The following is a 144,179-nucleotide window of genomic DNA, read 5'->3' as shown; positions in this document are numbered from 1 at the left end:
GCTTCCATACCCGGCCATCCTCTATCTCTATTAGATATGATTTTGGTCCTGTTATCTCTAGGATTTTCCCCTTTAACCAAGTGGGGCCCTCACTGTAGTTGTATGCCCACACTAGGTCGCCCCTTGTCATCTCTCTTGTTTTACCGTGTGCCCCTTTGTAACCGTCTGGTGTGTAGTTTGGGTTCAGCCGGTCTAGCGGGCACCTAAGCTTCCGACCCATTAATAGTTCGGCCGGGCTGCGGCCAGTTGTTACACAGGGGGTTCTGTGTTGGACTGCTAGGAAGGTATCGATTTTTGTTTGCCAATCGCCTGGCCTGATTCTGGACAATGCTTCCTTTGCGCTTCGGACGAAACGTTCTGCAAGGCCGTTCGTCGCAGGGTGGAACGGCGCCAAGAGGACATGTCGGATGCCCTCCTCTGCCAAGTACCCCTCAAACTGGGTCGCCGTGAATTGCGGGCCGTTATCGGAGACTAATGTGTCGGGCAACCCGTGGGTTACAAATAGGTGCCGTAGGACTGAAATTACGGCCTCGGCTGTCATGGATCTCATAAGAATGATTTCCAGCCATTTGGAGTAGGCATCGACTACTACCAGGAAGGTTTGGCCGTGGAAGGGGCCGGCAAAATTGATGTGAATCCTAGACCATGGGCCCTGGGGTTTTTCCCACTCCCGAATCGGTGCCGTTGGGGGTAGTGGTCTGGACTCCTGGCAGGCCTGGCATTTCCCTACCCTTTCACTAATTTCCGTGTCCATTAAGGGCCACCACACATAGCTCCTCGCTAAACCCTTCATTCTCACGATCCCTGGGTGGCCCTCATGCAGGAGCTCCAATACCTTCTTCCTTAATTTCTCCGGGATCACCACTCGATCCCCCCATAGCAGACATCCCCCTTGAGCTGAGAGTTCCCCACGTTTTTTTACAAATTCTTTAAAACGCTCGCCCGGCGCAGCGGGCCAACCTCTTTGGACCCAACCAATTACAGTCCTTATTGTAATGTCCTTGTAAGAAGCCCGAGCCACCTCCTTGGATGTGACTGGGCCAGAGTCCAAAGAGTCAATTAGCAGGACGGGTGTCCCTGGAGTGGGGTCTTCGATAGTCTCAGGTAACGGGCATCTGCTCAGGGCGTCCGCATGCCCTAACTCCTTTCCTGGCCGGTGTAGCAATTTGTACGAATACGCCGCTAGGAAGATAGTCCATCGGGTCAGTCTGGGCGAAAGTGCCACGGGCGTTGGGCGGTCGCCTGCCAACAGGCCTAGTAAGGGTCTATGGTCCGTGATTATTTCGAAGTCACGACCAAATACATATTCGTGGAATTTCTTTACCCCGGAGACTATAGCCAAGGCTTCCCTATCTAGCTGGCTATAATTCCTTTCAGCTGATGACATTGTTCGGGAGTAATATGCAATAGGGGCTTCTGTGCCATTTGGCAACCTATGGCTGAGCACAGCCCCCACCCCGTAGGGAGATGCATCGCAACTTAACACTAATGGCAACGTGCCATTGTATTGAATAAGGAGGCTATCGCTAGATAGGAGGTTTTTTACCCCTTCGAATGCCCTAGCTTCCGCCTTTCCCCAAGACCATGCAGCTGTCTTTGCTAGCAATTTGTGAAGCGGTTCGGCTATTGTTGCCTTATTTTTTAAAAATACCGCGTAGAAGTTGACCAGACCTAAGAATGCCTGTAACTCCGTTTTGTTTTTTGGGACCGGGGCCTTCCTGATGGCCCGTACCTTGCTTTCAGTGGGGTGGATCCCTTCCCTGTCTATCTGGTAGCCCAGGAATTCCACAGATTCGACCCCTATCTGGCATTTGTTCAGTTTAACTTTGAGACCGGCAGACCGGAAAATGCCCAAAACTTTTCGCAGTCTTACCCCTAATTCCTCTAGATTCTCAGCGGATACCAATACATCGTCGAAGTATGGTACCACCCCAGGTAGTCCCTGCAATAGCCGCTCCATTAAGTTCTGAAATAACCCTGGAGCCACACTAACCCCAAACTGTAACCGGGTGCATTTAAATGCACCCCTGTGCGTTACAATTGTCTGCGCTTCGGCTGTGCTGCTATCTACAGGTAACTGTTGATAGGCCTGGGCCAAGTCTAGCTTGGCAAAAACCTGCCCTTGCCCCAATGAGTGCAGTAAGTGCTGTACTACCAGAACGGGGTAAGCACTCTTTTGCAATGCTTTGTTAAGCGTTGCCTTGTAGTCAGCGCAAATCCGGACCGACCCGTCCGGTTTGACTGGGGTGACTATAGGTGTCTCCCACTTCGCATGGTCAACTGGCACTAGTATTCCCTGGTTTACTAGCTTGTCCAGTTCCCGGTCAATCTTGGGCTTTAGGGCGAATGGGACCCTCCTAGCCTTTAACCGAATAGGGGCAACTTGTGGGTCTAAGTTAAAGGAGATAGGGGTCCCCTTGTACTTGCCCAGGCAGTCTTTGAAAACGTCCTCGAACTCCTTCATTAGTGTGTCTTTGAGGTCGACTTCATTTCTGAAGATTCCAGTCACTCCCATGCCCAATGCTCGGAACCAGTCCAGTCCTAACAAGCTTGGCAGGGTTCCATCAACTATGGTGATGGGCAGAGTTTTCTTGTATTGTCCATACTCGACGTGGACGGATGTTACCCCTCGAACAGGGATGCGATTCCCTTGGTAGTCTTGTACCTTTAGCTTCTGTGGTTGCAACTTGTGCTTCGCGATGGCGGGTAAGGCTTTCACAAGAGTTTCCCAGGACATGATCGTGATCGATGAGCCGGTGTCCACTTCCATTCGGCACGGCACCCCCTCAATGTGTGTTTTCGTGAAAATCTTTTTTTCTAGGCGTGTTGATGCGTGACCCACTCTCACGGCAGTCTGATTCAACTTCGCGCCTTTTTTGAATTGACCAATCACGGGCCACTTCGCCGTTCCCGCGCTCTGATTGGTCGGTTTGAATTTTTGGTGGGAAGGTTGGGGCGCTCGACAGGCCTGCGCTATGTGCCCCTTCCTTTCGCACCGCCGACAAGTCGCATCCTTAAACTTGCAATGTTGTCGCTGGTGTTGCCCTCCGCAACTCGCGCATTCGCCCCGGTCTTCTTTCTCCGGCCTCCCGGTGTGGAAGACTCTTTCCTCTTCCTCACCCTCCGACTCGGCCTGGACCTCCTCGTTGTGGACCGGGGTTGATTTCGCTCCAGCCCCTGGCGCGATCGGCTTTTGTAGGGTTTCTGCCGCTTGGGTGGACATCTCGTGAGCCCTGGCTTCGTCCAAGGCGATTGCCAGCGTTAGGTTGCTTCTAGACAGCAGCCGTCGTCGCAATCAGATGTCCCTGACCCCACAAATGAGCTGGTCAAGCAATGCGTCTTCCAAGTCTCGATACTCACAATGGTTCGCGGCTTTTCTCAGCGCCGCCATGTACACACTGATCGACTCGCCCTCTCTCTGTACCCGCTGCCTCAACTCGAACCGTTGGACGAATTTTGAGGGCGTCGGTGCGTAGTGTGCCCGAAGTGCCGTTTGCAGCGTTTGCCACGGTACCGACTGTACCGGCGTTGGCTCCGACAGCGATTCTGCGGTGTCGAAAACCTCTGGACTGCAGTGGCTCAGGAAATACGCTCGCTTCCTGTTGTCTGAGACTCCTTGGAGTTCGTTCGCCTCGAGGAAACACTCGAAACGAGCCATGTATGACCCCCATTTCTCCTTGGCTGGGTCGAATGGCGCTGGCGGTGTGTAGCTGGATATCGCTGCTTTCCGCCCCTTATTTGCTGGGTTCGCGTATTCCTGGTTAGTTCAGCTCTTTTCCTGGCGCTCTTTTGCCTCGAGATCCCACCTTCGTCGCCAGTGTTAGATTCGGGCAATAACGAGGCAGGAGACCAGGATAGTGACAACAGCTCTTTACTATATGGTGAACCCAGCAACCAGTGCTCCGAAAAACCCCTCTTTATATACAGTTTAGCCGGAGGCTTCAACCAATCAGCAACGTGCTTTTTCCCGCTCAGTTTTCCCTCCAAAACTTTTAAAGATACATTACAGTTATTTTTCCTTCCGTTGCCATTTCCCATTAGAATAGAATAGAATAGAATAGAATAGAATAGAATAGAATAGAATAGAATAGAATAGAATAGAATAGAATAGAATAGAATAGAATAGAATTTTTTATTGGCCAAGTGCGATTGGACACACAAGGAATTTGTCTTGGTGCATACGCTCTCAGTGTACATAAAAGAAAAGATACGTTCATCAAGGTACAACATTTACAACACAATTGATGGTCAATATATCAATATAAATCATAAGGATTGCCAGCAACAAAGTTACAGTCATACAGTCATAAGTGGAAAGAGATTGGTGATGGGAACGATGAGAAGATTAATAGTAATGCAGATTCAGTAAATAGTTTGAAAGTGTTGAGGGAATTATTTGTTTAGCAGAGTGATGGCCTTCGGGAAAAAACTGTTCTTGTGTCTAGTTGTTCTGGTGTGCAGTGCTCTATAGCGTCGTTTTGAGGGTAGGAGTTGAAACAGTTTATGTCCTGGATGCGAGGGGTCTGTAAATATTTTCACGGCCCACTTCTTGATTCGTGCAGTATACAGGTCCTCAATGGAAGGCAGGTTGGTAGCAATTATTTTTTCTGCAGTTCTAATTATCCTCTGAAGTCTGTGTCTTTCTTGTTGGGTTGCAGAACCAAACCAGACAGTTATAGAGGTGCAAATGACAGACTCAATAATTCCTCTGTAGAACTGAATCAGCAGCTCCTTGGGCAGTTTGAGCTTACTGAGTTGGCGCAGAAAGAACATTCTTTGTTGTCCTTTTTTGATGATGTTTTTGATGTTAGCTTATAGTGACCAGACGTCCCGCTTTTGGCAGGACAGTCCCGCTTTTTAATAATTTGTCCCACATCCCGCGGCAATTCCAAAAAGTCCTGATTTTTTTTTTGTTTCACTTCCATTCTGAAAATGGGAGGCGGCAACGCAAGAGGAGGCGGAAAAGGGGGAGTGGCAGAAAAGGGGGCGCGAGAGGGAGGAGAGACGCCGCTTGACTTCACCCGAGAGGAAGAGAAGAGCCGAGAGGAGAGCCAAGCCTGCCTGGAAGAGCAGAGAAGCAGCAACCGCTCCTCCTCCTTCAGGCAAATGGCAAGACTCAGCACACATGCGCAGCCCCCCCCTCCCACCCATCAATAGTGTCCCGCTTTGCCATCGCTGAAATCTGGTCACTTTATGTTAGCTGTCCATTTTAGATCTTGCAATATGATAGAACCTAGAAATTTAAAAGTTTCTACTGTTGATACTGTGTTGTCTAATATTGTGAGAGATGGAAGTATGGAAGGGTTTCTCCTAAAGTCTACCACCATTTCTACGGTTTTTAGCATGTTCAGTTCCAGATTGTTTTGGTTGCACTACAAGGCTAGTCGTTCGACCTCTCGTCTATATGTGGATTCGTCATTGTCTCGAATGAGACCAATGACTGTTGTGTCATCTGCAACTTCAGTAGCTTGACAGATGGATCGTTGGAGATGCAGTCATTGGTATACAGAGAGAAGAGAAGTGGGGAGAGCACACAGCCCTGGGGGGCCTCTGTGCTAATTGTACAGGTATTTGATGTGATCTTGCTTAGCTTCACCTGCTGCTTCCTGTTTGTTAGGAAGCTTGTGATCCACTTACAAGTCTGTTCCGGTACCTGTAGCTAATTTAGCTTAGTTAGAAGAGTGTCTGGAATGATGGTATTGAATGCTGAACTAAAGTCTACAAAGAGGACCCTTGCATAGGTCTTTGACATGCTTTCATTGCATTGTTCCTGTATAAAACCTGATCTCTTTCTTTGAGATCTGTATGATTGCCACTTTTGAAGTCCATTTGTGCTTTGGCATCATTTGTAAATAATTTAAATAGAACAATAATTTACACTTCCCTTTATATATTGATCCCAACTAGACAATCCCTGCAAAAAATAGCAAATTTTGATCTAGTGCCAGATTGGAAAGGATCTAAAAGTACTTGCTGTAGCACCACTATCTTTTCTACCAGCTGGACTAAATGCTGAATATCCGATTTTAGCCTACAGTTGGATTCTAACATGGTTCCTTAAGCAAGGACCTTGGCAATCCCCCCTTTGAAATATTATTTAACTTACACCATTAACATTCATTTTTGTTGGTTTCTTTCAACTTTTTCACATTCTTTCATTTCAAGGCTTTCCAAATGCCAAGGGGTTGCAGTGCCCCAGTGGAGCTCCTACCAATGAATAAACTCATCCATTATTCACAGATTATATTTCTTATAATGTTAAGCGTGCATTTTCCCGTTAAACCAGGGGTAGCAAACTTGATTTAAAATAGAATTTTTATTTTTATTTTTTTATTTATTGGCCAAGTGTGATTGGACACACAAGGAATTTGTCTTAGTGCATATGCTCTCAGTATACATAAAAGAAAAGATACCTTCATCAAGGTACAACACTTACAACACTTAATGATAGTCATAGGGTACAAATTTAACACTTAATGATACAACACTTAATGATAGCCATAGGCTACAAATAAGCAATCAGGAAACAATATCAGTATAAATCGTAAGGATACAAGCAACAGAGTTACAGTCATAAGTGGAAGGAGATGGGTGATGGGAACGATGACAAGATTAACAGTGCAGACTTAGTAAATAGTTTGACAATGTTGAGGGAATTATTTGTTTAGCAGAGTGATAGCATTCGGGAAAAATTGTTCTTGTGTCTAGTTGTTCTGGTGTGCTCTATAGTGTCGTTTTGAGGGTAGGAGTTGAAACAATTTATATCCAGGATGTGAGGGGTCTGTAAATATTTTCACAGCCCTCTTTTTGACTCGTGCAGTATACAGGTCCTCAATGGAAGGCAGTTTGGTAGCCATTGTTTTTTCTGCAGTATTAATTATCCTCTGAAGTCTGTGTCTGTGTTGTTGGGTTGCAGAACCAAACCAGACAGTTATAGAGGTGCAGATGACAGACTCAATAATTCCTCTGTTTCATTGAAAGCCGCATTTGGGTTGTGCTTGACCTCGGGGAACCGGGGTGGGTATGGCCAGGATGGGCATGGCCAGCTCAACATCACTCATGTTGGTGGCCCGAGTGTTCTGCTAGCAAAAATGGGCTCCTGGTCTCTGTTTTTGGCTGAGACGGCCTTCTGCAACCCTCTGCCAGTGAAAATGGAGCTTGAGAGAGCTATACATGGCCCTCACAAGCTCCATTTTTGCTGGCAGAGGCACCACAGGCTGGTCCTTTGCTGTTTCCATGTCAACCCTGCGGGCCAGATTTAAGCACCCTGCGGGCTGGATTCAGCCTCTGGGACTTGAGTTTGACACCCATTAAATAGTGCATTTTATTAAGGGACAGAAACAAGGAATGCTTTACTTATGGTTCACTGTTATTGGGAAAGTTTACAAAAAATCAGGAATCTGGCAGCTTCATTTACAACTGAAAAAAAAAATTTAAGGCAGAAGCTGAATATGGTTGCCGTAACTAAAAATGCTACTGATTCCAAAATAATTACTGTGTTCTTAGGAAATATTAGTACTCTAGGTAGAGTCTGTTTGGTCTAGTTGCACTACTTTTGTCTAGTGGCTAAGACATGAAGCTAGAAAGCAGGAGGCTCTGAGTTCAAGTCCCACCTTAGCCATGAAAGCCAGCTGGGTGAATTTGGGCCAGCCACTCTTTCTCAGCCCAAATCACCTCACAGGGTGGTTGTATGGGGAAAATGGCAAGAGGAAGGTATGTTTGATCTGTTCACAGCCTTCAGTTATTTGTAACTTAAAAATAATAAGGGCAGGATATAAATTTTAAAAATAAGAATTCACCAAAAATGTTGGTGGTAGTGATAAAGATGGAGAATCAGGGTGAGACAGAGACAGATAGCATTATAAAACAGAACTGAGAAATAATTTTTTATGTTGACAAGTCTGGAAAGCAGATCCATCAGGTATTCAGACATTTTAAAAAATCTAATATAAGAATAAGTTGTAATTCTGGCTTTAGCTCTTTTATCCCAAAGGTAAACATGGTAGAGACTCAGCTGCTCCTTATCCTTTTAAATAATAGACTGGGACAAAGAATGAGATTCAATCCAGCCTGAACAGTGGAAGCAGAAACTTTTCTCTCAGCTGAGCATCATCCCAAACTGTTTTATGCCTATGAAGGACCAACCAGAGAACTTCAGGTGAAAAAAAAAATTGGCTTAAGAGGAACTATGGCCAAGAATTCCTGTAGCTCAGATTGGATGCAGTCTCCTCAAGCCTGCCAAATTCAAAGGCACAACAACAAGATCCAAGTGTAACTTGGAACTCCGTCGCCTTCGACAAGACCTAAGTTTAACTCATAGAATCATCTATTGTAATGTCCTTCCTGTCAAAGACTACTTCAGCTTTAATTGCAATAATTGCAATAATACAAGAGCAACCAATAGATTTAAACTTAATGTTAACCGCTTCAATCTAGATTGCAGAAAATATGACTTCTGTAACAGAATCATCAGTGCTTGGAATACTTTACCTGACTCTGTGGTCTCTTCCCATAATCCTAAAAGCTTTAACCAAAAACTTTCTACTATTGACCTCACCCCATTCCTAAGAGGACCATAAGGGGCGTGCATAAGCGCACAAATGTGCCTACCGTTCCTGTCCTATTGTTTTTCTTTTCTTCTTCCTATATATGTTTACATGGTTATATACTATATAATCTTTTTGTATGATGTTGTGACAAAATAAATAAAAATAAATACATGGAACATCTCATCTACTCTATAGAATAACAGAGGTGGAAGGGACCTTGGAGGTCTTCTAGTCCAATCCTCTGCTTGAGCAGGAGATTCTATACCAGGGATGTCAAACTGGATTTCATTGAGGGCCAGATCAGCACTGTGGTTGTCCTCTGGGGCAGTGGTGGGTTGCCACCAGTTCAGACCGGTTCTATAGAACTGGTAGTAAAATTGGCAGGAGGCTCCGCCCACTGACCCGAACGTCATCAAAAGTGATCTGCGCGTGCGCAGAAGAGCGTGCGTGTGAGCAGAGCACACGCGCGCGAGCACGATGCAAACCGGTAGTAAAGGTAAGTAGAACCCACTCCTGCTCTGGGGGCCGGGGGAGGGGGAGGAGGAGGTTGGGGTGGCCAACTGAGCATGGCCTGGGGATGTGGCCAGCTTGACGTCACTCATTTGGGTGGTGCCTGCTGGATGTGCTAGGCAGCCACCTACCCTGTCCCAGCCACATGGGATGGAGCAGGTGCATCTGGTGGTGCACAACATGTGCCTCACCGCTATGACTCTGCCTGCTGCTGGTGCCGGTGTTGCTGTTGGCATGCCTGTTTATTGGAGGGCAATCTGCAGAGCCCCTGCTCCAGACATCTCCCCGCCTCCCCCCGCACGCACACACACCTGAAAGGCCTCTAAGTGTGGCTATCCTGGAAATGATAAGGGGCCAGCCCATGTTGCTTTGGCCCATCCTGCTGGGTGTGCATGTGCACAGGAAGTGGCGGGTGCATGCATCACTTCAGCCCGGCCCACATCATCCCGGCAGCATGCATGCACATAGAAGGCGGCTGGGGCATGCACGCAAAGGCCTGGCCCACTCCATCCCAGCATGCACGTGTGCGCCGGCCTCCTGTGTGCAAGCGTACCTGCTGGGATGGCATGGGCCTGGCCTATGCGTGCATGCCCCAACCGCCTCCTATGTGCTTGCATGCCTGCCGGGATGGCATGGGCTGAGCCAACTTTTGGGGCTGGGGAAGGGGAGGGGAGAATAATAGGTAGGGTTCATTACATGAAAATGAAACCACCAAAAAAAGAGAATGTATTTCATCTAGCCTTTTGCCTTGGTAAGAGCAAAAAATCTTTTCTTAGCCTGACAATTAGTAGCAAGAGGAAACTCTCCGTTATGATGGATGTGCCTGCTAGCTCCCCCACCTGCCATCAGCTTGAGTGGCAAGAAGGAGAAACAGTTTGGAGCTAGAATGTCACCAGTGAAAGAGGCAGAAATCTCACATTTTGCAACTGATTGGTATAATTAAATCTGTTCTGTAATAATTGTCTTTTTGTACGTCTGCCTAATTGCCTGTGTTTTAATTATATGTGTTTTTGAAAAGAGAAATGTGAAGGAACAAAGAGACTTGAGCAGCTATCATAAACAAGCGACAAACAGATAGCAGGCACTGTGGGAAGTAAGCATCATATCTGTGGGAAGGTTTGAAAGGACAAAATATTGTGCCTTGAATATTCAGAAAGTGTGACTTGCCCACAACAGAACAAGAGCTTTGGGAGAAAAGAAGCAGACGGTGGCTTACAAATGGGGAACAAACTGCAGATTTATCTGCAAAAATCCTCTTGCTTAGAAATAACTTTAAATAGTACCATCATACAAAATAGCATGGGCACCTTTTCTCCATGGTTATACCCCCAGATGTCCAATATGTATATATGAATAAGGTGTGAATATTGCAAGTAAATATGTTACCTATTGGTAATTGTGGACCTCCACAATTGGAGTCCTCCTAATATATAGATGGCATTTCCCATCATTCAGTATCGAATAGGCATGATTAGAGCTGAAATCGAACATATCTGTTGGTCAACATCTTGGAGGAGGCTGACAAGAAGCCTATTGGCTCTCACAGGTATCTATCTTGTGACTATATTGACATGGATATAGATAGTGAAGTCAACTACATGACTGCCAGATACAGATGTTGGGAAAAATATATCATTTTTATCAACATTTGCATCGGGCAGTCATGAAGTTGACTTCACTATCTATATTCATGTCAATCAGAGGTGGTATTCAGCAAGTTCCGACCAATTCTGAAGAACCTGTAGCAGAAATTTTGAGTAGTTCGGAGAACCAGCAAATACCACCTCTGACTGGCCCTGCCCCCATCTATTCGCTGCCTCCTGAGTCCCAGCTGATTGAGTCCCAGCTGATCAGCTGGGTCTTCTTTTGTTGCCCTGCACATGGAGCTGGAAAGCAGGTTAGTGGGGTGGGACGGAAATGGAGATTTTACAGTATCCTTCCCCTGCCACGCCCACCAAGCCACACCCACCAAGCCATACCCACAGAACTGGTAGTAAAATTTTTTGAATCCCACCACTGAGGTCAATATAGACACAATATAGATTCATGTGAGAGCCAGTTTAGTGTAGTGCTTGAAGCATCAGGGTAGAAACTGGGAAACCATTGGCTTGTTACTCTCTCTTAGTCCAAAGAAGGAAGGAAGCAGTGGGAAGCTACTTCTGAAAAACATTGGCAAGAAAACTGTAGGGACTAGTCCAGGCACTTGCCAAAAGAGACCACAGACTTTTAGGCACAAAATAAGCAAAATAAAGACACAGGCACACACACACAAACACACACACACACACACACACACACACTTTAAACAACAGAAAGAAAAAACATTGATGTGAATTTGATATCTGCTGCTTGGCAAATTCTGACATGACAGCTTCCCTATGTTAGATATTGCACAAGGTCTGCAGATAAATTGAAGTGGTTTATAAATAAAACAACTTAATATGCATGCATTTTATGCAGCTCATATAAACCTTCCATAGCAGAGCTGACTCACATGTGAATATTTCAATTTATGCAATCCATTTAAGGTTAGATATACAGAAATATACAAAATTTGTAAAATGTATTTTCCGGAGCAAAGGTATTATACCTTCTTTTTATTCTGAAATAAATGCATGGTTTTTATTAAACTTCTTTCATCCATTTCTTCTTCTCCTTTTCCTGAATAAGTGACCATTTCTCTAAACCAGTTAATCATTCCTTTAAAACAGGGGTCTCCAACCTTGGCAACTTTAAGCCTGGAGGACTTCAACACCCAGAATTCCCCAGCCAGCAAAGGCTGGGGAATTCTGGAAGTTGAAGTCCTCCAGGCTTAAAGTTGCCAAGGTTGGAGACCCCTGCTTTAAAAGATATAATGCTAGCATGTAATGAAGCTTTTGTTCCCCAAGTCTATACGTGAAAATGAGGTTGACAAATTTGTTTGAATGGGAGCTCCAAATATTTTATACAAAGACATTTGAACCTCCTATGCAAACAAACCAACAAACCAGCAAATTTATTTATTATAAAAGAAATAAAAAACCAGACTGATGAAAGAATAGTTGAGTGGGCTGAAAATGTCAATGATATATCATGCTCTATGATCAGACTTGAACTATGGCAACTTTACCACACGTGGACTTAACTCCCAGAATTCCTAAACCAGCTCAGGTTGACGGGACATAAAGTTGGCATAGTTGCCCTCCCCTGAACTAGATTCTACTTTCTAATTTCCTGCAACTGATGCCCTTTCGTTCAGACTTAGTTTCCATAGCTACATTCTCTTTTATCACCTAGTGGGATTCACCAGATTAAAATGACAGCATCTACTTAATTAAAAAATTTAAAATTTAAGATCAGTATTGTTTGCATTTCCAGAGGGAGGAGATACGGTACTTGAATCCACCTGAGAAACAAAGATCTCTGGCACGGAACAAAAAAGAAATAAAAACTGCCAGTGTTTGATTTTAAAATAATGAATTGTTTGTCAGCCACATAAAATCAGGGCAGGTAAAAATATTGCTCAACAGAGTGTGCAAAGGACCAACAGGGGAGTGTTAGTTAGGCCATTGTATAAAATATTATTATAGAATTTAGCAGTCTAGGTTATTCTTATCGCATCCTTCTTCCTGATTTCCTGTTATCGTGGCCCTTTGTAGGTTTTATAAAGCTGAGTTTTCCCATATATGGAGCCAGGAAATTGATATTATATACACAGAGCTAATAACAAGCAAAGTGAAGTGAGGATAGGGTTTGTTCTGAAGATTATGGTAGATATACCACAGATAAGTGTAATTGTTCCTAAGCTCTCTTCAAGATGTTTAAAGACACTTTACCTTCTTTTATTCTGATCTAAGTCTGATTATATCATAACTATGGGTAGAAATTAGTGGAATTCTGTTCATTTCCCGTCCCCTGTCTTCTGTTGCTGGCAGCCTGGTCTTTCTGACTTCTATGCATCCAAATGTAAGACTGGAAAAGGGGATCCTTCAGGGATGGGCTTCAAAAATTTTAGCAAGGGGTTCTCTGCCCGGTTGCTGGGTGGGTGTGGCCACGGTGGGTGTGGCCTAGTCAGCCTCCTGCACCATGGCGGGGGCATTTTTGCCCTCCCCAGGCTCCAGGCCTACTAGGCCCAAAATGGGGCCCATCCCCCATGGCCCGTTTTTGCTCCCAGGGTGGGTGCAGGAGGCCAAGTGCTGTCTTTCACACCCCTTGGCTGTGCCCACCATAGCCAAGCCCACCCAGCCGGTCATTAGGGCAGACAATCGGTTGTTAAATTATTTGAATCCCACCCCTGCATAAGTGTGTGTAGGTGACGGGGAAGAGAAGCTGTAATTAACAACCTAGCAAACTTCAGAAGTTTCAGGCAAGGTCAATGTGGGGGGAGAAGGAAAAAACAGGGAATCATGCCTCCCCCGCCCCAACCTGTAATATGCAGAATTCATTTAAAGTAGCGAGAGTTCCTAGGAAATGTACAGAAGAAGGACCTGTACATCGGTTGTGTGGAATCTACACAGAACTAGGACAAGAAGAAGGAGGCTAGTTAAAAAGATTCTAAGGAAAAAAAAAGATTTACCCATTGGAAAATTCCCACCATATCCACTGGAAGAAGAGAGAAGGTTAAACAAAGAAGAGGACAGAAGGACTGCTATTCTCCTGGGAGACCAAACCTCCAATCCAGGTGCTTGAAAGGAGAAATTGGAAGAAAGACCTACAGGTAGTCCACGACGTAATAAGTGGCCGTTTGAGGTAACCACGGCACTGACAAAAGTGACTTATGACCATTTTTCACATGACCATTGAAGCATCCCGATGGTCACATGATTAAAATTCAGATGCAGCGGGTTCATATTTATGATGGTTGCAGGGTCCTGGGGTCATTTGATCAGCATTTGCAACCTTCTGACAAGCAAAATCTTTGGGGAATCCAGATTCACTTAACAACTGTGTTACTAACTTAACAAAGGCAACGATTCACTTAACAACTGGGGCAAGAAAAGTCATAAATCGGGGCAAAACTTATTTAACAAATGTTTCACTTAGCCACATAAATTTTGGGCTTAATTATGTTCGTAACTGGAGGACTACCTGTATTGACCTGTGAGAAACGAAACTGATGGGGTGGGGGAGAGAAAGATTAAAAATAATAAGCATCTAAGTTAGAAAATGATGGGAGAGTCAGGAAAGCATTAATCAGAGGTAAATAATGAGGAGGAGGAGAAAGAGCAGGAAGGCCAAAGCGAAGGACAAAATGTTCAGGCAAGGAAAGGTATTTATTAACTACAAAGAAAGTTTCAAGGTTAAAAATTGAAATCTAAGCAAAAAAAAAAAAAGTTAAAATTAAAAAAAACCACTCTTAGAAATATAACGGGACAAGGTTTGATTGAAAGTGGCTCAGTTGGGAAGCTCCTGCCTTCAGTTTGTGAACATCCAGGGTGTTTTGTACATACTGGAACAATAAAGCCCGTTTTGTAATGAAGCTTGATGTCCGCCTGCCTGCTTACGTCATCCTTGTAAGAAAGAAATCTGGGACACAGCTGCTTTGTCACCTTGTGTCTTTTTGATCATCGTTGTCATGGGTTTCTTTTACTGTTTTGCTATTTCCGTATAGCTTTAACTTTTGTAATTTGATATATTATATGAAATCTAAGGGGGAGGAATGAGGGCGATAAATAAAAATAAAACAATCTGAATCTCACCAGACAGCGTCTTTCAGGGAACCGAAGAGAATCACCAAAAGGAAAACATTTCACCTTTATTGTGAGGTCAGGGCACAGCTTCTGCTTCTCGGTCTCCACCAGAGGTGGTATTCTGGCAGGTTCTGACCAGTTCTGGAGAACCGGTAGAGGAAATTTTGAGTAGTTCGGAGAACCGGTAGTAAAAATTCTGACTGGACCTGCCCCCACCTCTTCTCTGCCTCCAGACCTAGCTGATCGGGAGGAAATGGGGATTTTGCAAAAATCTTCCCCTGGAGTGGGGTGGGAGTGGAGATTTTACAGTATCCTTCCCCTGCAGTGGGGAGGGAATGGAGATTTTATAGTATCCTTCCCCTGCCACACCCACAAGCCACACCCACAAAGCCACACCCACAGAACCGGTAGTAAAAAGTTTTGAATCCCTCCACTGGTCTCCACTTTTACAAGTTAGAGCTATTAAATGGTCTAACTTAAAAGAATCTTCAAAGAAACAAAGTCCCAACGTCTAAATATTCATATTAATATGGAGACTTTGGAAAAAGTGCAGAGAAGAGCAACAAAGATGATTAGGGGGCTGGAGACTGAAACATATGAAGGTTTACAGGAATTGGGTATGGCCACTGTAGAGAAAAGAAGGACTGGGGTGTGTGTGACATGATAGCAATGTTCCAATATTTGAGGGGCCTGCTACAAAGAAGGGTGGGTCAATTTATTTTCCAAAGTACTAGAAAACAAGACAAGAAATAATGGATGGAAACTAACCAAGGAGAAAAACAGCCTGGAATTAAGGAGAAGCTTCTTAACAGTGAGAACAATTAACCAGTAGAACGTCTTGCCTTCAGAAGTTGTGGGTGCTCCACCACTGAAGGCTTTTAAGAAGAAACTGGGGGTGAACAGCCACTTGTCTGAAATAGTAGATGTCGTGTCCCACTCCTCCGCTGACGGCCGGGTCAGGGAAATCCGAATCAGGCTTGCCTCTGCAGCTCTGCCCAAAGTCCTAGCAAAGTCCTCAGAGCAGGCAGGAGACCAGTAAGTGACTTCAGCAAGATAAGTTCGACTTTGCCTGACTCAGAGACTGCCAGAAAGCAGATCCTTTATATAGGCCATGGGGTGTGGCTCCATGACTCAGCACTCATTAAGGCCTGCCCCTCTCTTCCTTCTGTTGCCTCCGCCTATCCAATCTTCTGATGCAAGGGTCACTCCAATCAGCTGTTGTTGGAAGTAAACTTTCCTCAGGCTCACATGCTGTGGAGGAGGGGGAGGGGTCTAGCTGCTCCGTTTGCCTGGGCATGGAGCCAGGGCTGGGGCCGGGGGATGCTCCCTCCTCTGCAGCCTGCTTGGGCATGGAGCCAGGACTGGGACCGGGAGGTGCCCCCTCCTCTGCAGCTTGTCTGGGCATGGAGCCAGAACTGGGGCCGGGAGTCATACATTCCTCCGTGTTCAGGAGCAGATAAGCAGACCCCGGCTGCGGTGAGAGCAGACAAGACACAACAGTATAGGGTGTCTTGCTTGAGCAGGGAGTTGGATTAGAAGACCTCCAGCCCACGGTCCCTACCAGCTCTGTTCTGATCAATTGAAATGAGACTTCACTAGGCTAATGTCAAATGTGTAATTGCAGACCTCTTGCTGAAGGCCAACCAAAGCTGATGAGATTCCTTCCTAGCTCTCCAGTGCATGGTGAGTTGTTGATGTTATATTTTTCCTGTCCTTTCTCTCTCTCTCTTTTTTTTTTGTATGGTTGTTTTGGGCAGTTTTGGTAATTCTTTTAATCAACCACTCCAATATCCTTCTTCTAGGTAGACTTGGCCATCTTTTATTTTTTGTAATTGGTTACCGATTACTTGCATCCAGGGGTGCTATTCAGCAGGTTCTGACAAGTTCTGGAGAACCAGTAGCGGAAATTTTGAGTAGTTTGGAGTAGTTTGGAGAACCAGCAAATATCACCTCTGGCTGGCCCCACAGTGGGGAGGGAATGGAGATTTTGCAGTATCCTTCCCCTGCCATGCCCACCAAGCAACGCCCACAAGCCACACCACATCCATCAAGCCACGCCCCCAGACCTGGAAGTAAAAAAAAAATTAATTCCACCACTGCTTGCATCTTTGGACTTTGATTTCATTGTCATTGTTTCTCAGTTTTAATTTCATTTGGGCTGTGGAAGTCTATGGAGATTCTCAGTCATCCAAGTCATGGTTGCCCCAAAGATACTTTTTCAAAAGGCTTCTTGGATGTGAAGTGAAACATCTTCAAGGAAAAACAAAGAAAGTCCAGTTGCCCCTTCAAAAAGCGCCTTTGGGTTGTGAAAGTTTTAAACGCATCCGTAACATAAAAACAATTGTAGTCAACATGAATGAGAATGTAATATCTGGGCAATGCAATGCAATCAGTTCACATACACACACATACACACACATACACACACACCCTACCCATACCCACACATACACCTTTCAGTCGTGTGCTAAAGCTGGCTTGCAAGAACCAATTATTAATCTTTCTGGAATTTTATGAGCCAGCTGAAAGCAAAGTTGACCTGTGATCTAGTGCATTGATCAGTTGATATACAACTAATGATACGATGCTGTTGTGGCAATGGATTTGGGAGAGAGCGCGTACCTAAACATTTCTAGCATACCACTATCTCTTTAAAAGTTAGCTAAGCTCTGAATTTGTACAAGAAGGCAGACAGCATTCAATGAGAATAAGAACATGAGAGAATGAATCTCCATATTATAAGAAAGATCACCCACAGGACAGGAGGAAATATGCTAATGCCAGGAATCAGTCAGGCTCCTAAGGAAAGCTGCATCCCTGAAAGGTTCAGGAAGAGAGATGAATATCTGATGATCTGCTGGTTGATGCCTGCACAATGAGGAAAAATAGTACATTTTGCATAAATTCACTATTGTAGCAACACCATCAATAATTAGAGGCACCTGAATCTCCAATAAAATTAATCTAGGGTGGATATTCGAAAGGGTTAGAATTACTCTACTAAATGTTAATGAGGCCAAATGCTCAATTCTGCTTCTTTCATTTTGCTCGAATCCAATACAACAATGAAAGATACAGCATTCCACATGGCACTTCCAGCTTGTCTATTTTCATACGAAATGCCATGAAAAATTATGCTGGGAGATTCCGGCTGATTAATCTTTGCTCTGTTTTTTTCATGGTAGCTACCAGATCTGGAAATGAAAGACAGGAAATTAGAGTTTAGGAGATGCTTTATAAAATGACTCACAGTCTGTCAACATTGTCTGGGTAGACGTACTGATAATATAAATTATTTATAGCTAAAGCCTGTGCCCGGTTACTACATTGGCCCCAAAGGGGCCATTTAGCAAAATGGCCTTTTTAGAGGATGTACAATCTAAATCTATTTTCCATTGCCTGCTATATATCAGACATGGTACCCTAAACCTGTACTAGAAACTGGTTCCTGGTTATATATTAAAGTCTACTGAATTAGTTGTCTTTTTTGCCAACGAGATCACATTTCCATAATTTTAATCAACAACTTCAATTCAAATTGGAAAAGACATGTTATGCGCTTTGGTGGCGCAGTGGTTAGAGTGCAATACTGCAGGCTACTTCTGCTGATTGCCGGCTGCCTGCAATTTGGCAGTTCAAATCCCACCAGGCTCAAGATTGAGTCAGCCTTCCATCCTTCCAAGGTGGGTAAAATGAGGACCCAAATTGTTGGGGGGCATATGCTGACTCTGTAAAACCACTTAGAGAGGGCTGTAAAGCACTGTGAAGTGGTATATAAGTCTAAGTGCTATTGATATTGGTATGAGGAGTTGAATTACTATGTCTCTAGTCATGTGTGTCTGATACAGGTAGTCTATATATAGTGAAAACAATTGGGACTGGTAACTTGATCCTTAAATGAAACTGTTGCTAAGTGCAGCTGCAGCAGTGCTTATGATCTTACTTCAGTGTTTTTTGAGAGAAGGTTGCTCAATCTTAACATAGATGGCCTCTTTGACCGCTCTTTCAAATCAGCGGTCCTCTCTGTCCAGAATGTGGGCTTTGCAGTTTAGCATGCATACCTGGCTCCCACAAATGGTCTAAAGCTGGGGTCTCGAACCTTGGTCCCTTTAAGACTTGTGGACTTCAACTCCCAGAGTTCCTCAGCCAGCAAATGGATCCAAGTTGGAGACCCCTGGTCTAAAATAGATGTGCATGGCTATGGTAAAGATCTGTAGGAGATGAGCAGGCTGAGCCTGAGGGCGAGATTAAATGCACCATTAGTTTGGAATAGCAGCGCAGCCACCAGAGAGCCAAATCCAGCTCCCCCATGAATTCCATTGACTCTTATCTAGCACCAATTTGGCTTGACCATTAGTAGACCAGATTCTTGGGTATAGGTAGCACTTAATAAACCTTTAGTGCTTCGAGCTCAACTCCTTTTCCTGATTACTTGCGCCTGACAAGATCCATGGCGATAAAAGTTTAGATTTGTGCTAAGCTAGGGATTCAAAGCCAGGAAGAAAGAAATGGGAAGTCAAAATGGTTGCCAGAGCAGAGTAGAAATGGGAGTTAACTGATAAATGAACACAAATTCACTTGGGGTAAAAAATTAGTGGGAAATTGACCTGAGGATTTTTTTTTAATTTGGAGGATTAAATTAATTTGAGTTGAATGCATTTGTGTGATTTAGGGAAATTAGCTGGCTAGCCATCTGTGAAATTGGAATGACAAACTATGAGTTAACAGAATTGTTTTTATGGTTTTCGATTTGCAATAGAAACCCGTAGGTTATTGGGAGGGGTGTTTGATTCTGTTTCAATTTTGGCAGCGATAGACCTTTGAATGTCATCCCCTTTTTGTGACACCCCCTTCCTCTGCTTGTACAAGGCTCTTAGAAAAGGTACCTGTCTTTTAATCAGAGCTTGTAGGGTAGAGAGCACAAGTCAAGATGTGGACGGCAACAGCATAATCAAAGCCCTACCCATTTTTACATGCAATGAGCAAATTAAAAAAGCATGGAGTTTCCATTATGTGGTTGTAGACACCATCTTGATTTCCTTTTTTTTAATTAATATTTTTATTGCGTTTTTAGAAATGAACAAATCTTACTCATCTTATGCAGCACTGCAACCATTTACATACCATAACATTCCAATTCAAATACACTCTATACATTTTTACTATACAATTTAATTCTACTTCTATTTTGTCTATTTCTTTTCTTTTTTTCTTTTCTCAATCCAATTATACCACTTCTCCCATATTGCGTAGTATTCCGAATCTATTTGTCCTTTCAGTTCAATTGTTAATTTATCCATTTCAGCACATTTTTTAATTACTAAACCTTCGGAAGGTATGTTTGCATTTCTCCAACATTGCGCGAAAGCCAACCTTGCTGCGGTTATTATATGTAAAATGAAATATATTATTCTTTTATCGTATTTTCCTTTTAGCTATCCCTAGGAGAAATAGTTCCAGGGTATATTCTATCTGATGGTGTGTTAGTTCCTGTAACCATCTATGTATTTTCTTCCAGTACTTCATTTCAGGGCATAACCACCATATATGATAAAAGGTACCTTGTTTTTGATCACATTTCCAACAGTTTGGGCTTAAATTTGGATAAGACACCATCTTGGTTTCTGTTGCCCCTCCCATGGATGCCTCTGCCTTCGGATATACCCAGTGGTGGGATTCAGCCAGTTCGCACCACTTCGGGAGAACCGGTTGTTAACTTTCTGAGCAGTTTGGTAAACTGGTGATTGGAAGAAATCATTAGGGCAGAGAACCGGTTGTTAAATTACTTGAATCCCACCACTGGATATACCTGTCTTGTTTGTCATCCAGTGAGTGAGTTTTTTTTTTTTTTTTTTTTTTTTTTTTATCCAAAAAGTTTTTATTGGTCAAAAAAGGTTTATACAAATACATATCAGGTATGGTAAATTTTCATTTTTCTTATACAAGATAAGAATTTTACTCAAAATTTTAAACACATACAACAGCCATATGGCAAGCAGGTGATACGAAGTAGCTAAGTTTATCAATCTTACATACGCAATAAAGAAGGGTCAAGAATAATCAGAATATCATACAAAGGAGAATAAGGAAAACCAACACAATACCAAATATCATTGTCACTTCCTAGTTTTGGATCTCAGAACTCTGGGTTCAGCCTGACCCAACTCCAGGGCCTCAACAGCGGCAGCCGCCTCCTCCCCATGGTCTATAACCTCCCCTTCTTCAACTCCTGGGTCATCTAATTCCAGGAGGGCTTTGTGTTCCTCCACGTAGGCCGCAGCCTCCAATTGTACTAATTTTTTCGTAATGCCCTCCCGGAAAATCATCAATCCCTCTGGCATCAGCCATCTGAAGCCTACTCCTTCTGGTACAATTTGCTTGACAAAAGTAATATTTCTTTCTCATTTCACGTACCTGTCTGGGAATCTGCCTCAGAATGGCTATCTCCTGCCCCTATAAGTCAGTGCCCCACTCCTATGTTTTCTAAGAATTTCATCTCTCGTCTCTCTTCTCACAAATTTGACATGAACCTCTCTAGGAACTGCGTGCGTGCATATTTTGAATTAACTCTATAAGCTCGATCCACATCCCAATTCATAAAATCAACACCTCTCCCAAGAAATTCTCCCAACAGTTTAGTCACAACATCTCTCAAGTCTTCTTGGTCCACTTCTTCCAGATTTTGAAACCTAAGGAAATAAGACATTTTATCCATCTGTAGTCCAAGCACAGCATTGCCTGTCGTCTCCTCTCTTTTCTGCACTGCCCGCATCTCTCCTCAGACCTTCCACTTTCTGCTTGTTTTCTGCTGAGACTTGTTGAGTGTCCTTTAAATCCTTTTGGATAGTCACAATTTCTGCTCTTATTTCATCCAGTTTCTTGTCCATATTAGATAACTTTTCCAAAATTCTCTCCATTTCTCCAGCAGTTGGTCTCTGACCTTTTGCCATTTAAAAAAATTTTTAAAATCCTCAGGCAAGCACAGTATCCTTGTAATTTCCTCCGGATCCACCAGGGGGCACTCACAGGAGCAACGAGTCCAGAGTACAGTTAGTCAACCAGGAAGCCGAAGGGAAGTGATGTCATCAAGATTCTCATAGTGAAGGAGGAAGCTGGACGCCACCATTGTTCCCCAGAGGGAGGGGGGGCCTCAAACCCTCCCTCCTAAATTTCTCCATCACCTCTTCTCTCCAGAGCTCCACAAAACCGGTAATCTTGTTATTTTAAGTTCTCCTCTCCAGTGATTCGTGCTCCTTCCAGTCGCAGGGGAGAAACCCCCGCACTCCGGAGCACTCCACTCACATTTGCCGATATCTCCTTCCCTTCTCCCTTCCTCAATTCTTCTCCGTTCCCTGTTCGCCACCAGGCTGCTGCAATTATAAATCCAAAGCCCCGGTGTCACTGGGCACAGCGGCCTAGGCGACGACCAAAATAATGGCCGCGGCCTGAGGCCTCCGAACCCCTCCGAGCCTAGGACGCGCCAGCATCGGTCCCCCCAGTCCTGTATGTCGGCTGGGAGACCCCTGGCGAGCCGTCCGTGCGGCAGGTGTCCTTTTCGGAACACCTGGCCCCTAAGGGCCTCGGAGGCGGCCGGATTCGGACACTGGAGGCAGGAGAGGCACCTCCAGATGTCCGTTGCCGCCGGATACCGGAAGTCGTCTCCCCATCCAGTGAGTGAGTTTTAATTGGGTATCCCATCCACCCGTCTTACAACTGTTTTGTGATAGCACTTATCAACTAAAAAAAAATATTGGGGTTTCAGTTGTAGCAGAGGTTATTCTGTTCACCATTTCAGTATTGTGTAGACAATGGAACTAGAAAAGGTTGACTCCTTCAACAGATTCTTCCTCATTACCAGAGAAAGCACATTTTAATTTTCTTTCTGCATCTCATGATCAGCTTTCCATGAGTCATAAGAAGGTTGAATCCTTAAGGTTGTTTTTTTTTTTTTCTTAAATGGTGAGGTTGCCAGAAGCCTTTTAAAAAGATGAGTTTGCTTCTACAATTTTCAGAATTTGGCCAAATGTTTTGACGTTCCTCTCTTATTATTCATTTTCTGGGTTTAACTTCATTCTGACTGCACTCTCTTATTAAAGAGACTCCTAGAGCCTTTCTGCTCTGTTGCTTATACTACTTACATTTCTTTGCACTATTCTGAATTTTAGTAGATTCCGAATGGAGCTGGAACACAAAGTATTTTGCCCTTAGTACATATATAGACACAATAGAGGTGAGGTTCACATAATTTACCTACCGGTTCGCCCAGCACTGAAAATATGAGCACGTGTGTGTGCTCCCTTCGCTTGCGTGCACCCTTACCTGGCATGTGCATAGCCTTCCGTACATGTGCTTTTCTCACACGCACAGCTTGCATGCATATATGAGGCTTGAAAATGTGGGTAAATGGGATAGCATAGTGCCAGGGGTCGCAACTACCGGTTCACCCGAACTGGTCCAAACTGGCTGAATACTACCTCTGAGATGCAAACACAATGACACTATTATGAGGTTATTGCAAGAGCGATAATAACGTAACATTTTTCTGAGCCAATTGTAAGATTCCGAATGGAGCTGGAACACAAAGTATTTTGCCCTTAGTACATATATAGACACAATAGAGGTGAGGTTCACATAATTTACCTACCGGTTCGCCCAGCACTGAAAATATGAGCACGTGTGTGTGCTCCCTTCGCTTGCGTGCACCCTTACCTGGCATGTGCATAGCCTTCCGTACATGTGCTTTTCTCACACGCACAGCTTGCATGCATATATGAGGCTTGAAAATGTGGGTAAATGGGATAGCATAGTGCCAGGGGTCGCAACTACCGGTTCACCCGAACTGGTCCAAACTGGCTGAATACTACCTCTGAGATGCAAACACAATGACACTATTATGAGGTTATTGCAAGAGCGATAATAACGTAACATTTTTCTGAGCCAATTGTAAGATTCGAATCACTAGCTCAGTATTATGGTACTGTATTAAGTGCCATAATAAAAATGTGTAATGAACTAGAGCAGGGGTCCCCAACCTTGGCAACTTTAAGACTTGTGGACTTCAACTCCCAGAATACCCAGGACCAGCAAAGTTGCCTGAGGAATTCTGGAAGTTGAAGTCCACAAGTCTTAAAGGTGTCAAGATTCGAGACCCCTGAATTAGAGAATGATGAAAACAATTTGCATTTGATCAACATGAAAATTAATGACAATTGTGTGCTGTGTGCTGTTGTTATGGAGGACACTAGGCTGTTATATCTGGTGGTTTACACACAACTGTTATTTGTAAAACTGCTGGAGGAAAATTCGAAGTGACAGGTCTTATGATGTTTAGCTAAAGGTCATTGGCTAACTGACATCCCAATTAAAATGTTTGTTCATAAGCATACATGTAATTTGAGACCTAATTCAGTGAATCCTGATAAAGGCAACACAATTCTCATTTTGACCAACCACCGGAATTCTATCAAACTGTTCCTAAATTGCTTTTTGGATCTTTCTGAAAAGCTCCCAGCAAACATTGTTTCCAAGGGAATCATCTCAATGGGGAATTTCACATCCTTATATCACTAAGTCACTCTTTCCTTTATCAAATATTACTTGGCATTTAAAAAAAAATAATATAACATACCCCAATGCAGTGAGAGATTATTCAAATCAGTACTTCAAATGCTATATTAAATGCACCAATCTGATACATGCAAAGAATCTGCTCTAAATTAAGAACAATGTTCTCTCCATCTGGATGCCAAGTAGTGATGCATGCAGTTCCAATTGAGGAAAATAAGCAGTCATCTATCTCTCTTCAACTGTTATACAGTAGTGGCCAAAATTGTGGAAACCTTTTGGGAAAAGTGTATTTTCTAAAATTAGCTAATAACACCCCTTTTTTGGGGAGTAGTACAGTGATGGATTTCAAATTTTTTTACTACCGGTTCTTGGGAGTGGCTCGGTTCTTGGGAGTGGCATGCCTTGATGGGCGTGGCAGGGGAAAGATTCTGTAAAATCTCCATTCCCACCCCACTCCAGGGGAAGATACTGTAAAATCTCCATTCTGTCCCCAATCCAGGGGAAGGTTACCGCAAAATCCCCGTTCCCTCCTGATCAGCTGAGACTTGGCAGGCAGAGAATACATGGTGTTGGGGCCATTCAGAATTTTTACTACCAGTTCCCCGAACTACTCAAAATTTCCGCTACCGGTTTTCCAGTAGCGGAAACCCACCTCTGGAGTAGTATCATAAAATTATATATCAATGGAAATATAATTTAATCAAGAATCTAATGCAATAACTTTTATGAAGGATTTGCTATTAGAATAGCAGTTACAGTATAAAGAAGAAAAGTGAAACATGTAGAAAAAAACGAGATGTACAAAAATTATCGCGTCAGTTAACCTATAGCATGAATTACAGCCTTATAACATCTTCTGTGGAGTGAACCAAGTCTTTTAGTTCTAATGTGAAACCAAGATTGAATGATAAAACCCAATATTAACTGGGTTTTATTGCTGGATCACTTCTGACTTACAAGTTTCTTTAGTCGGCTCCATAGATTTTCAATTGGGTTACGGTCTGGGCTATTCCCAAGCCATTCCGCAGCAGTGTAATATGATTATCTTGAAACTCCCAAAAAAAAAAGGTGATATTATTAGCCATCAAACCTCAAAAATACACTTTTCCCAAAAAGTTTCCACAATTTTGGCCACTACTTTTATTTCAGATTCTAATCCCCATGATTTTCAACCTGCATTTCCAATATATTTCTGGCTCCACTTTGGAATAGTTGAGTTACATTCCAACAAATTGAAGAAGTCTAATTTATCTATGTATATGGCTACATAGTAGTGGTGAAGATGCTCGCCTCCTACTTGGAAGCTTGAGAGTTCAATCCTAGGTAGCAGTAGATATTTCTCTCCTAAAGTGCAAAGAAAAAATACCGAACTCCGCATGGCGCCAGGAAGGGAATCTGGCTAATAAATACTCAGCTTCATCCCTGACTCTACCCCAAATTAAGGGATTACAGGGTTGTAAAAAGGGAGGGATATGGCTGTTATGTTATGGGGCAGCTTATACAGTAAAGTAATTTCCAGAAAAATAGTTCTTGCTTACTTGTACCACTGAAGCTTGATCTCTGAGATTCTTTCCTATTCTAGGATTCTTTATTATAAATTTCTACTCCTGGTGCTGGCATAAAAAATATTGAAAGAGTTAAATTCAAAAATCAGAGGAAGGAAATGCCAGGATGGATTTCAAGTATTCAAAATTGCCCCTTATCTGCAAAGGATTAATTCTGACTTTCTCCCTGCCATCCCCCTATCTCTGGTCTTTCCTTTTCATGTTTTAATTAGATGATCTTCTTTGCCACCTCTCTCCTGCTTTCTTCTATGGATGTTAGAAATTAATTAAATGAAACCTGATGGCAAAGTTTAGCAAACTTTGCTTTGCCATTTATCCTGGCAACAGTGAGTAACTGATCAAGTCTTCCTGGTCTTTCCAGTGGTGGGATTCAGCCAGTTCGCACCACTTCAGGAGAACCGGTTGTTAACTTTCTGAACAATTTGACAAACTGGTTGTTGGAAGAAATCATTAGGGCAGAGAACCAGCTGTTAAATTACTTGAATCCCACCAGTGGGTCTTTCCCAACCTTCCAGATATCTTGAATGAGCAACTATCCCAACTCTGGCTGCAAAGGCATCTCTAGAAAACCAACCAACCAATGTTCTTCTGAAGTTCTTTACGTGTCTCAGTGGAGATACACAAAAGCCCAACAAATCTCAACTTGTAGCAGCTCCTGTAGGTGAATGAGACTTCACAATTAATCTAAGATCAGTGACAATGGAGCAGAGCAGTAGAGGTGGAGCAAATCTGCAATAGCAGCCTCTACCAGAGGTGGTATTCAGCCAGTTTGGACCAGTTCAGGTGAACCGGTAGCTCCAATGATCAGCTGGTCCCGCCCACCTGCCCCTGCCCTGCCCTGCCCTTTATTTCCTGGTTTCTAGCTCATCTCAATCATGCGGCACAGCTGATTTCCCCCCCTCACTGTTCTACTTACTGTTGCTGTCTTGGAAGGTAAGCAGCTGAGCTTCTAAATGCTCCATTTTCAGTGCGAAGCGTGCGCTCACCAAACCGGTTGTTAAAAAATTTGAATCCCACCATTGGCCTCTACCCCACTTAGATGTTTGTCTAGAGGTCATATGCCCACTTGATTGAAGGCTTTATTTATTTATGTAATTATTTTAATTATTTGTCAATCATATATAACAGGTAAAAGTATAAACATAATTTGGATAAATGAACAGAGTGAGTAAACAGGAATATTAGGACAGGGATGGTAGGCAAGCAGGTGCACTTATGCATGCCCCTTACAGATCTCTTAGGAATGGGGTGAGGTTAACAGTAGACAGTTTAAGCTTAAAGTTTTGGGGGTTTGGGGAAGAAACTAAAGAGTCAGGTAGTGCATTCCAGGTATTGACCACTCTGTTACTGAAGTCATATTTTCTGCAATCGAGTTTGCAGCGGTTTACCTTTGTATCTATTACAATAGTACAATAGTTTGTATCTATTTTTGGCTCGTGTATTGTTGTGGTTGAAGCTGAAGTAGTCATTGACAGGTAGGACATTGTGGTAGATAATTTTATGTACTACGCTTAGGTCAGACTGAATTCGGTGTAGTTCTAAGTTGTCTAAGCCCAAAATTTGGAGTCTGGTGGCATAAGGTATTTTATTGTGAGAAGGGGAGTGGAGGACTCTTTTTGTGAAAAGGGTGGCTCAGGCTGTAAGATAGCCTGTTATTAAACACAGCTGCCTGCAGTTACTGCAGGCTCGAGTCCCACCAGGCCCAAGGTTGACTCAGCTTTCCATCCTTTATAAGGTAGGTAAAATGAGGACCCAGATTGTTGGGGGGGCAATAAGTTGACTTTGTATATAAATATACAAATAGAATGAGACTATTGCCTTACACAATGTAAGCCGCCCTGAGTCTTCAGAGAAGGGCAGGATATAAATGTAAAAACAAAAACAAAAAAAACCCCAACTCTTAGTGCCTTTTTGGCAATGTTGTTACAGTGGGCTCTGGCACTTACATCTTTAGAAATGAGTACTCCATGGTTTTAATAGTCCACACAAAATCAATGCTAGAATTTACATGAACACAGAGGAAAAATATTTACACACTCATTGAATTCCTATTTCAGAATTCCATTGAATACTTACAATTCACGGATACTTTGCTACTAGGGTCTTGAAGTCCTATCTTTGCAGTCATTGATTCCAGAAGTTTTGGGTGCTCCAACACTGGTGGTTTTTAAGAAGTGTTTGGGCAGCCATTTGTCTGAAATGGCATAGGGCAGAGTTCTCCAACCTTGGCAACTTTAAGACTTGTGGACTTCGACTCCCAGAATTCCTCAGCCAGCTTTGCAGGCTGAGGAATTCTGGGAGTCGAAGTCTACAAGTCTTAAAGTTGCCAAGGTTGGAAATCCCTGGCATAGGGTTTCCAGATTAAGCAGGAGGTTAGAGTAGAAGACTTCCAAGGTCCCTTCCAACTCTGTTATTCTGATAAATTAAAGAAATATTATAGGCACAGTCTATCTTCTAATTTGTCAGCATTTGCGTTATGAATTTTAAACACAAAAAAAGGAACTTCTTGATCCATTTCTAAATTGGACATGCTCCCATATTAAATTATTTTCTCTACTGCCGCTTTCAATTTGCACATATAAACATAATGTAAGTAGCAAGACAGGGCCTGAGGGATCAGGCTGGTATTTGAATTTGAAGATGCTTTTTTAAACATATTCAATGGGTAAATCACAAATGGGAATTAATCAAAGGAATAATAAAGTAATCAAGGAGAGTCCAAGTTTCCTTTTGTCCTCAGGGAGTAGTGTTCTTAGCAGTCTGGCTTGGTTGTTTGTTCTGGAATAAGATGGATTCTTCAGCCAAGAAATCAGGGATACTGCTTAAAAAATACAGCAGAGGTAATTAAGAAAGAATAGAGAAGCAGCATACCAGAGTTCCTCTACAGCAGTGTTTCTTAACTTTAAAAGCAACTTTAAGATGGAAGGACTTCAATCCCCAGAATACCCCAGCCGGCCACACTGATTTATATTATTTTATCCCCTTGGATAAAATGGATGGATGGATCGATAGATCGATGGATCGATGGATTGATGATGGATGGATGATGGATAGATGAGGAGGAGGAGGAGGAGTGTGGGGGAGAGAAATGTTAGCAACTTTAAGATGGAAGGACTTCAACCCCCAGAATACCCTAGCCAGCTACACTGGTTTATATTATTTTATCCACTTGGATAAAATGGATGGATGGATGGATGGATGATGGATAGATAATGATGAGAGGTGGGGGGGAGAAATGTTAGCAACTTTAAGATGGATGGACTTCAACTACCAGAATTCCAGAGCAAGCCATGCTGGCTAAGATGAGGTCAACTTATTTTAAAGATTGGGAAACATTGCTCCATAGCAACATTCATTTTTTCATTTATGTCATCACATTCACACCCAGAAAGAAAAGTTTCTGGCAGTCCTTCAATTTTATTATCAGTCCTGTAGCATCTATGCTAAGAAGAATCTCAGTGGTTCACTTCTGAAGCGCACAATAATAAAAATATGATGAAAATAACCTCAAAAATGAACAGTGTAAACAAGAAGCAAATGGCTATGCACCATGATTTGTCCATGGCTTCTACTGGAAAAAGAGGTATGCCTCCTCTGCAGTGGAAAATTAGTATAGAATTATATGTACTCTATATAATTCTAATATCATTCAAACAGAGAATGAGTTTGGTGTAGTTGTTAAGGCTAAAAATGGGGAGACCAGGAGTTCTAGGACCACCTTAGATGCAAAGCCAGCTGGGTGACCTTGGTCCAGTCACTCTCTTTAAATGGCAAACTATTTCTGAAATCTTTTAAAAATAATAAATAATGACAGCCCGGGAATTACCATTCATCACATCTTGCACTAATGCTGGCCAGATCTAAAATAGAGCATATAATATTGTAACCCTCAACTCAAGATATGTCTAGGACATAAACACACTCTATCCATGTTCAAAGGCACTCTTCTTTCTTGTTCCATTGCTTGGTTCAGGAGTCTGAATATTGTAAGAAGTTTTCATTTTTTGGATCAAAAATGAAGGGCTTCATTGTTCATTACAGAATGAGAAAAACATACTTCAAATGTCATTGTCAGATTTACAAAGAATACATGCTGCTTCCATTGGTGAACGCTTGGTATTCTATTCTGTTTGCTTTATTCAGGAGTCTGGGAGAACCTTTTCCAAATTTTGCTTATGCCTTTTAATAAAATTAAATGCTTATATCCTTAATAAAAACCTTATGCCCTTTAATAAAATTTGTTAGTCGGAAAAGATGCTCTCAGACTTCTGATTTTTTTTTGTTATTTGCTTATGTCTTTTAATAAAATTAAAAATCATATACCCTTAATAAAAAGCTTGTGCCCTTCAATAAAACATGTTATTTGGAAAAGATGATCCCCAAATTCTTCTTCCATTTCTTCTTCCTCCCCCTCCTCCTCCTCCTCCTCCTCCTTAAACATGAAACTCAGTTAACTGAACATTTAAAAATGCATCATAAATACCATTGACTGGTGTTAATGGTTGACACAGGTTGCTGCCAGTGTCCTAGTTATCAACCAAGTACCTTCTTAAGATGTTCCAAGTAGCGCAGTTTTTTGCAGTTCTGCTGGTTTTGTTGCAGGAAGCTCCAATTTGTTGATGTATCTTATAAAATTCTTGGACATGGTACCAGGTGCCCCAATGACAATGGGTATCACTTACATGTTTCATCCATAGCCATGTAGTTTCGACGGCCAGGTCGCAATATTTCATTTTTGTCCAGTTCCTTTTCTTTGACTCTGGCATCTCCTGGTACCGCGATGTCAATAAATTGTACGTTTTGGTTTTCAACAACTGTGATATCTGGCGTGTTGTGTTCCAAATGACGATCCGTCTGTATTTGAAAGTCCCACAAGATCTTCACCTTCTCATTTTCTATAACTTTTTCTTCTTTATGTTCCCATGACTTTTTGGTTACAGGTAAGTCGTATTTTTACATAATGACCAGTGGATTAATTTAGCAACTTGGCCATGTCTAGTTTTGTAATCAATTTGTGCGATTTTGCTTCATTCACATATTAAATGTAAAACAGTTTCGACTTTGTTATTGCAAAGTCGGCAGTTTGAATTGTCGGTGGATTTTTGTATCTTTGTTTTCATGTCATTAGTTTGTAGTGCTTGTTCTTGAGCAGTGAGTATTAAACCTTCCGTTTCTTTCTTGATAGTTCCCATCTTAAGCCATGCCCATGTCAAGTTGTCATCACATTTTCCTTCAATGTTTTTCGAGTGCTGTCCATACAAAGTTTTGGTTTTCCATCTATTTAATCTGTCATCCAGCTGTTTTTCTTTATATTTTGCCTTTGTTTCTGTTGTTTGTATAATGTTCTCCATTTTCACAGCCTGCAGCAATTTTTCTGTACTTTGGTTCATATAATCATTCAAACTTTGTTTTTCTTCTTCTACAGTTTGACGGATTTGCAATAGTCCTCTGCCCCTATTTTACTTGTCATGTACAACCTGTCGGTGTCACTTTGTGGATGTAAAGCGTGCTACATATTCAAAAGTTTCCGTGTTTTCCAGTCCAAGTTTTCCAGTTCAGCCAAAATTCAGTTGATGAATCCACCTGAGTAGCGTATCACTGGAACTGCCCATGTATTAATGGCTTTAATTATGTTTCCAGCATTCAGCTTTGTTTTTAATATTTTGCGAACCCTCCTGATGTATTCCTTTTGCATTGACTCTTTGACTTTTCCATTTAAGATGTTATCTGCTTCCAATATGCCTAGGTATTTGTAACCGTCATGCTTTGCTAATGCTTTTACTATGTTTCCTTTTCCCAGTTCTATTCCTTCTATTTTTTTCCATTTTTCCTTGCTGCATGGATAATATAGCACATTTTTCAAGTCCAAAGTTCATTTTGATGTCGCTGCTGAACAGTTGAACTGTGTTGAGTATTGATTTAAGTTCAGTGGGGCTTTTTGCATACATTTTTAAGTCATCCATGTATGAATGACCCCCCTCTCCTCCTCCTCCTCCTCCTCCTCTTCTTCTTCATTAAACATGAAACTCAGTTAACTGAACATTTAAAAATGCATCACAAATATCATTGACTGGAGCTGAAGGTTGATACAGGTTGTTGTTGTTGTTGTTGCTGTTGCTCATTGCACAGTCAGCCAGATGTTCAGACTGGGTTTGGCATTTTTGTCTAACCATCGAGTCCTTACCAAGGACCTGGAATAGGCAAATCTGGATGTTTGACGGTATTACAGATATCGTCGCAGGATGAAAGCAGTTCCAAGTAAAGCCGCTTTTCTGCAATTGACTGATGGCAAATTTGTCAATACCTATGGTGTTCAAGTGGTGCTCCAGTTGTTTTGGGACTGTACCCAAGGCACCTATTACTATTGGTACTACCCTTGCTTGCCTTTGCCATAGTTGTTCTATTTCTATTTGTAGGTATTTGTATTTTGTTATCTTCTCCAGTTCTTTCTCTTCTATACTGCTGTTTCCAGGCACTGCCACATCCACTATTCAGACTTTTTTTTGTCTTTCTTATCAACAACTGTTAAGTCCGGGATGTTATGTGCCTGTCTGTCTGGATCCCAGAGCAATTTAACTTCTTCATTTTCTATGACTTTTTCTATTTTATGGTCCCACCAGTTCTTGCTTACAGGCAAATGATATTTCTTGCAGATCTTCCAATGCACCATTGTTGCTACTTTGTCTATTGCTGCTGTTGTTGTTGTTATCGTTATTATTCTGCCACAAACTAACATAGCTGTCCTTCTCTACTACTTCCGCTTAGTGTCATCATTATTATGATTATTACTCTGTTGCTTTGCGTAAACACTGAGAGCTTCTGCATTGGAGACAAATTCTTTCTGCATCTAATCATACTTGGCCAAATAAAGTTCTGTTCTATTCTGTTCTGTTCTATTTTGTTCTACTTACTCTGCAATTGCTTTTCTTTCTTTAACTGAAAAGAGAGAGGCTGGTCTTTTGTAGGAAAGGAAAACAAAACTATCCTCCAAGCTGTTATTCACAAAATAGAAGGTCAGCAACTGCAATGTTTAAATGGCTGCACAGTTTTAAAGGCTTAGCGGGTGAGAAAATCAAGATGTAAAATTAGATTCAATGAATGTGAGTTCAAATAGTGCAACATGAGATTCATTTATCAAACTTAAATGCTGCCCATCTCACTATTTAAGTGACCATGGGCGGGTTTACAGATTAGAAACATAAAACAGCACAAGAAAGATATAGTTAAAAAGACAGAATTCAAAATAGAGTTTTTTAAAAAAGTTTAAATGGAGGGAGGGAGCACCTTCAAGCCCCCAACCATTCCCAAGATTGCATACCACTCTTCGACCCTTGTGCTAGTTGGCCGAGTTAGGTCTTACTCAGTGGTGGGATTCAGTAGGTTCTGTCCGGTTCGGGAGAACCAATAGTGGCGACTGTGGTAGGTTCTCCCCACCCACCCAGATGTAATGCCATCCTTTTTAGCCACGTTTTGGAGGCTGTGTGCAAGCACGGATGGCTGAGCATGAGCTGCAGGTGGGCGTGTGCTCACATTTGCAAACCAGTAGGCAAGGTAAGTGAATCCCACTTACGGTTTTAACGCTTGTGGAGACTAATCTCACTTCTGGGGGCAAGATGTTCCAGAGCAGAGTTCTCCAACCTTGGTCTCTTTAAGACTTGTGGACTTCAACTCCCAGAGTTCCTCAGCCAGGAATTCTGGGATTGAAGTTCATAAGTCTTAAAGGGACCAAGGTTGGAGACCCCTGTTCCAGAGGGTGGGAGCAATGGCACAAAAGGCTCTCTTCCTAGAGCTGCCAGTTGAAATTCTTTAACCGATGGGGTCCATAGCATGCCTTCTCTTCCTGACCAGTGGGACAAGTTGATGGAATTTGGACAAGGTGGCTCCTCAGGCAACCTGATGACCTGCCAGAAAGGGTTTTAAAGGTGTTGTGTCTCGTCTGATCTCACCACAGCCGGGGCCTTCTTATCTGCTTCCGAACACGGAGGAATGTCCTAGTATGCCTCCCGGCCCCAGCCCTGGCTCCATGCCCAGACAGGCAGAAGAGGAGGAAGTATCTCCAGCCCCCAGCTCTGGCTCCATGCCCAGGCAAAGGGAGCAACTAGACCCCTCCCCCTCCTCCACAGCATGTGAGCCTGAGGGAGGTCAATTGCCAACAGCTGCAGACTGGAGTGACCCTCGCGTCAGAAGACTTGATAGACGGAGGCAACAGAAGGAAGGGAGGGGCAGGCCTGGATAAGTGCTGAGTCATGGAGCCTATATAAAGGGAGAGGCAGGCCTATATAAAGGACCTGCTTTCTGGCATTCTCTGAGTCAGGCAAAGTCTAAACATATCTTGCTGAAGTCACTTACTGGTCTCCTGCCTGCTCTGAGGACTTTGCTAGGACTTTGGCAGAGCTGCAGAGGCACGCCTGATTTGGATTTCCCTGACCCAGCCGTCAGCGGAGGAGTGGGACACGACAAAAGGTACCCAATGCAGCTCACACAGCAGAAATGAATTAGGGAGATCCGAAGGTGTTTTTCAAAAAGACAACTGGACTTCTTGGGTTTTTTTTTCCTTGAAAACATTTCGCTTCTCATCCAAGAAGCGTCTTCAGTTCACTTCAGAACTGAAGAAGCTTCTTGGATGAGAAGCGAAATGCTTTCAAAAGAAAAACCCAAGGAAGTCCAATGGCCTTTTGAAAAGCACCTTTGGGACAACCACACCCTGGATGACTGAGAATATCTATAGGCATGAATTAGTGCAAGTTATAAATGAGTACCAGGTTGCATTTAATGCAAGTTGGGGTGAAATCTACCCTTCCTTACTGGTTCGGAAGTGCACGTGCTGGGCTCGCTTTGCTCAAGCATGTGCATGCATCACATGCGTGCGCAGACCCTCTGTGCATGCGCAAAACCTTCTGCGCATGCGCAGAGGGTTAAAAAACACATTACTTCCTGGTTAAAACTAGAAAGTAACAACAACCAGTCAGGTGGGCAGAGCTTCGCATCACCATCACTACTGGTCCCCTGAACTACCCACTACGATCGCTGCCGGATCGGCCGAACTGGTCCAAATCAGGAGCATTTCACCCCTGATGCAAGCCAAAATTCAGTTAGTGTGAGGCTAGCATACATGCAGTTCCTGTTGGGGTTTTAGATGCTAATCTAATTGTCAGGCGTGCACAATGGAGAAAATGAAGGTTCCTTTGAAGGAAATCTCAAAAAAGAAGAGGCTCATTTTGAAGAGCTTCAGAAGAATAGGGGTTTATTCTCCAGGTTGTCCTTTGTTTGCTTAGATTATTTATTTTGTGTATTTATTAGTATTTATTTATTGTCTAATTGGAAGATAGATAGGAATGAAATTTAGAATGTTTTTGTTTTGCTTTTTATAACTATTCTGGGACTTGGTTAAAAATAAATGTAAGATGTAGGTATATACTTTTCATCTTCTTACTTTTACATTAAAAAAAAAATCCTGCTTTTTTATAAATAACTCGAGGTGGCGAACATACTTAATGCTCCTTCCTCCTCCTATTTTCCCCCTCAACGATAAATTGTGTAGGCTGAGGCGAAGTTCTAGTCCCATCCGGTTTTCATGCTGAAGGGCTAGAAATTTTCTGATTTTTAAGAGGAATGTTATTCTAATCCATATTTGCCATTAACTTTTGGAATGCTGACGATCACAACACATTATGTTTCTTAGTGAGTACTACTAGTTTGCATGTGTATCTGTGTGCGTGTGTTTATGTGTGAAGTACTGCATGTGTGAAGAGAGAGTATGAAGAGAGAGTAAACAGTCTGGGCAATAAAACATGAACTCCAGGAATAAAAAGGAGAAGACCATCTGTACTCAAAAGAATGCTTTAAAAAAAGGCAATAAATTTTCATCTGAAGGGAGACCAACTGCAAAAATACCGTCTGTGCAAACAGCCTGCAGTGTCAGGTGTCTAATTTTACTGACACAACAATGAGAGGAGGTAGGAGCCCATTTTTTTTTTACATTCTGCTGAAAGGTATGGAACTTTCCACAAAGAGAGCCAAAGTTAGAAGCTGTTGTAGAAGACAGGAGCCTTGAGCTGTCCAATCAAAGCTGAGGAAATGGCCCCAAATTCTCTCTCTCTGGCAGAGGTGTCTTAATCTCTTTGGTTTAATGGGCATTTTTGAAAGTTAGAGCAAAATGTGAGAATTGGTGCAAGTCTGCTATTTGGGAAAGGGGCCCATACATTCACAAAATAACAATTGCGAGGGAAATAACTAGTTGAAAAACTTCAATCATCTAGAATCCTGTTCAGGGATGTCTGCACAGTATGGTCCAAACATTCAAGATGGCAGCCATGATGGTGCAATTAAGCTTCACCTGTCAGCCCCAGAACTGAGTGGAGCTTTGATTGTACCATTATGGCAGCCACCTTGACTTATAAGTAGATAGAGCTTTGATCTGAGTGTTGGAATTTTGAGTTTTTAGACCAACTCTCTGGATATTTTTGATCCTCCTTATACGATGTGTACCTTTATTCTTTGTGGGAATGCAAGTAGATAGAGTTCCCAAGCAAAATGCTCCCCTGCAGGAGCCTATCAAGTTAGGGGGGAGGGTTATTTTCATGCAGAATACATAAATATTCTTGGCAAAATAGATGGTGTTATAAGCTGGTGCTTTGCTTTGCAACATGCCAGATTTCTACGTTTTTAAAGTCAAATTCAATTCAATTCCATCTGTTTATTATTTTGATTTGGGTCATAAAAAGCAGACATTAAGCATAGCCAACCATAATTAAATTACATTAGCATACACACTAATCCAATAAACCTATATAGCATTATTGGTACAGTAAATAAAAATAAATAAAAGCTGGTTTTGTGAACCTTTAGTGAATTCATCTCTTTGTTTAACAGCCACTCAAATGAAATATGCCAGCCTACATAAAAGCATCTCCTTGCTTAAAAGTCTTTGAATATTCATTGTTATGGGAATCAGGCCAGAATAATTTCACCTTGAAGAAGGGCTCCAAAAATTTCTGTTGGATAGAAATGGAAATAGGGCTGTACATTTTTTAAAAAAAAAAAAGAAAGAAAACTGTTTTATAGTTTTATTGGAACATGGGCATTACATGGTAATTGAAATCATTTGTTGAAAATGTAGTCTCTCTAAAGGATGACTCTATTATAATACTTTAAATGCTATTCATAGACTATTTTGGTTTTATTAAGTATACAACCGAGGAATGTTGTTACTTTGCAAAGCTTTTCCGTTCAGAGAAACCATCCAAAACTCTGTTTTTAAATTATTTGCATTATTTGGAGTCAGAAAGAATTCTGATGAAAAGGCAAAATAATGCATATTAGGTTAATTGTTAACTGGTTAAGAATCAGTTTGGGGTCAGTTTGGTGTAGTAGTTAAGGCATCAAGGTAGAAACCAGGAGATGGACTAGTCCAGGGGTCTAAGCTGGCAAAGGGGAACTCTGGGAGTTGAAGTCCACAAGTCTTAAAAAAGCCAAGTTTGCAGACCCCTGGACTAGTCTTCTGTTAGATATGAATGCTGGATGGTCAAATCAATTAACAATACAACCATAAAGAATTAAACAACATCCACCAGTTAAAATTTATTTTCACAACACAACATCCATAGAGGTCAGATTTTTTTTTCTCCTTTTATAAAGCAGCACGACTAATGCTTCAGCTCAAAAGCCCAAGTCCTGCCTGAATGAAACCATCTTTTGTCAGCTGGAGGAAGAAGAACAAAGATGAAACAGATGAAACAACTGGAGGCAGTGAGGTTGGTCCATCCTATTCTTTGAGACGAGAAGATGCTTGTGGTATTTCAAAGGTGTTTTTTCAAAAGGCAACTGGATTTGGGTTTTTTTCCTTCAGGAAAAAAATGTTTTGCTTCTCATCCAAGAAGCTTCTCAGATTAGAAGCAAAACATCTTCTTCCTTAAGAAAAAGACATAGTCCAGTTGCCTTTTGAAAAAGCACCTTTGAGACAACGATGACCTGGATGATGGAGAATATCCATAGACATTCTTATAGGCAGGGATGGGATTCAGCCGGTTCGGACCAGTTCGGGCGAACTGGTAGCTCCGACGATCAGCTGAGAGTGAACCGGTTCACTCCAACAATCAGCTTAGCCCACCCCTGAGCTATACCAACCTATATTTCCTTTGTTTGAAGCCCAGCTGATAGGCGGGGCAGAGCAGATTGCCGTGCCTCAGCTGTTTTACTCAGCGGGGCTGCAGTAGAAGGTAAGTTTTAGAGCTGTTTCCAAACATACTGCGTGCACACAGAGCACGTGTTTGGCGAGTGTGCATGAAGCGCATGCTCAGCAAACTGGTTGTTACACTGGTTGAATCCCACCGCTGCTTATAGATATTATGTCTTTTTGACATAAGCCACATGCTCTTCCCATAAAACTGGAAGGGAGAAATTTCAAAAGGTACAGTTGCAACTCTATCAAAATGCTCTTTTTTCCCAGGGTTTTCTTCTATCTTTCTACCTTCTTTCTATGGACCTGCTTACTTCCACCTTCAGAATGACATCTCCTAATCATCCAACGGAAGGTGGCTCAGGGGCTAAGACAGCTGAATTGTCGATTGAAAGGTTGGCAGTTCGGCGGTTTGAATCCCTAGTGCTGCCGTGTAACAGGGTGAGCTCCCGTTACTAGTCCCAGCTTCTGCCAACCTAGCAGTTTCGAAAGCACGTAAAAATGCAAGTAGAAAAAATAGGGACCACCTTTGGTGGGAAGGTAACAGTGTTCCGTGCTCCTTTGGCATTGAATCATACCGGCCACCTGACCACAGAGACGTCTTCGGACAGCGCTGGCTCTTCGGCTTTGAAACGGAGATGAGCACCGCCCCCTAGAGTCGGGAATTACTAGCACGTATGTGCGAGGGGAACCTTTACCTTTACCGTTACCTTTAACCATCCAACTCCTTATGAACGTTTCTGCCCAGCTTTTTTTTTTAACCTATGAAATACCCTTATCCAAAAGATTCTAAGTGGTATATAAAGACAAAATAAGATTTTTTTAAAAAAAAAACATAATTCTACATTCCAAAATTAAATTAAGTGCCCAAGGTACTTGACTTCTCTCAAATCAGCTCCAGGGTAAAGGCTTCTTAAATACAAGATTGCTTTATATAGTGCATTTCATCCACTAGGAACATAGCTGTCATTTGTAGTCAGACACTATACTGATAATCTGACACACAGCTGCCTGAGCAGATGGGCTGTTTTCAATGGAAATTTAATATACCACTCTGAGCCTCCAGCTAAGGATCAGAGTACTGTTCCCTTTGATTCATTTTGCTTGGTTCATTGAATTCCCTCTGGCCTTGGAGCTATGCTTCCTCTACCATACATTCTGAATCATTTTTCCTGCATTCTCCTTTACTGCTACGCTACAGCAGTTCTGTATGGAAGCTCCAGAGAAAAGTGGTAGCCCGAGTTATAAAACTACTTTTAATGAAACCGAGAAGAACAGATGAATGGGACGATGGGAGTTAAGCAATCTTCTGGAACAGGAGGGGGGAAAAAAATATCATACGACTTGAGCAGGTCTCTGCAGAGAAGCAGAGGCCTTAAAGAAACTGAAGTCAGGTGGCCCTGAAATGGAGTGAGGATAATTATCGCTGTAATTAAAATTGCCTGAGTCCATTTGTACCTAGGCAGGAAATTAAATTTTGTTTTGGGGAAAGGATGGGCAGCAGTTGCCGAAGATAGCAAGGGAATGAGCTCAGTCTCATTCAGTCTTGGTGGAAGTGAATACAGCTGGATTGCAGTGAGAGGCACGGATAAACGAGATGTGGCTTTCTTCAAAACTGGGGACATCCTGAAAATTGTAAGCTTGGTTTAATATACAGAATAGACTCGGTGAGTGTTAAGCTTAACTTCTGGTTGCTTTCCTTCCTTCACTATTGACTGTATTCTCTTTCTTTCCTTACCCACTTGGACAGAGTGTCGAATTCGTTTCATTACGGCGTCATCACTTGACGTATCGTGACTTTTTTCCCCTTCACTAAACCAGGCGTGGGCAGCGTGTGACGCATCCAGGCCACGAGTTTGACAACCCTGCTCTTGGACTTCCCCATTATTCTTCAGATAAGTTAGATTGTTATTAACCCAACAAGGTGCTAGAACACGGGTGTCAAATTCACTGGTATTCCGTTGCTGTCACATGACATCACAACATTTTTTCCCCTTCACGGAACTGGGGTGGGTGTGGCCTGTGCATGACGCATCCGGCCCGTTGGCCACCAGTTTAACCCCTCTGTAGCTAGAATGTTCTGCTTCACAGAGTAAAGGGGGCCTCTATCTACAAGCACTATAAGATAAATGCTATAAGATTTATCTATAAGATTTATCTATAAGATTTATCTATAAGAAAATCTATAAGATATTCTAGATCCTGCCCATAAAGAAATCCAAAGGGTCCCTGTCTTGAAGCAAGCAATAACAAGTAGAATCATCTAACCATAGATTTCTCCACTATCATAAATGTATAGCATGGCTGTGCGATTTTCTTTGCAACAGGATGGAAATGTCTAGCCATTGAGTTCTTCCAGTACATTTTATAAGCTTCTCAAGAAAGTTTAGAACCCTTTGTTATCTTCAGGGTATCACATCCAGCCATTAATCAGGTCCAACTTTATAAAGTTTCCGAGGCCGAAGGTCAGCCAGGTTTGTTTGCTGTTTCATGTTGACCTCAGATTGAGTTATATTTTCTCCAAAGGAATGCTGAAACCTAGTTTTATAAAGCAGCAGTACATTTGCTAGAGATACCCCACCTTTTAGCAGAACTTTAATATTTCAGAATCGTGGTAGGTTGGTGGGAAGCAGAATTATGATAGTTCCAGTGTAGGGGTGTCAAATTGGCGGCCCATGGGCCAGATGGGTCATGCACAGGCCACACCCACCCTGGCTCCGCAAAGGCAAAAAAATTGGGATACGTCACAATATGTCAAGTGACACAATCGAGTTTGACACCTGTGTTCTAGTGCAGGGGTCCCCAACTTTTCAGACCTCAGGGACCACTAAATTCATAATTTTAAATCCCGCGGACTACTAATACGATCTGCCTAATGACTGGCTGGGTGGGTGTGGCTAGGTGGTCATGTGACTGGGTGGGCGTGGCCAAATTGATATCTCTCACATTGAGGGGCACTTCAACATCCTCTATTTGCACCTCCCCTCCCAGCCACTCCTCGCCTCCCCACCCGGGCTCCTTATGGCCCCAACAGGAAGCAGTTTTTGGAGCTAAGCAGCCACCATGAAAAAGAGTTGGCAAAATAGCTGGCTCAGTTCAAATTGGATCTGACCGAGAAAGAGAGTCAGTAGAAGCACCTCACTGAGGACTACGAGCATAGGCTTTGCAAACAAAGGAAAGACAGTGCAAGGGAGTGCAAGGCCAGGTACAGGCGCCTGGAGCCTCAGCGGGCTGAGATGGTCAGTCAGTTCCAGGCCATGATGCAGTCCCACTGGAACAAGGCCCTCCAGCTCTTTGCCACCAGTGGCACTTCCCTCCAGCCTTTGCCCAAGCCCTGCATCAGGAGCCTGAAACAAACCCCAAGTCAGAATTTCTGCCCCCGAAGAGGGAGATTCTCTGCAGCAACATAAACATTCATTGCACATATCTGTCTCAGGGTCGTAGTTTGAGGACCCCTGATTTAGTGCATTATAAAAAATGCAAATAATTTTTCTGTGGACCACCAAAATTTTCTCGCAGATCACCAGTGGTCCAAGGACCACAAGTTGGTGACCGCTGTTCTAGTGTATCTTGGTTAGATCAAGCAGAAACTCCATTTTAGAAAGTGTAAATCAAGATGAATGTATGTGTGTGTGCGTGAGAGAGAGAGAGACAGAAAAAGAGAGAGAGATTTGTTGTATCTTTTCAACTAAAGCAAAAAACACTGGAATCAGACAGAGATTTTATCTGCTACTTTATTGACAATTAAGTCTGCAAGAATTATAACATCAACAGTCAGGCCTAGGTAATTGAGCAATAATATAATATAATATCACAAGCACGCTTAATCATTCAGTCCTGACAATAATAACTCAATATATTTCAGGTTCATTGATAAGAAGCTTGGCACAGTGGAAAGAAAGAGGAGGGGAGAAAAGTTGGTGGTTAGAAGTATTATTTTTCTAAAAAGTATTCTGGAGGCAGATGCTTGACTGAAAGAAAATAAAAAACACCTTTTATTTATTATTTTTCTTTAAGAAATATTGTAGGGATTAAAAAAGCTTACAGCTGGAGGTTTGTTTTGTGTTTTTCATCATTACTGGAGCTGGAATAAGAGGGCAGAAATGTAAATAAAATGAAAAGAAAGGAGAAATAATAAGAATCCTGTGGCTATCAGTTGAACCTCAGCCTGAACAGCTTTAAGATGGGTAGGCTTCTACTCCCCAAATTCTTCAGCCACTAACCCCTAGGCCCTAGAGGTTAGCAGGTTTATAAGTGCAGAAAACCAGAGCATGCTAAATTCTATTCTAAACAAGAGAAGATGAAAAATAAATAGGACACAGGCTTAAAAAAATTATATGCTTATTAAAGATTTACAAGTAGTTAATACAATGTTTAGCTTGTCGATCGAAAGGTCAGCAGTTTAGTGGTTCAAATCCCTAGTGCCACGTAACAGAGTGAGCTCCCGTTACTTGTCCCAGCTTCTGCCAACCTAGCAGTTCGAAAGCATGTAAAAAATGTAAGTAAAAAAATAGGGACCATCTTTGATGGGAAGGTAACAGCCTTCCGTGCACCTTTGGTGTTTAGTCATGCCGGCCACATGACCATAGAGACGTCTTCGGACAGCGCTGGCTCTTCGGCTTTGAAATGGAGATGAGCACTGCCCCCTAAAGTTGGGAACTCTAGCACATATGTGCGAGGGGAACCTTTACCTTTACCTTTTTAATACGGTGTTACTTTGAATGGCCCTGAATATAACCCCTAGAAAAGATAATGGCTTCATCCAGAGGTGGGCTGTTACCGGTTCAGACCGGTTTGGGAGAACCGGTAGTTCCGATCACTGGCTGGGCCCACCCACCCACTCCGGCACTATCACAATCTATATACCTCACTCGCTGGCTCGCTCACCCCACCCCATGCAGCCCAGCTGATTTCCACGCCTCGCCTGCTCTACTCACCGCGGCTGCCAGAAAAGGTGTGCTGGAAGCCGCATGCATGAAATTGCCGGGTGTTTGAAGCCGTGCACAAGTGCGGAAGCCACACACGCACACTCACATTTTTGGTTCTGCACTTGGTGAACCGGTTGTTAAATTATCTGAAAGCCCACCTCCGGCTTCATCATGTTAATTTTGGATTGCAAAAACTCTAAACCAAACCTCCTTTCCTGTAGAAATGTTGGTGATTTACTCAGTGGCAATTGTATTCCTCACATTTGTTTTGAAGCTGGGAAGAAATCTCTTTTCTTTCCCTTCCTCATCTCGCAAAGCTCCTCTGATTTAAAGGAGAAACAAATAGAAGTTTTTTTTAAAAAAATTTGCTAGAAAAAAAGATAAATTTCTCTACAACAGCTATGGACTCACACTGGTTGGCCAGAATTCTACTGAAGCAATTGCATTGCAGAATTAAAACATCAGGAGCTATTCGCCATAAAATTATACCATCTATAAACCCAATCTTCTCCAAAATACCTTTCTTGGTCTGGTTTCCTGCAGATGGGTTGACCACATAGTCCATTATAACAAGCCACCCTAACCATTTGGCATGGCTTTATGTGAGTGCTTGAGAGAACTGGAGACGGTTTAACCCAGGGGTCTCCAACCTTGGGAACTTTAAGCCTGGTGGACTTCAACTCCCAGAATTGAAGTCCAGCAAGCTTAAAGTTGCCAAGGTTGGAGACCCCTGGTCTAACCTGTTTCCACACATACAGCAGAATATCCAGCTATGTAGCTGCGTAGCATGTGAAACCATTTCCAATGATGCTGTCTCAATATTATTTCTTGCATGATATCCGGCTGGAGGCCTCAGTGTGACTTGCCCATGGAGAATTCTGCAAGTCTTAAATGGCCGTCTTGTAGTTTCCACCCTCAGCTACCAGCATTTAATCGTGGACTCCTTGATGCTAAACTTGGTTGCTTTCTTACAAACTTTTTATTACCCAACTAGGTAATATCTTCATCACTGAAGAATGAAACGTCTGCAGAAAAGCAACCAAAAGAGCAGTGGGTTTCACATTATGTTACTATCGGTTCATGCACACGCATGCCTAGTTTGAGGGCATGCCTGCCTTCCGCGAATGCGCCCAGCCTCAAAATTATGCCTAAATAGGATAGCATAGAGCCGGCCACCCTTGATTTCCGCTACAGGTTCGGGCAAATCGTTCCGAACCGGCTGAATACCACCTTTGAACCAAACTCAGAGAGCACCAAGGATTCCAAAGTTTAATCATGAGCTGCAAATATTCTCTTCCATTGGTAAAACATGTAATCATAGGCTTGACTATCATTCAGTGGTAATGGGTGACGCTCTTCCCTTTTTCACGTTCCTCCTCCACCATCACATATATTTTGCTATCAGATGGAGTAGCAACAGAAGAGGCATTAATCCTCCAAGCCCTTATCAAAGAACATGACATTCCCCCTGTGTGACTCTTTGTTTCTGATTAACAAGAGCCATCTAATCTTTTCATTCTGCCTGCTTTTGGAGCTATTACTATATAGCTGGAGGAGATAGGTTTTTTTTTTCCTGAAGCTTCACGTTTTACAAGTGTTCTTCATCCAAAAAAAAAAAAAGGATTATTCATAGCAGACAAAGGCAAATATAGGAGCAATGTTGGTTGTTATGGGGGAGAGCGCTGGAAATTGCACCAATAGGAAGATTTTAAAAAAAACAAACGGTGCTGCCTTCCGCATCTTCCTTAGTGCCCAGAAATTATTTCTGCTGAAAAGATTCTGATATTGCACTTTGCATAACTGATGGTAGAGTTAGGGCAGGGGTCTGCAAACTTGGCTCTTTTCAGACTTGTGGCCTTTAATTCCCAGAGTCAGGAATTAACTCTGAGACCCCTGAGTTAGGGGGTTCATAAAGTGAAGCAATAATTCTAAAATGCTGGTTGAAGTCTTGCATTTGCAGGTAAGATTACAGGTACAGTCAATCCTTGACTTACAACGGTTTGTTTAGTGACCATTCAAAGTTATAACAGCCCTGGAAAAAGTGACTGATGACCATTTTTCACAATTATGTCCTTTGTAACATCCCCATGAGCATGTGATCAAAATCGAGATGCTTGGCAACTGATCCATGTTTATGACTGTTGCTGTGTTTCAAGGTCATGTGATCTCCTTTTGCGACCTTCTGATAAGCAAAGTCAATGAGGATTCACTTAACAACATTGCTACTTTAACAACTGCAGTGATTCACTTAACAACTATGGCAAGAAAGGTCATAAAAGCTCACTTAACAAATGTCTCACTTAACAACAGAAACATTGGGATACATTATGGTCATAAGTCAAGGACTACCTGTAGTCCATAATTAATGTCTGCCCTGTTTAGTGACAAGTCAAAGTTCTAACAGTGCTGATAAAGTAACTTTATGACCAAATTCCCTACTTACGATTTTTGCAGTGTTCCTGTCATCATATGATCAAGATTCAAGGTGCATTGTAACTGATGGGTATTCATAACCACTGCAGGATCCCACAGCAGAGTCAATGGAGATAAAATCACAAGTCACAGTCCGCTGATGTCTTGTTTAACAACTGCAGGTGGGTCACTTAATGACCACAGCAGAAATGGGGTTGTAAGCCTGTCATGGCCACATGAAATTTCACTTAATGGCTATGTTGCTTAGTGATAGATGTGCTGATGTGATCATTGAGGAAGGACTAGCAACATTGAATTCAGTGATATTTAATTTTGATTCAACTGGTATAGGGCAGTGGTGGGTTTCAATTTTTTTCACTACCGGTTCTGTGGGTGTGGCTTGGTGGGCGTGGCATGGCTTGGTGGGTGTGGCTTGGTGGGCATGGCAGGGGAAAGATACTGTAAAATCTCCATTCCCATCCCACTCCAGGGGAAGGATACTGTAAAATCTCCATTCCCTCCCCAATCCAGGGGAAGGTTACTGCAAAATCCCCATTTCCTCCTGATCAGCTGGGACTCGGGAGGCAAAGAATAGATGGGGGCAGGGCCAGTCAGAATTTTTACTACCGGTTCTCCGAACTACTCAAAATTTCCGCTACCGGTTCTCCAGAACTGGTCAGAACCTGCTGAAACCCACCTCTGGTAAAGGGGCTGGATTGCAACACTCCACATAACCTACAAAAGATTTCCCCAGCCTGTTACCTTATTGTAAACGCACAAGTATCAAGCCAAAATATTGAAACCATTTTCAAATTATTGAACTAGGGCAGGGTTGTCAAGGCCCGGGGGATGCATCTGGCCCATGAAGTGCTTAGATTTGGCCTGCAGGACCACCTTGGAAACAGCGAAGGATTTTTTTCTCACAAATGTTCTTTTTCCATTCTACCTCATCGTTACCACATGCTTCAAACCAGGGTTGAAATCTAAAAATTTTCCCGACCAGTTCTTGGTTGGACTGAGCTGGGAATGGTTCCTCTCCATCCAAACTTGTACAGCCTTCAAGCTTTGGGAAAGAACCTCAACAACCTCCACTTGTCTAGGCCAGCGGTCTGCAAACTTGGCTCTTTGTGAAATGAAGCTCAGGAGGTCCGTGGGCGGCCCTCACAAGCCCTGTTTTCACTGGCAGAAGGTTGCAGGAGGATGTTGGAGCTGAAAACAAAGCTCAGGAGCCTGTTTTCACTGGCAGAGCGCCCGGGCCACCACAGGTACCCCCGACACGAGTGCCGTCGAGCTCGCCATGCCCCATCTGGGCACGCCCCACCCCCACCCCCACGAGGTCAAACACAACACTGATGCGGCCTTCAATGAAATCAAGTTTGACACCCTGAACTAGGGTAATGCACTCATATGTTGTCATATTGTTGTCTGAATATTTATCTGGAAATTTAGCTATTACACGTCTGTCAGGGCTTTATCCAAAATCCAATGGATTCAAATGATCAATGTACCAAGAGTAATTTTGACTAATTTGACATGCTGGCTAATTAACAGCAATCAGCTCTGAACCAACAAAGTGTCAGAATTTGGTTTGCTGCTTTGTTTCTGTGCAAATGTATTAACTGGCTACAAGTGACAGCTGTGTCAGGAAGACTAAAACTATTTAGAGAGTCGCAAGGGGACTTCAGTGTTTGTACACCTGCCTGAGCATGACATCAGCCAAATTTCTGAATTCTGTTTTTTTCTGAAAGTGAGAAAAGCAATTGTACATTTATTGGTTTAGAAAAAGGCTACGATAAAGTATATGGGTTTACATTACAGAAAGTTCTGCAAAAACGTTTGAAGCAGGGGTGAAATGCTCCCGGTTTTTATGAGGTTTTTTTTTTAGGCATAGCAATTTAAAGTTAAGGAAGTTTTAAAGTTAAGGAAGATTTAAATTTAGCTGCTTTTATCTAAAAATATAAATAAAATAAAATTCATGCAGCTTTCTGAGATTTGGTGTGTTTCTGTAGTGTTTCACTCTAACTACACAAACACACAAAATCTTACAAAGCTGTATGTGGCATTTTGTGTGTGTGTGCGTGTGAGTCAGTTGTGTTGTGTTGTGTGTGTGTAAAGTGTGAAAGCTAGTTTTTGGTACCACTTATTGGTTTGTGTACTTTATTATTTTTATTATTTATTGTTATTGGCCACGTCCACCCAGTCACTTGACCACCAAGCCATGCCCACGAATTAAGCCACGCCCACAGAACCAGTAGGGAAAATTTTTAGATTTCAACTCTGGTTTGAAGCATGTGGTAACAATGAGGTAGAATGGAAAAAGAACATTAGTGAGAAAAAATGGGTTTTTTCACAAACACAACAGTTCAACACTGAGCAAGACATTAAGATGAACATCTGTAGCATCCCCCTCTTGGTTGTACTGTTGCTAAAGGGACTTTAGTTGGGAATGTGAACAAGGTCTCTAACATCTGAGATGTGGTGCCAAAAACAAAATGTTTTATGAAGATTTCCCAAACCAAGTACCAATTTGTCAGTCTTATTTTTTGAGCAGTACTGGGGATTCGTCGGAAACACCTGTCAAACCCACCATAGCTATTTTATACAATAAATGTGGCAAATCTTTTGCACTGCTTTTTCCTTTCCCATTAGTAATAAACTGACTACGAGCCACACAGTTTATGGATTGTGATTTTAGTAGTTAGACCAGAGGTGGGTTTCCGCAGGTTCTGACCTGTTCTGGAGAACCTGTAGTGGAAATTTTGAGCAGTTCGGAGAACTGGTAAATACCACCTCTGACTGGCCCCACCCCCATCTATTCTCTGCCTCCCAAGTCCCAGATAATAGGGAGGAAATGGGGATTTTGCAGTAACCTTCCCCTGGAGTGGGGTGGGAATTGAGATTTTACAGTATCCTTCCCCTGCCATGCCCACCAAGCCATGCCCACCAAGCTATGCCACGCCCACCAAGCCACATCCACAGAACTGGTAGTAAAAAATTTTGAAACCCACCACTGAGTTAGATCATGTATTATCGAGATGGACCGGATTTTATCATAGATTTTTATCTGTTCTTGATTTTATTCTATAATTTTTCATTGTATATTGACTGTTTTTATTTGTTCTGCTCTATTATGACTGTAATAAATTCTGATACCAAGTTAAATCTTTGGGTCATGCAGCTCAGTATTATCTCAAACACTTTATCCAACTTTCAACTTGCTGGGCCACGAAACCTGGAAGCTGTAGTCTTACCATGTTCCCCAAGATGGGATGTGATGGTCTATGGACTGGTTGGTAGCTACATACCAAATATTGCCCAAGGAATCTTTCCCAACCTGCTTTTGGAAGTGAACTGGGGTTCAGGCTGAAGTTCAACTGATAGCCACAGGACTGTTATTATTTCTCCTTTCTTTTCCTTTTATTTACAAAAATACGTTTAGCATTGTATCACTCTTCACATTTGGAATCGTTTCCCATTACTGTTGTGAAGGGTATCTACCCATACTTGAAACAGTAGAAAACTACACCTGCTTGACATTTTCTGCCCCAATGTTTGGTCCTTAGCCTGCCTCTGTTGTTTCTCTTCCCTCTCAATTTCTGGCACCTGTTTTTCTGCAAAGAAATCTGGGTGTCACATATGTTGAAGCTGCCTGGTGTTGGAATTATCTAGAACAGGGGTATCAAACTCAAGGCCCAAGGGCCAGATCCAGCCTTTGGGGTCCTTAGATCTGGCCTGCAGGGTTGCCCTGGAAACAGCGAAAGACTGGCCCGTGGTGCCTCTGCCAATGAAAGGGGGTTGTAGAAGGTTGCAGGAGGCAGTCCCAGCTGAAAACGGAGCTCGGGAGAGCTGCATGTAGCCATCCCGAGCTCTGTTTTTGCTGGCAGAGAGTTGCAGGAAACTCTTGCAGTCGAAAATGGAGCTTGGGAGCCCGTTTTCACTACCAGAGAGCTCAGACAACCACAGGTGCCCCTGACAACCACAGGTGCCCCTGACATCAAGCTGGCCACGTCTACCCTGGCCACGCCCACCCTGGCCTCTGATGTGGCCCTGAATGAAATCGAGTTTGACACCCCTGAACTAGAACAACTAAAGAGATCTTAAGATTGCTTATTCATAGGTTGGAGATGACATGAAGGCAAAGGTCAGAAGACATTTCAGAAAATAAGCCTTGCCCAAGCAGGTTTGTTCAATGACTGTGTTCACATGGAAAAAGTTTGAAATTACAGGGTTTTAACTATATGTTAATAAATCAAACACCAGATCAGCTATTATTTTGGCCTTTCTCCCAACAAAAACGGTAAGGTGAATATGGCTATGCTATATTTATCCCATCACTTAATTGCCTTTGATTTCTAAAGCAACACTTAACAGGTTCAATTTTTGCTACGGACACTGAGAATTGGTTATTTTAGTGGCTCAGTGGGTAGTGGGAACCCAGCCACTTGTGATGGATGTTACATAGCAGTTGTGTGGCTTTTTTTCTTCTTTTTAGTTTTTAAGGTTTAGTGTGAAGTATGGGTCTGTTTGTGCACTGATCAGAATGTCATTGCTTCCATCTTCTAGTTACATTGGGGTTTTCTTCGTATATGGTGCGTTTGTTATTTAAGCCTGTAACAAACGCCCATTGAGATTTTGAAACTAATAGCATTTCCCTTGGAGAGAAAGGCTGCTAATTGATTGACAGTCCAAGATACAAAGTACTCTCTGAAGCATGAAGATCAAAATCTACTCTTATTTGACCAGGTTATGTTTCTCCTCCCCCCTCCCCCCCCACCTACTCTTGTCCTGTTGCCATGAAATGTATGATAAAATGGAATATGTTTCCTTGGTAATGAAGCAATTCACTAAGGGTTAACTCGGTTGGCTTAATCATGGTTTGGTTTGCTATTTGCAAACTGAATACACTAACACATTTTTTGTTTAATTTCTCAGATTTGAAAAAAAACACACCACCTTATTTATGGGAGACGGTGGCAGGCCTGATGCTTATGTTCTCATTCACATTGTTGTGTGATTCAAAACATGGTCATTGGGAAGAAAAATCATTTGATGGGATGACTCAGCAGATTGTTAACAATACAACTGTTCCCTTATCCGGGATTCTATTGAGCATTTTGGTATTCCAGCTGCTGTGGCCAACAAGGCTTTGGAACTAAAACAAGACTGGCTTGAGGTTTCAGAGGATGTGAAGACATAAAAAGATTGGGTTGTTTTTTTTTCAAATGAAAGGAAAGTAATTGGAGGTTGGGAACTGTTACTTGTCAAAAATAAAGGAATAAGCACTTTCATTGGCAGGGGAGGGAAACTTTGTGGCTTTCCTGATAGCAATAGCATTTAGATTTATATGCTACCTCATAGTGCTTTACAGCTCTCTCTGAGTAGTTTACAGAGTAATCCTATTGCCCCCAACAATCTGGGTCCTCTTTTTACCAACCTCAGAAGGATGGAAGGCTGAGTCAACCTTGAGCCAGTGAGAATCAAACTGCTGGCAGTCGTCAGAATTAGCCTGCAATACTGCATTCTAACCACTACGCCACCAGGGTTCGTGTAGCTGATGTTGCTGAACTGTAAGTCCCAGCAAGGTCTAACATTATATTTGCACTTCATCAATATCTGGAAAGTTATAGATGCCATAGTCTGTACAATCAAATGAAAAAATTGCCCAGGCAGCCTGTTGATTTTCTTTTTAACTTGGAAAAAAAATTAACTATAGAGTGGAGATAAATTGCAATGTACTCAGAGGAACAATGGAGAAGAAATGTTTGTTGCCTGTTTTTCCAGGCAAAACTGCATCCCCAAGGAAAATATCAAAAAAACCCCCACACTTAAATAGCACAAAGAGATACACACATCCTTTAACTGTTCCAAACCAATTGGCTACATTGCTGCTTGGTATTGGTGACTTAACATTTTAAGATGGGTTCATTGGTCAACAACATCCCTTTCAGCAACGGTGGATTTCACATTTATGCTACTACCGGTTTGCTGCACGTGTGCACGCTCACTTTGTGCATGCTTGAGCCCGGTTCGCGCGCATGCCTGCCTTCCACCCATGTGCCTGGCCTTCCGTGCATGTGCTTTGCTCATGCACGTGCCTTCCACACATGAGCCCAGCCTCAAAAATGTGTCTAAATTGGATGGCCGAGGTGGGGAGGCGGGGGGGGGCAGGCCCACTTGTGATTTCCGCTACCGGTTCACGTGAACCAGTCCAAACCCGGCTGAATACCATCTCTGCCTTTCAGGTTATTGTTTTGGTGAATATGTCAGGAATGATTTTCCTTTTTTAAACGTATCTTTTATACTAAAATCTTTTACACCTTCTGGGTGCGCTTCAAGGTTTTGGTAACTATCTTCAAAGCGCTCCATGGCATAGGGCCGGGTTACTTATGGGACCGTCTGCTGCCACCGATTGCCTCTCACCGTCCCATGCACTCTCACAGGGAAGGACTCCTCAGGGTGCCGTCGGCCAGGCACCCAGGGAAAGGCCCTTTTCTGTGGGGGCTCCCACCCTCTGGAACGAACTTCCCCCAGGATTTCACCAACTCCCGGACCTTCGAACCTTTCGCCACGAGCTTAAGACACATCTGTTTATTTGCGCAGGACTGGACTAGAATTTTAAATTTTGAATTTGGTTTTAATTGGGGTTTTATTATTTTTATTGCTATTTTAAATATTCGGCCTTATTTAATAAGTTTTTTAATGGATGTTTTATTCTGTATCTATATGTATGTTTTTTATCAGGCTGTAACCGCCCTGAGTCCCTTGGGAGATAGGGCGGTATAAAAATGCGAATAAATAAATAAATAAATAAATATGTCTGCAAACAGTCCTTGAAGTATAACCATAACTGAACCCAAAATTTCCACTGCACAACCAGACAGTTAATTGGAGTTTTGCTCCATTTTATGATCTTTCTTGCCACGGCTGTTAAGTTGCTAAGTAACACGGTTGTAAAGTGAATCTGGCTTCCCCATTGATTTTGCAGGTCAGAAGATCGCAAAAGGGGATCACACTGCAACCATCATAAAATATGAACCAGTTGCCAAACCTTTGGATTTTGAACACGTGACCACAGGAAGGCTGCAATGCCATAAGGGTGCAAAATGGTCATAAGTCACATTCTCCAAATGTATGGATTTTTGTTTTCCCGTAGCCCAATGCAATTTGTGCTCATTCAGACTTGGGGAATTGATTTGGATGAAAAAAGACTGTGTACATCTCCTTCAGTGCATAAAAGATTTACAGTCTAATGTGTACAGATTAACAGAGTTGGAAGGGGTCTTGTAGGTCATGTAGTCCAACCCCCCCACTCAAGCAGAAGACCCTACACCGTTTCTGATCTCTTCTTGAAAGCCTCCAGTGATGAAGCTCCCACAACTTCCAAAGGCAACTTCTGTTCCATTGGTTGATTGTTCTCACTGTCAGAGAATTTCTCCTTATTTCTTTCCTTGATCAGTTTCCATCCATTATCCCTTGTCTGGCCTTCAGGTGCCTTGGAAAATAGCTTGACCCCCTCCTCTCTGCGGCAGCCCCTCAAATATTGGAACACTGTTACCATGTCTCCCCTGATCCTTCTCTTCACTAAACTAGACATGCCCAGTTCCTGTGGCCGTTCTTCACATGTTTTAGTCTCCATTCCCCTAATCATCTTGGTTGCTCTTCTCTACACTTTTTCTAGAGTCTCAACATCTTTTTTATAGTGTGGTGACCAAAACTGAATGCAGTATTCTAGGTGTGGTCTTACTAAGGCTTTATAGAGTGGTGTTAGTACCTCACTTGATCTTGATTATATTCCTCTGTTAATGCAATTTAGGATTGTGTTGGCTTTATTGGTTGCCGCTGCATACTGCTGGCTCATATTTAACTGTACTCAACATAATTCATGATTTTAATGATTATATTCTTTATAATCATTATATTATAAAAATGAGCTAAGTACATTTTTAATCTAAAAGTTCTAGATCTCATGGAAACACAAAATGGAAAATACATTCTTTTTGAGTTAGGGGTGAAAACAGCCCCACTTGAATTTCCCAACAGAGGAAAATTCATAACATCTGTAGTGGACAGTGGAAATTTGAAAAAAAAAGGACTTTGTTTCATCTCAGGGGTACACGAATAGCTGATCCATTTTGACTACTACTTATCACCCAAACTACAAAAATGTTTGGCACAATGATGCTTTTTAATTAATTTTTCTTTTTAAAAAATGCAATGGGTGTTCTATAAGTAGAAGAAAGCCAGGAAAAGAGCAAACAATTAACCAAAAAAAAAAAAAGATAAACAGGATCAAGACTTATAAAAACAGTTGAATTTGATGAAATGATCCTCAGGTAGCAATAATATATTCTTTACAGATGATCATCACTCGTGAAAAATCCATGCTGAATTTGAATGTGCCTTCTAGCCATTGTTGGGTCTGGTCCATGTTTAAAAGTAAGGAAACAAAAGAGAGAATAAGGATTAAAACCAGGGCTGGGCTGCTGGGGGTTCTCAGGGGTTCAGGAGAACCTCTAGCTAACATTCTGTGCAGTTTGGAGAACCCCCAAATCCCACTCCTGGCTGGGCCCACTCACCTTGCCCCACCCCTCCCAGGAGTCCCCACCCTGCCGTTTTCGCCCTTCCAGAGGCTTGAGGAAAGCCTCCAGAGCCCGGGGAGGGCAAAAACGCCCCCCCACTGTGGTGTAGGAGGCTGACTAGGCCACACCCACCATGGCCACGGCCACCCAGCAGTTGGGCAGAGAACCCCTTGTTAAAATTTTTGAAGCCCACTCCTGATTAAAACTGCCAATCAACAATGGAAATGGTGGTACCAGAAAGAGTAGGTAGATAGGTCACCTGGTCCCAAATGAGAAGTATTACATTTTTTTAAAAAAAATACACCAATAAATCTTCCAGAAATCTCTGTTACCTTTTGTCTCCTTTTGGAGCCATTTTGGGGCAAAATGACTCACCCTATTTGACACATGACTTCCAGCATCTGTTTCAGTCTGGTTTTGTAACAAATGCTGGGAAGCTAATGGCAGATGACACAATCTGAAAAATTAGGTCTCTGTGTGTATTCATTCTTTCAGAAACTCTTTGGTCCCTTCTTCTAGTTGTGACAGTAATCTGTTTACATCTGAGCACTCATCCAGGATGATACAGAATGTGGCCCTCAGCAGCAGCCTATAACTTCAGTTAATTAAAAAGTTTCCCTCTAAAATTGACATAATTTGTCAAGTTGGGATGTTGCTTCTGGACAGGTCATTAGTTTTCCAGTCTGCTGAGCTGCCACAATATTGTGAGTTGGGCCAACAACGTAGCTTCATTCTCTAGCACACCTGAATGTAAAACACAACCATTAGAATGTTTTTAATTAAACAGTAATAAGCTTCTCTGAGTCTTTATGTCTCAGCCTGAACTCACAACCTGCCAGTCCATATGCAGCTCTTTTTAAGGACCTTACCTTTATTTCTATCAAGTGTTTATTTCCATAAATGTAGCACAATTGCTTGAAGACAACAGAAATGGTTCTGGGGCTACATTATTCCCTATAGTCATTTAAACAAAAGTAATCAATTTATTTTTGTCAGCTCCTAGACCTGACTTTAAGTGAAGTTTGATAAACAGCTAATGTTTTATAGTTTTGGAAAATGGACAATCAGCCATTGTTTTTTCTTCTTTCTCCACCCCATAGAGAATGTTGTGGGTACAACCCAGAGGTGGTATTCAGCAGGTTCTGACCAGTTCTGGAGAACCGGTAGTGGAAATTTTGAGTAGTTTGGAGAACCGGTAAATACCACCTCTGACTGGCTCTGCCCCCATTTATTCCCTGCCTCCCAAGTCCCAGCTAATGAGGAGGAAATGGGGATTTTGCAGTAACCTTCCCCTGGAGGGGGTTGGGAATGGAGATTTTACAGTATTCTTTCCCTGTCATGCCCACCAAGCCATGCCCACCAAGCCATGTCATGCTCACCAAGCCACTCCCACAGAACCAGTAGTAAAAAATTTTGAATCCCTCCACTGGTACAACCTGACAGCATCAGAATAAAAGAAGACCAAATAAGATGATTAAAGGCCTGGAGACTAAAACATATGAAGAACAGTTGCAGGATTTGGGTTTGGCTAGTCTAGAGCAGGGGTCTCCAACCTTGGTCCCTTTAAGACTTGTGGACTTCAACTCCCAGAGTCCCTCAGCCAAGTCTTAAAGGGACCAAGGTTGGAGACCCCTGCTCTAGAGAAAAGAAGCACTAAGGGTGACATAATAGCAGTATTCCAGTATTTGAGAGGTTGCCACAAAAGAGGGAGATCAACTTATTAACCAAAGCACCTGTAGGCATGACAAGAAACAATGGATGAAAACTACTGGTAATCAAGGAGAGAAGCAATCTGGAACTAAGGAGAAATTTCCTGACAGTTAGAACAATTAATCTGTGGAACAACTTGCCTCCAGAAGTTGTGAATGCTCCAACTCTGGAGGTTTCTAAGAAGAGACTGGATAATTATTTGTCTGAAACGGTATAAGGCAGTGATGGCTAACATTTTCTGGACCAAGTGCCCAAAATGCACGCCCGAACCTCCAAAATGCAATGTGCGTGTGGACCCATATGCCCCCTGCCCGCAATGCATGCAAATGCAGCCCCACCCCACTTGCGCCCCGCCCCCACACATGCATGCGCGGCAGAGACCTAAAGACCGTCTGGTTGGCGGGAGGTGTGCAGGAATGCACGGCAGAGGTGAACTGGGGCGACGGCTCGCGTGACCATAGAGAGGGCATTGTGTGCCACCTCTGGCACGCGTGCCATAGGTTCTCCATCACAAGTATAGGGTTTCCTGCTTGACCAGGGGATTGGACTAGAAGATCTCCAAAGTCCCTTCCAGCTCTATTCTGACTGACTGACTGACTGACTGACTGACTGACTGACTGAGGTACATGCAAAGGAGACCTAAGGATATTTTTGAGCTATAAAAGTTCTGGAGTAGGAAAAGATTCCCAGAGCAAGAATAGAAATATTCTTAGCTCCCTGCAGAAAACATTTGAAACCTGTTATTTCTGTCAAAGGAAGTGTGACAAAGTACTGGTTGAAAGGGTATCCATATTTCCACACCTGTTGTGCTCAATTTTTTTCTTATTTTGAGTCTGCAGACTGAACACAAATAGTAAGTATGCTTTCAAATTTGCCAAAAGATATTCTATTTATGATTTTTGTGTGTCAGCTTCATTGAATGTATTTACTGAAATGTACAATTTAGCCAGTGGGGCCTAAAGTATAGTGCACTCAAACATACGTATATACCTCTTTGCAATATTTGCCTAATGTACATATTAGCCTCTAGCGTAATGCATTTTGTTATATTTTAGGCATATATATATAGTATTATCACACATACACACAAACAATACCATCTCTACATCTGCCTGGTCCCTGTTACCTCATCAGTAGGTTTTTGGGGGTTTTTTTGCAAAAAAAAAAGTGATTTATAGCCAACTTGTGTGTCATAATCCTTCAAAGCAGAATTTAATCAAAAGTCCCCATTTTCCTTTGGTGTGTCATACTTCATGTTATTTAACACTCCTGGTGCTTCAGCCTACATCAAACATTTGAGAAGGAGAGATGTCAAAAGGGTTTTCATAGTGGTAGAGGAAGCATACAAGCCTCTGCACTTACTTCTATGATCTCTCAAACCCTCACTGTTCTAGTGTGATTTCAAAAAGGTCATCTAATTGTAAATTTATGAGCAAGACATTATCAATCTTTATAGCCCTGGATGAACCGATCCATTATATGTAATACTAAAAGGGGAAAAAATAATACTTCTGTACAGGAAGTTCTTGACATATTTATTTATTTATTTATTTATTTATTTCGATTTTTATACCGCCCTTCTCCCGGAGGACTCAGGGCGGTGTACAGCCAAGTAAAAATTCAATATATAAACATTAAAAAGAGGCTAAAAAGAAATATTATAATGTGGCCGAAATTTTAAAACCATTTAAAATCTTAAAACATAAATACCCCAATAAAATTTCAATCCAGTCCCGCTTGAATAAATAGGTGCGTTTTCAGCTCACGCCGAAAGGTCCGAAGATCAGGCAATTGACGTAAACCGGGGAAGTTCATTCCAGGCGTAGGAGCTCCAACAGAAGGCCCTTCCTGGGGCCGCCAGCCGACATTGCTTGGCGGACGGCACCCTGAGAAGGCCCTCTCTGTGTGGCGTCTGGTCGGTGGGAGGCACAAGGTAACAGCAGGCGGTCCCGTAAGTACCCGGGTCCTAAGCCATGGAGCGCTTTAAAGGTGGTAACCAAAATCTTGAAGCGCACCCGAAAGACCACAGGAAGCCAGTGCAAGCTGCGCAGGATTGGTGTTACATGGGAGCAACGAGTTGCCCCCACTATTACCTGCGCAGCTGCATTCTGGACTAGTTGCAGCCTCCGGGTGCACTTCAAGGGCAGCCCCATGTAGAGAGCATTGCAATAGTCCAAGCGGGAAGTGACAAGGGCATGAGTGACCGTGCATAAGGCATCCCGATCAAGAAAGGGGCGCAACTGGTGCACCAAGCGCACTTGGTGGAAGGCCCTCTTGGAGACGGCCGCCAAATGATCGTCAAACGACAGTCGCCCATCCAAGAGGACACCCAAGTTGCGCACCCTCTCCGTTGGGGCCAATAACTCGCCCCCCACAGCCAGCTGCGGCTGCAGCTGACTGTACCGGGGTGCCGGCATCCACAGCCACTCCGTCTTGGAGGGATTGAGCTTGAGTCTGTTTCTCCCCATCCAGACCCGTACAGTTTCCAGACACCGGGACAGCACTTCGACAGCTTCATTGGGGTGGTTCGGGGTGGAAAAGTACAGCTGAGTATCATCAGCGTACAGATGATAACTCACCCCGAAACCACTGATGACCTCACCCAGCGGCTTCATGTAGATGTTGAACAGGAGGGGCGAGAGAATCGACCCCTGAGGCACCCCACAAGGTGCCTCGCGGCCGACCTCTGCCCCCCTGTCAACACCGTCTGCGACCGGTCGGAGAGATAGGAGGAGAACCACCGATAAACGGTGCCTCCCACTCCCAACCCCTCCAACCGGTGCAGCAAGATACCATGGTCGATGGTATCGAAAGCCGCTGAGAGATCTAATAGGACCAGGGCAGAGTAACAACCCCTATCCCTGGCCCTCCAGAGGTCATCCACCAACGCGACCAAAGCTGTCTCCGTACTGTGACCGGCCCGGAAGCCGGACTGGAACGGGTCTAGATAGACAGCTTCATCCAGGTACCGGGGAAGCTGCCATGCAACCACACTCTCTACAACCTTCGCCACAAAGCGAAGGTTGGAGACAGGACGATAATTTCCCAAGATAGCTGGGTCCAGGGAAGGCTTCTTGAGGAGGGGTCTCACCACTGCCTCTTTCAAAGCAGCGGGGAAAACCCCTTCCATCAATGAAGCATTTATAATTCCCCGGAGCCAGCCTCGTGTCACTTCCTGAGTAGCCAGCACTAGTCAGGAAGGACACGGGTCCAGTAAACTAGTACATATGTACTAGTCACTTAGCGACTGTTCGAAGTTACGATGGATATGGGTAAGCATGGCCAGAGCTACTTACAGCCTGGTTTTGAAGTTATGACTGCTATCCCACCCCCACCCCGTGATCACATGTTCTCATTTTGGGCACTTGGCAACCAGCCCATATTTATGGCCAATAGCAGCATGTTGTGGTGACATATTTTCAGTATTTTTTGCTGGGAATTGGCATTTATTTCATGCCCATTGACTAAAATGGTTTTGTCTGATGATTGACAGGTAGGACATTGTGGTAGATAATTTTATGTACTATGCTTAGGTCAGGCTGAAGATGGTGTAGTTCTAAGTTGTCTAAATTGGAGTCTGGTGGCATAAGGTATTTTATTGAGAGCAGAGGAGTAGAGGACTCTTCTCATGAAATATCTCTGGACTCTCTCAATTGTATTTATGTCCAATATGCAGTGTGCGTTCCAGACAAATGAGCTGTATTCAAGAATTGGTCTAGCAAACGTTTTGTATGTTCTAGTTAGTAGTACACTATTACCAGAGAAGAAGATACGCAAGATTAGGTTAACAACTCTTAGTGCCTTTTTGGCAATGTTGTTACAGTGGGCTCTGGCGCTTAGATCTTTAGAAATGAGTATTCCAAGGTCCTTGACTCTAGCTAGGATCGAACTCACAGCCTCCTGATTGTGAGGCCAGAGCTTCAACTCTAGGCCACCGCACCACTCCAGCACTATCCCTGTAGTCATGTGATCAAAATCTGGATCCTTGGCAACCAGCCTGTTTTTATGACAGTTGCAGTGTCCTACAGTTACGCGATCACAATTTGTGACCTTCCTAGCTAGCTTTCCTCAAGCAAACTCTGTGTTTGTGGGGAGAGGGAGCTGGATTCGCTTAATGACAATGCGATTCACTTAACAGTTAGGGTGATCGCTTAATAATTGTGGCATAAAAAAGGCCATGAAATCATGCACTGCTCACTTAACAACTGCCACGGTTGGCAACAGACATTCCATCTCCGATTGTGGTCATACATCAGGGAGTACCTGTAGGTCAAGGCAGTGGTGGGATTCAAATAATTTAACAACTGGTTCTCTGTCCTAATGACCAGCTGGGTAGGCATGGCTCAGTGGTCTTGTGACCATTGGGCATGGCCAATTCAACGTAACTCACGTCGATGGGCGCTTCGCCTTAGCTGTTACAATGTAATAAGGGTTAACCAGAGAGGCAGTTTCTGTAAGCAGGGCAATAAAGATGAGACTAGAAACAACACCAGAATGTTTCCTTCCTGCCTTCCTTACAGGATTAGCCCCGTAAAGTGGAAAAAAACCAAAATAAGATTTCTTCCATCAACCGGTTCTCCAAACTACTTAGAAAGTAAACAACCGGTTCTCCCGAATAGGTGCGAACTGGCTGAATCCCACCACTGGGTCAGGGGTGTCAAACTCGATTTCACTGAGGGCTGCATCAGGGTTGTGTTTGACCTTAGGGTGGGGGTGTGACCAGGGTAGGCATGGCCAGCTTTACATCAGTCATCGAGGCTCTGTTTTCAACCACAATTTGACTTCCCTGGGCTCTGTTTTCACTGGCAGAGGCACCGCATGCCAGTCCTTCACTGTTTCCAGGGTGGGCCCACAGGGCAGTTCTAAGCACTCTGTGGTCCAGATCTGGCCTACAAGCCTTGAGTTTGACACCCTGGCAGATATTGTGGGCTTCTCCATATTATTAAATTAAAGTGCTGTCTATTCACCTTGAGTTGGAAGAAAGTAATACTGGCATAAAATGCGCTTTTCCAGTTGCTGATCCCTATCTTGCCTCTGTTCTCAGTTGCTGCCAACTTGCCTGACCTCCAAGTAATAGGTGCCAGAGCTAATAGATCTAAGACTCATTGAGGCTGGGTTTGAGGCTCATGGGCACACGAAAGGGCAATCCTTCCAGTCCTTATGTCTAGTCCTTGACTCAAGGAAAAAGATGCCAGTATAAATTAAGCTGCCCCAATGGCAATAGCACTTAGACTTATATACTGATTCACAGTGCTTTATATCATTTTTTAAAAGTGGTTCGCAGAGTCAGAATATCAGCCCAAACAATTTGACTCATTTTACCAACCTCGGAAAGAATGGAAGGCTGAGTCAACCTTGAGCCTATCAGGATCGAACTCCTGGCAGTGGGCAGAGTTTGCCTGCAATACTGCATTCTAACCACTGCGCCACCAGGGCTCCTGAGCTGTTTTACAGGTAGTCTTTGATTTACGACCACAACTGAACCAAAAAATTTCTATTGCTCGGCAAGAGAGTTGTTAAGTGAGTTTTGCTCCCGTTTTACGACCTTTCTTGCCACAGTTGTTAAGTGAATCACTGCAGTTAATAACTTAGTGAGAGTTATGTGAATCTGGCTTCTCCACTGACTTTTCCCATTAGAAATTCATAAAAGGGGATTGCAAATGTCACACATACATGCCAGCTGCCAAGTATCCGAGTGTTGATCATGTGACTATGGGAATGCTGCAATGGTCATAAGCGTGAAAAATGACTCCGTTTTTTTCAATGCCATTGTAACTTTGAATGGTCACTAAAGGAATGGTTCTAAATCAGGGATGAAATCCAGCAGGTTCTGACAGGTTCTGGAAAACCGGTAGCGGAAATTTTAAGTAGTTTGGAGCAGGGTCTCCAACCTTGGCAACTTTAAGCCTGGAGGACTTCAACTCCCAGAATTCTCCAGCCAGCTTTGCTGGGAGTTGAAGTCCTCCAGGCTTAAAGTTGCCAAGGTTGGAGACCCCTGGTTTGGAGAACCGGCATATGCCACCTCTGGCTGGCCCCAGAGTGGGGTGAGAATGGGGATTTTGCAATATCCTTCCCTCTGGAGTGGGGAGGGAATGGAGACTTTGCAGTATCCTTCCCCTGCCATGCCCACCAAGCCACGCCCACCAAGCCACACCACGCCCACCAAGCCATGCCCACGGGACCGTTAGTAAAAAAAATTGAATTTTACCACTGTTCTAAGTCAAAGGCTACCTATATAAGGCTGGACAATGGTGCCATATTTATAGTTTTGATGTGGGAATGTTAAAAAAAAAAGATGACTTTGTTTCCCCTACAACTAAGTGTGAGTTGCTAGGTAAAAACCCCAGTCCTACACTTTGAGTAAAACTTCTCCAACAGATCCTATTATATAGAATATCATCACCAACAAAATAAATCAATTCTCCTTTTTCCTCTAATGAAATTTAACAGTCACAATGACCTATGAAAGGTTCTTATGAGTACAGTTTGATTGCTTTTTTTAAAAATGCATAGAACATAACGTCCAAACCTTTCTGGACATTATTCCGAAAAGACCTTTCAGAGTTCTGGTTTCTTCCTAATCTTGATGCCAAAGCACCACACAAATGATAACAAAAGCAGATTTCTGCTTGCTAAACTATCCTACTGGCTCCAAATTAAAATAAGACGTTTGGTCCAATGAAGAAGCTGATTTAGCAAATTGCAAAATCTAATTATGTAATTGTGTTTGGAACCTCCCCTACACGGCGACTGGGCATTTCAAATAGCTAGTTGATTTCATTTTTTAAAAAAAGGACTTTACAAAAGTCAGTGTTGTAAAATGCGGACCCAAATCGTTGAGGCCAATGAGCTGGATGACTGAGAATCTCTACAGACCAATAGGGCAGATACTACAAGAGATGGAGATCCCTTAAGTAGCCAGGCCCTATGCCTTGTAGGCCTTTATAGGTAGTGACCAGCACCTTGAATTGCACCTGGAACCATATTGGTAACAGTGAAGCTCACGAAGAAGAAGTGTTACATAGGCATACTGAGGTATGCCTATTATTGTCTGCACCATTGTATTCTGGATTACCTGAAAATTTTGGGTAGTCTTCAAGACTAGCCCCCTGCAAGTCAAGCTACCAGATGATTAGGGCACGAATGATTGTCTGAAGAGGCCCCCTGGTACTGGAAAGAGAAATAGCAGATAAAGTTGAATAGAGGCCTCCCTGGCCACAGTTGCCACTAATCAGGAGCCACAAGTCCAAGAAGACCCCAAATCGCATACCAATCTTGAATGGGGAGATGACACCCCATCCAAGTTCAAACGTGGACTACCCCCAGATTGGGCAGTTCAAACGCTCATAGTCTTTTGATCTTGGTCGGACTAAGCTGGGAACGGTTCCTCTCCACCCAAACTTGTACAGCCTTCAAGCTTTGGGAGAGAACCTCAACAACCTCCACTTGTCTAGGTCAAGGTCAAAAGTTGTCATTGGGTGTCATCTGTGTACTGATGGTGAAGTATTGATGAAGACACACACCCCCAGGTCAAACAAGTGGATGATCTCATTTAGTGGTTTCATGTTACAAAGGAGGGAAGTGAGAATAAGAACCCTGTGGTAGCAGATGCAGGAGGGGGCCTAGAGACTGATCTCTTCACTTTAACCAACAATAACTAAAAGCAGCCCCAGAGAAAGAAAGAAAACCAGCAAAAAAAGTGCCTCCAACCACCAACCCACAGAACTGGCTCAGACACCATGGCTGATGGTATCAAAAGCCACCAAGTGATATATTCTCCTATTGATAAAATAAAGGAGAAAGATAGGAAGGACAAAGCAATGGGGGATGATGATAATGATGGTGATGATGAAAAAGAAGCTACCTTCTTCGTAAAAAATTCACAAGTGCTTAATATAACAAAGAAAGGTCTCCCTGTTAATTTTTGGGTAGTGCTATTTCAGATTTTGGTTTGCTTTTTTTATTCTATTTTTATTGTATGTTGATTCTTGACAAATGTAGTTTTTATGTGCACTGAGAACTTATGCACCGAAGACAAATTCCTTGTGTGTCCAATCACACTTGATCAATAAAGAATTCTCTTCTCTTCTCTTCTCTTCTCTTCTCTTCTCTTCTCTTTTCTCTTCTCTTCTATCCTACCCTGTCCTGCCCTGCCCTGCCCTGCCCTGCCCTGCCCTGCCCTGCCTATCCTATCCTATCCTATCCTATCCTATCCTATCCTATCCTATCCTATCCTATCCTATCCTATCCTATTCTTTGGCATAGGGGTTTTGCCAAATGTACAGTATACAATTCAGTAAGTAAGAACATCCTTTTGCAACCCAAAGTCTTGCCTTGGTGGCAATAGTTTAACACTTAGTTGAAGGCTGTTTAAAGCTTTGCTTTGTTGGTGGGAAGGGAGTAAATAGAGAAGAGACTTTAGCAGAAATGAATTGGAAAAGGAGCTTTCTTTTGAGGTGCCACTTTCCCTGTGCTATCGGTAAGTAAAGCTCACATTACACAGATGCAAGGATAAGCAAGTCCCCTTAAAAGAGATTAAATATACATTTTAACTGGGAAGAGGAGTACTGGGCGCCATTGCAAAAGAGCATTAGCCAGGCACTTTGTAAGCAGGGAATTCCAGATTAATCTCCCATCACCAATTCTACCAGCAGCCTGTCCGATGAAAAAAAAGATCCATTATCCAGTGGCAGAAAGAACACTGGGCTGAGTGCTTGGCAGAATTGATCAATCGGTTGATTGGTTGATTGATTTGAATGGAGTTATGAAATATGTTAGAAAGAAAACAAACCTTGGGGGCAAAGTTTGCTTTTGAGGTCCTGGGTGATGGGGAGGGTCTGTCAAGAAGGACTCAACCGCTAACAACCACATCCTTTAAAGCAGGGGTCTCCAACCTTGGCAACTTTAAGACTTGTGGACTTCAACTCCCAGAATCCCTCATCCAGCTTCAGACCCCTCCACAATTGGATAACAGCGTTCCTGTCAAACAGACAACAAGTGGTCAAAATAGGCAGTGCCCTATCAAATCCTGTTCCTGTCAATAGCGGTGTCCCCCAAGGCAGCGTTCTTGGACCAACACTCTTCATATTATACATTAATGATCTCTGTGACCATATTATAAGCAATTGTGTTCTCTTCACTGACGATGTTAAACTATTTAACACTACCAACAATACAGCTACCCTTCAAAAAGACCTTGACTTTGTGTCGGAATGGTCAAAAACCTGGCAACTCCAAATCTCAACCAAAAAATGCTCTTCTTATACATTGAAAAAAAGAATCTGAACACTAAATACAAACTCGATGGACACTACCTTATAGATGACCCTCACCCCATCAAAGACCTTGGAGTTTTCATATCAAATGATCTAAGTGCCAAAGCCCACTGCAACTACATCTCAAAAAATGCTTTAAGAGTTGTAAATTTAATCTTGCGTAGCTTCTTCTCCAGAAACACTACTCTATCAACCAGAGCATATAAAACATTTGCTACACCAATTCTTGAATACAGCTTGCCTGTCTGGAACCCATGCCTCATTTCGGACATTAATACAATTGAGCGTGTCCAGAAATATTTTACAAGAAGAGTTTTCCACTCCTCTGATTACAACAAAATACCTTATGCCACCAGACTTGAAATCCTGGGTTTAGAAAATTTAGAACTCCGCCGCCTTCGACATGACCTGAGTTTAACTCATAGAATCATCTGTTACAAAGTCCTTCCTGTTGAAGACTACTTCAGCTTCAATCGCAACAATACACAAGCACACAACAGATTTAAGCTTAATGTGAACCGCTCCAATCTTGATTGCAAAAAATATGACTTCAGTAACATAGTTGTTAATGCCTGGAATGCACTACCTGACTCTCACTACCTCACTACCTGTGGTCTCTTCCCAAAATCCCCAAAAGCTTTAACCAAAAACTATCTACTATTGACCTCACCCCATTCCTAAGAGGTCTGTAAGGGGCGTGCATAAGAGCACCAATGTGCCTACCTACCGTTCCTGTCCTAATGTTCCCTTTGATTGTATACAATTTCATATAGTTATTACATACTTATGGTTATATATATATGCTTATATATATCGTATAGTTATTTCATGCTTATGCTTATATATAATGTTGTGACCAATAAAATAAATAAATAAACAAACAAACTAGGTAACATCATCAGTGCTATCCCAAAGGCGCTTTTTCAGGAGGCAACCGGACTTCCTTGTTGTTGTTTTTTCTTTTGAAGACTGTACAATAGCTATACAGTTTGGGATGAACACCCTTTAGATGGTATGGGAGTAGGAATGGATTTCCAGACAAAAATTGCAGACAACAGGAGCCAGGAGCACCACTCAGGTGACCCCGAAGACACAGATAAACCTCCAAGTGCTTCAATGACCTTGCTAAAAGGATGCAGACGACCAGCTGTCTCCAAGGAATATAAATCCTTCCATTCTCCACCATCCTATCAGAGCTGAAGAAGCTTTTTGGCTGAGAAGCAAAACATCTTCAAAAGAAAAAAAACAAGAAAGTCCAGTTGCCTCCTGAAAAAGCATCTTTGGGACAACCATGACCTAGGGGAGGACTTAGAATCTCTATAAATCATCAGTGCTGGTAAGAAGCCACCGGTAAACAGCCCAACCAAAGTAACTCTAAGGCCATGCCCACTCACACAGCCCAGCAACTCACCAGAATATAAACTGACAGCAAACCATTAACCCTGATGACGTAACCTAGTTAGGGTAACAAAACGCCTGCAAGAAAACAAGCAAGCTCAGAGACCACCAAGGACCCTTCAACGGCATCCTTTCCCAAAGTTACAGGCTGGCTGCCTGCCTCTGAGGGCGAAAGCAGGAGGATGGGGATCCACCATACCATAGTCCAGGGGTCTCCAACCTTGGCCGCTTTAAGCCTGGGGGACTTCAACTCCCAGAATTCCCCCAGCCAGCCAGCCAGCCAGCCAGCCAGTCTCCCAGGCTTAAAGCGGCCAAGGTTGGAGACCCCTGCCCTAGTCTACACATTTATGGGAACGCAGCTGTGCCATTGGTCCAACTAAGGTCCCGGGTTTTGGGATAGCGGCGCGTGTTGGGGGAAGATCGTCGCTGCTGCTGCTGTTTCTCTTGTCAACCCCGGTTGTTTGGCGGGGTTGTGGGAACGGCGCCCAAAGAGCTCCGGCCGTAGCAGGCCTCCCCCTTAAGGACTTGGTGCTGCTGGATGGAGCTCCCCCCTGGGATCGGGCAGCCGCCTGTTCCCGGCGCTGAGCCGGATCACGTGGCGGCGGGAGCAGATGGGAAGGAGAGACGGCAGAAGAGCGCTGAATAATTGAGGGACTGCGGCGCGGCGCCGGCCTCGGCTGCTTTCCCAAGCGCAAGCACAGCAGGCAGACGGTGGCGAGGCGAGCATCACCCCAGCCCCTCCCCAGCAACTCCCACCCCTTCTAGTTGCGGACCGGAGAGACGCCTTCTTCTTCTTCCTCCTCCTCCTCCTCTCACCGATCCATCCCACGGAGAGCTGGAGTGACCGGGGTTCCCGAGCCTCAGCCGGCTTCGCTTCCCCCCCCCCCACCACCCGGTTGTCTTCCGCCCCGTCCGGTTGTCTCCAGAGGGGGAAAGCCGCCAGAGCCCCGGAGCGGCAGGTGCGGCCAAGTCTCAGATCCGCAGCCCGCGCGCAGTCCTTGGCCAGGACCTGACGCCATCCGCGCGGCTTCCTCGGCCCTTCGCCCGCTCCCGTCGGTAAGTGAAAGTATCGGGGTGGAGGGTTGGGGGGGAGCTGTCTCCAAGCGCTCCCGGTTCTAGCTTAAGATGATGATTTGGTGGGGAGGGAGATAAAACATGCAAAGAAGATGCAATAAGAAGATGTTGGCATCCCTCGTTTCTCTCTCTCTCTCTCTCTCTCTCTCTCCCCCCCACCCCCCTTTCTCTCTCACACACACAATTTCCCAGTTTGGAGACGCAACCTTGTTTCCGTGCGCGGGACAGGCAGAGTCAAGCAGGGCGAGGCCGGTCCTCTGGGAGTTTTTAAGAGTTGCCGAGGAGGGGGTGGGTGGGATGCTAAAACCCTGCCCGGCCTGCCTTCCGGCACCTCCCCTCCCTCTGCCGTCTCTAATGTGGGATGGAGGAAGGGTCGTTGAGAAGAAGGTTGGGAGGGGTGGGATTCTCTCCCTCCCTCCCTCTTCAAAACCGGTAGCAGAAGAAGAAGCTATTTTTACGTGGACCCCTTGCAGTACAGTGTACAAGTCAAGGCAGTCCAAAATGTTGGATTTTTCCTTAGCTCTCCCTCTCTCTCTTTCTCCCTTTCTCTCTCTCCCCTCTCTTCCTCCTCCTCCCTCCCTCTCTCTTTCTCTCTCTCTCTTTCTCTCCCTCCTTCCCTCTTCCCCCCCCTTTTCCACCTTCTCTCTGCGTTTATGTAAGATGTTGTGAAGGCTCCAGTCACTTCCCGTGGTATTTTTTTCAACTTCAGAAGTCTCACACTCAAGCTTCTGTGGTAATGAGCTGGTTGGGGTATATTCTGTATGTTTACTTGCCGCTGATATTCAAAGGGGCAGTCTTATGTTTCAGTTTTTAATCCGTGTATCTTGGAATTCTTTCTTGCTTCATGTTATATTTTTAACTTATCAACCGTTGTGCGAAGAACAGAGTACACCATGCGTCTGTATATGGATAATGACAAAGGCCAGGATAATAAAAGGATGCTGTCACAAGCGCTGTGGGTTTGTTGGTTTTGTTACCAACTTACGCAGCTGGAAAGTGTTCTGCCGTTCAGAAAAGGGCAGTTGAACGATTTCCCGGGTTATAGAGGGAAGGATAGAGATTCTCCTGAGATTCACAGGACATTTTTTCCAGCAGCGTCAAAGCAAAAAGTCCTAAATGAATGTACAGATGGCATAAAATTCATCAGGGATTATGAAGAGAGACAAATCATATAAAAGCAGATGTCGGAAATGCTACAACAGAGAAGGCACGTTCTACCATATGTGGCCAAAGCAAAAAAAAAAAAAAAGAGGCTCAAAAGAATTGGAAGGAAATATTTTGAAATGTTCAAAAAAAAAAAATCAAAACATCAAGTATGAAGTGAAACCAGAATTAATTTTATTAAAAATAATTCCAGAACGCAAAAATGGAAAAGTATCACTCATTTACTAAGATATCACTTGACAGCTGTAAAAACAAATTTGGCAGCATATTGGAAAAATGAAACTTTCCTAATTAAATTCATGCTGAAATTGGTCTATTATATATGCCATATGATACAGCAAGGCAAATTTAGGTGGAATATAGTTTTTAGGAGAAAAAAAATAAGAGATCAGTCAAAAACAATATTTGAAATGACTTAAACAGATACCAGCAATAACCTTCCATGTTTAATGTACAATGCACTTTTTTTTGGGTAGCATTTAGTAGTTAGTGGAATAAATGGAAGGGAGGAGGAAAAGATATTACCAACATTTTTTCCCCACAATAATTTTTATTTTCCAGTTGTTTATCATCTAAAAGAAAAGAAAATCCAAATTAACGGAGCCTATGAATTGCAACCCAGTCCCTTTCATTCTGTGGGGTGTGTGTGTGAGAGAGAGGGGAGGGGAGTGGGAAGGAGAGAGGGAGAGAGAGAGAGAGAGAGAGAGAGAGAGAGAGAGAGAGAGAGATCTCCAAGGGACGGGAAAATGATTCATATTACCCAGAACATTTTGATATTGGTAGGAATATCTGTTAGCATGTAGATAAATAGCTATTCAAGATTAATGAGGTTGGTTGGTTGGTTGGTTGGTTGGTTGGTTGGTTGGTTGGTTGAAAGAACTTATAGCTCATCTCTCTCTAGAAGATGCTTCCGCACTTGGAATGGGGGATCTATATTGTGTAGTATTTACTCAAGAGAGTTATCTCAAGTCCTGTTGTTGTTAATTGCAAAGTCGTGTCCAACCCATCATGACCCCATGGACAACGTTCCTTCAGGCCTTCCTATTTTCTACCATCCTCCGGAGTCCATTTAAGCTCACGTAGTATATGACTAATAAGAGTATTTTTTCCCTAGCATCATTGCCAGTCCTAGATGACTAAGCAAGATGTTCTCTGATTCTAAATAATCAAAATCATCATCATCATCATCATCCTCATCCTCTTGAATTTGCCCTGACATCTGTCAGAGTTTTTTGCAGCACACACAATCAGACACTTTTGCAGGATTCAATTTACATATAAGAAACTTCTTTATATACAATACCATACAGCAAAATTCGGCATACAATATCAGGAACACAGAAGCAATATTCATAGAAGCAAGTCATTACAGAATAGAGAGATACAGAGGCTAATATATTGTATATTGTTTGTTGCTTGAGCAGAGGGTTGAACTCAGTGGTGAAATCCTCCGTGGATTCCCACCGGTTCACTGCCCGCACATGCATGTACGGTGCATGCCAAAAGCATGTTGTACATGTGTATGTGCAGTGCATTCCAAAAGCATGCTGTGCACACATGCATGCACAGTGCACTCCAAAAGCACGCTGCACACGCATGCACAATGCGCACCAAACACGCGCTTCATGCAGAAAAGTGAGGCTTAACAAGGTAAGTAGAACAGCGAGGGGGGGGAACAGCTATGCCACAAGATTTAGATTCATCAGAAAGCAGGATTTCCTGTTTTCTAGCGAATATAAATTGCGTGGCACAGCTGATCATCGGAAATACCAGTTCAGACGAATCAGTAGTTTTTATCACTATCGGTTTTCACAAACCGGTGTGAACCAGTAGCATTTCACCCCTGGTTGAACTAGAATACCTCCAAGGTGTCTTCCTACTCTGTTATTCTGTTATGTTATGATGAAAGATGTTTCGAACAGTCTTAAATGTCACATATTAAAATGTACCTGCTTTAAGAGAACAATATGTGCAACCGCATAATGTACTGAATCAGAATGACAATTATTCTTCTGTGCATTATGCAGGTAGATTCTCAAGGAGATTGATATTAGCTTCCCACCAATCAGTTATCGAAGCGTTCACTTATGCCCTTTCTGCCACTCTAGACTTATCTGTTAAAAGCCCCCAAGTGATGTCGTGTCCCACTCCTCCGCTGACGGCCGGGTCAGGGAAATCCGAATCAGGCTTGCCTCTGCAGCTCTGCCCAAAGTCCTAGCAAAGTCCTCAGAGCAGGCAGGAGACCAGTAAGTGACTTCAGCAAGATAAATTCGACTTTGCCTGACTCAGAGACTGCCAGAAAGCAGATCCTTTATATAGGCCATGGGGTGTGGCTCCATGACTCAGCACTCATTAAGGCCTGCCCCTCCCTTCCTTCTGTTGCCTCCGCCTATCCAATCTTCTGATGCGAGGGTCACTCCAATCAGCTGTTGTTGGAAGTAAACTTTCCTCAGGCTCACATGCTGTGGAGGAGGGGGAGGGGTCTAGCTGCTCCGTTTGCCTGGGCATGGAGCCAGGGCTGGGGCCGGGGGATGCTCCCTCTTCTGCAGCCTGCTTGGGCATGGAGCCAGGGCTGGGACCGGGAGGTGCCCCCTCCTCTGCAGCTTGTCTGGGCATGGAGCCAGAACTGGGGCCGGGAGGCATACATTCCTCCGTGTTCGGGAGCAGATAAGCAGACCCCGGCTGCGGTGAGAGCAGACAAGACACAACAAGTGAGTGCATTGCTATTTCGTTTGAAAGATTATCACTTCACTTAAAAGCAAGGAATGGAGCCAGTATCTGGGAGTACAAGTATGTTGATGTACAGGATAATTAAAAGAAGACATAAAACTAACACAAACTAGTACAGAATAAAGAGAACAAAAAAGAAGGGAAAAAGACGTAAGACAAAAGTGCAGAAAGAAAAGACTAAAACAAAGAGAAAGAAGCTTTCAATTTCCTTTGCAGCAAAAAATTACAAAATTACTCTACGATTACAAAAAAAAAACACCTCACTTTTTATTATCCAGGTTTTTTTTCCCTAATCATTGTTACAAATGCATTTTTCTCCTGTTTCATACAAAAAGTCCATAACGTCAGCCATAAATGTATATATTGTCTTTTCCTTGGTCAAGGAAGTCAATTTAGCCATCTCTGCAGGTTCCATCATCTTCACTAACCATTCCTCTGTTGTGGATAGTGGCAAACCTAACCACTTGTGGGGTTACAGTGTTTTAATGGATGATTTTTCTAGACAAGTTTGCTTGCATGCAGAATTCAGGTGGGCAAAAGGTTCATGATCTCCATTAGTTTGGTTGGTTTGAAAATGAAAATAAAAATAGGTAAGCCAACATATGAAGGATAAGTAGATATAAGAATTCTTTAGAAGCACAGTAACCAAATTAAATTTCCACGCCCCAATTCAGAATATTTCTGCTTCAACAAGGACAGAATGTTGAAATCTCTGCCAATAGACCTAATCTAATTTATCTGGTCTGCAGCAGGAAAGTGGTGATGTGTGTATCTTTAATGATATTCTGTTAATAACATTCCTAGAAACGTTCTATGTGGAATGCAGCATGTAGAATGGGCCTTTGTTTTATTCTTCCCTAACTAGAATCCAAGAGATGGTTCAGGTTTACCTGTTCCATTGGTAAAATTCAGTAGTTACGATATTTTTATGGTATCTGTTGGAGTTACAATATTGATGTCTTAATTATATATTCCATTTATTCAGGAGCAAAAGGCAGTTTACATGGGGGAACTTCTTTCCTTTTATTTCCAGAAAGATCCTGTGAGATGAATGGAATGGAATGGAAGAAGGGAGGGAAGGAGTAAGGGAAGGAAGGAAGGAAGGAAGGAAGGAAGGAAGGAAGGAAGGAAGGAAGGAAGGAAGGAAGGAAGGACTGATTTCAAAGAGAGTCTATAACTATTACATCAGATTGGTCATTCTAGTTTCCTTTTAGACTTAGTGCATTGTCCAACGATGTTATATATGTAATAATCTGTGACTTCTAATTTGGCTAAACCACTTTTTTCTTACTTGGACTTTTGGAAAACACAATTAAATGCAGAATCAATTTATTTATGACATCTGGTGCCATTTCCAAGTCCTCCATATGCTATTGGATTAACACTATTTTTCAACAACTGCATGAATTAGAATTTTCTTGATTTTTTTTTTGTTTCCCTTCTCCCTTTTCATCTAAGGATCCTTTTTATAAATGTGGATCAATAGAAATGTTAATGTATTGAGGTTTTTCCCCCTTTTGGCATTAAGGAAAGAGCCATAAATTCTTGATTAATCACATAATTTGTAAGTTTGAAAAATTTCAGTTACCAGCACATCCATAGAGGGCTGGTAAATACTTATACGTGAAATTCAGCAAAGCTGCTGCAATCTATAGAATTAAAGGGAACAATGGTTTAAATTGCTGCATGGTAGCTGCTTATGTTCATATAATAAGAGCAAAAACTGGCTTGATCAGGCACACTATTGTTACCAAGTGAATGCTGAGAATGTATTTAGTATATTTATTTAGTTAAACATTCCTAGACTGCCTAATGGATTACAGCATAATAAAAATGCCAGGTGATTATTCCTCACATAACATAATACCAAGAGGCAGCTCAAATATGATGTGGTACAGAATGGCAATAAAATAGTTTAAAATGTTTGGACAAGTCAAAGTGCCTAGTGTTTAAATGCCGGCCGTTTTGGCAGTCACACAAAGATTTGAAGCCTATGAGCTCTGTGCTCAGTTTGTACAATATGCCAAACTAAGCCAAAGTGAAGATGGATAATTTATGATTCAACATTAGAATAGAATAGAATAGAATAGAATAGAATAGAATAGAATAGAATAGAATAGAATAGAATAGAATTTTTTTTATTGGCCAAGTGTGATTGGACACACAAGGAATTTGTCTTGGTGCATATGCTCTCAGTGTACGTAAAATAAAAGATACTTTCATCAAGGTACAACACTTACAACACTTAATGATGGTCATAGGGGTACAAATTTAACACTTAATGATACAACACTTAATAATCATAGGGTACAAATAAGCAATCAGGAAACAATCAATATAAATCATAAAGATACCAGCAACAAAGTTACAATTATACAGTCATAAGTGGAAGGAGATGGGTGATGGAAACGATAAGAAGATTAATAGTGCAGATTTAGTAAATAGTTTGACAGTGTTGAGGGAATTATTTGTTTAGCAGAGTGATGGCTTTCGGGGAAAAAAACTGTTCTTGTGTCTAGTTGTTCTGGTGTGCAGTGCTCTATATGGGGAAACACCCATTTCTGTGGTATGCAATGTGAACTAGGCCAGCATATTAAGCCATAACATCCATTTGAAAAAAGCAGGTTACAGCAATACACCATGTTTGTTAACCCAGATTTTGGGCTTAGCCATGTTGTATGAACTCAACATTTGTGGTTTATACCAAAGTGAACAAACCCTAATATTTGAGTCTGCATTCAGAGAAATCACATTACTCACATTAATAGATTAGCAGATTAACAGAATTGCAAGGGACCTTGTAGGTCATCTAGTCCAACCCCCCCCCCGCCCAAGCAGGAGCCCCTACTACACCATTTCTAACAGATGGTCATTGATCCTGAATAAGCCCAAAGAGCGGTATTCAAAAACAGATCTGGTAACCTATTTAGTGTAAACCTTGGCTGGTGTTTTTATTACTTACCATGTCATATTAAACCAACTTATTCTGTTAGTTTAATATATCATATGCATCCAGAAAATGAGTTAATTTAATAATTAGATGAAGTAGTAGTAGTGTGTTTTATTCCAGAAAGCATTTGTTGGAATGGTGTAAACTTCAGGGATGCTGTCCAAGGTGCTGAAGTTGCTATTCTGATGACTTGGATAGGACAGCAAGAGCATTCATGCTCCCCCTCCCCAAATATAAAAACTGTATGAACTCTGTTTCTAATGTGGGGAAAAATCTATGAACACAATACCTTTAGCAGATAAAACATAAGTTTCCATTTGGTAGGTTTGGGATTTTTTTTCATCTACTATATTAATCCTTGATTTTTCCACAAATAAACTAAAATCTCAGAAACTAAATAAAGATTGTTACTATCCATTGTTATTATTGGCATATATCAGTGATGGCTAACCTTTTTGCCATCACGTGCCAAAAGCGGGGGGAGTGTGCATGGGGTCACGCACGTGCGTGCCCACACCCATAATTCTATGCTCCCACCTACATATGTGCACACAACTCCCTGTGCTCCCCCTGTTTTTGGCATGCAATGGCACGGTGGGCCCAGTAGGCCCGTTTTTTGCTCTCCCCAGGCTCCAGAACCTTTCTAGGAGCCTGGGGAGGGCAAAAACAGCCTTCCCCACCCTCCGCAGCCCTCCAAAGGCCAGAAATGGCCCTTTGTTGACTTCCAGCTCCATTGGAAGGCCTGTTTTTTACTCTCCCCAGGCTCCAGAGCCTTTCTAGAAGCCTGGGGAGGGCGAAAATGGCCTTCCCCACTCCCTCACCCCCCGAGGCTGGAAACAGCGTGTTTCCTGACTTCCAGTGGGGCCAGAAGGCCCGAAAATCAGAACTGAGCTCGCATGCCCACCGATATGGCTCCATGTGCCACCTGTGGCACACGAGCCATAGGCTCGCCATCATGGGCATATATGATTTGGGACTTCGTGACACAAGGGAATTTGTTGTGTAGGTTTTCTTCCATACCATTAGCAGTGTTATGGAAGAAAGTATTGTTATGTTCCCTACTTCCTTTATGACACTGTATCAATAATTTATTGAGGAATGAAACCTGATGAATTGAATCAACCAAGTAGGATGACAAAATGAAGCAAACACGCTATGCATAACATATTCAGTTATTTTTCTTTAAGTCAGATGCGTTAATAAAATTATAAATCTGGGCAGGTTTTCCTTCAGACAGTCAGAGCCTAGCAGTAAGATTGTTTGCAGAAAAGGGACTATGCTATTAATGCATTCTTAATGTACCCTGAGAAGAGCATGAAGATGGTAAAAGGCCCAAAAGCTGAATCCTACAAACAACAATGAAAAAAACTTACCGTATATACTCGAGTATAAGCCGACCCGAATATAAGCCGAGGTACCTAATTTTACCACAAAAAAACTGGGAAAAACTATTGACTCGAGTGTAAGCCTAGGGTGGGAAATGAGGCAGCTACTGGTCAATGTAAAAAATAAAGATAGAGCCAAGTAAAATAACATGAATATTTATTTGAACGAAAAACAATAAAAGTGCAAAAGGGGGAAGGAGGATTCCCAGCTCTAAACAAAGGGAAATCCCGGAATCCCGGAGTGCTCGTGTTCCTCCTCCCTTGCTCAAAAGCCCCAACATGATATTGGAATTGGATGCCATTATATACCTGCTGAGGGGATAATTTGAATAACTTGAAAGATATAAAAGCTCTAAACATATTTGTTTAAAAATCTAAAATCTATACTTAAAATAAATGAATATAAAGTAATAAAGTTCTTTAAAGTTGTAATTCACTTTGCTGCTGAAAAAGAAAAGAAGCTTAACACCTTAAATGGTATTTATTAACTGAAATATCATCAAATCAAATATATAATGAGGTATATTATAATGACCTTTGTTTTCAGAAAGAAGCATGATGGAAGTTTTTCAATAAAGGGGGAAATATAGAAAAAACTTAGTGTCATGCTCATATATCATCTTTACAGATGTTGTTAACACTATACTATGGCAGCATATGATGGTACAATGTTTCAATCAATTTCAGGATGAAAAACTCATCAATGAGGAGGAGGAGTATAATTTATTAACCTTGTATGATATCAGTTTCTCAAGGACTCTAGAAGGACCGAGGAAGAAATCTCTGCCCCTCCCACTTTCCCTTTCCAACCCAGCCTTCCAAGGGGACCCGAGAGGAAGAAATCTCTGCCCCTCCCACTTTCCCTTTCCAACCCAGCCTTCCAAGGGGACCTTTGAGGAGAAATCTCTGCCCCTCCCACTTTCCCTTTCCAAGGCAGCCTTCCAAGAGGACCTCTCGAAAAGAGCGAAAGCTTTCTCCTGGCCGTTTACCACCACCACACCTCCACGCCGCCATCCTAGGCTGGGTTAGAAACAAGGAGGGGAAAGTTCAAGGACCACATCGATGGCACGAGCTCAGATTGCCGGCTGGGGATGATGGGCGCTGCAGTGCGATCTCGGGAGAGACTAGGGGGGAAGAAAGAATGACTGTTTCCCCACACCCTAGGATTGGGAAAACATTGACCCCCCTTAGTTGCGGGAGAAGGGTTGCGCTCAAAGCGGTCGCCCATCCATCAATCCATCCTTCCTTCCTTCCTTCCATCCATCCATCCATCCTTTTTTTTTCCCCCAGCGAGCGGTGCGTGTGTGTGACATGCAAGCAAGACGTCTCACGGGGCGTGTGTGTGTGTGTTTGTGGTGGGGGTCTCGTCCCAGCCACCCACCCACTCGCTCCCTTTCCCTCTTCGGAGCGTGGGCTGGTCTTAGAAGCCGCGCTGTCCCGGCGGGGCCGTCGCCTCCTCCTCTTCCTCCACGCTCGCTCCTCTTGCACGCCTCAACCCCCATCCCCACCCTCTCCGCGCGTGAAGGTCACTCATCCCTCTTCCAGGCGGCAGCGGCGGCTCCGAGCGGAGCGCCACAGCCGGCAGCTCCGCTTCCCTCCCACCTTCCTCCTTGCTAAAGGGCCAAAGTCGGCGGTGCCCGAAGCCGTTCGCTCGCTCGCTCGCTCGCTCGCTCCCAGCGCAGGAGATCGGAGGACGGAGGCTTTCCCGGGACCGGCTTGTAGCCACCCCTCACCCGGCTTTCTCTCTCTCTCTCCAAAGACGGCCAAGCGCCTCCGCGCAGCGCCGTCAAAAGCAGTTCGACCAGGCGAAAGAAAGAAAGAAAGAGAGAGAATGAAAGAATGAAAGAAGGGGAGGAACGGCCCCTCCTTTCTCTCTCTCTCTCTCTTCCAGCGCCGCCGAAGAGAAGGAAGGGGACTAGGGCACACAGGCGCGCACACACACAAAAAGGCCTTTCCTGCCCGCTCGCAAGATGCTCTTGGCAGGCTCGGAAGAGAAAGAGAATGGAGTAGGGAGTGGGTGGCTGGGGGCGCAATAAGCACGCGAGGCTATTTTTGGTTCTGCGAAAAGGAGGCGTGGGTAATTGTGCGTGAGGGGGTGTGCGCGTGTGTCCACATAGGAATAAGTACGCGTGCGCGCGCACTAACGAGAGCTAGCTGCCTGCGGTAGAAAGGACTCGCTGCAAGAGGAAGGGGCTGGACTGGGACCGGCTTGGCTCGGGTCCGCGCGGCGAACTGCTCAGCCTTGGGCAAATCCCGCCGGACGATCTCGCCGCCTCTTTGGCGTCTCCTGTGCGGGGTTCCCGAAGTACATCGAGACGTAGACTCGAGTATAAGCCGAGGGGGCGCTTTTCAGCACAAAAAACGTGCTGAAAAACTCGGCTTATACTCGAGTATATACGGTAGTATGTTTAGTCTAAAGGAGAGATAGCTAAAAGGAGAGATGATAGCAGCCTTCCAGTATCTGAAGGAATATCAATAAAGAAGAGGATGTGGGTTATAAATTATGCAGACCAGTCTCAGTGCGCTTGCTTATTTCCCTGCATTCATGCTTCTATTGAAGCTATGAACGTGGAAATATATTAAAATATAAAATGAGTTATGGACATGAACAAAGTTGGAAACTGAATCTTTCTCTTCCAACTTTTAAAAAAAGAGGTAGAAGAAACGGGAAAGTTTAACTGTATATTTCTAATTGTGGGGACAGGTTCCTGCCTCTAGATACATAAATATACTTCATATATTTTTAATTTACAGATTTCATTGCTTTGGTTATGGTATTTGCTTTGCTTTTTTTGTGATCCCTTATTTTTGGTCAATAAAATAATAAGGCATATCAACCCTTGTGCTACAGCAGACCTGGGCAAATTAAGGCCCGCGGGCCACATCCGGCCCTTTGTACGTCCCTGTCCGGCCCGCGTGAGGCCAATCATAAACACCATAAATTAAACTTTTTTTTTAACTTTTATTTTGAAATTTTATTTTGAAAAGCGTTACGTCATACGTATGCATCGTCAGAGACGTAGCACCTTCACTCAGATACACGTGTGTGAGTGAAGGTGATGCTGTTCGCCAGGTTATCCCCAAGATGTCGGCACACCCCAAGAAAAGAAAAGTTGATAACGAATGCCGTATTTTCAACAAAACATGGACTTCCAAATATTTCTTTACAGAAATTAAAGGCAAAGCAGTGTGCTTAGTCTGTGGTACACAGGTTGCTGTGTTTAAAGAATATAATTTGAATCGCCACTACACCACCAAGCATGAAGATAAATACAGAAATGTGTCTGGTGAAGAGCGTGCAAGGAGTCTGATGCATTGCTTGCAAAACTACAAACCCAACAAGGATTTTTCACTAAACTTCACACTCCCAGAGATGCAGCCAGGACAAGTTATGTCATTTCTCACAAAATCGCCAGAAAAAGTAAGGCGTTTTCCGACGGAGAGTTTATTAAGGAGTGTTTATTGGACTCTGCTGCGCTGATGTGCCCAGAGAAAAAGGCGATTTGAGAACGTTTCACCTCCCGACGCACTGTAACGAGGCGGATTGAGGACATCGGGAACTTAGAACTTCAGCTGAAGAACAGAGCGGCCGACTTTGACTTTTTTTCTCTGGCTTTGGATGAGAGCTGCGATGTACGTGACACTGCCCAGCTGCTCATCTTCTTACGTGGGATAACCGCAGACTTTCAAATCACGGAGGAGTTGGCAGCCATGCAGTCAATTAAAGGGACAACCACCGGTTCAGAGAGGTAAATGCATGTATGGACATTTTAGGACTGAAATGGGACAAGCTTGCAGGTGTGACAACAGATGGTTGTCCAAATCTGACAGGGAAAAATGTTGGACTTTTAAAGAGAATGCAGGATAAAGTGACAGAAATTAACCCTGATCAGAAATTGACATTTTTGCATTGTATCATACATCAGGAAGTGTTGTGTAAGACAGTGTTAAAAATGAAACATGTCGTTGATGCTGTCACTAAAATAGTTAATTTCATCAGAGCAAGAGCTTTAAATCACAGACAGTTTGTTGCTTTGTTGGAGGAAACTGAGGCTGAACATGGTGACATAAGCTATCACTGCACTGTTAGGTGGCTCAGCCTTGGCAAGGTTCTGAAAAGTGTCTGGGACCTGAGAGACCAGATTCAGGAGTTCTGTATTCAGAAAGGTCATGACATCCCAGAACTTTCAGATAACAACTGGTTGGCAGACCTCGGATTCGCTGTGGATGTGACTGCACTAATGAACGAACTAAATGTCAAAATGCAGAGCAAGGGCCTTTTTGTGCATGAGATGTACAGTGCAGTGAAGGCTTTCATGAGAAAACTACAGCTTCTCTCAAGCCAAGTGAAGGACAACATTCTGACCCACTTGCCAACACTTAAGGAAGCCAAAAGATCAGGTGATCACCTCCAAAAGTACTCAACCATGTTAGAAGCATTGCATGCAGAGTTTTCAAGGCGATTTCAAGATTTCAAAACTCTTGAGAGTGAAATGCACATGGTTTCTTCTCCCTTCAACTGCAGTGTGGATGATGCACCAAGTGAAGTTCAGATGGAACTCATTGATCTGCAGTCTGACACACATCTGGCAGATCACTTCAAGTCAGTCTCACTGCTGGACTTTTACTCCGCCTCAAAGAGGAGAACTTTCCACACCTGAGGAGGCATGCTCAGAGGATCCTAGTCCTCTTTGGATCTACCTATCAATGTGAACAGACATTCTCAGTTATGAAGTTCAACAAATCCAAACACAGATCCTCTATGACTGATGACCACCTCTCAGCTGTCCTTCGCATAGCCACTTCAGACATTCCGCCAGATTTCAATGCCCTTGTTCAAGCCCAGAACAGACTGGATTATTCTCGCTGAAGAGGTAACATGAGGTGGAAAGCATTACAAGTTATTGTTTGTGGAGATTAACAAATTAAAAAATAAATTGCACTGGTTCAATAATTGTTTTTCTTATTTAACCAATAGACCACAGTTTCACATAACCTAATATACATATTTACAGAGTGCTTTATTCTTCTGATTATCAGTACCAGCTATTCAAAATATTTAATTTAAGTATTTTACAATGAAAGAAAGTTGGTGGCCCTCTGACACAATTCAGGCTTCTCATGCGGCCCCTGATAAAAATTAATTGCCCACCCCTGTGCTACAGGGAGTCCTCAACTTAAGACCGCAATTGAGCTCAAAATTTATGAGACATTTATTAAGTGCATTTTGCCCCATTTTACAACTGTTCCTGCCACATTTGTTAAGTGAATCACTGCCATTGTTAAATTAGTAACATGGTTGTTAAGCAAAGCTGGCCTCCCCGTTGACTTTTTGCTTGTCAGAAGGTTGTAAAAGGGGATCACATGATCCCGGGACACGGCAGCTGTCATAAATATGAGTCAGTTGCCAAGCATCTGAATGTTATTCATGTGACCATGGGGATGCTACAGCAGTCCTAAGTCTGAAAAATGGTCATAACAAGTAACTTTTTTGAGTGCCGTTGTAACTTCGAGCAGTCACGAAACAAACAGTCGTAAATTGAGGTCTACCTGTATAAATAATGGCAGACTTCGATGAGATAAATCAAAGCATTTTTTGTCACAAAAGGACCTCTCTCATTTCCAGAACAGTGACATGTATTTATTGAGAGATTTTCCTTTATTCCTTCCCTGAATAGAAGTTTGGGAAATGCTTCGAGGCCATTGAAATGGAAAGAGATTTTCCTGAGCAGAGAAGAAAAACGTTTAATCTATGCAGTCCATTGTTAGTTGCTGAAAGAGAAAGAGTTGCTAGGACTCAATTCTCTTTCACTAAAAATAAAGGATTCTTGGCATTTTATCCAGACAAGACAAAATGATGCCTAAATGAGAGGCAAGACCGCCATACGGAAAAACTCAAATCCAACTCTTCCCAGTTAAAGCAGGGATGACCAAAATGAAAGCTTTGCGTGCAGTCCCTGGGAGCTATTTCAAAATTACTCAAAAATTAATTCTTTTTTTTTTAAAAAAAGTTTTTTATTAATAATTCAAATTAAAAACAATACACATGGTTTAACGCCACTGGTTTTAAACATTGTCGTCAAATTTAAGCTAATAATTGATATACTTCTTTATCTTTGTCCAAATTTACATTACTTCTTAACATGTCAAGTATGTAGGTTAATTCTTCGTAAACAGCTACCTACATCCATACTCAATATAATCATATCTCATATACAAGTTTAATATACATTGACATATCCATTTCTAGACATTCACTACACCTTCATCTTAGCATTCCTTAGACAAGACAAAATGATGCCTAAATGAGAGGCAAGACCTCCATACAGAAAAACCCAAATCCAACTCTTCCGAGTTAAAGCAGGGATGACCAAAATGAAAGCTTTGCATGCAGTCCCTGGGAGCTATTCCAAAATTACTCAAAAATTAATTCTTGAATACTATAATGTTAACTCTTAAACAGCAGGGGAAGATAACTGAATACATGGGAAGTAATCCTCTTAACTCTATTGACATAATTATTTCCTAATTCCATGACAATGAAATCAGCTTTAGAGTTTTCTCCTGGTCCTGTGTCCATTTCTTCTTTTTTTTCTGCTGTAGCAGCTTCTGACATAACCCACAAAAGCTAAGGGTAGCCCTGAGTTGGAGAAAATAAAATGTATTCCACCACCTCCAGGAGGGCAGGTAGAAGGAAATCAAGATTGAGGATTTATTTTCCTTTTTGTAAAGTGCTAAGGGTATAAAAGAGAACCCTAGAATAGGATTCCTAATATAGAGGGGCAATGAGGATTAGCAGAATATTAAATACTGAATCAAATCACATTTCAAATACACCTGAGAGATGTTCGTAGCTGGATGAATCTCCTGCCATGACAGTACTTCAAGTTTTCTCCAAGGGCTGTTATCTGAAAAAAGTTAAAGGTTTCCTCTGTCTGGTTATGCCCGACTCTAGGGGGCATGCTATCTCTATTTCTTAGCCAAGGGAGCCAGTATGGCCTGAAGACATTTCCATGTTCATGTGGCCAACATGATTATACCCTAAGGTGCATGGAATGCTTTACCTTCCCAACAAAACAATACCTATTTAGAGTAGAATAGAACAGAACAGAACAGAATAGAATAACAGAGTTGGAAAGGACCTTGGAGGTCTTCTAGTCCAACCCCCTGCTTAGGCAGGAAACCCTACACTACTTCAGACAAATGGTTATCCAATATCTTTTTAAAAACTTCCAGTGTTGGAGCATTCACAACTTCTGGAAGCAAGTTGTTCCACTGATTAATTGTTTTAACTGTCAGGAAATTTTTCCTTAGTTCTAAGTTGCTTCTCTCCTTGATTAGTTTCCACACAAGAAACTAATCCAAGGTGCTTTGGGGAATAGCTTGACTCCCTCTTCTTTGTGGCAACTTCTGAATTTACTCTCATTTGCATACTTTTGAACTGCTAGATTGGCAGGAGCTAGGGCAAGAATGGGAGCTCATGCAGTCCTTGGGTCATGCAGTCCTTGGGATTTCAACTGTCAACGTTCTGATCAACAAGCCCAGCTTCTTAACTTCCAGGCCACCATACTACTGTTACTTGAAGTTTGACTCATTTAATTTTACAAATTACCCATTGAAAAGTATATGTGATGCCATTCCTACATTAGAAAAGCTAAGTAAATCAAACTACCCTGTTTCCCCGAAAATAAGACATCCCCTCATAATAAGCCCAATCAGGCTTGTGAGGCATGTGCTAAAATAAGTCTCCCCCCAAAAATAAGCCCTCCCCAAAAATATTTAAACGCAGAGCTGGAAATCAGGTAAGACGGCAAGAGGAGCCCCATCTTGCTCCACGTGCCCCAAAATAATAAGACCTCATTGAAAATAAGGCCAAGCGCTTATTTCAGGGTTCAAAAAAATATAAGACAGGGTCTTATTTTCAGGGAAACACGGTAGCAGATTTAATACATGCAGTAATTTAAACAACTACAGACAAAGAGCGTGTACCTGCTATCAGTTGTTTTTTCTAAATATGATATACAAGCCCACTATGTTTGAAAACCTTGGGGTTTAATCTGCCACACAAACCTAGAAATTGGGTTAATTGAGTAACCAGGTTGGTCACTGGGTTTCCAGATGAGATCACTTCAATCAGGGTTTCCCAATCTTGACAACTTTAAACACATGGACTTTAACTCCCAGAATTCCCAAGCCACAATGGCTGGCTGGAGAATTCTGGGAGTTGGTCTCCACACCTAGAAGGTTCCAAGATTGAGAAACCATGACTTAGATAAATAGACTAGTGATTAGATAAATGAGACTCTAGAAAGAGTGCAGAGAAGAGCAACAAAGATGATTAGTGGACTGGAGGCTAAAACATATAAAGGACGGTTGCAGGAACTGGGTATGTCTAGTTTAATGAAAAGAAGGACTAGGGGAGACATGATAGCAGTGTTCCAATATCTCAGGGGCTGCCACAAACAAGAGGGAGCGAAGCTATTCTCCAAAGCACCTGAGGGCAGGACAAGAAGCAATGGGTGGAAACTAATCAAAGAGAGAAGCAACTTAGAACTAAGGAGAAATTTCCTGACAGTTAGAACAATTAATCAGTGGAACAACTTGCCTCCAGAAGTCAACACTGTCAAACTATTTACTAAATCTGCACTATTAATCTTCTCATCGTTCCCATCACCCATCTCCTTCCACTTATGACTGTATGACTGTAACTTTGTTGCTGTATCTTTATGATTTATATTTATATTGAATGTAACTATTCTATTCTAATTAATAGTATGAATAGTATAATAGTATGAATTAGTGTAAGTCTGCATCAGATGCTCAACTCAAGTTCATAGAAAAGTGGATCTTATGTCTTCAAAGAATTCTTTTATGTTGGTATGCAGAGTGAAACATGTAAGAATGCTGTGAGTAGGGCTGCTTAGAGTCCCCATTTCACATGAGACCGAGGGAACATTGATTAAACATTCTGTTTGTGTCTCCTTATTCTGGAAATCCTTGCCCCCAGCAATTTATGCCTCCTCCTCCACCTCTAAATACTAAATTTCACAAAGCCACCAAAGATAACCCTATTCCACTGTGGTTTGGAGCAGAAATGAATGTTGACGGTAGTTAGTTTAGCCGCAGGATAAAAAGGAGGATCAAAGTATGGATCTGTCACTCAGCACCGATTCTTGCACCATGCTCATAAAAGTAATACTTAAAGTTGAAATCAGAAAGACCATCACATTTCTACTGACAAAAGGCAATGTAATGCAAGCTAGATCTGTGTAACCGGAATGCACTATGCCTCGTGATCCTTTTTCTCTGTATGTAGTTCCTACTTGTAAGGCCATGTTACATCCTATTTCAGGGATATAGCTTTAAAGGCCATCACCTCTTCCTTACCTCAGCATCCAGCCCTCTTTTATCTAGTCACGGATCAACTACCAATATTACTAACACATTCTTCTGATATATATTTCTCCTTCTGATTCCCTTCTTTTCCATCTTCTGCTTTTACAAGGACAATTCGAGGCTCTCCCACACCCGCCACCTCCCTGAATTCTGTAGACAGACCTGCGGGTTTTCCTTGTCTATACAAGATCATGGAATTCCATTTGTTTGCTTAGCACATTGTTCTCACCGGTGGTGCTGGAAAAAACATCCTTCCTAACTGTGATAGATTCTATTTTCTGCAGGATTGTTCCTACTGAGTTCGGTCGCCCCACCACCCATTGTGACGTCAAAACATCTTACGTGTACCTGGACTACAACTTTCACTCATGTTACCTTCATTCCGGGAGCATCCACAAAATATTTTGGGAGTTTTCCAATCCTTTGCCATAAACAGATCCGGAGACATGAGAGTACTTGATGGGAAAAGCCCAGTGCTGGGATTCAGCCAGTTCGCACCACTTCGGGAGAACCGGTTGTTAACTTTCTGAGCAGTTTGGCAAACTGGTTGTTGGAAGAAATCATTAGGGCAGAGAACCTTTTGTTAAATTAGTTGAATCCTACCACTGGAAAAGCCCATGCATGCAAATACAGCACAGAAGCAGGGATTTTGTTGGATATGAGATGGAGAGTCAAAAATAAAGTGATTATCTGAGATTGCTGATGAGGTATGTAGCTGTGTGTATTGTGTGTGTGTGAGAGAGAGGGAGAGACAGAGATAGAGACAGAGACAGAGAGACAGAAAGAGAATGAATATGTGATTTAGTACCTAGGATTGCAACAGGTATGATGCAAACCTCAGGATGAGGTACACCTCCCAAAGCTGATATTCTCTGGATGTTGTAGATCTTTTTATATAACTTAGGCTTAGAGCAATGAGGTCAGTTAGAAATATTTGTTTTAAATTATGTGTGTTCTAGCTGATGAGTTTTTCAACTTTATTTAAACTGTTGTGCCTCCATTCTATTCAGTAACAGCAATTCTGGTAGAAATTAAGGTAGGAATAGTACTTTTAGATCTCACCTATGAGAAGCCTTTAATTTAGCTTAATGGATACCCTCCTGTCTGAAGCTGTAGCCTACTGCAGAAGGCAGAGGAAAGAATTAGAATGGAAATCAGCTGGGAAAGAATTAGGATGGGAATCAGAAAACAACAGCCAATTGTTTTCAGGATTTTGGGAAATATAAACAGATGTAACACTCTATCTAATTAAAGATATCGAGTGCCTCCTATCAATCAAGCTAGAAGCCAGAGTAGCTTTAAGACAACCATGGCAACAGAGCAAATCTTTATGAATAATGCAGGATGTTTTCATAGTTGAAGATGATTTGTGCTTGTAAATATCCAGCTTTATACATCTTGTGTTATGATTGCTGTTGTAGTTCAATTTTCCCCTAATGAAGAACGCTGTTGTGGTACAAGCAGCCTTGCTAATGAACCCACCGTTAGCATTTATTGGTAAATCGTTGGTGTATAGGAGACACGAGGGAAAATCCTGTAAGATGTTTTTCAAGAGGTGGCTGCTTTCTTGGTGGTGAAAAAAAGCCCATATTTGGATCCACGGGAAAGGGAGTTCATTATTGAGTGTAGCTTTGCTGCTGTGAATACCTGGGCAGTGGCTCCTTGTTAAGAAGCCATAACACAAGCATTTTTGAGAATTTTTGTTCTGTCACCACCCGTCCTTTCCAGAGATGGGTTTTGGAAAGGTAAGCTGGTTATAACTTTAGATTAGTGGTAGTCAACCTGGTCCCTCCCACCCACTAGTGGGTGTTCCAGCTTTCAAGGTGTGTGGTAGGAGTTTTGTCCGATACTGAAGCACTTTCCTTTTTTTAAATTTAATTGACTTTTTAAAAAAATTTCATAGCATTATTTAAAAACATTTTCATTAGGTTTTCATAAAATTCCCTGTAACAATTTAAATTTCTGAAAATATACTATTTGTATCGTCCGTGCATAAGTTTAGTTCACGTTACGTAAGTGAAACTAAATGGCACTATAGTGTGACCGCAAACATAAGAGCCTCGTCCCAGAATAGCTCGCGCATCTCCCCCCGCACCATCCAGCTGTAACAGATAAGCAGAGCTGGTAGCCAGCACCCCCCCAAACCCAATCCACAATGCGCGAGAGGCATGCGCAGATGACGATATATGGTGCATTATTGTGGAACTGGTGGATGGTTAGAAAATTTTACTACTAACAGAGATACAAAAGTGGGCGGTAGGTATAAAAAGGTTGACTACCCCTGCTTTAGATGGCCCTGGGAGAAGGGGATTCCTGGACAACCTGGAAAGGGAGGAACAAACTCAAGGACAGCTTCGGCTACACTGAGTGGCTATGGTACTGGAACCTACCATCTTTGGTTCTGAATGGGATATCAGTTCCTTATGCAGAAATAATGTGCAATGGAAGAATCCTCCTAGATCAGGGTGCCAAATTTGATTTCATTGAGGGCTGCATCAGGGTTGTGTTTGACCTCGGAGAGGCCAGGGGGGCCTGGACAGAGTGTGTGTGGCCAGCTCAACATCACTCCCATGATCAAATGCCACTTTTGCTAGTAGTTTGTTTCACTAGCACTCTGCCAGCAAAACCGGAGCTCGTGAGGGCCACACACAGTCCACACGAGCTCCATTTTCAGTGGCCGAGGCACCGTGGGCCGGTCCTTTGCTGTTTCCAAGCCAGATCTAAGCATCCTGCAGGCCGGATGTGGCCCACAGGCCTTGAGTTTGACATCCCTGTCCTAGATTCTCAATGCCATTTGAGGAGCAATGCCTGAAAGGGCCTTTGCACAGATCATCAGGAGTAAGAATTGCATTGTTCGGAGTCTGGAAGACCTTATTCACTGCTACTCATACCTTGATCATCACCTTTTTAGATCAGGGGTTTCCAACCTTGGCAATTTTAAGCCTGGAGGAGCTTGGGGAATTCTGGGAGTTGAAGTCTGCCATGCTTAAAGTTGTCAAGGTTGGAGACCCCTGATCTAAAAAGGTGATGATCAAGGTATGAGTAGCAGTGAATAAGGTCTTCCAGACTCTAAACCAGACTCTGGTTTAGATTATTGTTCTGTGTGAGGCTACTGGTGCAGAATGGTTAGGGGTTGTTTTTTTGGGGGGATTTTTTTGAGTTACCCTAAGCATGATGTGTTGTTTTTAAATTTATTTCTTTCTGGTTGATTATTTTAATTGATCATCAGTTGCTCAGAATCACTTGTTAAGCTGTTTACATTAAATAAAGAAACAAAGAAAGTTTGGGGACTCATGATGATAAATATGAAATTTGTAGAAACGGGAATGTATTGAATTAGGTGTGTCAGGCATGAACAATCAGGTCCACACACGAAGGTTATGTTAAGCTGATTTATTGCTAAAAGCCTCTGCACAGGAATCTTCTCAATTAATGGTTGGTACCTGCTTGGAGTTAGATAAGGTTCACCAGCACTCAAATGGAGTTGGGCTTAGTTCTCTTGTGGCTACATGGGAATTCTAGGTTGAATCCCCTTTTTACTCCACACCCAAGATTTGTCATCCCTTCTCCTACAGGTGGAGTTTTGCTCTCTGCTCAAAAATTTCCATTTGTATTTCTATTTAGCTAAACTTTATCAGATAAGTTCTGTTTTTAGAAGCATGTGGTAAAACTTTTCTGGAATCTTATTTCCCAAGACCAGTATTTAAATAACTTCTGAAGCAAAGAAAATCTAAGTATGTTTTCTAAAACTTAAAAAGGCAAATGTACTATTCAGAAATCACAAAGATACCATGTTACCGTTCACATCGTTACTTTTAGGTCCAAGGTAGTACATATAATTTCTTTCCAAGCCTATGTTATGGTCTGTCAGCAGCCTATGGAGCTGGCAATGGAGTCAGACAGCGATGAGGCTGAGGTGAGGCCAGGGCCATCGGGAAGTGAGGTGCGGACTCCAGAGCCTCCAGAGACTGATAATAGTGAGGCAGAGGAACAAGAGGAGCCTGTTCCTAATGCACGCATGAGAAGAGCTGCCAGAAGGCAAGAGCAGCTCAGGCAGAGAGGGCAACTTGGGAGCAGGGCCAAGAGATGATTGGCCCCTCCCATAAGGCTTAAAACAAGACCAGCACCGGTGTTTCAGTTTGCTGGAAAACAACATTGTAGCTGCGTCCTCAGCTTTGTGTTTTTGTGACTTCTGGACATTTATCAGGAAGGGCCTTTGGCAGTTTGCCTAATTGGACTCAGGTTTGTGTTTGTTTGGGAGGCCTTTGTTTTACTTTGAGTTGCACGAGGCTGGGAATAAAGTAATTCCCAGCTGTTTGAATAAAGTTTGTTTGTTTTTCCATGGACTAAGTTTATTACTACCTACTTGGGCCTGGGTCACAACAGCCTAACTAAGCAACATCAGTATAAGAAAAAAAAATATGTTAACTTTCTGACAGCTATAATGACTTTTGCATAGATACCCTTTTATATTTTTTCATGTCAACATTACCTTAATATTTAACTGCTCAAGTCTGACAGATGGTCATGGACAGATGATCTAAGATAACATTCTCTTTTCCAACTCAAAAATATTCTTGTGTCAAAACAGTTTTATTGACGTATATATTCTTCAGGAAGATTAATGCAGGAAAAAGTCATACCCCTTATTCTTCAAAACCGTATGCATCATTTTCTGGCACTTTCTGTTGGCCATTTAAGAAAGAACAATAAATTTTAATGGACATCTTACAGTTTATGGCCCTGCCTTGTGCTAGAATTCCTGATGTAGTACAGCCATTCATAAGTCAAAGTTGAACGCCACCCCGTGTTTACTGGACCCGTGCCCCTCCTGGTTGGTACTGGCCACTCAGGAGGTGACACGAGGCTGGCTCCAGGAGATTACGAATGCTTCTTTGGCGGAGGAGGTCTTTCCGGCCGCCTTGAAAGAGGCGGTGGTGAGGCCCCTCCTCAAGAAGCCTTCCCTGGACCCAGCTGTTTTAGGTAATTATCATCCAGTCTCCAACCTTCGTTTCGCGGCGAAGGTTGTAGTGGTGGCATGTCAATTACCCCAGTACCTGGATGAAACTGTCTATCTAGACCCGTTCCAGTCCGGCTTCCGGCCCGGATAGAGCACTGAGACGGTTTTGGTCGCGTTGGTGGATGATCTCTGGAGGGCCAGGGATAGGGGTTATTCCTCTGCCTTGGTCCTATTAGACCTCTCAGTGGCTTTTGATACCATCGACCATGGTATCCTGCTGCACCGGTTGGAGGGATTGGGGGTGGGAGGCACCGTTTTTCGGTGGTTCTCCTCCTATCTCTCCGATCAGTCACAGACAGTGTTGACAGGGGGGCAGAGGTCAGCCCCGAGGCGCCTCACTTGTGGGGTGCCGCAGGGGTCGATTCTCTCGCCCCTTCTGTTCAACATCTATATGAAGCCGCTGGGTGAGATCATCAGTGGTTTCGGTGTGAGGTACCAGCTGTACGCTGATAACACCCAGCTGTACTTTTCCACACCGGACCACCCCAACGAAGCTATCGAAGTGTTGTCCCGGTGTCTAGAAGCCGTACGGGTCTGGATGGGGAGAAACAGGCTCAAGCTCAATCCCTCCAAGACAGAGTGGCTGTGGATGCCAGCATCCCGGTACAGTCAGCTGCAGCCGTGGCTGACTGTTGGGGGCGAGTCATTGGCCCCGATGGAGGGGGTGCGCAACTTGGGCATTCTCCTGGATGAACGGCTGTCCTTTGAAGATCATTTGGCGGCCGTCTCCAGGAGAGCTTTTTACCAGGTCCGCCTGGTTCGCCAGTTGCGCCCCTTTCTAGACCACTCTAGACGTCTCGTGACGTCTCGTCTGGATTACTGCAATGCTCTCTACCTGGGGCTCCCCTTGAGGTGCACCCGGAGGCTCCAGTTAGTTCAGAATGCGGCTGCGCGGGTGATAGAGGGAGCCCCTCGTGGCTCCCATGTGACACCTCTCCTGCGCAGACTGCACTGGCTACCTGTGGTCTTCTGGGTGCGCTTCAAGGTTTTGGTGACTATCTTCAAAGCGCTCCATGGCATAGGGCCGGGATACTTACGGGACCGTCTGCTGCTACCGAATACCTCTCACCGACCCGTGCGCTCTCACAGAGAGGGACTCTTCAGGGTGCCGTCGGCCAGACAGTGCCGGCTGGCGACACCCAGGGGAAGGGCCTTCTCTGTGGGGGCCCCCACCCTCTGGAACGAGCTTCCCCCAGGACTTCGCCAACTTCCCGACCTCCGAACCTTTCGCCGCGAGCTTAAGACACATCTATTTATTTGCGCAGGACTGGACTAGATTTTAAATTCGAATTGGTTTTAATGGGGATTTTATTATTTTTATTATCATTTTAATTATTCGGCCAATTATAATAAGTTTTTTAATGGATGTTTTATTTGTATTTATATGTATATTTTTATCGGGTTGTGAACCGTCCTGAGTCCCTAGGGAGATAGGGCGGTATAAAAATATGAAAAATAAAAATAAATAAAATAAAATAAAATAAAATAAAATAAAATAAATAAAAATAAACATCGGATCGGGGTGAAATCCAGCAGGTTCTGGAGAGCCAATAGCGGAAATTTTGAGTAGTTCAGCGAACCGGCAAATACCACCTCTGGCTGGCCCCAGAGTGGGGAGGGAATGGGGATTTTGCAATATCCTTCCCCTGGAGTGGGGTGTGAATGGGGATTTTGCAGTATCCTTCCCCTGCCACACCCACCAAGCCACACCACGCCCACCAAGCCATGCCTACAGAACCGGTAGTAAAAAAAATTGAATTTCCCCACTGCATAGATCCTTTCTGTTATGGATATTAATATATAGATATTCCTGGATTTACGACCATAATTGAGCCCAAAACTTCCATTGCTAAGCAAGATGGATGATAAGTGAGTTTCCCTCATTTTACAACCTTTATTGCCAGCATGTTAAGTGAATTACTGCAGTTTTTAAGTTAGTAACACAGTTGTTAAGTGAATCTGGCTTTCCCATTGACTTTGCTTGTCAGAATGTCGCAAAAGGCGATCGCATAACCCCAGGACATTGCAACTGTCATAAGTCCATGCCAGTTACCAAGCCTCTTTAATCACATGACTGTGGGGGAATTCCACAATGGTCGTAAGCATGAAAAAAGGTCATAAGTCATTTTTTTTCAGTGCCGCTATAACTTTGGTCACTAAATGTTCTCTTTCCTAGGATATAGCTTCTTTTCCAAGGGGGGACGCCTGTCAGGCCTGGAAACCATACTAGACTTTAGGGTTCCAGACGCTGCCACATTTTTCCCCTGAGAGGAAGAAGGGGGGTTGAGGGGTATGGTAACATTCTTCAAGCGGTCAAGGTCGGATGGTGTTCACATCTGCAGGAAGAGTGGCGAGAAGATATTCGAATGAACTGGGAGAACGTGGGACCATGTGACCATCAAAGGGGTCAGGGGGGTGGGACTCTTGGGGTTTGTATAACTGGGAAAAGAATCCGGAAGTTCAGTTTTGGAATTTCACTCATCGTGTGCCAGTTTCCTCATGCTAGTAAAGAGCTCTGAAAGACAGTGGCTTCTGAGGTTTTTTTATGCAGAAGAGGTTTTTCTGGAACCTTGACACAATCATTCTAAGTCGACGAATACCTGTACACATGTCCGTCTGACAAAGAACCAGTAGTGAAATCCAATTTTTTTTACTACTGGTTCTGTGGGTGTGGCTTGGGGGGGGTGTGGTGTGGCTTGGTGGGCGTGGCTTGGTGATCATGGCAGAGGAAGGATACTGCAAAATCTCCATTCCCACCGCACTCTGGGGCCAACCAGAGGTGGCATTTGCCGGTTCTCTGAACTACTCAAAATTTCTGCTGCTGGTTCTCCAGAACCTATCAGAATCTGCTGGATTTCACCCTTGCAAACAACCATGGTCAAACTCTTGTCACCCTTTTGCTAAAAGCTTTTTCTGCTCTTTATAAGTGACAACGCAAAATCCCAAAATCTTCAAGCAAAAACTGTCTACTGTTGACCTCACCCCATTCCTAAGAGGACTATAAGGGGCGTGCATAAGAGCACAATAGTGCCTACCATTCCTGTCCTATTGTTCCCTTCATTATATCAAATTAATATAGTTGATGCATATTTTTTTTACTTATATATATATATATATATTCTTCAAGATATGTTGTTTTATCTATGACAATTGTTTGTGTATACTGTTGTGACAAAAAGAAATTAAAAAAAACATGCACTTTGTGTGGAGAATGCTTACATTTTATTCAGTCAGCTGCTTCCTCTCTCCTGGAATGTGCAATAATTTTTCCCTGTTTTCTGATTTGTGGCCCTTAAATATTGGCTTTTCTTTGCTGATGAATTCCAGTAGGAAGCCACGGCTTGCCTGATTTATGAAGTACAATGAAGAGAGGACTCCAGTGCGCTCAAAAGAGCATAGTTGGAGATGGCCTGCAGTATGTAGACTAATTGATAGAAGCTATAGGATTTCAGGCAGAAGCTTAATCATGTTGAAATTTGACCTTCTGGTATCTTCTGTATGCAAAGCTTGTTCCAGCTCTCCTGTTATTATAGCAGCTAATGTTAGCAACTACCAGTTCCAAGGATTCTTTCAAGAGAGTCCTAATAATATAGGAGCAAAATGTACCAATGACTGATAAAACATGCACCAGATAAAGAAAAAGATTGGTAATGAGTGTTTCCCTTTAATTATGATAGTATTATCATAATACATGGGGTGTGTTCTATTTACCTTTACTACCGGTTCTCAGCGTGCCCACACGCTCTTCTGCGCATGCGCAGATCACCTACGATGACGTCCTGGTCAGTGGGTGGAGCCTCCTGCCAGTTTTACTACCAGTTCTTGCGAACTGGTCCAAACGGGGGCAACCCACCACTGTATTATAGTTCTCGAACAAGAAACAGTCCATTTTTTTAATACTCTAAAGATTTAGCATATTTATTTGGTATATATGCATTTGACTCTAGTTTCAGAAACAGCCAAACTCTGTCTTTTGTGACTAGGACCCTTTCTTTGAAACTCCATTTGAAAAACAGAATCAAGCAAAATTTTGACCATGTCTTCTATCTATCTCTCGTTCATCCATCTGTCTGTCTTTATCTATCTCTATCTCCATCTCTATCTCTCTCTACCTACCTATCTACCTACCTACCTACCTATCAGGGGTGAAATCCAGCAGGTTCTGACAGGTTCTGGAGAATCAGTAGCGGAAATTTTGAGCAGTTTGAAGAACTGGTAGTGGAAATTTTGAGTAGTTCAGAGAACCGGCAAATACCACCTCTGACTGGTCCCAGAGTGGGGTGGGAATGGAGATTTTGCAATATCCTTCCCCCAGAAGTGGGGAGGGAATTGGGGATTTTGCAGTATCCTTCCACCAAGCCACAGCCTCAGAACCAGTAGTAAAAAAAATTGGATTTCACCACCGCTACCTATCTCTATCATCTATCTAATCCAAAGCACATGAAGGCAGGACAAGAAGCAATGGGTGGAAAGTAATCAAGGAGAGAAGCAACCTAGAACTAAGGAGAAATTTCCTGACAGTTAGAACAACTAATCAGTGGAACAACTTGCCTCCAGAAATTGTGAACGCTCCAACACTGGAAGTTTTTAAGAAGAGATTGAATAACCATTTGTCTGAAGTGGTGTAGGGTTTCCTGCCCAAGCAAGGGGTTGGACTAGAAGACCTCCAAGGTCCCTTCCAACTCTGTTATTCTATTCTATTAATCCGTCAGGTATTCTGCCCTTAGTATCTTTAATAAAGTTGGTTCTCAAAGTCTTTGTGGCATTTTGTTCTATTTACCATGCAAGAAGCAATCAGCAGAGTGAATGATACTTGTGGCATTTAAGCCTTAAGGAACACTATGCTTCCTTGGGTGTTTTTTTTTTATAGCTCCACAGTAGGATACTTCTAAGTAGAACTAGACATTGGCAGTTTAATTAGAAAGCATTCAGTGACAAATGTTCCAGATGTTTAAATGTTGCTGTGGTATTTATGAAAGATAAATGCTTAAGGAGTCTTAGAGGCTGCCCCACTTTATGGGGAAAATAACATCCAAACTTCAAATTGTTTGCTGCCATATACCAATACTCATTTACCTAATCTTGGTCACAATCATCCAATTGATTGAAATGCTGGTGGAAAAAATTAAGAGAGTGCGAGCCCAAAACTCAGGGACCATCCTTTTGCAGCCAAGGGCATGTAATCCTGGGGTTGGTCCACCATTATGTATTCTGTTGTTATAAATGATTTGAGCCTTCAAATCAGTATTGACCTCTGGTGACTACCTGGTCAATTCCATGCAGCTTTTTGGGCGAGATTTTGAAAGTGGTTTTCTCTACCATCTTCTTCTTAGGGCTGAAAGAGACTGACCAAGGTCACCTAGTTGGCTTTCATGACTAAGGCAGGATGTCGTGTCCCACTTCCCCTCCGACGACCGGGTCTAGGAAGTCCGTATCAAGCGTGGCAATGAAGTCTCTGCAGCTTTGCCAAATTCCTTCCAGATTTCTCAGGGCAGGCAGGAATCCAAGTTGTGACTTCAGCAAACTAGATGAGACTTTGCTTGACTCAAAGTTGGAATGCCAAAAGCAGGTCCTTTATATAGGCTGTGGGGTGTGGCTCCATGACTCAGCATTTATCCAGGCCTGCCCCTCCCTTCCTTCTGCTGGCGTCGCCTCTCAGATCTCCGGAAGCAAGGATCCTCCCACTTTGAATTGTCTTCTGCTGTTTGAGAAAGGGAGGGGTCAGAAGGAGTAGGCCCGAGTAATTCCAATCCGTGGCTGACTTCCTCTGATGGCTGAGCCAAAGGAACACACGCCGTATGAGTGAGGTTTGTTTGTTCATTCCTGACATCCTGTCCGGGCATGGGGCCAGGGCCGGGGGCTGGAGGCATGACAGGCCGTTCATCTTCATTATCAGACTCAGAGTCTGATAGCAGACCCGGGACAAGACGGCCCGGCTGAGGAGAGGAGGGAGGACGAGGCACAACACAGGACTAGAACTCACAATCTTCCACATTCTAGCCTGGTGCTTTAACCACTAGACCAATTTGGAGTATTCCTAGATCAGATAGTTCTATTGCTTGCCTTTGACATTGCCATCCGGTTTTCTTTTAAAATGGACCTCTTTTTATTTTTGTGTTTTCCCGTGCTAGCAATTATTAGTTGTATTAGAATTCTTTTTTTTTTTTATTGCTGTTGGTATTTTCTTGAAAGCAGTCTGGGATCTTGGAAGAAGAAAAGTGAGATAGAAATACGAATAATCCAGAATATCCTAGTGGGAGAAAAGTGAAAGATGAAATTATAAAAATGGCAGCCATCACTGTGTGATTGAAGCTGTGACGGTGGATTTTTTTACTCCTCCACAGAGACCCATCATTATTATCATCATAGCAATCACAATAACAATAGCACTTAAACTTATATACCTCTTTGTAGTGCTTTACAACGCTCTCTAAGTCAGGAGTCCCCAACCTTGGCAACTTTAAGCCTGGTGGATTTCAACTCCCAGAATTCCCCAGCCAGCTTTGCTGGCTGGGGTATTCTGGGAGTTGAAGTCCACCAGGCTTAAAGTTGCCAAGGTTGAGGACCCCTGCTCTAAGTAGTTTACAAAGTTTGTTAGAGTTGTTTTCATAGGAACTTTTACAATGTTTTACAATGCTTATAATGTTTTATAATGTTTCTAATATGTATTAGTTTGTGTTAATATGAAAAGGGGAAGATGTTACAGCTTTTTTCATCAGAACTTTTACAATGTTTTACAATGCTTATAATGTTTTATAAGATTTTACAATGTCTTAATATGTGTTAGTTGTGTTAATATGAAAAGGGAAGATCTTACGGTGGTCATATCTGCTGTGTTGGCAGGATTAGTCTGAGATGCATTTCCTGCCTCTTCAGCTACTTCTGTGAGGTGTTTCCGGTTTCTGTCATATGCATATATATATATTTCTAATGATGGCTTATCAGGGCTTTTCGATTAAACTTCTTGAAACAGAATTGGCATATTGCCCTCAACAATTTGGGTCTTAATTTTACTGACCTTGGAAAGATGAAAGGCTGAGTCAACCTTGAGCCAGTCAGGATCGAACTCTTGGCAGTGGGCAGATCTAGTCTGTAATACTGCAATGTAACCACTGCTTCACCAAAACTCCTCATCCTCATCATGATCAGCATGCATAAATCAAAAATTGTTTTCTACCTGCATCTTACAAAGGTTATTCTGGATATCCTTTGTCTTGGCTAAGAATGACAGAAACATTTTGGCAAAGTTACTTCTGAAATTGCCACCAGCAAATCTACATTGTAAATCTGTAACTTAAGTAGATTGGGTTGTAAGAAATACCCGATGTTAAGACACTATGTTGATCCAATTGGACCTGCCATTATCCAGGATTTAAAATTAGAACTATTTCCAATTCTCTTTGGAAATTCCAGGGATCAAAACTGGAACTTTATGCTCAAAGCACTATGATATGGTCCCTCCCCTGCAAAATTACACTTTCTTATTCTGAAATATTGGCTAAGCTTACTTACTTTGATTATTCCACATGATTAGCAGTTTTATTAGTATTTGGGCATGTCTTAAGTTCTTCCCCTTTTGAACCTGTTCTCTCTGTATCTTTCCATTCCCCGTTTTCTTCTTCTTTTTCCTTCTTGCAGGAGCTTACAAGGAAGAAGTGACCACAGAAGTGTCAGAAAAGCTCCCCTTCAGATTCACAAGGATGTGGCTTTGAATTGCTCTGGACCTTTGACGAAGTGGATTGTTTATCTTTCAAAATTCATGCTGTGCAGTTTTGTTCCTGGAACTAATTGACCTTTGCAATTCTACCTGGTGTTCTTCCTCTTGCCGTTGTTCTCACAATGAGCGGCATTTTCTCATACTTGGACCCCCGGCGGATCCAGTGGGGAGCCACATGGTATGCCATGCACTCAAGAATCCTTCGCACCAAACCGGTAGAATCCATGCTGGAAGGCACAGGCACCACCACCCATGGAACAAAACTGGCCCAGGTACTCACCACCCTGGATTTGGTTTCTTTAGGCGTTGGAAGTTGTGTGGGGACTGGCATGTATGTGGTTTCTGGCCTCGTTGCTAAGGAGATGGCAGGCCCTGGAGTCATCGTTTCCTTCATCATTGCTGCTGTAGCCTCCATCTTGTCTGGTGAGTCTTTCCTCAATATACTATACCACACTACATTTACCTCAGGGGTATCAAACTCAGGACCCGCAGGCCGGATGTGTCATGTGCTGGCCAGCCCCACTCCCATTTTAGCAAAGGGGGAAAAACTTGCAATACGTCATGTGATGACAACGTGTCGTTGCGAGTTTGACACCCCTGATTTATATTATACTTTTTTCCGACGCAATTATTCTACCCTCCTGTGACAGAGACGCTTCTTGAGGCCTCTTCTATTATTTTTGAAAATCAGTTTATGTGTTTATTTTTTTTAAAAAAAGTTTTTTATTAATAATACAAATTAAAAACAGTGGACATAGTGTGACATCTCCGGTTTAAACATTTTCATCAAGTTTTACCTTATAATTAATACACTTCCTTATCTCTATACAAATTTACACTAATTATCACATTTCAATTACATTTGTTCTTTCATCTATGTAGTTTAAATCGATATCTAATTCAATCGTGTCTATCGTAACAAATTAACCTAAAAACTTCAAAACATTTTGCTCATCAATAGTCCTTTATCCCAGCATTTCTCCTCCTCTCCTGCCAATAACAAAAATTTTTCCAGATTTGTTCCAGGCAAGATGTGTTGTATTTTTTTGAAGACACCTCATTTGAAGGATGTATACCATTGCTCTTCTTTACTAATTCTTTTAATTAGAAATAATATACGGCCACTTATCTTAAACGTGTAACTCTATATTTAAGACTCCCTGCCTCGAGTCTTTCTAACTAAATTGCTTATCACCATCATTTTAATCTTCTCTCTTTCTCCATTCTGTGCCTCTGGTATCTCTTGATTATGAGTTTTTTTTCTAAAAACTTCCATAGGTCATGACTTCTAAAGTCCAATGGGGCACATGAACCCAATCCCTTTTTCACTCTGCTCCATCCCACTGCCAAATTCCATAGCAAATTGCTCTTCTCAAGGACAAACGTTGTACAAATATGTTTCAGGTAATCCACTTGATTTCCTAAGTATCTGGCTTGGTGCTGAGATATGCTTAAACCTCCACCTTCAGGTAGAATCAACAAGTCCGATAAGACCACTCTAGTAGTGAGTGCTTGGAATTGCTCCAATCTTAAGATCAGGGGGCTGAGATCAGAAGGAGGGGTTTACTCATCTTGGTCTTCTTGCTATAGAAAGCCTACTCCTTGCCCATCAAACTTGTGCCGTTCCCTGTTAGAACAGAACAGAACAGAACAGAATAGAACAGAACAGAACAGAACAGAACAGAACAGAACAGAACAGAACAGAACAGAACAGAACAGAACAGAATAGAATAGAATTCTTTATTGGCCAAGTGTGATTGGACACACAAGGAATTTGTCTTCGGTGCATATGGTCTCAGTGTACATTAAAGAAAAGATACGTTCCTCAAGAATCATATGGTACAACACTTAATGATAGTCATAGGGTACAAATAAGCAATCAGGAAACAATATCAATATCAATATAAATCGTAAGGATACAAGCAACAAAATTACAGTCATACAGTCATAAGTGGAAGGAGATGGGTGATGGGAACGATGATAGCTTTTTTTTGGAAGTAAGTTAAGATAGATCTTCCCAAAAGACTTTTTAGCAAGTTAAGATAATGCTCTAGGAATTCTTCGTTACTACTCCAGTTTAGGTTAAAGCCGATTATTGACTCTAAATGCCTACATTATGATTTGAATTGTCTTATGATGTTTTATTCATACGTATACCATCAAGAAACACATACTGTAATTGCAATAGCATTAATATTGAATGAATAAATAAATGAATAATATATCCTGATTCTAATCCCCTAAATCAGGGGTGTCAAATTCAAGGCCCGTGGGCCAGATCTGGCCCACAGGGTGCTAAAATCTGACCCGCGGGGCCCTCCCGGCTCCGTTGCTGGCAGAGTGCTAGCAAACCAAACTACTAGCAAAAGTGGCATTTGATCACACTAATGTCGTCAATCTGGCCACGCCATGCTCCCCCCCACAAAGTCAAACACAACCCTCATGCAGCCCTCAATGAAATTGAGTTTGACACCCCCTGCCCTAAATATAAGTCTTAACATTCCTACCCTGTCTATCAACGAGAGTCTAGAACCAAGGGAGACCACTGTGCCACAGATAGCTGGATGCGAGTCCCTCTTTGTGAAGTGGGGCCGGGGGATGCAGGTGGGTTTACTGATCACATACCTGGCTCCTTGCTGCGTGACAGAAGCCCTGCCCGAGCTGCTGGATGTGATCGCCGGGACGGTGGTGGAGACCCCCAGACTTATGGTCATAGGGGACTTCAATCTACCGTCGGCGGGAGTGGCATCCATGTCAGCTCGGGAGTTCATGGCCTCCATGACGGCCTTGAACCTGACCCAGTTAGTTGACGGTCCCACTCACATCGGGGGAAACACTCTGGACTTGATTTTCGTCTCTGGCCAGTGGTTGAATGATCTGGAGTTAGGGGAGTTAGTTATCAGACCCTTTGTCATGGTCAGATCATTCGCTCCTTCAGCTGGACTTTCGAACCGCCGACCCCTGCCACAGGGAGACGGAACCGACTCATTGGTTCCGTCCCAGGCGCCTGATGGACCCTGAGAGGTTCCAGACGGAGCTTGGGCCATTCCCTGAGGATTTGGCTCACGACTCGGTTGGGGATCTAGTTGCCGCCTGGGATCGGGCAGCGGCTGGTGCTCTAGACCGAGTTGTGCCTTTGCGGCCTCTGACCCGGTGCCGATCTCGTTTAGCCCCTTGGTACTCTGAGAGGTTGAGGGCGCCGGAGATGTCGCCTAGAGAGTATCTGGAGGTCCAGCCGCTCCGAATCTGACCGGACACTAGTTAGGTCCTATATTCGGACCTAACTAGTGGCAATGAGGGTGGCGAAACGGGAATATTTTTCCACTCTCATTGCATCAGCAGATAACCACCCAGCCGCCCTGTTTAGGGTGACCCGCTCGCTCCTTCAACAGGGAGCAGTGGAGGATCCCTTACAGGGTCGAGCTGAGGAGTTTGGGCAGTATCTGTTTGATAAAATCACTCAGATTCGGGAAGGGTTGGACACTGATTGGGTAGATCCAGGCGGGATGGGAGAGGCAGGTCTTGGGGTTACTATCTGGGACGAGTTTGATTCTGTGGCTTCTGAGGATGTGGACAGGATACTGGGGGGACTGAATGCGACCACATGTTTATTGGACCTGTGTCCCTCCTGGTTGGTACTGGCCACCCAGGAGGTGACACGAGGCTGGCTCCAGGGAATTATGAACGCTTCTTTGATGGAGGGTGTTTTCCCTACCACCTTGAAAGAGGCGGTGGTGCGGCCCCTCCTCAAGAAGCCCTCCCTGGATCCAGCTATTTTAGGAAATTACTGTCCTGTCTCCAACCTTTGTTTTGTGGCGAAGGTTGTTGAGAGTGTGGTTGCACGTCAGTTGCCCCAGTACCTGGATGAAACCATCTATCTTGATCCGTTCCAGTCTGGTTTCCGGCCTGGATACGGCACGGAAACAGCCTTGGTCGCGTTGGTTGATGATCTCTGGAGGGCTCGGGACAGAGGTTGTTCCTCTGTCCTGGTCCTATTAGATCTCTCAGCGGCTTTTGATACCATCGACCATGGTATCCTGCTGTGCCGGCTCGGGGGACTTGGAGTGGGAGGCACCATTCATCGGTGGTTCTCCTCCTACCTCTCCGACTGGTCGCAGACGGTGTTGACAGGAGGGCAGAGATCGGCCCTGAGGCGCCTCTTGTGTGGGGTGCCGCAAGGGTCGGTTCTCTCGCCTCTTCTGTTCAACATCTACATGAAGCCGCTGGGCGAGATCATCTGTGGTTTTGGGGTGAGTTGTCACCTATACGCTGATGACACTCAGCTGTATATTTCCACCCCAACCACCCCAACGAGGCTGTTGAAGTGATGTCCCAGTGCCTGGAAGCCGTACGGATCTGGATGGGGAGAAACAGACTCAGACTCAATCCCACCAAGACGGAGTGGCTGTGGATGCCGGCAGCCCGATACAGTCAGCTAGTTCCATCGCTGACCGTTGGGGGCAAGTCATTGGTTCCCACGGAAAGGGCGCACAATCTGGGTGTCCTCCTGGATGCACGGCTGTCTTTAGAAGAACATATGACGGCCGTCGCCAGGGGGGCTTTCTATCAGGTTCGCCTGATACGCCAGTTGCGCCCCTTTCTGGATCGGGCTTCCTTATGCACAGTCACCCATGCCCTTGTTACATCCCACCTGGACTACTGCAATGCTCTCTACATGGGGCTCCCCTTGAAGGGGACCCGGAGGCTTCAACTGGTCCAGAATGCGGCTGTGCGGGTGATAGAGGGAGCACCTCATGGCTCCCATGTGACACCTCTCCTGCGCAGTCTGCACTGGCTCCCAGTGATCTTCCGGGTCCAATTCAAGGTGCTTGTTGTCACCTTCAAAGCGCTCCATGGCTTAGGACCCAGGTATTTACGGGACCACCTACTGCCGCCAGTAGCCTCACACCGACCAGTGCGCTCTCACAGAGAGGGCCTCCTCCGAATACCGTCAGCCAAACAATGTCGGCTAGCGACCTCCAGGGGGAGGGCCTTCTCTGTGGGGGCTCCCGCCCTCTGGAATGAGCTGCCTCCGGGGCTTCGTCAACTCCTCGACCTCCGGACTTTTAGCCACGAGTTGAAGACGCTATTGTTTCAACGTGCAGGACTAGCTTGAACATAGTTTTAATTTTAGGGTTTTAATTAGGGTTTTAAACGGGGTTTTAAACTGTATTTAAATTTTTAGGCCGTTGTTGAATCAGTTTTTTATATAGTTTTTAAATTTGTATTGTATGTACCGTTTTTATTGGCTGTGAACCGCCCTGAGTCCTTCAGGAGAAGGGCGGTATACAAATATAATAAATAAATAAATAAATAAATAAATTCTGTCATTGAAGTTCTGCTATATTCACCAGAAAGCTCTTAGAATTTTCTCCCCCAATCTCTTGAAAAAGAAGAACAAGAGCAGTGGTTCTCAACCTTTTCTTCACCAGGGAACCCTTTTAAATACCTTTTGCGGCCATGTACCCCCAAGGCTTAAGATTTAAATCATAACATTTTCAAGCTTTTGTGGACCCCATGTGATGACATCATGCCCCCCCCCCCAGGGGTCCAGGGATCACAGGTTGAGAAACTCTACTCTAGAAGGTCCTGTAGACTGTCTATCGGAGCAAGCATGCAAGAAAATTTAAAAATTGTGTACTCTCCTTTACATGAGTCAATTCAGGTTTCATAATCCAGTCCTAGATATATTTTTTTTATTTGAATTTATATCCCGCCCTTCTCCAAAGACTCAGGGCAGCTTACACAATGTTAAGCAATAGTCTTCATCCATTTGTATATTATATACAAAGTCAACTTATTGCCCCCAACAATCTGGGTCCTCATTTTACCTACCTTATAAAGGATGGAAGGCTGAGTCGATCTTGGGCCTGGTGGGACTTGAACTTGCAGTAATTGCAAGCAGCTGTGTTAATAACAGGCTGCATTAGCCTGTTGAGCCACCAGTCAATAAAGTCAATATTTTTTTAAAAAAAACAAACACTTTCCATAGCCGAAGGGAAGTTTCCCATCAATCAGTGTTATGCTCAACCATTGACTGGATGTGTGTACTGTTGTTGGATCTATCAACAATTATTAGCCTGGAAAATATAGGTTTATCAAAGATATACCTCTCTTTGAACTTCTAGCAATCCAGAGAGACTTCCGATCCAATCCAACAAGTTTATACTGCTTAGGTGTCCCAGATTGAGTGGTATACAATGGCTTCATCTGCAAAACATGGTTAAATGTTAAAGGGTGTGGCAATGTATTGCTGCTACTCATACAGGTCAAAAAAAGCAAGCCATGCTGAAAAGAGCTTTTGCATAGTATGATACCAACTACTATTGTATTGCATCTATCAATAAAATGTTAATGATAAACACCACTATTATAAAATATTTCATCTAATGTTGGGGTTTTTTAAAATAAAGACTTCTGTCTAAACAGTGGTGTGGGTTTTTTTACTGTCTTTGTGCAGTATTTTTTGAGGCTAGTTTTGTGACATAGGCCCAAATAGGTAGTAGGAAATTCAGTCAGTGATAAAACAAACAAACTTTATTCGAACAGCTGAGAATTACTTCATTCTCAGCATAGTTCAACTAAATGAAAGCAAATTCCTCCCAACACAAATTCCTCGGTCCTCTCATCAACTTTGGTCCAATTAGCAAACTGCCAAAGGCCTTTCTTGGCAAACATTCAGACGACACCGATACAAAATAAATGCAAGAAGACGGAGCTATCAACATTGTTTTCCGGCAAAGCCCAAATGCTGTTGCTGGTCTGTTTTAAGCTTATGGAAGGGGCAATCATCTCTTGACCCTACTCCTGAGTCTTCCTTTTTGATTGAGCTGCTCTTGCCTTCTGGCAGCTCTTCTCATGCGTGCATTAGGAACAGGCTCCTCCTGTTTCTCTGCCTCACTAATATCAGTCTCTGGAGGTTCTGGAATCTGCACCTCACTCCCCAATGGCCCTGGCCCCACCTCAGCCTCCAATGCAAAGCCCTCATCTGGGCCTTCCCCAGCCTCCAGGACTGGCCCCCGCTCTTCCTCAGCCTCATTGCTGTCCGACTCCGTTGCCAGTTCCATAGGCTGCTGGCGGACCACAACAGTTAGAGTTCTCATTAGAAATTAGCTGGGGTAGATGTGACAAATACCAAGCAAAATAAGGTAGAACCTTCATCCGGCAGTTTTGCTTTTTGTTTTTTGCACTTGTTCCAAATGGCAGGCTCCTTTGCACATCTGCTTCTTGTAGGAAAGTAAATTAATTTCTCTGTTTCTCATTAATAGGTGACCTTGTGATATATAAGAGTCCAGATGTTATATCAGGAAAACAGGTGTGCTTATCAAGCTAGGCTGGTGATAAGGACAAGAGAATTCTAAACCCTGGAAAAGATAATGCCCTTCTTGAGACATTTTCTGGATTTTCCCGTCAAATTAATATTTGTTTTAATTGTGGTTTGTTGAATCAGTCAATAAATAATAGCTGAAACCTCCTGTAACAATAACTCATTTTGGTTATTGAATGAAGCAAGGATGAGCAAACTTTCTCAGCCTCCTCTTTCTCCTCCTCCTCCTCCTCCTCCTTCTCTCCTCCTCCTCCTCCTTCTCTCCTCCTCCTCCTCCTCCTCCTCCTCCTCATTAATTCTTCTAATTATTCTTCCTCTTCCTCTTCTTTTTACAATATTATTGGGATAGAACTCATGTTACATTGTCATACTGCGTAGAAAAATTGTGGCTTTGGAGATTAAGGATTTTAAAGATAGAAGTGGTGTGTTACAAAGGCTTAGAGGCTTAACACATCCATTTTGTCTTCCCATTCTAGGAAAAAATAAGCTAACAATCCCAGCACTGATTTTGCCACTGAATTTTAGAGTCACAACAATCTCTGACTGTTGCTCAAGGCCACAATATGAAGACTCGGATTCCTATGCAGTTCGCCTTATTATACCTAGCATTGAATTGTAAATTACAAAGCAAAATGAAAGACCGGTTTCACACAACTCCTTAAGTCAAAAGAAAAAAGAAAAAAGAAAAGAAGAATTATGTGAGTCCAGCCACAATAAAGAATACATGAAAGAATAAGACAAGAGCAATAGCACTTAGACTTATATACCGCGTTACAGTGCTTTACAGCCCTCTTTAAGCAGTTTACAGAGTCAGCCTATTGCCCCCAACAATCTGGGTCCTTATTTTACCAACCTAGAAAAGATGGGCTGAGTCATCCTTGAGCCTAGTGGCATTTGAACTGCCAAATTGCAGGCACCAGCAGTCAGCAGAAGTAGCCTGCAGTTCTGCATTCTAACCACTGCGACAACGAGGCTCTTCTGCTTTGTAGTTATTAAAGCACATGACCGCTGGGCTGTTTCAACTGAAGTATAGTCAGCGTCACTATGAAGATGCACTTACTTGTATATCATTTAAGCAAAAGGTTTTTTTAATCTGAACTTAACAGAGTTCAGCTCTCATAAGGCAACCCCGGAATATGTCTGGTGGAAGCTCATGGCTGATCCTTGCAACTGCATCTATCTCTGTATCTGTTACATTTGTATACTAACCATTCTACAAAGACATCCAATTTAAAACACCTCCTGTACAATTAAAAATTTCCAATACACTTGAAACATTCACAGTTACTCCTAAATATCCCTGATAAAGTCAGTATCAAATCGTCACAACATAGATGTTGACAACAATAACTGAAGAATCCCCATAATAATAGAACCGTCAACCAATTGATAACAAGCAACGACATATGATACTGTCTTTCTTCTGATCATTGGAAGAATTAATGGAATCTCCATCCATTTCATACCATTGCATTCCCTTTTTCATCCACTGGATCAAAAGCATAGCTGTAAACTGTATTGCTAGATTTTAAGAGGCATCCCGAAATTAAAGTGCAATGTTATAATCAAGCTTTAGATTTAAAGCTGTTTTTAGTGAGTGGGGATTGTATTGCAATGTATAGTTGAAGGTGTACTGTTTTTCTGATTAACCATGGGGTTGTTCTGTAGCAGGAGTGTCAAACTCAAGGCCCGCAGGCCAGAGGCAGCCCACAGGGTGCTTAGATCTGGTTCATGGGACTACCCTGGAAACAGCGAAGGACTGGCCTGCGGTGACTCTGCCAGCAAAAACGGAGCTCGGAAGGGTCGCATGCAGCCCCCCCAAGCTCCGTTTTCGCTGGCAGAGTGTTTGGGCCACCACAGCCGCCCTCAACATGAGTGATGTCGAGCTGGCCATATTCACCCTGGCCACTCCCACCCAGCTCCTCCGAGGTGAAACACAATCCTGCTGCAGATGAAATCAAGTTTGACACCCCTGTTCTATAGGAAGCAAAATTGCTAAGAGGAAGCTTCATTGGTCTTAGAACAAGTGCAGATTTTATATACATTCGGTTACAGTTTACATTTGTACAGTTCCCAAATTTATCTGCAAATAATAGAATAGAATAGAATTTTTACTGGCCAAGTGTGATTGGACACACAAGGAATTTGTCTTGGTGCATATGCTCTCAGTGTACATAAAAGAAAAGATACTTCATCAAGGTACAACACTTACAACACTTAATGATGGTCATAGGGTACAAATTTAACAATGATATAACACTTAATGATGATCATAGGGTACAAATTTAACAATGATATAACGCTTAATGATAGTCATAGGATACAAATAAACATCAGGAAACAATATCAATATAAATCATAAGGATTACCAGCAACAAAGTTACAGTCATACAGTCATTAGTGGAAGAAGATGGATGATGGGAACGATGAGAAGATTAATAGTGCAGATTTAGTAAATAGTTTGACAGTGTTGAGGGAATTATTTGTTTAGCAGAGTGATGGCGTTCGGGAAAAAACTGTTCTTGTGTCTAGTTGTTCTGGTGTGCAGTGCTCTACAGTGTCGTTTTGAGGGTAGGAGTTGAAACAGTTTATGTCCAGGATGTGAGGGGTCTGTAGATATTTTCCCAGCCCTCTTTTTGACTCGTGCAGTATGCAGGTCCTCAATGGAAGGCAGGTTGGTAGCAATTATTTTTTCTGCAGTTCTAATTGTCCTCTGAAGTCTGTGTCTTTCTTGTTGGGTTGCAGAACCAAACCAGACAGTTATAGAGGTGCAATGCCAGACTTAATAATTCCTCTGTAGAATTACTGAATCCAAAAAAGGAAAGGCGACAAATTCTTAGAGGAAGAAACTGAAATTTTCCATAAGAAATGTTAAAAAGTGTTGAATGTTCAATACTAGGCATAATGAGTAAGTGAAAAGAGACCTATATGTTCACTTATTATTATACAGCAGCTACTTCAAGTGTCAGAGATGAAATGCAAATAAAAATTAGAAAAGACTATTTGCAGCTCCGAGTTGAACGGTGGAATCCTTGGTGATCTTTGAGCTTAGCTTTTTTCTTGCAGAAATTTCATTACCCAAGAAGGTAGCTTCTAGCACTGATGTTGTTACTTAGTTGGGTAATGAAATGTTTGCAAAACAACCAAGCTCAGAGAGCACCAAAAAAACCACAACCCAAAAAAAAGATTACTTTTGACTAAGCCTCAAATGCAATTCTTACAAAGAAGATGCAGTTCGGAAGAGTATCGTCTAAAAATGAGCATTAATAACAAATCAGGTGTTTCATTAATTGCAAAGTTGCTTTCTGAAGGTTTTGGAGACTGGAGGCACACAGCATTAGCAGAAAATGCAGCAATTATTCCTGAGTAGGTTTTGTAAGCACCTCTGAGGAAGAAACCAGATTATAAGAGTCGTGTTTTTGAATATTAACGATCAAAACAACTCTTGGATGGTTTCCCCGGGGAACCTAAAACGTATTATTTTTCTTTCACCTGGTTTTGAATGAAGAAATTATTGGATGTCATAGTCAACTCAATTAAAATATCTCATGTTGAAGCTACTTAATTTGTAGGATCAGGTGAAGAGGTGACTTCTTTTCTCTCTCTCTGAGTAAAGAAACGGCTAAAAGATTGAGGTGCACAGGCTGTGAAAAAGAAATATGGATGAGGATCCATTTTGATCCCTGGGCTGGTTTGTGTATTATCCCCATCATAAATGCAGGCCCTTCATCCTGCATTTATCGGAGGTGGGGAGGAAACACTATTATGCATATATATTTCAGTATCTCCTGTGAAAAGCCATTTCAGGTTTTTTTTCCCCATCCCTTTGTCTAGAGAAAATGCTAATGGGAAATATGAAATGTGAATAGTCAAGAGAGAATGACTATAAATAGGGATGAAAGCGAAGTATTTTCTTTCCCCATCTAGGTGGCTCCATATAGCGAGGAGCTGATCTTTATTCGTCATGAACGGGACAATTGGCTTTATTTAGGATAGACTAAACAATTGGTGACCCGCTGGGTCATTGTTTCAGACATATTTCTCTACCTACACAAAGAAACACAATGACCTAGGGCAAAAAAAAGGATGTGTGTGTGTGTGTGTGTGTGTGTGTGTGTGTGTGTGTGTGTGTGTAAATGACTTCTGACATTCTGCCAGCTTGATTGCAGCTGATTGTCCTCTGGCAGCCATTGATGGGACTGGTCTATGTGTCCTCCAAAGCAGGGGTCTCCAACCTTAGCAACTTTAAGACTTGTGGAGTTAAATTCCCAGAATTCCTGGAATTGAAGTCCACAAGTCTTAAAGTTGCCAAGGTTGGAGACCCCTGCTCCAACAGACTAGGGCAGAACCAGTCTATCTGATCTCCAGGAGTCAAAGGAAAGGTTGGTCTACCCAACCTCCAGAGGTTGAGGGGGGACCAATATATTGAACTTCTGGGTAGTGACACCTGAAACAACCACAAATTTGCCACATTTTAATCCCATGGGGTCTCAGATACTTGGCCGCCTAAAATGGAGCCTAAATTGTATGTTACTTCATTTCCACTCCCAGGTTTAATGCTTTAAGGAAGGCCTTGAATGAAAAATATTAATCCTAGTTCAGTGAGAATTCAGATTTTGCTTAAAATCTAATTTGAAATGTTTCAGACATGTTCTTCCCCTGCAAAAGAGGGTTTTGTTTCTGTACCTTACTTTAGAGGCATTGCCTATTTAAAATTCTCTTTCTGGGATTACATCAGAAGACGTAACTGCTGGTTTTGTTTTCTCTTACCCAACTCCTTATGCTCAACTCTGGTGGCTGCCCACAATATGATAAAGCTCCAGTGGAGTTCCTTTATGATCTATTCCTTGAGATTAAATAGTCCTGTAGAAATTCAAAGAGGCCACTGACTTGCAAAGAGATGCTTATTTTATGAAAGACTAGCTGATAACCTGGCATTGCCCAGGTATTTGTTTATCCCAATCCTGTATTAGACAGGAAGAGCAACTTCACCCTGAGCCCTGATTTCAGCGAGAATTAATCCGGACCAAACGTAATTTCTAATATTGGATTTTCCCCTTTACCAGAGGAAGCCCCCTTGTGGAATATTGTGAAGCTGTTACCATGACAACTTTACTGTGTTGTACAGAAGAATCCATTTTAGGGCAGTATAGTAGAAGCCATTTTAAGGCACAACAGGCTGTATCTTAACAGAACACACACACCCATGAGTGTTAGGGGTGTCTTACCCCCACAGTATACTATATAAACTTTTTGTATGATGTTGTGACAAAATAAATAAATAAATAAATAAACAGTATTTCTTTCCAGAGGGTAAGTCATCTGTGTACCAAGTTTGGTTGAAATTGCTCAAGCATTCTAGTGTTATGCTGGAACACACACACACACACACACATACACACACACACACACACAGAGAGAGAGAGAGAGAGAGAGCCATTTTTTTAGTATATAGATAAGGCATTCACACACATTCCTTGCCCCTCTTGAAATCCACCCAGGATGATTTTACCAAAAGTTGTCGTCACCATCACCAAAATATTTTTTTTAAAGAGGGGGCAAAGGAACCCACCAACAAGACATTGGAAAAAAATGTTTTGGGGGGGAAAAAAACACATAACATCCATTAATGTTGTTGTATTGTATTAATCAGCATTCAACCAAGGAAGATGTTACATAAATTAATTTCAATTACATCCTCTTTCATCAGATTGAAGGGAACTGCTGGAAAACATTGTAAACTGCAGGGGTTTATTTATGCTTACATGCAATGCATAAGAGAAACTATAAAATAGCAGGTGCCCCATCTAATGAAATATTGGCTAAGCCAGGGGTCTCCAACCTTGGCAACTTTAAGCCTGGCGGACCTCAACTCCCAGAATTCCCCAGCAAGGTTGGAGACACCTGGGCTAAGCCATGTGTTCCTTTACTAGCTGACAAATGTAGGTGGAAATGGGAGTCCCTAACTTCCCTCCTTGTAGTTTATCTAACATGGAACTTGCAAAGGAAAGAAACCGACAAAGTGAGGACAAATGGCTCGAAGAGTGGAAGAAATATAAATAAACACTAACATCTGGAACACAGCTGCATGATAAGATGTTATGACCAATATTCAGTAAGGCACCTTTTGCTAACTAAGGTGTAATTTTAGATGTATAGAACCAGGGGGGGAAAATGTTTTAAAAAGAAGCTATAAGAGCCAGAGGTTTTTAAAGTTATAGCCAGCTCGATTAAAAAAAAAAAACCACGAAATATGCAGCTGTTTTTATGGTTCCCAAATATTGTCACATTGATTTTCATACCAGCCATGTTTTGTTATTGCTTATGACTGGAGACAGGAAAAGAATTTAAATGGTTTCCACTTCCAAACAATTGATCTAAAGGTCTGTTTTGATTTTGTTAAAAAAGAAAAAAGAATGACGCCAAATTGAGCAAATTGGCTCCTAATTCGAAAGAACAGCACAGAGTCACATTAGAGCCTCTTGTTGAAAGCTCTGCTGTTGTTGTTGTTTTAATCAAATGGAAGAAACCTTCGCAGCCCACATGAATGCTGAATAAACCAATAATCAACAGCTGTATTCTTTTCACATAACACGGAATGACTTGGTTGCAGAAAAATTGGATTTCTTGCAGATAATGCCAGGCCTCCAAGTATCAGGAGGTATAAATCTACTGTTTTACACAGCAGGGGGAAAAGAGAAGAAACTAGATTTCTTCCACGATAGGTCAAAACATATTTTTGCTCTGTTAGGACATAATTGTTTTAAATACATAGCGCCTTATCTAAACATAACTATTAATTTGGCTTCTTTAGGAATAGACAATAGATTTATTCCCAAAGGAAGGGGCCGGGATAGCTCAGGCAGTAGAGAAGCCTGTTATTAGAACACAGAGCCTGCAATTACTGTAGGTTCGAGCCCGGCCCAAGGTTGACTCAGCCTTCCACCCTTTATAAGGTAGGTAAAATGAGGACCCAGATTGTTGGGGGGGCAATAAGTTGACTTTGTAAAAAAAAAAAATATACAAATAGAATGAGACTATTGCCTTATACATTGTAAGCCGCCCTGAGTCTTCGGAGAAGGGCGGGGTATAAATGTAAACAAAAACAAAAAAAAAGTGTCCCAGAATAATGTTGCAGAATCCAGTCTGGATTGATTACCAGGACCAGAGGTTTAGTCTTCCGAGCTTTTGGACTGGTGCTGGAGCCCATCCTCAAGCAACTTCTCTCTAGCAAAGTGTATGCTTTGGGCTAATATTTGGGCTCTTCTTTATGTGGTAAATTATGCATTGCAAGGATCACTTGGAGATGGGAGATACTTCCAATGTAATCTACCAGATCCCCTGCATGAATTGCCCCTGTGACTATGTAGGACAGATAGAGAGCTAACCATCAGACCGGGGTGGGTTCTACTTACCTTTACTACAGGTTCGCAACGGGAGCACATGCCCTTGATGATGTCGGGGCAGGTGGGTGGAACCTCCTGCCAGTTTTATAGAACCGGACAGAACCGGAAGCAACCCACCACTGCATCAGACTGCAAGAACTCAAGCGAAGCAGTCAGACGAAGAGATCCAAAATCATGAGTAGCCTCACATTGCAATGAACAAGGACATAATTTCAATGTTGCAGCTACTAAGATTGTTGGATGAGTAGGCACAAAACAGCCAGGGAAGCAATTGAAGCCTGGGAAAGTATTTAGGAGGAGAGGGCTTGGCAGCACAAGGAAACGACAGCCAATTTTATTGTTGTTAGTTGCAAAGTTTTGTCCGGCCCTTTGCGACCCCATGGACAACGTTCCTCCAGGCCTTCCTGTCCTCTACCATCCTCTGGAGTCCATTTAAGCTCACGCCTAATAGTCGGTTGCTATTAGTTAAATGGCATTTATGGCTGATGGCTGATGGCTACTGGCTGGAAGGATTTGGGACCCTGGCCAATGTAGGTGAATGACAGATATGGAAAAAGGACATTAAGAAGGACTGCCTTGTTTGCTCATTCTCTTCTTTTTATCCTGAACCCAGCAATGCCTCCAGATCCGTCTTGTTCCTGCCCACTTCTAATGGACTCATGATTCAATTTTTAAATTAACATCCGAAGGCATCCAGTGGAAATCTGCTTTAATTTTTTTTTTCATTTGTCACTAGACTGGCATGATGTCATCTCTTTTACTAATTTTAGATCTCTGCTCAAAAGCTACTTTTCTGGGGCAGCCTCCTGGCATCTTTTTGTGAGGGAGAGGAAAATGTTTCTGTTCTGTTATTTCTGCTGGCTTGAATTTTTCACCAGAAGCCTCTCAGTGTCTTTCCACTTCTATGGCCCATGCGCATTGTTAGCAATGGTGATAATAAGGATGAAGATGATGATGTCAACACCTTTAATTGGGCATGCGCAAAATTAGTCCAAAATGGTCAACATCTTCCAGATGCCAAGTATTTACAAAACATGTGTTGGGTCTGATTCTTTCAAGTGAAATGCTTTTATTTGATCTCTTTATTTATATTTATCTGGTAAATTAGTTCAACTACTTATTCATTGTTCGTGCAACCTATGGACTTTGAGTAATTGTTGGGTGAGCTGAGAGGTCTTTGCAGCTTTCCCTTTTTTTTTTTAATTGCATTTATATCCCGCCCTTCTCCGAAGACTCAGGGCGGCTTACATTATGTCAAGCAATAGTCTTCATCCATTTGTATATTATATACAAAGTCAACTTATTGCCCCCAACAATCTGGGTCCTCATTTTACCTACCTTATAAAGGATGGAAGGCTGAGTCAACCTTGGGCCTGGTGGGACTTGAACCTGCAGTAATTGCAAGCAGCTGCTGTTAATAACAGACTGCATTAGTCTGTTGAGCCACCAGAGGCCCCTTTCAGGTTGCCTTTCCAAAAGGATTGACCGGGCATGTATTTTCTCCTGGAGCCCATTTCTTGGAACAGAGCTTTGGAGGGAGAGAAGGTTGCAGGTAGTCCTCCACTTACAACCATTCGTTTAGAGATCGTTCAGAGCTACAACGGCGCTGCAATAAGTAAATTATGAGCATTTTTTCATACTTATGACAGTTGCAGCATCCTCATGGTCACATGATCAAATTTCAGACAATTGGCAACTTGGCAGGTACTGTATTTATGACCGTTTCAATGTCCTTGGGTCTTGTGATCGCCCTTTGAGACCTTCTGATGAGCAAAATCAATAGGGAAGCCAACTTCACTTGACAGCCATGTTACTAACTTAACAACTGCAGCGATTCATTTAACAATTCTGGCAAGAAAGGTCATAAAATGGGGTAAAATGTGCTAGGAAAATCCAGGCAGTTCAAAATAGTTATAAAGATTTATTGTAAGTTTAAGCTCTCTATAAGAATCTGAACTACTAACCGTCAAAGCAATTTGGTGGTAGATAAGGAATTCACGGTGGGCTGAACTTAGATATCTTGTGGAGGTAAAGAGACTCATGGCTGATAATGCATTTAGCCCATCCCTTGGGCTCAGCCTGTTCATCCCCTACATGAAACTCACTCAGCAACTGTCTTAGCAACAGAAATGTTGGACTCAGTTGTAGTGATAAGTTGAGGACTACTTGTAGAATAACAGAGTTGGAAGGGACCTTGGAGGTCTTCTAGTCCAACCCCCTGCTTAGGCAGGAAACCCTACACCACTTCACATAAATGGTTATCCAACATCTTCTTAAAAATTTCCAGTGTTGGAGCATTCACAACTTCTGTAGGCAAGTTGTTCCACTTATTGATTGTTTTAACTGTCAGGAAATTTCTCCTTAGTTCTAGGTTGCTTCTCTCTTTGATTAGTTTCCATCCATTGCTTCTTGTTGTACCCTCAGGTGTTTTGGAGAATAGTTTGACTCCCTCTTCTTTGTGGCAGCCCCTGAGATATTGAAACATTGTTATCATGTCTCCCCTAGTCCTTCTTTTCATTAAACTAGACATACCCAGTTCCTGCAGCCATTCTTTATATGTTTTAGCCTCCAGTCCTCTAATCATCTCTTTTGCTATTCTCTGCACTCTTTCTAGAGAGTGTATGCAAATGTTTCATACCAAAACTATAACCAGCTCTTTAATTTCTTCTTAACATAGAGCTCAGTTTTAGACAATGCATCATCCACACAATTTTCTCAGCAACATTGCAGAAGGAGTTTGGTAACCCTACTCTCATGTGTTTCTTTCTTCTTTTGTTCCCAACCTCCCAACTTTAACCTACAGTTCTACAGGGTTTTTTTATAGTCTTCCATCAGAGCACCAACCAGACCTAATTCTGTTTAGATTGCATAACCCAGAAACGGTACATTTTTCATTAAACCTTATTTCCCCACAGGCAAAAGTTAGTAGCCAACTTCATTTTGAGTCATAACAAGTCCAAGCCTGGAACTGAACACCCATGGCATCTGCTTCATAAATCTTTCAGGCGCTGTTCCTGTCTTGCATTTGTAGACTGCATGCATTTTTAATCAGCTTTGAATATTACTTTATATGCAAGCCAGGGTTTGAAGGGTCAGCTGCGGGTGAGGGGTGGTGCGAATTGGTGGTGGTTGGGGGGGTTGTTTTGTTTCTGTGTTCTTGTTCAAACTCCTTTGTCCCTGAACATCATTGATAGAAATAAAAGTCTCAAATATCCCTTTGAAAGCTGTTATTTCCGAGAGTGCATTTAAAAAGCGATTGAAGTGTCCCAGATCTTTGACAATACGAACTTGTACCATAAGGAACCATTAACGTCTGCACCGTTTAACACATTCAATGGCTTTATTGCAAAAATGGGTGAAATTAAATGGCTAGAATTCCATCTTATTATTGGAAAAAACTCCCCAAAAACTAATTTGGGAAGCAGTGGGGCAGTAGAGAGTATTTTCAGAAGAGTAGATATATAATTTAGCATAATCATAATGCTTTATGGCATTATTTTATATGAGAAATGGCTATTTGTTACCCCATGTTCTTTTAAATGGAATATTGTATTCAGGGGCATATCTGCAGGCCAATGATGTGCAGAAAATAAGTTTGGGAGATAATACTCCCCAATGCCTTAAAATTTAATTCATCCTGCTGCTTCACCCCACTTGCATTATTGAAGCATTCCAGTTACTTGAAAGAGTAGCAAAATAGCAGAATTTACATTCAAAATAACCCAGATTCAGATGAAACGGTCACAAGTGACCAGCCCTATGTGTGAGTATCACCTCCTTTTCGTTACAAGAATTTAAAACTTGATTTAAGAATGCCACGTGCTAAACAGAATATTATCTAGTCTGGGAGAGATGGTATAAATGGTTGGAGGAAAAGTGGGGGGGAAAAGGACAAGGAAAGATTAAATAACGGCTAAATTAGGATTAGAAATATAAGAATAGGAAAAAACAAAAATTGTGGAAAGGAAAATGGATACACGTGTATATCTAAGTTTATATGTAAATAAAATAATCAGAATAATATAATATAGTGATATATATATATATATGATATATTAGAAATATATGTATAAAAGGTACATTAGGATAAGAGAGAGAAAATGTATGTATTGATCACTGACCCAAAACTGTTGAAAAGAAGAAAGTGTTAATATTTCTTTTTTGTTTTGTTTTTTTAAACAATTAGTTTAATAAAAAATATTTTTAAAAAAGAATGCCACATGCTTCCCAAAATATAATTGCTTTGCAAATTACATATTTTTGATGAGAGGATATTTGATAGGTTTTGAGTTTTGTTTGCTTTCTTCTGTCTGCATTCTAATTATTGATGGTTGCATCTATTTCTTGTCTCCATTCAGGGGTTTGTTATGCTGAATTTGGAGTACGGGTACCCAAAACAACAGGCTCCGCCTACACCTACAGCTACGTGACGGTGGGGGAGTTTGTGGCTTTTTTTATTGGATGGAACCTAATCCTCGAATATCTGATTGGTACAGCAGCTGGTGCCAGTGCTCTAAGCAGCATGTTTGACTCCCTGGCCAATCACACCATCAGTCACTGGATGATTGACAGCGTTGGGACTTTGAATGGATTGGGTGAGAATGTCCTGAATATAAACTATTTTTTTTAATGCCTGATCATGTTAGTTGGACTCTGAAAAGCAAGTGAATTCTTGCTAGAACGTAAATATGCCAGGATGTTGATAATAATTTCAGGGGTTCCATTTCAATGTTTGCAGACTCCAAGTTAATATGCAATATATAGGGTCAATTCTACTACTGGGCAGCATGAGACAGATGTTTCAGATGGCAAGGTTTGGGATTTAGAAAGTATACACTACACACGATGTATTGATGCCTCTCAACAGAGTATTTCGACTTTTTCAATAACAGAAAGAATATTGCCCTATCACCAGTGTTGGAGAAAGATTCAACTTCTACTCTAGTTCACTTCTGCGCATGGCATGGAAAGGGCATCACTTTGTCCTTTTCTCTGGAAAAATAAAATTATTAAACGACAGTTGGAGTTTGGGCATGTGTTTTTGTTGTTGTTGTTGTTTTAAAAAATGTTTAATGAAAAGAAGGATTAGGGGAGACATGATAGCCGTGTTCCAATATCTCAGGGGCTGCCAAAAAGAAGAGGGAGTCAAGCTATTCTTCAAAGTACCTGAAAGCAGGACAAGAAGCAATGGGTGGAAACTAATCAAGGAGAGAAACAACTTAAAACTAAGGAGAAATTTCCTGACAGTTAGAACAGTTAATCAGTGGAACAACTTACCTCCAGAAGTGGTGAATACTCCAACACTGGAAGTTTTTAAGAAGAGATTGGACAACCATTTGTCTGAATGGAAGATCCCTTCCAACTCTGTTTTTCTAAGTTTTCTAAAGGTCCCAGAGAAAGATGGGGAGGGGGGAACACAGAGAAGCTATGAGGATAACCATGTGATATCATTGTCACGTATCTGTCCTATTAAATCTGAATGAGCATAGCCTAGCATTGGGGTAAATGCCTAGAGAGAAATCTTCTGAGAGGTTATTTTCTCAGAATCATTATATTGATTCTGTCTAGATTTTTGGAATTGCTCATCGTTTTTCTCTTCACAGGTAAAGGGGAAGAGTCCTACCCTGATCTACTAGCTTTGGTTATTGCAGTGATTGTAACTATCATAGTTGCTTTGGGAGTGAAAAATTCAGTAGGACTGAACAATGTGTTGAATGTGATCAATTTGGCTGTGTGGATCTTCATCATGATTGCAGGATTTACCTATGTGAATGGAGAATACTGGGCTGAGGGGCAGTTCCTGCCATTTGGATGGTCAGGGGTGAGTGAACACTTTATGATAAATCGATAGAAGAAAATTGGAAAATGTTGATGGAGCCCTAGAATGGCATTTCTCAACCTTGGCAACTTTAAGTCATGTGGACTTCAGTTCCCAGAATTCCACAGCCAATTGCTCTAGGTGAATGGTGAAATCCAGTTTTTTTTACTACCAATTCTGTGGGCATGGTTTGGTGGGCATGGCAGGGGAAGGATACTGCAAAATTCCCATTCCCTCCCCACTCCTGGGGGAAGGATATTACAAAATCTCCATTCCCATCCCACTCTGGGGCCAGTCAGAGGTGGTATTTGCCAGTTCTCTGAACTGCTCAAAATTTCCACTACCGGTTCTCCAGAACCTGTCAGAACCTGCTGGATTTTACCCCTGCTCTAGGTAGTTGACAGTATACTATCAATGGTCTTGATTAGATGAAAATGCCATAACCCATTGAAGCAGACTTTGCTGAAAAACTCATCACTATCCACCATTCTTCATCAGAAAGATCCATAAAAACTGGTGTCCTTTTGAGATGTTAATGTAAACTTATGAGCCGTGGTGGCTCAGGCTGTAAGATAGCCTGTTATTAAAACACAGCAGCCTGCAATTACTGCAGGCCCGAATCCCACCAGGCCCAAGGTTGACTCAGCCTTCCATCCTTTATAAGGTAGGTAAAATGAGGACCCAGATTGTTGGGGGGGGCAATAAGTTGACTTTGTAAATATACAAATAGAATGAGACTATTGCCTTACACACTATTTGCCTGAGTCTTCGGAGAAGGGCGGGATATAAATGTAAATTAAAAAAAAAATGTGGATTGTCTGAATTTGGAACCAAAGCAGAATTCTTATTGGCTAGTATATCAGTGAGAAGCAAGCAGAAAATTCTAGGTAGAGGGAAAAAATAGGAAATTGAAAAAAAAATTCCTCATGATAGCGCAGCAAATTCTTCTGTTATTTTTGTCCAGAAAACTGTGGGCATACAGAATAGAATTCTTTATTGGCCAAGTGTGATTAGACACATAAGAAATTTGTCTCCGGTGCATAAGCTCTCAGTGTAAAATACAACTATAGTGATAGATCATTATCATAATCAACATTGGGTTTCACATATACTTACCGCTGGTTCGCTGTGGGCATGCATGCTCACTTCGCGCACACGCGCCTTCCACGCACATGCTCCTTCCATGCATGTGTGCCTTCCACGCATGCACCTGGCCTTTTGCACATGTGCTTTGCTCATGTATGCACCTTCTGCACATGCGTCCAATCTTGAAAACGTGCCTAAATAGGACAGCATTATGTCCGGGCAGGTGGGCAGCTACCCATAGTCGTCACTACCGGTTCGCCCAAATCAGTCCAAACCAGCTAAATACCACCTCTGATTTCATTGTAAAACAGATACAACACTTAGTGAAAGTCATGGATACTAAATAAGCAATCAACATAAATCATACTAGGATACTAAGTAAACAATATCAATTGTAAGATACAGCATTTGTGAAATGACTGAGATTCAAAGGAGCATTTTCTTTTTATGCACCAAATGACACATGTTAGACTTTGTTTATTATTATAAGAAAGCATAATAATTCAAATTATACAGAGGACAATGTAGAACAGATTGCAAATTTGTATTTACAAAAATAAGAAAAAGTCTTTATAGTATTGACTGAATAAAATACACTAACTATGCAAATTATGCATAAATACGTTCAGCATCCTCATGACAACAATAACAAGTTTTAGAATAGGTGTTTATTTAAAAGAACAAAGCAGAACAAATTATGTTTTGAAAGTTTATATAATGGGAGAATTAATGAATATAGGTGTCATTCACCCCGACCACATTAGATAACAAATATTCTCATTAGAGTCTGAATTGCCCAATAATAACAATACGTTTCTTTAAAAAGCAATTCCTCTAGAAATTAGACTGCTGAAGTGTTTGGGATACACTAGAAGCGGCTTATTTGTCATTCAGCTTATATCCCATTCCTTTTTCTAAATATAAAGTGCTATACCATCACAGTATTTTATAGCTGAGCTTGGATTTGTACTAGAATGTCCTAAGGTGTCTTAGGATGAACTGCAAAATTTGCCTTCTCATCTTATATCCATACACCTTTAGCCTGTCAATAATGAGACAAAGGCAACATTTTACAAAACATAATCCAAACCATGCCTGGTTCCATATCCACAAAGCCTTTCTTCCCCCTTTTTATTTCAATTTTGTTGTTTCAATGAAATATAAAAATAGTGGTGTTCAATTAACCTTTTTGGACTCAAAAGCCACTATGCTTGAGTCTGTATTATAGGCACAATGCCCTGAAGGACTCAGAGGTGGTATTCAACAGGTTCATACCAAATCGTGTAAACTGGTAGTAGAGATCGCAGGTGGGCCTGCCCAACTGCCTCGGTGCTATGCCGCCCTATTTAGGCACGTTTTCGAGGCTGGCCGCATGAACAAAGTGCATGTGCAGAAGGCACGCATGTGCGCAAAGCACACATGCACACACAGGGCAAACTGGCAGTTATTGGAAATCCACTGCTGGAAGGACCATTTGAGTCCAAAACACAGTGGACTGTGGAATAATAATTACATTTATTTCAATTGCAGGTAGATTTTCCGAACCATTAGTTAGATTTTATGTTGTTGTGCTGCTCATTCCTCCATAGGGATTCAGTTAACAGTTGCAGCATCCCATGTGCCTTCAGAATATTCTCTGGAGAGATGGGAGCTTCGGAGATTAAAATGCTTTCTTCTATCAGTAAGAGTCAGTGAGGTCCCCAGCTGTAATATATTTCACAGCATTGCTTTCCGTAATTGACTTTCAGAGATTGCTTGGACTGTAGAACCTACCAACCTTGGTTAATACATCTAGAGTTTGTAATTATTTGCGTACAGGTAGTTTTTGACATACAATCACAATTGTAGCAAATCTCTGTTGCTAAGTAAAACATTTGTTAAGTGAATACTGCAGTTGTTATAACATGATTGTTAAGTGAATCTGGCTACTCCAGCGGTTCTCAACCTGTGGGTCGCGATCCCGTTAGGGGTCGAATGACGACTTGCCAGGGGTCACCTAAGACCATCGGAAATATGGGAAGTATACGTGCGAGTCAAAGAATCGCGCTCCAATGGTTGACTCCACAAGCCAGCTGCAGGCTCTTCAAATCGCTAGCCGAATTCGGCTTCAGGCGCGATGAATTAAAACAGAGAGAAATCTTTGCTCTGATGTCTCCCTCTCAAGCCAGCTGCAATCACTCCCAATTGCTAGCCTAATCTGGCTTCAGGCGTGATAAACTTAATAGGGGAGGAGTCTCTGCTTTAATGCCTCCGTCCTCAAGGCAATCGCAAGCAGTTCAGATCACTAGCCAATACAGCTTCAGGCGTGATAAATTCAAAATGAAAATAATTTTACGGTTGGGGTTGCCATATAGTGGGAAATTGTATTAAAGGGGTCGCCACATCGTGGGGAATTGTATTAAAGGAGTCGCAGCACTATAAAGGTTGAGAACCACTGGGCTACTCCATTGACTTTGCTTATTAGAAGGTTACAAAAGGTGATCACATGACCCCAGGACACTGCAAAAGGCATAACTATGAGGCAGTTGCCAAGCATCTGAATTTTGATCATGTGACCATGAGGATGCTGCCATGGTCATAAGTATGAAAAACGGTCATGAGTCACTTGTTTCAGTGTCGTTGTAACTTCTTACAGTCACTAAATGAACTGGATGGAAGGATTTATGTATTTATTATGATAATAAATCCTTCCATTTCCCACCACCCAGTCAGAGCTGAAGCAACTTCTTGGATGAGAAGCGAAACATCTTCACAGAAAAACCAGAAAGCCCAGTTGCCTCTTGAAAAAGCACCTTTGAACACTCCCTATACTGGATGAATTTGTGCAAAAACTTTCCTGGCCACAGCTGCCCTGGGGTGCTGATGAAGCAGGAGCTAGAAGCCCAAAAGACTCCTAATTTGTACACCAATGTATAAGGGGAAAGTGCTGCCATTCAGGACTAAAGTTGGAACATCTTCAGACCTGAATGGTCCAAATACAGCCACTTGGCCTTGTCAAGGTTGGGCTTCAACCTATTCCCACTCCCAACAGCCTTCAGACATCAGGACAAGAGCAGATATTTGAACCAAGGAAGTAATTGATGCTTAAAGACAGTAGAAGGAAGGGGGGAAATGGATCTTATAGGCTTTAATTTATAATTACCATATTTTTCAGAGTATAAGACGCACCAGAGTATAAGACACGCCTTAGTTTTTGGGGAGGAAAATAAGAAAAAAGCTGATGGGCAGGTGGATTGGCCTCCTGGAACACCCCCAATCAGCTGTTCCCAGAGGTGAATTTTAGCAACAGGTTCCTTGGTTGTGAGCTCTGTGCCTTGATTTTTTTGGCTTTTTTTTCCTGCCTCTGAAACTTCTGAAACTTCGTTTCAGGAAAAACATTTTTCTGCCTCTGAAAGCCTCTGAAACAGCTTCAGAAAAAAAAGCCTCTGAAACTCTGTTTGGGGGCTTCTTTTCCGAAGCTTCGTTTTTGATGCTTTTTTCAGCCTCTGAAACCTCCGTTTGAGAAGCTGGGCGGGGCTACATTCAGAGTATAAGACGCACCCAGATTTTCACCCTCCTTTTAGGGGGAAAAAGGTGCATACTCCGAAAAATATGGTAGTTAATATTTCAAGAACAACCACACATAATATTTATTTATTTATTTATTTATTTTTCGTATTTTTATACCGCCCTATCTCCCTAGGGACTCAGGGCGGTTCACAGGCAGATAAAAAAGTACACATAAATACAAAATAAAACATCAGTTAAAAAACTTATTCCAAATGGCCAAATAATTAGAATTGACAATATACATGATAAAACCCATTAAAACCAAGTTAAATTTAAAAACTAGTCCAGTCCTGCGCAGATGAATAAATGAGTTTTAAGCTCGCGGCGAAAGGTTCGGAGGTCAGGAAGTTGACGAAGTCCTGGGGGAAGCTCGTTCCAGAGGGTGGGAGCCCCCACAGAGAAGGCCCTTCCCCTGGATGTCGCCAGACGGCACTGCCTGGCCGACGGCACCCTGAGGAGTCCCTCTCTGTGAGAGCGCACAGGTCGGTGAGAGGTATTCGGTAGCAGCAGACGGTCCCGTAAATAGCCCGGCCCTATGCCATGGAGCACTTTGAAGATCGTTACCAAAACCTTGAAGCGCACCCGGAAGGCCACAGGCAGCCAGTGCAGTCTGCGCAGGAGAGGTGTCACATGGGAGCCACGAGGGGCTCCCTCTATCACCCGCGCAGCCGCATTCTCTCTAATAGAGAGAAACGAAATAGAATTGATGTCATAACAAGTGACACTAGGTCACTCATATATAAATTCAAAGATCCTAATTTACATCTACCCAGTTTCCCCCAAAATAAGACATCCTCTGATAATAAGCCCAATCGGGCTTTTGAGCGCATGGCAATAAAGCCAAGCGCTTATTTTCAGGGTTCAAAAAAAATATAAGACAGGGTCTTATTTTCAGGAAAACACGGTAGTTCCACGTTTTCCTAGATTATTTCCTTCTAATTCTCCAACTTTTCTCCAGAGGAGGTGTCTCTCCCTGTGATGCAAAGCAAAAGGCCTGAGGCAAAATGGACGTTAGACCAGTTTTAAGAGCTCACATATGAGAGAGAATGATTTTTCTGCTTCAAATTAGTTGCTCAGAATTTGAATTTTCAAGGTTAGGCTGATCTCCCTCCTTTATCTAGATTGGAAAGTTTAGATTGGATTAACTCTTTCCGGTCTGGAATTCCCTGAGTCTCTCTTTCTCTCTCACACACACACAAACACACCTCAGCTCCTCAACACTTCTCAATGTTTTCCTTTCCTTTCTGTCATGTACAGAAACATGCTTCTCTTTTACTGCTCATTTTCAAATTAACCCTCCCGTGATGCTCCTGCCTGAATTTCATTCAGGTAAACCCAAAAGACAACACTTCTTTCCTAAACTGTCAAACTGGAAAGTGCTCCAAAGGGAATTACTCAGGAGGGTGATATTAGCAATTCATAAACATAATTATCTTGCTCTCCAAAGAGATGGGGACTTAACAAACTAATTAAGCAATGCATGATTCACTCCATAGCACCAAAAGGCAGATGAGTTGCTCATTGAGACCAACAGGGATACAAGCAAAAATCAGGCTTGTTAGGAACGGCTATCTAATAAAAACATACCCAGGACTTCTCTTATTATAAAATCACCCTGGTTTATGCATAGAAAATGGGTCAAATTTTCTTTCTTTCTTTCTTTCTTTTTTAATTCCCTCCCATATCTTCCTATTAATTTCCAAAGGGATTCTCCAACCAGCTTGACATTCATGATAGAATGAAGAAAAGGGGGGGGATTAATCTTTTTTTTTTAATTTTGTTTTTCACTTTGTCCAATGATTCACTCTATGTAAGAGTGAAATTATCTCCCACACTTTGGGAGATAATTTGCCTTGCCCTATGTGATGTAGGGAAGGGAGAATAAATATTATCTCCAGTTGGTCCACGGGTTGTTGGCAGAGTTAAAGTTACAATGCTGTGGCAACTTTTGCAAACCAAAACTTAGGCTAGGGAGAGATGTAGCATCTACCAGCATAGAAATGTGTTCATTTCTGGCCATTTTTGGCTGGCATAGAGGACAACAGGTGCAGTTGCCCAGTTTGGATTTGCCACATTTAACCTCTGTTTCAGATGAATTAGATACTGTTCATGTTGGGGCTAAAAGTGGACAGGCATGGATTTTCTCCTAGAGCCCATTTTTATGCCTTTGGGAACAGAGCTTTGGAGGGAGAGAAGGTTACAGGTAGTCCTTGACTTACAAGAGTTCATTCAGTGACCTTTCGAAATGGCACTGGAAAAAAGTGACCAATGACCATTTTTCACTCTTACAACCATTAGAGCATCTCCCCACTTTGATCACGTGATCAAAATTCAGACACTTGGCAACTGACTCATATTTATGACGGTTGCAGGGTCCTGGGAACAGGTGATCACCTTTTGCGACCTTCTGACAAGCGAAGTCCATGGAAAAGCCAGATTCACATAACAACTCTGTTACTGATTTAACGACTGCAAGTGATTCACTTAACAACTGTGGCACGAAAGGTTGCAAAACGGGGCAAAACTTATTTAACAAATGTCTCACTTAGCAACATAAATTTTGGACTCAATTGTGGTCGTAAGTCCGCTTTGCTTTTTCTGCTGTCACTTTATAGCCAGAGAATGAACAAAATGCGTCCCTTTAAAGCAGTGCTTCTCAATTATTTTCTGTCATGCCCCCCTAGGAAGAAGAAAACATTTTTCGCGCCCCCCGCGAATTGGGGGCACATCCGTCGGGCAACAAAGTAAGTGTGGACGGACGTCCCACACTAAAGATGGCTCCGACAGGCTCGTGTCACAAGGGTTTTGGACAGCCAATCAGATGCTCCCGTTGTTCTCTGATTGGATACAGAGACATAAACACGGGGCTTAGCTTGTTATGACAGTGTTTGCCGAGGTCAAACGCGCCCCCCTTTACGGAGCCTCGCGCCCCCCCTGGGGGGGGCGCCCCGCTATTTGAGAAGCACTGCTTTAAAGTGAGTGAGATACTAACAGATTTGATTTGGCTGCTTGAGAGTAAGAGGAAAGAAGTGAGGCTCTGCATGCTTTCGATTCTGCCTAATGCTGCTAGATTGATGCTTACGGGTAAACTTTGTTTACTTATTGCTTCATGCAGCAACCATTCAAAGTTATGATGGTGCTGAAAAAATGGCTTTGCAATGAAGGGATGCATTTGTGACCTTTGCAGCATCTTTCCCCCTCAGTCACATGTTTGCCATTACAGTCAGTATGTGTTGTCCTGTGCCTGATCTCTTTTTTTTTTTTGTTCTGTCCCGCCACCTCACAGATTGGGAAGGTTGGAGAGAAAAGGATTACAAAAGAGTAAGCAGACACACAATGGGGAATACACATTGAGACCAATGCAGTAGCACAGCTGTTTGTCTACCATACTTGGAGTTACTCCAGTGATGGGATTCACCAGTTGTAACAACCGGTTCGCTTCGCGCGTCCTCCGGAGGCCAGAAATGGGACCATTTCCGGACTTCCGGTACTTCCGGTAGACCTGTTTTTCGCCTTCTCCAGGCTCCAGAGGCTTTCCTAGAGCCTCCAGGAGGGCAAAAATGGCGTCTCCTGGGCTCTGGAGTCTCTCCGGAGGCTGGAAACAGACCCATTTCCAGACTTCCGGTAGGCCTGTTTTTTGCCCTCCCAGAGCCTCCACGCACACCCTGCACTTACCTGGCATCCAAAATGGGCCGCATGGAGACTCCTGGGAGGGGAGGGGCAGGAGGGGTGGGGACAGAAAGTCCTTGGAACAACCAGTTCGCCGAACCATATTAAAATTAACATCCAGTTCGCCCGAATCGGTCTATAGAGAGGGATTTCTCAGGGTGCCGTCCGCCAAGCAATGTCGGCTGGCGGCCCCCAGGGGAAGGTCCTTCTCTGTGGGGGCTCCCACACTTTGGAACGAACTTCCCCCGGGCTTACACCAAATACCTGACCTTCGGACCTTCCGCCGCGAACTGAAGACACATCTTTTCATTCGCGCGGGGCTGGCTTAAATTTTAAATTTTAAATTTTAAATTACATAAATTTTATCGATTTTAAATTTTTTACTAATTTTAAATGGGGTTTTGGTTTTTATAAATTTTTAAAGTTTTAGGCTAATTATAAGTTTTTAACTTGCATTTTAAATTGTATACTGTAGTGTCTGTATTTTATTGTTGCCTCCCTGAGTCCTTCGGGAGAAGGGCGGTATAAAAATCAAATAAATAATAATAATAATAATAACCGGCTGAATCCCACCCCTAATAATAATAATAATAATAATAATTTAATTTGTATACCGCCCTTCTCCCGAAGGACTCAGGGCGGTTAACAGCCAAATAAAACAACAATCAAGACACATACAATGAAACTAAAAACAATAATTTAAAAACTTATTTAAATTTGGCCCAAGTTTTAAAATACATTCAAACCCTATAAACCCCTGGTTTACTCTCTTGTTATCTCTTCCTCACTGATGTATCTAAATTACAATTCTCTTAGTAATTAAACAAACACTGAGGTAAGTGTTCCAAAAGGTGGAGGGGGGGAGCTAAAATATAGTTGTAAGCATAGTTGAGATTACATGATTTTCCAGTTAACAACCACCCCACTTAGCGATCAAGTTGCCAGTCTCAATTGTGATTACTGAATAAAACTACCTATACTTCAAGTTGAATCCCATGACTTTTTTTTAATCAAAAAGCAAACTGAATGGATAGCCTATGTAAACACACTTTAATGCTTTCTATTATATTCTTTCCCAGTGAAAATCCTCATTCTAACGTTGCAGTCTTCCTGGTATGATTTTTAGACTTATCTTTAAGTTTACTATGGGACCGAGTCTTAATTTCTGCTGCTGTTGCTTAAAAATATGCACCCTTAACTTTGAAACTTTAAATAGACAGTAGCCTGGTCCAAATTCATTTTCTTTGCTATAGAACTGCACTTCTGCTGGCAAACTGGGGGAGGTTACTGAAGTACAGTATGTTCTTAACTTTAAAAATTCCTAGTTTGCAAGATTTACATTTGATTTGCCTATGGTTTCATCTAGTTCAATTATTCCATTATTTTTTTAAAAATGGGAAAGGGATTGAGAGAAAAGCAATAAGTGAAGCCATTCTATTCAACCCAGGGAAATTTATGAAAGAATACAACAAGGGAGCTACATTGAGTCGCAGAGAGCGCAGGAAGGAAACTTTTACAGGTAGAAGGGAATATTTTTAGCTCAGGGTTGAACTGTGGGGTCCTTTGTGCTCTCTGAACTTGGTTAGCACTAATGGCGCTGATGTTGTTACCTAGTTTGGTAATGAAACGCCTGCAAGAAAACAACAAAGATCAGAGAGCATCAAGGACCCCAAAGAAAACTTTTAAGTAAAGACACAACAAACTTCAATCCTCATTGCATAGCATTAATGAGCAACATTATAAAAATATCTTGCAGGTACTACAAGGGGCAGCCACTTGTTTTTACGCCTTCATTGGTTTCGACATCATTGCTACTACAGGAGAAGAAGCCAAGAGTCCCAATACATCTATCCCATATGCCATCACTGCTTCCTTGGTCACATGCCTGGTGGCATATGTATCTGTAAGTAACGGATTTCGGAGTGAAATTTCTCAATGAAATTTGTTTGCTTTGCAGGAGAGAAAAGGTGCATGTGAGGGCTGTTTCCACACACAAAAAAACTCTTTCAAATATTTGTCAGTTAAGCACTGCACTATGAAGTTAATTTTCCCAACCAAGTAACCAGGACAAACTGGATTACAGCTCCCACAATTCCCAACTAGCATCACAATAATTTATATCACCAAGGGAAAAGAAATCAGAATGATTGGCTTGTCTTAAAGTAGTGGATGACCACTTAAACATGAGTCAGCAGCGTGCAGCCACTGCCAAAAAAAGCTAATACAATCCTTGGTGTATAAACAGAGGCATAGAATCAAAATCACGTAAGACCACGCTTGGAATACTGCATCCAATTTTGATCACCACATTACAAAAAAGTCCATGGCTTAGGACCCGGGTACTTACGAGACCGCCTGCTGCTACCCTATGCCTCCCACCGACCCGTACGCTCTCATAGAGAGGGTCTCCTCAGGGTGCCGTCCGCCAAACAGTGTCGGCTGGCGGCCCCCAGGAGTAGGGCCTTCTCTGTGGGAGCATCGACGCTCTGGAATGAACTCCCCCCTGGCCTACGTCAAGTGCCTGATCTTCGGACCTTCCGTCGTGAGCTAAAAACATACTTATTTATTCAAGCGGGACTGGCATAATAGTTTGATTTTAAATTGGGGTTTTATTAATATTCTTAAATATTTTAAATTTAATTTTAATTATTAGCCGTTTTTGTAATTTTGATATGTTTTAATTTGTTTTAATTGTACATATTTTGTATTTTATCTCCGGCTGTACACCGCCCTGAGTCCTTCGGGAGAAGGGCGGTATAAAAATTCAATAAATAATAATAAAATAATAATAATAATAATAAAAAGATGTTGAGAGTTTGGAAAAGGAATTCTGCTCTACGAATATGGGGATAATACCTTAGAGCCATGATGGCGAACCTATGGCACGCATGCCACAGGTATGCCTGCGGAGCCATCTCTGCAGGCACGCAAACCGTTGTCCTAGGTCAGCTCCATTGTGCATCTGCACATGCTGGCCAGCTGAGGTCTCCCAGAAGTCCGGAAATGGGTTGTTTCCAGCCTACGAAGGGCCTCCGGAGGGCTAGGGGAGGTCGTTTTCGCCATCCCGGAGGCTCCAGGAAAGCCTCGGGAGCCTGGGGAGAGCGAAAAACAGGCCTACTGGAAATCCAGAAATGGGCCTCTGGAGGCTTCAGGGAGGCCTGCTAGGCCCAAAATGGGGCCCGGGGGGTCACGCACAGATGTGCAGGGGGCTGGGGCATGGGGGGGCATCGCATTATGGGTGTGGATGCTCGCACGCTAGCACGTGTGTGCCTTCAGCACTCAAGGAAAAAAAGTTAGCCATCACTGCCTTAGTATTCAAATTCAGTGCGGAACAGCTAGTTTTGACTTTTTATGAAAAGACAAAGGAACTTTAACTGATAATTGAATGGGAAATTTAGTTTATTATTCTTGCAGTTTGAGAGGCAGACAGGAGAGAAAGACATTTGTAAACGCTTTCTGTCTGAGAAAATAAAATAACCTGAAAGATGGTAGGAAGGGAGAAATTTCTTGTGCTATCTAGGCAGCGAAAGATCTTAGTCCAGCCTTGCTAACAAAGAACAAGATAAGTTTGCTATTTCTAATTTTGTCTTTGAGTATTCTACATTCACATTCCATTTTACACACACACACACACATATTATTCATACAGAAGGCACATACTGCTTGGATTACATATTGTCCCTATTTAAATAATCCTCCCATGCACATCTTTCATATACTTACAGTTAACTGTTGTTGTAAAATGCTTTCTATCCATTTATCCTTTGGCTCTGCATACTGATGGTTGTTTTTTTTAAAATCTGAACTATTGGAATATTCATAAACATTCCACAACTTCTCAGTAGCTGAGCCAATGGCAAGACATGACTCCTTTTAGTCAATGAAGCCAGAATTTAGTCACCAATAAATTATAAGGGCAGCTAACATTTCTTGTAGGTTTAAACTTTTTTGGGGTATGGAATTCTCTCCTTTTTAAATTTGTAAAACTAAAAGTTCTGGGGGGTTTGTTTTTTTAAAAAAAGGAACTAGTACTAAAGGCATGTTTAATTAGTTTCACTATTTCCTTATTTTTTATTTATTTATTCAGTTTAGAGCAGGGGTCTCCAAGCTTGGCAACTTTAAGACTTGTGGACTTCAACTAGTGGTGGGATTCAGCCAGTTCGCACCACTTCGGGAGAACCAGTTGTTAATTTTCTGAGCAGTTTGGCAAACTGATTGTTGGAAGAAATCATTAGGGCAGAGAACCGGTTGTTAAATTACTTGAATCCCACCACTGACTTCAACTCCCAGAATTCTGGGAGTTGAAGTCCACAAGTCTTAAAGTTGCCAAGATTGGAGACCCCTGGTTTAGAGGGCCATCTCATTCCTAATATTTCTGGATGGCTCACAATTTTAAAAAGATAACAACGATGCAAAAAAAAAATATCCAAGAAACAAAAAAAAGATCAAGCATAGCTCAAAGACAAATATATAAACAAAGGAAAAACTATCCAACTGAAAAGCCCTCAGGAAAATCAATTTCTTGCTGTTCTCAAACAGTTTTGACCAAAAAAAGTCAAACACCATCAAAACTACTGTATATTAGATGTTAGTATTTTGAAACAATATACTGAAGTTCAGTATTAGTGGAACCTCAAATTTGTTTTCATCCATGTCCCTCTCTCTAACTATACATATGCATTCCTATTTTTTTTTACAACAGGTGAGCATTGTCTTAACACTGATGGTGCCATACACTGACATTGATACGGAATCACCCCTGATGGAGATGTTTGCAGCTCATGGATTTTACACGGCCAAGTTCATAGTTGCTATTGGATCTGTTGCTGGGCTCACCGTGAGCTTGCTGGGCTCCCTCTTCCCAATGCCTCGAGTAATTTATGCTATGGCTGGTGATGGACTTCTCTTTAGGTAAGCAATCAACATATCTACACCACACTGATAACCACTATGCAGACAAATATGAATGCCTAAAAGGTAAAAGTAAAGGTTCCCCTCGCGCATACAGTATGTGCTAGTCGTTCCCGACTCTAGTGGGCGGTGCTCATCTCCGTTTCAAAGCCAAAGAGCCAGTGCTTTCCAAAGACATCTCCCTGATTATATGGTTGGCATGACTAAACGGCAAAGGTGCACAGAACGCTGTTACCTTCCCACCAAAGGTGGTCCCTATTTTTCTACTTGCATTTTTTACGTGCTTTCGAACTGCTAGGTTGGCACCAGCTGGGACAAGTAACGGGAGCTCACCCCATTACATCGCACTAGGGATTCGAACCACTGAATTGCCGACTTTTCGATCGACAAGCTCAGCATCTTAGCCCCTGAGCCATTGTGTCCCTAAAATGAATGCCTAAAATAGTTTAAATCCTGAGAAGAAGGTTGAGGTTCTTCAATGCTGAGATAACATCTCAAAGCATTTATGCAGAAACATGTATGAACTATTTTCAGACAATGGGGTGAATGTGATGACCCCATGGCCTTCCCATATCCTTCTCATCATCTGTCAGCTTCAATGGAGAGAAGGTTGTGGTTTGTGTCTAATTCAAATTTCCCATTAAGTTCAAACCAGAAAATTCTAATTTTATTTATCTATTTAGAAAATGTATACTGTATGGCCACCCACTCACTAACAGTGACTCTGGCAGCTCACAAAACTTAGTTAAATAATCGAGATAATAAGGATCTTCCCTTAAGTTCTTTGGCTCAAATGTAATGGCAATTCTAGTTTCTACTGGGATCTGCTCACTGAAGAAGTCATAAGAAGAGAAGAGGGGCACATGAATGCATATGAGTACAATTCTTATCCATAATTCATCAATCATGAATGAATTCATGGACAATGTCCCATTGTCTGTTGCCATGTAAATATTCCACAGACACTGGTTCAATGAGCATATAACTGAATTTTAACATATTTGGCCTATATCTAAAATCTAAATAATATGAGAAGCTTGTTTTAGAGTTGAAAGGTTCAGTGAGGAGGAACATGCATCGAATCCAAATTATGAATATTGCTATGCCAAGAGTGTGTGTGTGACATGCAGAGCAAGCCACTTCATGTGGAGAAGCCAACTGTACTGGGCTTTGACTCATTTCAATATCGCTAGGGTCTTTCAGAGGGCAGAAAGCTAAATTAGCAATGCAAAGCACGCTACCTGCAAAGCTCAATTCTGTAATCTAAGAAAGAGAAATGACGAGGAAGTTTAGAAGGAATAGCTGGGCATCGTTCTCTATTTCCCCACTGTCTCATTCCTCTAAATGTTAACGTAGGTCTGTATGTATCTTGGAGGATTTGAGTTCTTTTTTCCAACATTTTTCCTTACAGATACTTTCCTTGCCCCATAAGCAAATAGAATAAATAAAGCAAGCTGCACAAGGGATCTTGAAGATGGGATTGACTTTATGCCCTATTTTTCATTGAAAGTTTTAAGAAAGCTTTCAGACTTTCCTCCTGATGTGTAACATGGTGCACTCTCTTTCTGCAGCATGTTGCCCTCCATCTTGCAGAATTCCAAGTCAGTATAGCTTTGATCTATTCTGATGGAATTTTATAGTTTATCTCAAGGGTGTCAAACTTAAAATTTCATTGGGGGCTGCATCAGGGTGGTGTTTGACCTCGGGGAGGGGTGGGCGGCAAGTGGACATGGCTGGGGTGGATGTGCCGGGGTGGGCACGGCCAGCTCGACATCCTGCAGCCCTCTGCCAGGGAAAATGGAACCCGAGAGGGCCACACGAGGCCCACATGAACTCTGTTTTTTCTGGCAGAGGTACTGTGGGCCGGTCCTTCACTGTTTCCAGGGGCCATAGCTGAACACCCCACTGGCTGGATTTGGCCTGTGGGCCTTGAGTTTGACACCCTGGTCTATCTAAACGCACCTGAAGGACAGCAGATCATGAAATCCTATCCACCCAACTCTCTTTGCATTGCCTCTCCTTAATATTAAAGGGAGTTGATGATAAGTAATTTTCCTTTTTTCCTCCCTAGATTCTTGGGCCATGTAAGCTCTTATACTGAGACTCCCGTAGTAGCGTGCATTGTCTCGGGATTTCTAGCAGCACTCCTCTCCTTGCTAGTGAGCCTGAGGGACCTGATAGAGATGATGTCCATTGGTACTCTGCTGGCCTACACGTTGGTCTCCGTGTGTGTCCTGCTTCTGCGGTACCAACCGGAGAGCGATATCGATGGCTTCGTCAAATTCCTTTCTGAAGAGCACACAAAAAAGAAAGAAGGGATTTTAGCTGACTGTGAAAAAGAAGTTTGCTCCCCGGTTAGCGAAGGGGAAGATTTTGCGGGACCTCCCACCAACACCTGCGGTGCAAAGAACCTCCCTTCCTTGGGGGACAATGAGATGCTAATTGGAAAATCAGACAAGTCCACCTACAACATCAACCATCCCAACTATGGCACAGTTGACATGACCTCAGGGATAGAAGCAGACGAGTCTGAAAACATCTATCTCATCAAGTTGAAGAAATTGATAGGGCCACGATATTACACGATGAGAATCCACCTTGGATTGCCAGGGAAAATGGACAGGCCGACAGCAGCTACAGGCCAGACTGTTACCACCTGTGTACTCTTGCTGTTTGTCCTTATGTTTGTCTTCTGCTCTTTCATTATCTTTGGAGTGGACTATCTTTATGACCAAAGCTGGTGGGCCATTCTTCTGGTGGTCCTCATGGTTCTACTGATCGTTATGTTGGTTTTTGTTATTCTTCAACAGCCAGAAAACCCCAAAAAGCTGCCTTACATGGCCCCCTGCCTACCTTTCGTTCCTGCGTTTGCTATGCTCGTGAACATCTATCTCATGCTGAAACTTTCAAAGATCACTTGGATACGGTTTGCGGTCTGGTGTTTTGTGGGTATGTCCTGAATTTGAAAAGGGAGTAATCAAAGCAGCCTTTCCTAGAATAGAATAGAATTTTTATTGGCCAAGTGTCATTGGACACACAAGGAATTTGTCTTGGTGCATATGCTCTCAGTGTACATAAAAGAAAAGATACTTTCATCAAGGTACAACACTTACAACACTTAATGATAGTCATAGGCTACAAATAAGCAATCAGGAAACAATTAATATCAATATAAATCGTAAGGATACAAGCAACAAAGTTACAGTCATAAGTGGAAGGAGATGGGTGATGGGAACGATGAGAAGATTAATAGTAGTGCAGACTTAGTAAATAGTTTGACAGTGTTGAGGGAATTATTTGTTTAGCAGAGTGATGGCATTTGGGAAAAAACTGTTCTTGTGTCTAGTTGTTCTGGTGTGCAGTGCTCTATAGCGTCGTTTTGAGGGTAAGAGTTGAAACAATTTATGTCCAGGATGTGAGGGGTCTGTAAATATTTTCACAGCCCTCTTTTTGATTAATGCTGGACTGAAACTTTAATTCCTATCTGCTTCAAGGTTTTTCTTTATATATCAAACGTTTTTTATTAAGTTATTAGGTATTATAAAATACAAAAGTAAATAAAAGAGCAATGAGGAGGGAAGGAAAAGCAGAAAGAGAAGTGAGGGAAGGTAGGGAAAAGAAAAGAAAAGGAAAAAAAAGAAGCATTGACTTCCGACCCTCTCTGTTGCAGTAAAATAAGGCAATAGCATCAAATCACAACTTTTTGTTTTTCCATAATAATACGAGCAAGTCATTTCTATTAAGATCTATCAATCTAATCTATAAAACCCAAAGTCAAAATTACATTCTTTTTCACATCAACCATGTGGAAACAAAAGTACTTATGTGCTTTTCTATAATCAGAGTAGTCAGTTTTGCCATTTCAGCCAACTCCATCAAGGTTTTCCTTGATTTGATTTGATTTGATATATTTATTTATTTTGTCGAGTACATATTAGATAATATATATAAGTAGAAGCATGAATTAAATACATAAAATGAATACAATTAAAGGGAACATTAAGACAGGGAAGGTAGGCACGCTGGTGCTCTTTTGCACGCCCCTTACAGACCTCTTAGGAATGGGGTGAGGTCAACAGTAGCCAGTCTAAGGTTAAAGTTTTGGGGGTTTTGGGATAAGACCACAGAGTCTGGTAGTGCATTCCGGGTATTAACAACTGTTGCTGAAGTTGTATTTTCTGCAATCAAGTTTGGAGCGATGAAGATGGTACCTTCAGTGTTAGGAGCCGTGCTGGCGCAGTGGTTAGAATGCAGTATTGCAGACTAACTGCCCTCAGCCAGGAGTTCGATCCTGGCTGGCTCAGGGTTGACTCAGCCTTCCATCCTTTCGAGGACCCAGATTGTTGGGGGCAAAATACTGACATTGTAAACCTCCCAGAGAGTGCTATAAAGCACCATGGGGAGGGGTGGGCGATATATAAAAGTCTTAAGTGCTATTGGTATTGCTATTTGGGAGCACCTTGTCTCAAAACCCTAAAAAGCCGACAGTGAAAATGTTCAGGCAATTCTCCCTGGCTTTGCACAGTTTATAAAGCCATGAAGAAACACCATGTCAGCTGTCTGTAATGAGAGCTGCTGTCCATTCTGCATATCTGCAGAGCCTGAGAGAAACCTATTCTTTTCATTAGCATAGAGAAAGGAAATCTCTGAATTGGCTTTTCCAAAATCTTTTGACTCAACATCCTGAGGCATACAGTGATTCCAGATGTAGGTAATAAAACACAATTTATGACTTAGTCTACATTGTCTGAACCCCGCTCATTAAGCCCTAGTTAAACAATGACATTAATGAATGAATTATGAAATGCCTCCGTATAACTTCACTGGATTGAAAAATAAATTATCTGGGACTATTCAAGACTACATTTACATGATGAACTATTGGAGCCTTAAGTAAAATGGCCTCCTGTTGAGTCACATCCATTATTTACATTTTCGCTGCATATGCAGATCGCTCTTTTCTAATGGCTTTTTTTACTCTCTGCTTTTCTATGGCTAATTTTTGAATAATCTAGAGCAGGGGTCTCCAACCTTGGCAACTTTAAGACTTGTGGACTTCAATTCCCAGAATTCCTCAGCCAGCTTTGCTGTCAGACAGCAAAGCTGGCTGAGGAATTCTGGGAGTTGAAGTCCACAAGTCTTAAACTTGTCAAGGTTGGAGACCCCTGCTCTAGAGAGAATGAGTAGCCTCTCTGATTTTTTTAAAAAAGTTAATTAGGTGATGCATGTAGCTTGTTTTGATCATCATCTTATGAAAAACATACCATTTCCCCCCAAATAAGACATCCCCTGATAATAAGCCCAACTGGGCTTTTGAGTGCATGGCAATAAGGCCAAGCGCTTATTTCAGGGTTCAAAACAATATAAGACAGGGTCTTATTTTCGGGGAAACACGGTACAAGCTTAAAGAAAAGGAAAAATAGAGTGTCCTCCTTCAACATTGTTCTGCCTTTTCTGCCTGGGTGTCTTGTTTTGTAGCTGAACAATGCAATAAATAATACATATTTTGGTGGGGAGAAAGAATTCATTGTGGAAGAAGCAGGAACAACAGAACTGAGCCAATTCTATAATTTTTGGGCAGTATATATATTCCATACTTGAGTTATAAATATTATAAAGTAAACTATTCAAGTTTATGGCAGTGAATACAGTGGACCTCTGTGAGCTGCCTCCTCTAGGCACTTCATACTCAGGAGATGACCTTGTTCTCTGCCAGGCTATGAGGTAACTCAATTTGCAGCAGCGAGGCACTTCTTGTTTCCTCCGATACACAACATGCAGTTCAAGTTGCCTAAAGCGACCTCTCTCTATCTGTTGAAGTGTAAAATCTTTTTCCAGGCATTGGGGTTGCCCAGAGAGACCTCAGATGCAAGGCCAAGTGAAGCAATATGACTGCCTTGTCCCAAAAGGCAGCTAGATTTTCTTGTCTTTTTTTCTTTTTCTCCTTGAAAACATTTCACTTCTTATCCACGAAGTTTCTTCATTTCAGACTTGAATGGTGGGGAATAGAAGGGTTTATATTCTTTGCAGTCATCTTGGTTGTTAGTATTCAGAAGGTCGGTTGTTAGCTCTATGTGGAGGCCACTTGGGGATTTATCTGTGTTCTTGGGGTCACCTGAATCAGAGTGGAAATGGGTGTGGGAAATTCTTGGGACTGCTGAATGGTTCCATGCCCATTCGCACCCTGATTCAGATGACCTTGAGGGTAGGGATAAATCCCCATGTGGCCTCAATGTCTCTCCAGCCAACCCCAATGCTTGGAAAAAGATTTTACACTTCAACAGATAGAGAGAGGTCGCTTTAGGCAACTTGAACTGCGTGTTGTGTATCGGAGGCAATAAGAAGTGCCTCACTGCTGCAAATTGGGTTACCTCATAGCCTCACGATACTTCGGGAATGGAAAGCCTCCTGCACCAACCTGGAAGCCAAAACGGGACCGGGGGGGGGGCAGGGCGCATGCAGGGGGCGGGGTGCATGTGCGGGGGATGTGTGCACATGCATGGGGGTGGGATGCATGGATGGGGGGCACTCGCATTGCATTTTGGGGTTCGGGCACACATGTGCATTCATGCACACAGGCACTTTGGGCACTCAACACCAAAAAGGTTAACCATCACTGCTTTAGACTGCTAATGACCTGATGAGGGCAAAGAATATAAATCCTTCTATTCCCCCCATTCAATCAGAACTGAAGAAACTTCTTGGATGAGAAGCACAATGTTTTCAGGGGGGGTGGAAACAAGAAAGTCGAGTTGCCTTTTGGAAAAGCACCTATGGGACAACTATTACTTGGACGATTGAGAATCTCCATAGACATACGGCTGCCTTGCCTTGCTTTTAGAAGTAGGAGAAGAATCCTGCATCACAGGTAGTCCTCGACTTATGACCACAATTGAGCCCCAAATTTCTGTTGTTGAGACATTTGTTAAGTAAGCTCTGCCCCGTTTTACAACCTTTCTTGCCATGGTTGTTAAGGGAATCCCTACAGTTGATAAATTAGTCACCTGGTTGTTAAAGTGAATTTGGCCTCCCCATTGACTTTGCTTGTCAGAAGGTCGCAAAAGGTGATCACATGACCTTGGGGCACAACAACTGTCAGCTGCTAAGCACTTGAATTTTGATCACATGATCTGTTGTGGTCCATCAGTAGCCTACGGAGATGGCAACGGAATCGGACAGCGATGAGGCTGAGGTGCGGACTCCAGAGCCTCCAGAGTCTGATAGTAGTGAGGCAGAGGAATAGGAGGAGCCTGTTCCTAATGCATGCATGAGGAGAGCTGCCAGAAGGCAAGAGCAGCTCAGGCAGAGGGGACAACTTGGGAGTAGGGCCAAGAGATGATTGGCCCCTCCCATAAGGCTTAAAACAAGACCAGCACTGGTGTTTCAGTTTGCCGGAAAACAACGTTGTAGCTGCGTCCTCTGCTTTGTGTTTTTGTGACTTCTGGACATTTATCAGGAAGGGCCTTTGGCAGTTTGCCTAATTGGACTCAGGTCTGTGTTTGTGTGGGAGGCCCTTGTTTTACTTTGAGTTGCACGAGGCTGGGAATGGAGTAATTCCCAGCTGTTCGAATAAAGTTTATTTTATCACGAACTGAGTTTGTTGCTACCTGCTTGGGTCTGGATCACAACATGATCGTGAGGATGCTGCAAAGGTCATAACTGTGAAAAATGGCCAGAAGTCACTTTTTTCAGTGCCGTGGTAACTTTGAATAGTCACTAAATGAACTGTTGTAAGTCAAGGACTACCTGTACTTCATGAAGCAGCTTGGAAGGGTTTTTTCACTTCAAAAATTGCCAAAGTGAGAACCTTCCAAAGCTTTGTCTAATCCTAATGTCGTTCAACTTCCTCTTTAATAAATGTGGATAAAAAAAGAAGAAAATAAATAAATACGAGCCATGGTGGCATAGTGGTTAAAGTGCAGTACTGCGGGCTATTTCTGCTGACTGCTGGCTACCTAAAATTTGGCAGTTCAAATCTCACCAGGCCTCAAGGTTGACTCAACCTTCCATCCTTCCGAGGTGGGTACAATGAAGACCCTAATTGTTGGAGGGCAATATGCTGACTCTGTAAACCGCTTAAAGGTAAAGGTTCCCTCACACATATGTGCTAGACATTCCCGACTCTAGGGGGTGGTGCTCATCTCCGTTTCAAAGCCCAAGAGCCAGCACTGTCCGAAGAAGTCTCCATGGTCATGTGGCCAGCATGACTAAACGCCAAAGGTGCATGGAACGCTGTTACCTTCCCACCAAAGGTGGTCCCTATTTTTCTACTTGCATTTTTTTACGTGCTTTCGAACTGCTGGTTGGCAGAAGCTGGGACAAGTAACGGGCGCTCACCTCGTTACGCGGCACTAGGGATTCGAACCGCTGAACTGCCAACCTTTCAATCAACAACCTCAGTGTCTTAGCCACTGAGCTACCGCGTCCTTGTAAATCGCTTAGAGAGGGCTATAAAAGCACTGTGATGCAGTATATAAGTCTAAGTGCTTTTGCTATAATACTTTTTGTCTTGCTCCTGGCTTTGTCAACTGATCACAGTTAAAATAAAACATGGCGGACATGGTACATGAATCTAGTCACTGATGGGCCAAATTCTCTTCTCTTTTCCTTAGGGCTGCTGATTTATTTTGGCTACGGCATATGGAACAGTACACTGGAAATCACAGCTCGAGAGGAAGCTTTGCACCAAAGCACATACCAGCGTTACGATGTTGATGTGGATCCGTTCTCCATCGAAGAAGGATTTGACTCCGCTGGGAATGAAAAATATCAGGACTGGGATCCTGCTGATGACAAAGGTTTCTCTTATCAGCAGATGGCTGAAGGAAAGGAAAGCAGTCGGACAAGTAGCAAATCAAAGAACAAAGCCAAACACAAAGCGAACTCAGATGTGTTGATCTCTAACGATGAGTTAGACTACTCACCAGAGTAGATGCGCTAGAAATACAACCATGTCATTTTATTTTATTTGGTCACTTGAGCTGAAATTCAGGGGCTGCATTCACACAACAACTGTTCAACCCTGCATTCAAATGGATTCACCCATTTGGGGCGACTAATAATATGAACCATTATGGCCTAACTCAACAAGCATTTCCGCAATGTGGCAAGCTTCACGAGTTTCGTGCAAGCTCAACATATTGTGCAAATGCATTTGTTAGGTCTTTAAATGATCCGGTTCACAGTGTTGTGTGAATCGAGGCCACAACTTCTTTTAGCTTTTATTTGAAACCCTTCATTCTTATCAAGGTTTGGATCCTTCTGCCAGTACTTCTTTCACTCACTCTCTGCTGCTCGGGATGGTTCTGTCAAGGGTTCATCCTGAATGCATCAAAGGTCCAACTAAAGGAATCAAACTGATTTCTCTATACACACCCTCCCAGCCCTAATGTTATTTCATTTGATGTTGATAGTAACTGATCCTTTACACCAGGGGTCTCCAACCTTGGTCCCTTTAAGACTTGTGGACTTCAACTCCCAGAGTCCCTAAGCCAGCAAAGCTGGCTGAGGAAGTTTGGGAGTTGAAGTCCACAAGTCTTAAAGGGACCAAGGTTGGAGACCCCTGCTTTACACGACCTAGAAGAGCTTGTGAAGCCTTTCTAGGAAACCCAATGCATGAAATGCCTCCTGTTGTTGCACTGACTTAAGCTTTCGCCACAAAATGCATCCGACACACTATCAGCAGCTTAAATCCGGTTCCATATTAGTAGAGAAAAGGTTAATATTTCCAATGCTTTCCTCAAGAACAGTCTCTTTTTATCTTCAAGGACCGCCTTTCTTTTCCTCCTCCTCCTCCCCCCCCCCACTCTATGGACTTCAGATGGCATAACAGTGATGCTGTGATGGCATCCTAGGGGATCAAGCGACAACTTTGCTGAATTAAGGAGAAGGGTTGGAGGCACTGGAATTTAACTGTAATAGATAAGTTGAAATTAATGGCATCTTAATTACATCGATTCAGGTTTTTGTTTGTTTTCTGTGAAAAGTTACGTTCCGGGGGAGTGGAAAGAGGGCTAGGGGAGAAATATGGCCACAGGATATGGGCTGCAGACCCTTGCTGTAGAAAATGCTCATTTGCTATCAAAGTCATCTGGCAAATAGAGAAGACTTCCCTTTATTTAAAGATAAGATTGACAAATCAAGTTGGTATGTTCAGGAGAGAACTATAGTATGTTCCCAAGGACACGGAGAAAATAGAGATCCAGTGGTTGGGTAGAACAAGTGCATCTTTTCATATACTGAAATATTATTTGCACTTTGGCACATTTGAACTTTTTCCCATTTAGATTTTGATTCCATACTTCTTTGTTTGTTTGTTTGGTTGGTTGGTTGGTTGGTTGGTTGTGCCACCTCGGCTATTCCCCACTGGTCTGAATTTGTTTCCTAGTGAATCAGGGCTGTCTAAAGAGTATGGCCATAAAAGTCAGGAGGGCATCTGAATTGGTGCCACCAAAGTTCTACTTGGTTTGCATTTGCATTACATTGCCCATGAAAACAAGCAGAGCTTCAATTGAACTGGCACACTTGCCTAGCTTGACTATTATGACCATTCCTTGAAGATACCAGAGTGATTAATTATGACATGGCACTACATGAATAGGACTAGATTTGCATCTTGGTTAGATTTTGGGTTGGCTTGTTTGAAAAGCTTGGTCTCTCTTTTTTTTTTAGATACTAGACGAAATTTGGTTAACCATATTCTCTAATGTAAGTTATATAGATCAGAACAGTACAGATTCTGTACAACGACAATAAAAATTCAGTAGCATGACAGAAAACGCTGAAATTCAGTAGAATTACACAGTACTGTTCTTTTTTTTATCCTATACTAGTTTAGATTATGGAGTGGAAATCACAATTGATTACTTCCTTACAGAATAAAGTTTCCTGCATGGACAATATTGGAGATGTCATTAAAGCTCTTCTACCATATAATTTCTTAAGCACAAAAAAAACCCCTTACTTTATTGTTAAAATTATAAGGCTTATGGATCAGAACCAGGACTATATCAATGCAGCATTTTGTTTCTCGCACCGGCCAACTTGGTGTCTCCGAGTTGCTTAAGCAACTGATAGAGACAGCTCCTCCCACAAATTCTTCTCTGAAATTCATATTTGGATGCATCTAGTTCCTAACAAGGAAGTAGCATTAATTTGTGAAGACTAAATGCCCATAATAAACTGGTCCTCTATACCGGGGATCTCCAACCTTGGCAACTTTAAGACTTATGGACTTCAACTCCCAGAATTGGCAATGCTGGCTGAGGATTTCTGGGAGTAGAAGTCCACGAGTCTTAAAGTTGCCAAGGTTAAAGACCCCAACTCTATACATTTATTCAACTATCCTTAAAAACTATCCAAATCAGTAGTCATCACCATGAGTTGTGGCAATCAATTCAACGTGTGAATGAGTTGCTGTATGAAGAATTGTGCTTTCTTTTGCTCTTCAAACGCTTTTTCCCATCAGTTTCATTGGATGACCTGTAGTGTTTTGAGAAAGAGAAAACTTGTCTCCATTCATGCATAGCTTTTGTGTAGCTCAGGCAAGATACCTTCAGATGCATGTTTGTATGCTAAGGTCATGGTGGTGCAGTACTGCCGGCTACTTCTGCTGACTGCTGGCTACCTGTAATTCAAGTCTCACCAGGCTTAATGTTGACTCAGCCTTCCAACCTTCTGAGGTCAGTAAAATGAGGACCCAGATTGTTGGGGGCAATATGCTGTCTCTGTAAACTGCTTAGAGAGGGCTGTAAAGCACTGCGAAGCAATATATAAGTCTAAGTGCTATTGCTATTGCTAAGGTAAGGTCCCAAATTTCTTTTCCTTTAGGACAGGTATCCAAGTCATTTAGCTTGTCCTTCTGTCAGATTTGTCCAGATATATTATATCGTTTTACAATGTGACCACCAGAACTATCCACAGTGTTCCTAACATGGATTTAATATGGAGTTATATAAAAGCATTACAATATATTCCAATTTCCTTTTTTCCTTTTATTCTTTATTTTTTCTTTGTTTGGGCTACCTTTATCCTGCCTTCTTAATTTTTTCTATGTTCCTTAACTTTACAGTAGGGGTGTCAAACTCGCAATGACATGTTGTCGTCATGGGACGTATCACAACTTTTTTCCCGTTGCTAAACCGGGGTGGGTGTGGTCAGCGTGACGCATCTGGCCTGTGGGCCATGAGTTTGAAACCCCTGCTTTACAGGCTCTTGGGAATTATTAGAGATCTTCTGGAACTGGATTGACCCTTCCTGATATTGTGGAATACATTCTAGTTGAGCCTTAATTATTATGACTTTCGATAATTTATAGGCATTATTGAGTAATGTGACCCACTTAATCCTTCCTTCCCATCTTTTATTCACCAATATCCTTGGCTTTAGTTCTTCCCTTTTGTAGTCAGATGTAATTGCATTGAACCCTGCAAGCAATTTCCCAGTTGGATGTAGGATTTATGTAACAGCATTTTGTTCACTGCTTGCTACCTTCTCTACAACACTTAAGTCTTATACAAGATCATGGTCATCATCCCTGCAGATTAAATCTAGGATTGCTTTTCCTTTGTTGAGTTCTAAGATCAGCAGAGTTAATTCATAGTCATTTGGGAAATTTTGACTTCTTATCCAATGTATG

General features: G+C 42.5%; 2 protein-coding genes and 1 long non-coding RNA gene across 4 annotated transcripts; all 3 read left to right on the top strand.

Annotated features, from left to right (window-relative positions):
- The first annotated feature begins 39,597 nt into the window (after positions 1–39,597).
- Positions 39,598–52,483, top strand: LOC131200583 (uncharacterized). The gene is made up of 3 exons (XR_009155659.1): positions 39,598–39,705; positions 45,421–45,560; positions 52,364–52,483. It is a non-coding gene; the product is annotated as an uncharacterized LOC131200583 (long non-coding RNA).
- A 14,527-nt stretch (positions 52,484–67,010) lies between these two features.
- Positions 67,011–140,849, top strand: SLC7A14 (solute carrier family 7 member 14). Of its 2 annotated transcripts, none has more exons than XM_058189175.1 (8): positions 67,011–67,396; positions 97,698–98,199; positions 116,868–117,104; positions 118,113–118,330; positions 128,388–128,534; positions 131,334–131,542; positions 133,614–134,491; positions 140,155–140,849. In XM_058189175.1, exons 2-8 carry the CDS (start codon positions 97,899–97,901, stop codon positions 140,472–140,474), a joined length of 2,310 nt encoding a protein of 769 aa, XP_058045158.1. In that variant the 5' UTR covers positions 67,011–67,396; positions 97,698–97,898; the 3' UTR covers positions 140,475–140,849. The 2 variants fall into 2 exon arrangements, with proteins under 2 accessions (XP_058045158.1, XP_058045160.1); XM_058189177.1 differs by lacking the exon at positions 67,011–67,396 and adding an exon at positions 95,533–95,866.
- LOC131201327 (general transcription factor II-I repeat domain-containing protein 2A-like) lies at positions 79,211–80,304 on the top strand. The gene has a single exon (XM_058189147.1). It carries the CDS (start codon positions 79,405–79,407, stop codon positions 80,302–80,304), a length of 900 nt encoding a protein of 299 aa, XP_058045130.1. The 5' UTR covers positions 79,211–79,404.
- Positions 140,850–144,179: the final 3,330 nt, after the last annotated feature.

Source organism: Ahaetulla prasina, chromosome 6, assembly GCF_028640845.1.
Source record: "Ahaetulla prasina isolate Xishuangbanna chromosome 6, ASM2864084v1, whole genome shotgun sequence".
Classification (NCBI taxonomy): Eukaryota; Metazoa; Chordata; class Lepidosauria; order Squamata; family Colubridae; genus Ahaetulla; species Ahaetulla prasina.
Note: the sequence above shows the minus strand (reverse complement) of the source record. Positions and strands in the feature narration are given on the sequence as shown.

What these genes read in the sequence shown, in the direction of transcription:
- SLC7A14 (XM_058189175.1), top strand. Translation starts at nt 97,899, where the DNA reads ATGAGCGGCATTTTCTCATACTTGGACCCCCGGCGGATCCAGTGGGGA. An exon ending in TGGGACTTTGAATGGATTGG is followed by an intron (nt 117,105 to 118,112) that starts GTGAGAATGTCC and finishes TTCTCTTCACAG; the next exon opens with GTAAAGGGGAAGAGTCCTAC. An exon ending in GCCTGGTGGCATATGTATCT is followed by an intron (nt 128,535 to 131,333) that starts GTAAGTAACGGA and finishes TTTTTACAACAG; the next exon opens with GTGAGCATTGTCTTAACACT.
- LOC131201327 (XM_058189147.1), top strand. Translation starts at nt 79,405, where the DNA reads ATGGACATTTTAGGACTGAAATGGGACAAGCTTGCAGGTGTGACAACA.